Here is a 144,179-nt window from a genome sequence, read left to right as displayed (position 1 = left end):
CACACCACTCTGGAAACTCTGTATTTTCACCACACAATTTTTTAAACAGTTCCCATAGTTGACTGGTGGCCATTCTTTTCATTTTGACATTATAATGGGAAGACATATAGCTCAAACTCACATTTCTTTAGATGTCCACATTGAGATTATTGCAGTAGCCATTTGAGGAATCAGCCATTTTTTACAAAGTACAGTCTGAAATTACCATGTTTACTCCAGTAATGTAAGTATGAGCTACCTCCTAGGTATCTAGCTGTCTAGTTGTTTTATTTATTTTCTTATCCTGTAGTAGCTTTAGCCCTTTTCCCCCCATGTCAATCCTATTTGCAAAGGAGATACCAGCTGTGTAACTAAGGAATGAATTTACACTGCATGTTGAAAGTGAAACAAGCTGCCTTGTCCTGATGTCCATTGAGAGTATCCAGAACAAGAAATTAGTCAGAAACAACTTGTGCACTCTAAGTTCACATTCTGATTTCACTGAAGTTCTTGTACAAAGTCTGAGACATGTTTAAAGAAAGCCAGCGGCAGAGGCTTATGAAGATAATCGCTGAGTTATCTGAAAACTTTTGGTGCTTTCCATTTACTCTTGCATTTTGCGATATGATCTCATAAACCAGACTCAAAATGCACTTCCATTAGCACAGGCTCATTAGCAGGGTGACTACAGTGTATATATATCAATAGCCTTCTGGCTACCAGGGAGACCGACCAACCAGTTGTGCCTGTCTATAGAAAACAGAAGATTTTTTGTGGCCAGCCATTTCTTTTGAAGGAAAGAAAGAAGTCTGAGTCATCTGGATTTCCTTGATCAGTCCATCTCAGTGAGTAGTACAGGGTGAATTTTGTAAAGCTTATGGATTTCATACTCAAAACATTCTGAGCTAAAGAATTACTTTAGACTCCAGATGTTTTGAATTTTCTTTGTATTTATAAAAATAAAAAAATCCTTTTGTGCTTAATGAGAGTAGATAAAGCTTTCTTAACACTTCTGAAAATGATTAAAAGGTTTTTGGATGCACCTTCCTTTGTACAGGAAATTAGTGGCATTTACTTAGCTTTTCCTCAGATACACCAGAACAACATTTTGGCTGAAGCTCCACTTGCTTTCCAGGTCAAGCAGAAGGGGCTTGCCGTGTTGTTAGGAGTTAGATCCATCTCCCTTAGCTGCAACCTTTTTCCCTACATGATATCCAGCAGTTAGAGAGAGGTGGATTGCTCAGTGTAACTGCTTCCTGAATTAAATGCTGGCAGGAGAAGGTTTCCAGCTAAGGGTTCCTGTCTGACAGCTGCTGGACGCCCTGATTTATAAGTTAGCCTGCCTGCTTTGCCTGCCTTGCCATGAGCAGAGGAGTACTTAGGGACAGCAGCATGCGCGGGATGGAAAGATTTAGCTTTTCATTGGGCTTCTTTCTGGATACCTCTGATCAACATTTTAATGCAGATTTACAGGTTGGGAAAGGACTCTGCATGAGGTTCTGATGGCGGGTAAGAAGAGTGATGCACAGGCAGCTTCTTTTCTCAGAAGGACCTCTTTGTCCACAGTGTGTCACCTGCTAAGGATTGTCCTTGCTGAGCATGACTGAGCTGACCTTGCTCACTGTGCAAAGGTGTGACACCTTTCCTTCTTCCTGAACCCAGCAGGGAGGACTGCAGCCGGGGGCCTTGAGGGGGTTTCTGCCAGGAGTAGAGGCTGATGTGGGAGACAGATATCTGTTTGCTGTAATCCTGTTTGTTCACAAACACCATGCAAAACCTTTCCCTGAATGCAGCGAGAATCAAACAGACGATGGTTTCTTTGATGGTGGCTCCAAGCTTCTCTGAGCCCCACTGGTGCTGAAAGATCTTGTGTTGTTCTTTTTTCTTTGCAGCACGGAGTTATTTCTCCATCTCCTATAGTCCCTCCTCTGTTGGCTCTGGGCTCCTCTTAGTTCAGCCCTAAAGGAACACAACGCCGTCTTTGCATTTATCCCGAACAAAAGGTTACTCCCAGGCTCTCTGGGATACACAGTTCTCAACAGAGGGGTTGCAGAGCTCTGCTGAGGCCTGTCGCTGCACAGCCCCACGTTGGCTCTTCCTTGCTTGGGGAACTAGAGGATGATGTTAACAGGGCCCATGACTGTGTATCCCACTGAGAGAAGGGGCTGAGAGTGCCCCTTGACTCTTCCTGGGTTCGTGTCCAACCAGCCCCAAACCAGGGCAGAGGAACAGGAGTCTGTCCGCGTGACCAGGAGTCTGGTCACGTAGATGCTAATCTTCATTGTGCAAAAAAAGCAAATAATTTTACAAACTTGTAAAGAGAATTTCTTCAGCAGCAGCATCTTTTTTGTTTTCACTAAATGGAGTTACTTGCTGGCAATTATTACAGACCGGAATAGCTGGAGACTGTAGAGTTGTATTTGCATTTTTGTTCGAGTGCCTGCACATGTACTGCACACAGTGTTCCTTGCGAGGCAGTCATTTATTGTCCAAAAAGCTTTGCTTTCCACATCCAAGTACTGGAGCAGGAACCTCACAGAGTGACCTGGCTTTGGAGAACAGAAACTGAATGGTCGTGCTGATGCAGTTACACTTCATTATTATTAAATTATTACATTAAGCAAGCAAACCCCAAACTTTCTGTAAAGTGGTTGTTTTTCTGCTCTTCTCCATTGTATGTCCTTAAGACTGCATGCCAGCCAGACCGAAATCTGGCCCGAGCTCAGGACCAGAAAGTGGCCTCAGTGGTCCCTGAAGGCTATTCCCCTCTCACAGCTCTGGAAGTGGCTTTCCCATCCAGCATCTCCCTGTGCTGCTCCAGGAGCTGCTGAGATCCTTTACAAACCTGGGCAGGTACTGGGCACAGATCTCACTGAAGCTCTACTCAAAACCCTGGTTTCTAAAGCAAAACACCTAACTAGAGTCCTACCTACTCGTTCTCTTGGAAAGAGTAAAAAAGTCTCCTAAAGACTGTGGTTGTGATTTTTCTTTTTGCTAGCATGGAAAAAGCAGTGCAATCTCTGTCAAGTAGCACTTAGTGGTGGAAGCTGGTGTCAGTTTTAGAGGAAGCAAGAAAAGGCACAGAAAGAAAGTCTTCAGCTTGGTATCACATAACGGCTTCTTCCATGTGTGCTGATACAGGCTGAAGGCTAGCAGGATACTGACAAACCAGAAAGCAAACATCTTAAGTGTGGTGGGCAGATTAAATCAAGATCAAAATTCTGGCAAAATTCATGGTTTTATAAGCAAAATGGAGCAGTGGCTGCAGCATGTGTCTGAATGCAAGCACTCCTTGCTCAGGGTTGGTTTAGTTTTGATTTGTTTGGAGGGCGGGAGCCAGCAGAAAATTTCAGCTTGCTGTTAAAAGACACATTCTCAGCTGAACTGGGTCCCCCAATCTTTTCTAGAGTCATCTCTTTCGAAGAAATAGCATGGGGATTCCCTCCTCTGGTGTGGGAGTTTCCAAAGGTAATCCCCCCTCTCTGGTCATCAGCCGGCGGCGGTGCACCAGCCAGGCTGGAAGCCTGGGCTCGGTCTTTTTTTGGAAGGCGTCAGCCCCTAACCTGAGCTTCCACATTCAGGGATAAATATTTATATTGACCTGTATCCAAAGCACATTCCTGGGACATCAAATCAGTGCCTCCCGGTTTACGGGCCTGACAAAGTGCGGCATTTACAACCCCCCGAGCGAAACAGAGAGGGTTTGTGGCACGGGGGTGTCGCGTGGGAGGTGTCACCTCACGGACCTCGCTGGGGTCGTGGTGGGATGGCTGAGAGCAGGGGTGCTTGGCATCAGCTGCCAGCACTCGTGTCCAGAGGGGGTACCCTCAGCAAGGCGGGCTGAGTGGGCACGTGTTGTTTCACGGTGCCACGGGGCAGGCTGAGCTCACAGCTGCCTCGAGCGTTTTGGAAAACCCCTGGTAGCAATTGAAATGCCTGCCCTGGGCAGCTTGACCTCAAAGCCTGTGAACTAGATGGCAGCAATTTCAACCTCCACTTTTTCTCCCCCTCCCTTCTCTCTGCAGCCCCTGCGTGCCTGAGGTTTAGCAGCAGCTTTAGATGAGGGCTGCTTTCCCTGTTGCTGTTTTGGGGCTTTTATTTCCCTCTGGGAGCCCCCAGGAACTTGCAGGGGCACGAGCACAGCCACAAGGCAGGCTGGGCTGGCTTCGGTGGGCTCTTCAGGCGGCAGTGCACCCCACACAGACCCAGCCGGGCCTTGTCCCACCTCCCTGGGAAAAAATAGAATAAAAAGAGATGAGGTACAATGCAGCCAGCCTGGGGGCTGTGCACACACCAAAGTTCAGCATCTACTACCAGCTGTGAGAGCCATCTCTGCAGGCTGGGGGCAGGAGGAGAAAAAGGTCCCTGCACCCATGATACAGCTGCCGAGGTATTCGGGCACACCATGGTTTTCCTGTCTCCCTGATGCCGGCTGTAATAAGCCAGTGCTTGCTTTCAGATCTCTCGCTCTGTATGTGGTGCCCAGAGGAGGCTTTGCATGGACCAGAGCGGACTTCTGCACAGAGCTTGCTTGTACTTACAAGCCAGCAGAGCAAATAAACTATGTTGGTACAAAGCTACGCCTGTAAATTTTTCCTCTCTTTAGGCTTTTTCTTCTCATTCTACATTTTTTCCCTTCTCCTTTCTATGAATGCATTGTGGCTGGCTTGCAGCAAGCTGTCTCTGTAGCCAGGCCTTTTCAACCTGAAATCTGAGGCTCTGCGTGAGCTACCAGCTGGTAGTCAGCATCATTTCAAGGCACACACTTTGAGCAGAAAAGGCTCCTCAGTGGCGTAGAATTATGTGTTTCCTTCCCTGCTTATCAGGGTAGTTTTGTGCTGTGCACCTTGGCCTCGTGCCATAGGAGGTGAGGAATCAAAGACACTCACTGCTGTCCCCTGTTTAAATGTCGTGCCAGTAGGCTGCCCCAGGACAAGCAAAAGAAGCAAAACCTCCCCTTCATCACAGCCCCCTCCCCACCCTCCCTGCTGCACACGTGAGCCCGATGATGGTTAAGAGCTTTTAAGTCAGATGCCAGATAAAAAGCAGAGTGAGCGGCAGCACCCGTGCTGGGGGAGCCTGTGCACACTCGTAATGGTGTCAGCACTTGCTGTCGGAGCACTGCAAGTGTGCCAGAGCCGTGCCTGTGCTCCCTTAGAGTTCTTCCAAAAGCATCTCCCCCACCTCCCTGAGGCTGGTGCCCTGCCAGCGGGTCCCCAGGCTGGCTCCTGGAGGCTCAGGGCTGCAGGTGCTCGTTCGGCTGGCATGGTTCTCTCCTCACCTAGCTCTCCAAATCGCCTCCAGAGGGTAGATGATGTCTGGTCTGAATAAATACGCAGGAGGGGCTGAGTTTCCTGCCCCCTTCTCTCCCTCCTAGCACATCTGCGCCGGAAGAAACCTAATTTAAGCCCTGTGTCTGTGGCACAAACAAAACGGGAGCTCCAAACCCTCAGAAAGAGCAGACTAACTGAGCAATGTCAGAGGCGAATTTCACACGTTTCCCCTTAAAATTCTTGTTCTTCCTTGTGGTTTGAGATCTCGCTGCATTTGACGAGGGGGGGAGCAACGATGAAAATGAAATGACTTTTACTTTGTAGGCTGGAGCAGCCTCTGAATGGGAATTGTGTGCAGCTTGAGGTCCTGCCATTTTGGACATGTTTATTCATTGAGCAATCGCTAGGATCGCTCCAGCCCATATATTCATCAAATGAGCTTGCTGTGGTTTGAAGTGGGTTTATCTCAATCTGCAGAGTGTGTGGCAGTACACTGGTGACTCATAAAGGCTCAGTCCTGCAAAAGCACATGTTTAAGCACATGTTTAACTTTCAGCATGTTATTATATCTCACAAAAGTCAACGGGACAACTCACTCTCTCAAAGTCAGGCTTGTTCCCAAGCTCTGCTCAGGGCTGGAGTCAGAGAGCCCAGCACCTCACAGGAGTGAGACCATAATGATTTTCTTTTCTTGCCTGCGTAAGTAACATTCCTGAAAACATGCTCTAAAGGATCAAGTTCGGCTACTGTTGAATAGCACATATTCACAGATAGTCTGGTTTTAATCAATTAGTGGATGACTTTGAGCAAATAAGATCCCCCTTCCTATAACTCAATTTCCCATGTGTAAAGTAGAGATAATGATGCTTGCCTTGTTTGCAGAATACTTAAAGATTTACTGAGAATTCACTCTATAAGAGAAAGGATCTGTATTTGGCTCTGAATAAATCAATATTAGCACACTCTCACAGCAGCAAATACAGAGTCAGAGCTAGGAAGGTAATTTTTATTTTTATGTGGTTGCTGTCTCTTAGCTGTAGGCAAACCAGCTTTTCATGGGAAGACTGAAAAGTGACAGGCTGAAGTTTTGCAGTGCAACTTTTAACAAGAACTGCAGCCCTAGGGGAACAGGTTCTCAATCTCCCTATGTACATACATGCTAAGGCTGTTACAAGGTGCCTAAGCAGTAAAATTTAGTCTTGTTGTAAAAGAGCAACATTTATGCTTGTGATTATCAAGCCTAAAGTTTATCACAAACCTTTTCCATGGAGAGTAAAAATTGTAAAGGATAGAGCATCCCTGCTGCTCCTGGAAGCTGTGCTTCTGTGCTTAATCGTGTGCCTCTGCTATTAAATCTTGACTTCCTTGTGACTGGGAGAGTTTGAACATGTTTTCCACCTTCACCTGAACAAGGCAGAATGAAATTGTTCCCTATATTAGCTACTAGGGTGGGAATACATTGACTTGTCCTAGCTGAGAATCTAGCTCTTACCTTTAATTGTAAAATCATGGGGTATAAAGGAAAAGGAAAAGCCACCTATGAAGTGTATTTTGAAAATGGTGTTGAAAGGATGACATTGCTACTGTGTAGTCTAGCGAGTAGGCAGTCAATATTTTCCAGCAAAATTCACATTTGCATCTTTACAATGACACCCACATTCTTTTGTTTACCCTCTTGGCTACATTTAATCCGAAAGTTTCTGAAATACTCACGTTTCACTCTCAATTTTTTGTCTTCATTTATTAGCATATGGATAATTCTTGGTTTCCATCCCTGCAGATATGTTGGTTGACTCTTAAACCTGTAAAGTCCAGTTTCTGTATTTTCCGTATCTTTGTGTTTTCTTTTCAGTGGGGATTTTGTCTGCCATGTAAAACAAAGTGATTATTCCATCCAAATCTTTGGAAAATTCTGTTCTTTGGCATAGTGTTGTGTTGTCTGATACTTTTTTTAAAAAAATAAAAAAGAAAAAAGAAAAAAAGTTTTAAGTTTCTGGAAGGGAAACCCTTCCTTTGCGGAGATTTAAGTTTCCATCAGTCATGAGAAAAACTGTTCCCTCTGGAATATTAGAGGTAAGCTTGGAAGACAACGTTAAACAGAAATAAAATTCCAGATTGCTTCATTTTGAATTTCAGCCCTTTCTCTTTGGAGGGGTTATTGTTTCAAAAAAACACCTTTTTTTTTTTTTTTTTTTTAATTTTCTTGGCCTTTTCAAGTTTAGTGCATTGAATGTAATAGCCAAGAGTTTTGGATATGCAGCAGACAGGAGAAATGTACAGCATCTGTCAATAGACAAACATACATGTGTGTGTTATATAGAACATAAAACTTTGTGTTGTGCTGCTATAAAAGCAAAGCAATCTTGAGATGTTGCAGCACTGATTTTCCCTCTCAGTTATTTTACTTTGACCAAAAGAGGGTTGGGAATTCTTGCAGAAAGTTGTTCCATAGATAGCTTGTGAGATATATTTAGAAAAGTTTCATGCAAGTTCTCTGCAACTTTCATAATTTGGATAAGCCTATCTTCTCCCCACGGTATCTGAACTCTGCTCTTGTGTCCGTAATGTGCAGTTCAGGCATATGCTATTTCGTTCAGATTTCTTTTCAATGATTCTGCAAATTACATTCTGATCTTTCTTAAGACTAGCCTTAATTCCCTTGATCCTTGAGCTGTAGGCAAAAGTCTCTGTTCTGGTAAGCTGGCAGTGATGTGTGGCTATCAGTGACTACGCCTTGTCCAATTCAATAAAAGCTGAATCTTGCATTCTTCTTACATGGCCTGACAGGGTTACGAGTTACTTTTGGGGATGGGTGTCTCTAAATAAATATTTCCTAATGCCACCAGGGTCTCAGTTCCACTGCACATGGACACCTGGTGCCATTTGAGATGCCCTGGGGTTTTCCAGTTGGCCTCCAGTTGCTGTTTGGCATGGCTCCCCCAGTGGTGTGGGTCCCCAGTGGGTCCTGAAGGATGTTTGCTGTCACCATGTGGACATGCTGGACTCCTTGAGGCCTCTCAAAGGGCACCAGGCACCTACCGGGGTTATCTGAATCCACTCCTAGTAGTCCAGTACAGTTATCTGCTATCAGCCAGACTTCATAGAGATACGGGATTCAAAGAAAGAGCTGCCCTCAAGCAGAGGAACATCTCCATGGTAAGTCACCCCAGAATGGGCTTTGTGGCATAGCAAAATGCCAGCCATCCTCACTTCTTCAGGTATCGTGGGACATTTCATGCTGTTTCAGACCAGCTTTGCTCTCTGCAGCTCTAAAGTCACTGCAAAGTATCAAACAGCATAGAAAGAGCACTGTACGGCTTCCTTTATGGAATTGATTCCTAAATATTTGCTTTGGAAGAAAATAGCCTGGTTGTTTAGTAAAAATGAAAATGTAATTTACTTCTCCTTTGATCAAGCTGAAGTCAGTCACATGACAGGAGTGCTGCTAACACACGCTGTGTAACTGCTTTTGTCTATTCCCACTAGGCAGGCAGAGATTGCTTTCAGTAGCGAGGCATCCCAGCGCTTGGGCGTGGTACAGAGGAGGGTTCAAGTAATGAGCAAGCTCTCATTTCTCTCAGAAGACCTGGCAGAAGGCCCCGTCTGTTCTTTAATTACATTTCAACAGCTGTTTTTTATATATTTGTGTTTCCTTATTCAAACGTGGCTTATGAAGAAAAAAAAATAGCAAATGATGAGCATGCTTTTAACCAAGAAACACAAAACTCTGCAACACAAGAAGCTGTCATGGACTAGCCAAAATCTTTCCAAGAAAAATTATTTCCTTCCCAGACCCACGTCAGTGTTGATGCCACTATGGATGTGGTAGAAACTAAACAGAGCAGGTTGGGATCAAAGAGCTGTAATCCATATTGACTTGCAAGGAATCAGACGTTGTTAGTTATCAGTCTGTCATACTGACAGTGAGGTAATAGCCCAGCGTGATGTTACCCACGGGGTGAATGGAGAGGAACAGCTCTCCAGGACATTCAAGGGGCTTTCGTCCTTAGATATCACCTCCTGGATCTCAGCTGTAGAGCAGTTCTTGGTTTCAGGGGAGTGAGCTGCAATGCTGTCATACGTGCATGCCCACACCTTCCCCCAGACATCTGCTTCCAGCTCAGCAAGGCCATGGTGGGGCAGGGAGCTATAGCTGTGAACACCTCTCCTCTCAGGGGCATCCCTCTGTCCCAGCCACCACAGCCCATGTGCTATGTCCCCACGAGGCTGATGCCAGGCAAGCTGCCAAGAGGTGTTAAGGACCCTCCAGAAGATTTCTTCAGGATTGGTCACTGGGAGACCAAACTTCTCCTCGTTAGTTTGGTAAGGTGAGTGAAAGGGGAAGTTTCCCTGCTGTGATGTGATGATAGTCTTTGCTCCACTGACGGGAAAACCGGAAGAGTTCATGCAAAGCCCAGTGTGCAGAGGCAGACTTTTTCATTACTGAAAAGGGAAAGAAAGGTTCACCTTCCTTGGGCAGACTCAGACTCAAAAGAGCAGGACTGCTCTGCTTTGCTGATGCACGACAGGTTGCCTTGTTCTGTACGTCACATCTGTCTTGTCCCTTCTTCACTGCCCAAAGTTGTAAAAATGGGCATGTAGGGATGACACAAGGCTCATCTTGTCTCCAGGAGGTTCATCTTGTCTCCAGCTCTGGTCAGAAGCATATGCGTAAGAGAGGTGTGTAAGCCTTGGCACTCATGGCCTTTCACAGCTTCTAGCTGTCAGCAGTGTAGGGATTTCCTGGTCTGGAAAGTGCATGTAGACTGTTGTGCTTAGTTGACAGTAAGACATGTTCTTTGTGAATATGTTTAAACCCCCATGAATTAATTTATAATTTGGCTTCTACAGCATCCTGTGGCATAAGTTCCACAATTTAATTATAAGCTGTGTGAAAAAGTCCTTCCTGAGCTCATTACAGAAATGCTACCTGATATTTTTTGTTGTTCTTGTGCTGTGAGAAATAGTGAATAGTTGATGCCCTCACCTCCTTCACCCTATTTATGATTTTAGAGATCTCTTTCATACTTTTACTTCCAACATATAGAGCATCTTTTCTGGTCACTGAGAAGAGGACAAAATAGAATACAAAGTTCTCTGGAACATGTCTGGAATAGTTAAAGCAAGGTGCTGTACATATCTACTTGTGTATATAATCTGTGCAAAGGGAATTTACAAAATTGAGAAGGCTCAGTTATCTTAGTTAAAAAGCAAAGAAACAATATGTTTAGACTCCACTGAGACTACGTAGGCAAAATAGGAGGACATAAAGTCCTATTCTCTGTTTCCAAAAAGGCTAGCTGTGGAACAAGTTTAGGACCAAGATGGCCAAGTTTGGACTAGATGTTTCCTACTGAGGAATGTGGTGGATAATAATACAGTCCATTAGAAGTGGCTTCCAGCCCAAAGGGAATAATAAATGCAAGAATATGGTTGTCTCCTGAAAACAAAGCTAGTACTACGCTCAGAAACATAGTTGTTAATGAAATGCATCAAAACTAAAAATAACTTAGAAACAAATGTGCCAAAGTGTCAGAATCAGCTGGTGAAAAATAAGTACTGGCATTAAAATCAAGTGCATTTCTTGTGGGAGGTAAGTGAGTAACTCCATCTTCAGAAAAGCCTAATATAAAACCTCTCCGAAACATTTGCCTCTGTTTTTGTTTAAAGGGATACGCTTAAGCACAGTTAACTTACAGTTCTTTGCTTTTGTTTGCACAAGTGAAAGCAACATATGTTATTTTATGAACTGCCAGACATCACGGCAGAGGAACGAGCTCTACCCCCACGGTGCAGAATGGAAGGGGCTCCAGTGCTTACCAGTAATACCCAAAGCACTACCAAAAGGAGATGAAGAAGAGGACACACACCTTTCAAGGCATCTCCTGTCTTATCCAGTGCACGAATGCTACTGTGCCCTTAAAATGCCCAGACCCTGAAATGCCACAGCCTAGATAAAGGTGAAGATGCAGGCAAGGTATCACAGTGCTATAGCTGTGTTTTGTCCTGAGTGTTTTTGGATTAATTTCGATAACAGATTGTTAGTCCCTGGAAAAAAAAAAAAAAAAAAAAAAAAAAATCCAAATATCCAGAGTAGATTTGGATCTGAACATTGTAAACTGCTCGTTCAAAATAACTGTAATGGATTGCTTTTGCTAACTTAGCATGACACCAACCTTTGGACTTTCTTTCAGTTCTCATTCCTTTTTAGCTTATTTGTGGAAACTTATAATTAGATTTTTCTTTTCCTTCTTCTCCCCCCACCCCAGCTGATAAAGTGCCATAAATCCTGGACATCATCCATGAGTGCAGTCATTTATGAATTTTGCTATTTTTTGCACATTGCACCATATGTAAGACAAACTAACTTAGAGGCACAGTTTCTTATTCCTGGCATGCAGGAGAGTCACTGAGAGATATCATATGGTCTCCTGGCAAAAGTACAAAGTGGCTCTTGTTGTTTGATCTACTGTCTTAAACTTAAATGCAAAATCTGATAATTGGGTCAGGCAGGAGAAGAACCTTACTAATAAAGCTCTTTTCATTTCCTTTTCCTATATTTCCTCTTTTCATCTTTTCTTTCTCTCTTTCTTGGTTGGTCCAAGGAGCTGGAATCAGCTGTTAGCAAAAGGGCTAGAAGCAGAGCTCGGCTTATGGAATTGCATCTTCTCCTCAAAATCCCTCTCTGCCTGTCATCCTTCAGCATAAGCTGCTCTCCGACTTCCCTGCCAGTGGATTTGCTTACGCTCCTGGACTTGCTGTGAATGTTTTCTTAGAAATGTCTCGGTCTTTACAAAACTGGAATCACTGAATGCGTAGTAAGCATTCTCCACAATCATCCCCTCTTGAAAAACAAAAATGGTGTAGGAATCTCTTTTTCTTCTAGGAGTCTCTTCTTATGCTGTTTGTAACAAAGACAGAGGCTTGTACTCCCAAGGATACACAAGCTAAAAGGACCATGAGCTTTCTTTGCAAGCCAAACGTCTCCATAATACAAGAAGCTGAGACCTGAGCACTCACTCAGCTGAGTGGTTTTTTAAGCAGTAATAGAGAGCTTTTGTTCTCTGCTAGGAACAGCACAGCAAGAACATTTCATGGTTGGTTTCATGGGTGGAATTAGATACTCCATGGTTGCCCACGTAATGGGATTGGCTGCATTTCCCTCCATGATTTTGCCTAAATTTCATCAAAAAATATGAAATCTCCATTTTGAAATTAGCCGCCAGCGCATTTTAGAAAAGCCCTCGGGATTCTGCAGCAACCAAACGTCCGCTGCCCCCGCCTCTGCAGCAAGCTGCCTGCCAGCACGGGAGGTGTCTGCCTGCAGCTTTGTCTGCTGGGTGGCCGCTGCTCCAGACCCATCAGCCTGACGTGATTGCCACAAAAGGGCTTTAAAGTCACACAGGAGAAAGTTGCAGGAGCCGGCGATTGTTGGCCAGCAGTGACTGAGTAAGTGTTTTAATTGATCACTGAGCCCCAGCTGTAGCATGTTTAGCACACAGGCTGAGAGCTATGGAAATGATCAGTTTTACACGATTACTTTTAGTATAATATGGATTGTCATTCTACTTACTGTGCTCTTAGACCTGTGACTTTCCTCCCCATCTCACCTCCAGGAGTCTTGGGAGTTCTTTTGAGTGCAGAAGACATATTTGACAGTTTGGTGAAAAACAAAGTAGGTATTTTTCTCCTCAGATGTTGAATGCAAACACAGAAGCTCCCCAGCTGTGACCAGGAAAAATGCTCCAAAAGATGTTTCTCTCTATCCGGTTGGATAGAGCAGACAAGTTTTTGTGGGTGTAGCTGTGCCAGTGCCCAAAACTGCATCTTGGCTGGTGAATTTATGGGAGCAATTGTTCAACTGGACTCCTTACAAACCAAATTGCCTTGGTGGATAAGAATTCCCAAATAACTCCTTGCTCGGGACAGAAACTTAGCTTAAAAATAATGACAACAATAACAACAACAAACAACCTTTAGAAAACACATACTAAATAATGTGTATTGGAAGAGTATTTTTAGCAAAGATCAGCTGTACTACATTTTCACTGCACATTCCAAGTTGAGCCTTAAATTCTGCATCTTGATCTGTGGAAGGGACACTGGAGCAGCTGGGCAATTTCATAAAAGAAAACATCAGAGCCAGCAAATGTAGAATACTTGAGTAGAAAATAAAATTAAAAAGCTGTAAGGCTCCCTCAAGATATGTACTGAAAACGGAGTTCAGGAAGAACACGGGGTTTTGCGACTGTTAAATAGGAAGGTAGAATAATAATGTAGGGACTATGGGGTAATTTTTTTAATTGTTCCCAAAACACTTTTTTTCTTGCCTTTCTCACTTTTAGAAAATTGGACAAACTCATGCAGTGAGGAGATAAGAACACAAGCAAGGACTGTCAGCAGGGCTTCTGGGTTATTTGTACTTTTGGCAGATATAAGTGTGCATTTCCTTGTCCATTCTGTGTGATGACTTAGGCCTTTTGTGGGTTTGATATTTGGTCAAAGGACCAGCTCACAGTGCCAATTTTCCCCATGTATCAGCATGAAGGCCACTGTGTTGAAGCACTGTCAAGCCTCAGCATTGCGCACTAGGGAATGTGGAAAGGGCAGTTGAGTGTCATGACATCTCTGAATGTCTTTATTGGCTCCCATTTTGCATCCTAACTTCATTCTGCTCCTACTTTGATTGCCAGAAGTTACTTCACGTCACATCTGTAAAGGAATGTACAATCTTGATGATGAGTTGAGCATATACTACCAATAACTAACAACTACCCTGTGGTGTGCCTTTTCAGTCATTTTACAAACTAAAGACCTCCAAGTAAGTCACTGCTAGAGCTGGATGAACTCCTAAGGGCAGCAGAAGATGCTGGTGTTGCTCTACAAATCTCTGCACCCTTGTCTTTGACAAGTATATTGTTGTCTGTCATTTGGGGCTAATTGCACTGTTACTGACCTCAAGCAGGGAGATGAAGTGGTGGAAAGGAGCCTCAAACCACCTTGGGAGCAGTGCCCAGGATTTTACATTCCCATGACAGCCTGGGAAACTTTGGAAGCTTTGCACATCCACCCCAAGCCATAGAGAAGCACAGATGTCTCGCATGTAAGAGGGTCTATTGGTCTTGATTTTGGGGTTACCCAAGAGCTACTGTATTGCTAACTCTAGTGTCTGGCACCTCATGGAAGCAGACAGCTCACAGACAACCCTCAAGGTTTTGGTGGCAATGCAGAGGATCAGAAGTGGTGGAACCCAGGGAGGCCTGACCACGAGGCAGGTGCAGCATGGGGCTTTGCAGCTCAAGGGAGCCTTCGGGGGTGCCATGGGCAGGACAGTGGCTTCCATCTTTGTTACACTGACATCCATCGCCCAAGCCCACAGTCTCGTTGAGACCAAAAGTCCCCTGGCGGTGCTCCAGAAGGGCAGCACTGTCGTGACTCCTTCCAACCACAGCGGTCAGCTGTGCTGCAACCACTGCACCGGTGGCTTTGGGCAGAGGAGGAAAGAGAGACAATAACAATTCTTGGCTGTGCAAAGCCCGCCAGAAATTGCATGGCTTCAATTATAACCGGCTTGTTTCGTTCGGTTTGTTTTTGTATCTTTTATTTTTTTTATTATTATTATTATTGCTATTATTATTCCAGATTCACTGGTTCAGTGTTTAATTCTACCCAGAACTTCCTTTGTCTGTTCCTTCTTGCAGACTTGCTGAAGACTGTCCAAACTTTTCACTTGCATGTGTTTACTAGTTGACTTCAAAAAAAAACAACTTTTACTTGAAAGGGCAGATGCAGTAACAGTGTTGTTTTAGTTCAAAAATAAATGTGAACAAAACTACTCCTGACAGTTAACAAATATGAAATACACTTGACTTCTAGGCTATTAAACAAGAGCAGCAAAATGTTCCCAGCAGTTGCTTAATGCAATTACTTGATTAGAGAAAGGCATTTCATTTCCTAACCGCTACAAGAATAAGCAATATAGCTGTCAATAATTTTGCAGCAAGGTCTGAGGGCTGGTGGTCAGCCTTAGACCACATCTTTGCATGGTCATTAGTGCATATCCATCAATGCACCCAGCACAGCCTTAAGATTCTTGAGGGATTTCAGCAGTATGCGAATGACCTTTTCCTTCATCAGTTTCCAGGATGTTTTCCATTACTGAATATGTAGCACATCATAATGTTTTACATCAATCCTCCATTTAAGTCATATCATGTTATTTTGAGACAGCGTACAATCCTGGCTGCCTTTTGCATTCAGGGGGTGATGTGTAAGTGGGGTGGCTCCCCATCTGAAAGCACTGTCAATGAGCTGCAAGACATCCAAATGCTTATACAAAGTATGTACTCTAACAGGAAAAAGAGGGATTTGTCTTTCTGTGAGTAGGGTTGCAGCAAGGGCCTAAGGGAGAGGTGATGGTCAATCAGATGGTGTGCTCAGCACCTGTGGCAATGTTGACCCACTTCCAAATTGCTTAAAATGTTCCAAGGGCAAAACTGATTTGATCCCAAAAAGACAGCTTTCATCCCCTGTAATGTTTGCTGGTGATCAAGGGTGAGTCCTCATTGGTATTTTAACGTGATCAGGATTGCATGTCTGAAGGGCATCTCTCTGTCATCCCCCACCATGCTCTGGTGCATATCATGGTGCGTCTCATTGAGCATGGGCTGTGTCCCTTTCTGCTGAAGCACAACTGAGGAGCAGGTTCCAAGGGGGTCAGATAACCTCAAGTCTAGCCTCAAGTGAGTACTCTGAAACACAAGTGGTGTGTTTGTCGGGCCTACAGCACCACTGGTTTCTGTCTGCAGACCTACTGCTACTGCCCAGCCTGACTTGCTACTGCCAGCACAGACAGAGCATTATACCTCCCAGGTTAAAGAGCTACTGGAGCAGTGTGTATAAATGGGACACAGTAAAAATGTTCATCATTTTTGTTTCAGTCACAACATGTGCAGCCCAACCCAGCATTAAAGCTAGGTGCTGGTAGCCCCACAGTGGGAGGCGTAAAGAGCCAAAGACCATATGCCTACAAAACTATACATGTGTGAAATCACTGATGTCTCTTTCCCTTGCCTAGAAGGCATCTTTGTAGGTGGCTGTGGGGTGGTGGGGCTGAGTAGTCCCAAGTCAGAACAGAAAAATGCAGGAGCATTTTTGTTTCCATAAAAGATGGAATAGTTTCCCTCATTCATCAGTCTTACTTAAGTCATATTTATAAATACATTCTGTCTGTGTTACTAAAGGAGACATCTTGACCATGTGTTCAAAATTATAAGTGTGAACTCATAGTGTTCTGTTGTACATAAATATTGTCTGCCACGCTGTCATTCCTCAGCTTTATATTGACGCCTTTAAACTCATTTATGGTATAAATTAATAATGCTTCCTCTTAAGGGGGCTAGTTCCTGGGCTGAGTGATACACCATGCATAGATTTATTGAGAGGATGAGGCAGGATTAAAGGCAGGGTTTTTTCTCATCCCCTCTCAAGGTCCAGGTCACACGATGCAGGAGGAAACAGCCAGACCTGCTGTGAACTCTCCACCTCACTTAACTGTAGCACCACTGAAGGCATTCATCCCAACAGGTGAATGTCTTATGAATTTGGGGGTTACCTTCCATGTCAGAAAAAAAAAAAAAGCCAACAGGAGAGAATACATCGAATACATCGTGGCAAAATAAAAAAAAAATAAAAAATATTAGTGTAAGGTAGTGAAAAATATTTTAGTTTGACCTGAATGTAAAAGTTTCAGTTTGGGTTTGGTTTACCAGTCTTTTATGACTTTTTTTTTTCTTTTCTTTTTTTTTTTTTTTTTAATGTAGACATGTCTTCAGACATACAAACAAACACAAATTATCAAAATAAAGAGTCAAAGTATTCATTTTAAGAATACCTTAGTGACATTTAAAAAATCCCATTTAGAAAATGTCAAAATGAAATTAACCACTTCAAAACAATTTCCCCATTTTTCTGGACTGAATCTGTAAGCAAATTTTATTCAAATTCATGAATTAGTGTTCATTCCCCTGATATACCATCTTTCACTGGAAAAAAATCATCTTCAGCTCCGTTCAGAGTTTTTCCATGATTTGAGAATTGGGGGTGTTTCCTTCTTTTTCTGCATCCTGCTGCACACAGACACCGAGAAGACCAACTTTCTTCCCCTGGGAGCAACTTCGTTACCTCTCTAAGGTATTACGATTTGGAGTGAACTCTCCTTTAGAAATAATGGTGGCTACTTGTAAAGTTGGATATTTCTTGGCCAAGCCGAAGCACACAGCTTAGCTTAGCTTTTGCTGAAAATTGGGAAGTTTTCAGTGGTAGGACTACTGAACACATTTTAGGGAGATATGAAAGGCATCCATGCAGAGTTTATCACGAACACCCTTCCTAGCACACTCATAGGACTGTTTGCATGCAGAGGGAGCCAGTGTCCATCAGCACTGCTGCAGCTGGCGTCCCTGCCCTGCTCTTCATCCTCCTGCCTTGTTCTTACCAGGAACTGAATTACTACACGTTGGGTCTGGTGTGACATGAGGGAATTACAGCACCTCTGTCTGCATTCAGTGTGCTGACTGAGCGGGTGCTGGCAGGCGTGGGTGGCTTTCTGCAACCATGAGACGTGGAAAGGCAAAACCACCTCTGCCCCCGATCAGCCTCTGGTGTGGCCCAGTGCGCGCACCCGCTGCCTTACCACACACCAGAGCTGCTTTCTGATTTTACTTCAAAAGGAATTTGAGCACATGCATTGCCACAGTTGGGGAAAAACAATTCAAAAGCACTTTCCTTGATGTGTTATTCATTCTCCTACTTGGTGTATCAAGGGCAAAATTTTCTCTTCTTTCTGATCCTGAGCACAGATCAAAAGGAAAGTAGGTCCCACATTTGCCGTTTGCCTTTTAGGGATCCAGCCTTTATATGCATACACACAACAGTAATGCTTGCAGCCTGTAGCTGAGAAAACTTCTGTTTGCAGTAGTTAGCAAACAGGTTAACGCAGCACTAGTTTCTCTGGAAAAGTGATGCCTGTGATTGCAGCCCTGGCTGTGAAATGATGCTGTACTGCTGAGATGGACAGTGGTCTTTGTGTTTCTGACTCCAGAGTCAGATGTGGTGGTAGCAAAGTGTCTGTTTTTTTATTCATCCAGTTCCTGGGCCTGCAAGTAATTTACTGGCATGAGTAATTTCTCTGAGTTTGCTTTCATACATAAGTTTTTATAATATCAAACCCATATCTTGCATTCTTTGTTGAGTGCAACACTTCATATGAAACCAGTGGGGAGCTCAGGCTTGTACAGTATTTCTTTTTTCATAATCTTTCTAGAAATTTTGCAGTGTTATCAGAGGCTTCAGTTTCTCTTTTTCTGTCTTTCTTTTCATGTATATATATGTGTGTGTGTGCTTGCATACATAGAAGTAATGTGTGTTTGTCTGAGTTTGTGTGCACAAACCAGCTAGGTGCAATGTTGTCTATTTTTCATTTGAAATTATGGAACACAAGTGCTACAAAGAGTTTTATATCATGTAAGAGGAAGCCGTACCGTAGGAGATTGAATTCCATGTTGCTGTATCTCACATACTTTATCAGCTACTCCCATTGCAGATACGAGATGTGACTGTGAGGAGAGATGCTTCATTTCCATTTCACATACCTGGATATTGCACATTGCAACAGCACAGTGACAGTGCATTAAAATTGCAAGGTGGAAAAGTATTCCTTTTGTGAACAGAAACTACTTTTAGATTTTTTTAAGAGGTTCTTCAAAGTAAACATCCTCTCCATTTCTGAATGTGGAAATCTTTTGGCCAGCGCTCCTGGGCATCATGACGTCCTCCCCATCCCTGGTCCTGTGCAGGGGCCCTGCGGCAGACTTCCCTCCAGCCTGGCGCGGCAGCTCCCCACCCCAAAAAGCAAGCAGTGAGATGCTTTTGAAGTGCTGAAGCCCAGCCCATTTCAATTTTGGAGGCTTTTCATCTCTGCCTTTCAACCGCGGGGCGCGTGGGTGTATCTCCAAACACAAACAGCGGGGCTGCCCACGCAGCCCCGCCAGCCGGGGAGCCGGACGGAGTCCCCAGCTCCCTGTGTCCCTCCAGGGGTTCATTTTCCCTCGTGCTGTGTGATGTCTGACTGGGAGAGGAGGAGAAAAAAATCAAAAAGAAAGCGACAGTCTGAAACTGCTGTAAATATACAGGGTGGTTGCCTTTTGGAGAGGCGGAAGGAAAAAAAAAAAAAAGAAAGATGTCATCCCTTTGGGTAGTAGCCTTAAGCAGACCAAACGGCTGGAGGAAGAGTAGGGGGGAGAGGGGAGAGAGAGCAAACTAGAAGCCTCACATGAGGAAATGCAATTGGATGTCAGAGTGAGGGCTTTGATGTCGGTGGAGGAGATTAAATGTCCACATAAAGGATTGGACTCGGGTGGTCTGTGCTGTTTCCTCTCACATGCACCGCCGTGTGACAATTGCTTTTCAAACATTAGAAATTTACCACATTCTAAAGCAGGACTTAAAGAAAGGAGAAAGAAAAAAAAAAAAAAAAAAAAAAGACATCAAAGAGAGGTTTGAGCGCGGTGCACTGGGTGCATCACATAGCCCTGGGCTTCCAGCGATGGGGCGATGCTGCCCGTGCTGCCATCAGAGTGGAAATATGGCCGGGCTGCCAGGCACTGCCGAGGCCCCTCACAGTGATGTGTCCTGAAAGGCAAGGTCTCAAGCAGTGAATTATTCCTCCCAGATCCCCAGCCTGCACTCCTGAAATGACAGGGGAGCTCGCAGGAACCAGAGCAGTCGGCGTGTAGCCTTGTGCACCCATGTTCTCCTCCTCGGCACAACAACGCTTTGCAGAGCTGTGGTTAAGGGCTCCCCTCATTTTAAGCATCTTCTAAGTCATATTGCTTCAGTGAAACCTTAGCATATTGTTAATTTTCACTTTTAAGTGCTCTGCTAGGTTTCGGCCAGAGCCCCCGCCAGTTTCTCTGAAGTCTTGAGATGTGAACCACAGTAAGGGAGGATTTATTAGACTATTATCATCATTATTCCTGAGTGTAGATAGTTAGGAACATTAACTTTGTAGACAGAAGCAACAAAAAGTCCTTGCTTCCTAAGGTTCAGCAAAATATACAGAAACATGCAGAGTGGGTAGTGCAAATGCCTTCCCCCTCTGGTGTCATTCCTGTCAGGGATAGCTTCAAACATGATTTGTGCCAAAGCGGGTGTAAGCAGGGAAAGTCTGATTGATTTTAATGAGCATTGGACCATGCATAAAAATCAGGAAGAATGTACCACAAGTGACAAACGGCACTGCCATGCTCCTAAATGGGACTCTGTGGGATGAAATCTTTTGCCAGTGAAGTTAAAGTTTGGATGTGTAGTAATTTGGCTACTGTGGTTTCATGCATTTTCTACTGCAGTCAGCTTTTTTATTCTGCTCTGATTATAGGTGCATTTGCAATTTTTAAAGACTTGGGTAGAGGGTTTCTTTTTTTTTGCATTGAATAATTACAGAATATTTACTGTTGTTCCCTCAGACATTTTTGACTCAAGTCAATTACTCTGTTATTTTTTCCTTCTGCACCAATTTTCTGTAATCTGTAATTTTCTGTAAAGATCAGTAAACTTAACGCTTACTTACATATATTTTGATAGAGACAAAAAGAGGAAGCATTTCCGTTTGGGAAAGTAATGTCATAAAAATCTGGTTGGTTTTCTATGCCAGAAAAAAATAATAAAAAAAAAATCCTACAGATTAAACTCAACTCTGGAATCCAGCCAGATTTTATCAGAAAAATGTATATATGCTAGGCATGCCACATGCACAGCTTTTAAAGTGAATATCCTGAAGTTGTGCCAGAAAAAAATTTGCATTGATACATATGCACCTCTTCATCAGGTTAATGAACTCATTTGAAAAGATAACTCGTAATATAATCCTACTGTATTTTCTGTGCAATAATGATTATGGTTAGTGAGCTTTCACACCCTGCGCAGACCCTACCTTTAGTCTACGTTAGACCATAAGTCTTCAGTCCTGAGGAGTTTATGCCTTTATGGTAAAAGCAGCACGGACAAGTGAATGGAGTGTGGTTACAGTGGTAATTAGTTAACATTTTTGTCACACTTAGAAGGAAAGCTTTCAAATCTCCCTAACAATAACACAAGGAGTGAAGGTTTGCTCATACTTGCAAGTAAAATATCTGAGTTTATTTGATGTATAAACTCTAAAGCCTTTCTCTCTCTCTCTCTGGTATCTCGAGAATGGGTAAGATAATTGTATTGCGTGGTTCAAAATACCATACATAAATCAAAGGATTTAGCATAGTTTTGTAGGACACAGAGACAGTCTTAGCTTACTAAGCTTAAGTTACTGCATATGTTTTTCATTAAAGAATCCAATCCCTGATCTTCAGAAAAAAACACCAAAAAATCATTGTCTATAACAAAACATCAAACAATAAAATTATCATTAGCTTTCTAGACCATTACGAAATGAGAATCCCTACATTAATCTTACTGTTATTTGGTTTTAGTAAAGTGACCTTCAAAAAGAGTTTGGGTGAATAAAGCACTGAAGCATTTGCAGTGGAGCAGACAGCCTGACATTTAAGAGAATTCTCTAGTTTTACTGTAATCAACATAGCATCACACATGCAGAAGCAATGATTTTAAAAGTAAGTCTGGGAGATAAAAAGGTCTGTTGCTCAGGGGAAAGAGCTTGAAAATATTTACAAAAACATCCAGACCGTAGCGGAAAACACATCAGATCGACTTAAGACAGTAAAGTCACCAAATGAAAGCATATTGGCAAAAATGGCTTGTGAAGAGCAAACAGGCAGAGGCACATCGGCTTTGAGGCTGCTCTGAGAATAAAAATAATACCTTTATAAGCCACCTGCAAGAGCCGGACTCTGAGATTTTTCCCAAGCGGCATGTTTCAAACACAAAAGGCAGCTGCATCTGGCTGAAGAAGCTGCAGGACAGGGAGCGAGGAATAATGGATCCAGAGGCAAAAGGGTGAAAAAGCATGTGGGGCGAGGATGCCCTGTACCCCAGGACCCCCCTGCACATCTCCAGGCAGGGTGCATTGACGCCGCTGAACTTAGTGCAAACAACTTCCACTCGGCGGCCCTCGGCTCTATTTCTAACCTGGTTATTTATTGCTTCTGATTATTTTTAGTTACTAATGGATATATACAATAAAATGCAGTACTTATGGTGTTTAGATATCTTTAATGCAGAACACATTTAACAAGGACATTCAAGGACAGGCGAATACTTAGCACATGGCAGACCACATGTTATTTTTTCCTTTCATCTGAAGGATTTGGAGCCTAAGCTAGAGTGGGCTCCACTATTGTTAATTACATCCCAGATCATTAAAGTCCCCGTGTCCATTGGGCAGTCCCAACTCATCAGCTTCCTCCGTTTGCCCTGGGCACATCCAGGTGCTGTAGCCCTAGAGCAATCTGCCAGGGCATCGTTCTCCAGGGGGCTTCCAGCCCTACCTTCAAGGTCCCTCACTGGGATTTTACATTTCATCCTTTCACCTAAGCCATGCAAAGGCTGCCCTTGTGGAAGCATCCTCCAGGCTAGAAGTGTGGCGTGAGATTTCACGAGTGCCTCAGCACAGGTCTGGAATAAACACTGAATTTGCACAGGGCTTGTAGGGGTCCTGCCTTCAGCCATCTCTGCAGCACAGGGAGCTGCTCCAGGCAACCTTGGATGTCCCTGCAGGTTGCTGGGCACTTTATTTATTCCTGCTCAGGTTAAAAGCCACCTCAGATGTGGTTGCAGTTATTCAGTGGGTGAAATTGCACTTCGAAACTCCCTGTGATCAGAAACGCTCAACAGAATTCCTTGGAATGAAAAGAGCTACGTAAAGGAGAATTAGTATTGTGTATACTGCTAAAATAGGGGGCAGAGGAACTTTAAATTTGCAGAGGCGAATAACGAGGTATAGAAAATACAACCTGTATTGACCCATGTTTTTTTCTTTTGAATGCATGTCCAGGACATAAAGCAATTACAAACTTGCCAACAAATATACAATTTGCATATGGAAAGAAGCAAAGCTGAACAAAATATGCAAGAATTTACAGCAGTGTTTTAGAGCCAATATTATTATAAGATGCAGCTTCAGAGAAATACAGTTCAGGGCTGTCAGCATTTTGAAATTTAATTCATTAATTTGGGAAGGAAGATGGACATGTAAAGCTTCATTCCAGGTTAGCTCACACTGTGAAGGAATCGCTTACTTTTTTCTCCGTTCAACAGAAATCTTCTGGATCCAAACTGAAATATGAGTGCAAAATAGATTATTGGCTCAATTCTCCCATACAGACAAGTAAGAATAATTTTCCAAACAGAAATTTAATCCTAAATAATTTAATAATATAATCTAATTGCTTAGTTATTAGACAGAACATGAACCAAATTCAGCCCTGGTATGTACAAACTTGCCTTGATTGGAATTCTACCGACTTGCTGAAAGGGCTGGGTTTGGCTGCACTTTATTTTCCCCAATCATAATATTAAAAGTTGGTGTTCAGTTAATGTGGAAAGCTGCACCAAACCAGTGGGAAACAAATTCCTGATTTTTGTCTTGTTCTCCGGGCATAAAAAGAGGTGAGAATCATGCTATGCTTAATCTTTTCAAAAACGTCTCCTAGTTCAAAAACGGGACTCAGAGAGCCTTTCACATCTGCAGTGTGGGCAAATCCTACCTCGCTTCATATGCTCAAGAAGTGTTTATTTTCAGAAGTGCCTTAGCTTTTTTGGTTTCTATGGGCTAATCCTATAAGGCATGCTAACACGCTGAATGTCTGCTGGAAAGTGCACAGCGTTTGACCTCTGTAGAGGTCTCAGAGACTTCTGGGGTGACTGGCATCATGCCGGCGGCTCTTTGCTGTCCCAGTCGTCCAGGTAAACAAAGAAAAAGATATTGATTTGTGCTGCCAAAACATATGAAATCTCCCCGGCCATGTGAATAAGGAAACCAGTGCCTTAATCTTCCACTTAAATTCAAGAAATTGTTCAGCCTTAGGGGCAGTGGGTGCTGGGGTTTTTGCACCCATTTAGCCAAATAAAATTAAAAGAGCATCCCAAACAAAAGAATATGAAAGAGGAGAGAAACCTTAAGTTTAGACTTAAGTTTACTTTAAATTTAGACTTTTTGAGTATGGCAAACTGCAAACATTGCAAAGAAAAATATACACTGGCTCACACCACTGGGAGGCCGCTGGCTTGGATGGTGGGAACTGGTCCTTTATCTGCCCTCTGAAACTTCCCTTGTGCTTTGCTGTTTCCCATCTTCCATTGGTGTCCACTGCAGACATAATATTTAAATCCAATTTATTGTCTCTTTTAAAGTTTGAAATACAAAGAGGAGGGGAAGCAGGAGGAGAGAGGAAACCATATGTCAAGAGAAGTGAATCAAAGTGAAAGTGGTGTGTGTGCACGCATCGGAGGGGGCTAAATTTGGCCTGCTGTTTTCTATTTTGACTATTGGAAAATTTTGGTGAGATGTGGGCTTGGTGCGACATCTGTTTGGCTTTGGGGAGTGTGTGCGTGTCCGTGTGCGTGTGCGCGTGTGTGGCAGGGACTGATGTCTTTCTTTGTGCGAAGCTGCACAGTATCACATGGGGATATAAAATGTGAACTCCCACTTAGAAAATTCACGAAGAGCCCGCTGCGCGGTATTTCGTCTCTCTTCATGCTGGTGAGTTTAGCTCATAGGGCACATACACAGCAAGTCTTTTTCACCATCGATATAGTGCTTAGGAAAGCTTTACTCCAGTGATGTTCCCTGAACCAAATGTTTGAACCAAACTGGAATGTTTCTAATGTTCATTGAGGCTCTGAGAATGCATCATGACTAGCACTTATGGATGCTGTTGCAGCAAATATTGCACATGTGGCTTCCTAACCTGGTCTGCTGCTTGCCTAAAGCCAGCAACAGGCATGAGTAGAGCCAGCTCACAACTCGCAGCTTCGGTCAGCCCTGGAAATCAGGCCACACATTTTCACTTTTCTCTCCTCATCACTAGAAAGGAGACAGACACCCCGGGGTTGGGCTGCTGTTGTTTTTTTTAATACTTTCTCCATATCAGCAGTCCCAATATTTGTTTATAAAATAAGGGGGGGAGGGAGAGAGCAACAAATCTATTTCAACAGAATTTATAGTATGTTGTGTATGGCTCTACTGAAAACAGAGCCTGATACTTCAAGGGTAATCAAGTGCCTGCAAACCAGCTCTTCCACCACTGCTGGCAATAATTAGCCATTCAGACTACACTAAAAGCTGCCTGAAGGCGGAGAGACATTTCTAGTTTGGGGAGATGTTTTTTTTTAAAAAAAAAAAAAAAATCTGCCAATATTACTTGCTGCTCTTTTTCTTAAATTTCATCCCATTTTCTGTGGTGTCTCCAAACAACCTGGAAGTTTGTGCTGCCCAAAGAGCAACATACAGTGTTTGTCAGCTTTTAGGCACTAAAGCATTTGACATTAGTGTAGTTTCTATTTTTGTGTAAAATCCCAAACATCTGTTCCACAGGAGAGGGGTTTGCTACCAAGCACTACTGTTAGATTTCTCGCCAACAAGTTTCATTGCTTCATGTGGTTTGTGTTTTGTTCTTTAAACAGTTAATTATGTTTTATTCTTTCTTCCATAAAAGCTAAATTTAGCCAAGATCTTCTCTAATCTGAAACATTTTATGGAAATGACAGTGTTGTTAAAAAAAGCATTCTGGGTAGAGATTACAAATGTATAAAATAAGTGAGCACAGTGTCCTTTATATCATATCTCTGTTCACCACCCTATCTTTGATGAATACGGGCAAAGGCTGCAATAAACAGAGATCAAGTAGCCTGCTGTATGTACACATGTGTACACTGGGATGCTCGCACACGCCAGTGGACGTGCACTCCCCACACACACATGCACCCGGCGGTTTATACACTGCTGTCAGCAGCCAGCCCCTGATTCACCGAGCTAAAAGAGGGGGGTCAAAACGCAGCCGGTGGGATTTATAAGAAAGTTTCACAGTGTTTTAGAACAGCAGGGCTGGAAGAGACCTCAAGAGGTCACTCCATCCATTCCATGTCCCTAGAAAGAACAGCCTCACTTATATCACTGCTGGGGAGTGTTTTTGCAACTAATCCACAGAGACATCCAGCACAGGAGATTGTGCCTCCGATCCCTGCTGCAGTAGGGGTTTGCTGCAGCCTTGCATACTTTGCGTGCCTCCCAGTAGCTGCCAGGCACGGGGCTGTGCTGGTGGCACAGGAACCATCAGTCCGAGGCATCCTGAACGTGCACGGCACCTCTCGCATGCCAGAGGATCGCCCATGGGAGGCAGGAGCTTTGCTGTTCTTGCAAATGGCTTCAGGATTTCAGCCAAAATATACATATTTACCATAGTGACACAAAATACAGGCACAAACTCATAAACTATTGCCAAGAGTGCTGGCAGTCTTACTTATCTGGCCCTCAGCCTTTATCAAACTGAAAGATAAAGTCTGTTTACAAGAAAACTGCTGAGAAATCAGACTCTAAAGAGTGTGCTTGAAGTGGCGTACCAGCTTCTCCAAACATTCAGCATCTGTATCTTAAGCTGACTCCTACATGTTCCACATTTTGTATGTTTTTGTTTTTCCCTGTCTGTGTGGATACAATTTAATGCCCTCGTCATCTCTAGGATGACAAAACGGGCAGCAACCACTTTTGGCAAGTGAGGTGTGGGTCCCTTGACTTCAGCCCTATATATGTGACGATTCCTTCTTCCTACACTACTCGTAATTGAACTGCTGCCGTGTCAGGCAGACCACACAGTGCTGTATTCTACAGGCAGATACTCTTATTATGAAGCTTTTCATACTGACCTCCAGCAATATGGAAATGGGGAGTATTTATGTGGAAAAACATGGGAAGCTCCCTGCTCTTTAGAACCTGAAACTGCTGCTGTTGCTTGTGCATCCTCTATTTCAAGGGCTTGTGCCCAGGTGGACCTCAGCTGAGGCCACCACCATCGTCATTTGCTGAGATGGTGGTATTTCCCCGTATTTCCACAGAAACTGGCACGGCAAAAGAAAGCACTACAGCCCCTGCTAGAATTGCGTCACCTTATCTGCTGCTGTGACTTGACAGGCCATGCCACCACTGCAGGGAGGGAGCCCAAATAATTTGCATGGCACTGAGACAGACTGTGCTCATCTGCCAGGCACTGCGAGCCATCGTGTGCCAGAGGGAGTGTGGGCACCACAAAAATGCAGCAGGCAAAAACCGGTGTTTGGGTGTTATGTTGAGCCCTTGCCCCTGCTGGGTTTTGGACAAGTATTCCCACCGAGTTTATGAGGAGAGGAAGGAACAGAAGAAAAGAGAGCTAAGTTTCCTTGGAGCACATGAGGAACTGAGCCCAACCCAAACAGGGAGCCTTGCAGTCACCCAGGGGTATTTTGTGAGGCTGCAGCACAGGTCATGCATTTCTGGGGCTGTGAAATTCCACAAAGAGCAGTGCCACTGTTGGTCTACTCAGTGATCTTAGTGGTGTGGATTTTTTTAATACCATTATTATCACATTGACAAGAAATACACTCTGTGCACTTGTAGCCTGCACACTTCTTTTTCTTTTTGCTTTCACATTTCACTGGTTCTTCAGGGCTTCAGCAGCTTTAGCCATCCACCTTCAGCTCTGTGGCCTTCAGCCATCACTTAGACTTTTCTGAAGGGCCCCAAGATTTCAAGAGCAGGGACTTTTAGTGCAGGGAATTACCTTCAGCCTTCCACAGCAGGCACTCTTTATACGCCTGTAAAAGAGGTAACCACTGCAGTGCCAGCTGCCCAGGGAAGAGTTGCCCTTCATGATGTGCACCAGCTTCTGAGCAGGAGCTGTACTGTCTGTGTCAAGGCATGCAGGGAGGGGAGAGGGGCCAGAAGCAGAAAAATGCTTCGTCTGATCTGTGCATAATTTTTGCCCTGTTTGGTTACACGTGTAGCAACTGGAGACAGCATCCAGGGACAGAATTTGAGTCCATGGTGTCCTTGACACTAGAGTGTGTCCTCCTGTTTGCTTCTGTGTGACTGTCCTCCAGCAGCAGCATTGATATCACCTTGTTCCATTACTTGGGATGGGTACTAGTATGATGCTGGGTGGCTGTGGATATTTTACTATGCCATGCTTCATGGTTATGGAGGCAGTTAAGCAATTTGACATATGTATTTCTCATGTCCAGGAATCATGTTTTCCCTGCATCCTTTCTACATGTATGCAATACATATTTGTGTCTGGGTTTGATCTTATATTTACAATGAACATGTGAAATTACACGAGAAAAATGGCTATAAATGCTGTGGATATGCACATCAGCACCCTTTGTTTTTTCCAGAAGTACAATATCCCTCTGTCCTTCCTCTTGTTACTGTTTTGCATGTGCTTGTGAACTCCAGTCCCTTGTCTTCCTGGGAATTCTCTAACACATCCGTCTGATTTTTTGTTCAGCATTATCGAGCTTCAGCCTCAGGAATACCTGTCACTTCCTGGCTCTAATTTTGTTTGGGCTATAAAATAGACCACCCAATTGGAGAAGGAAATATTGCTATCGCCACACTAATTCTTAAATTATTATTTTTTTTCAGTACTTCGGCTCCACTGGCAAGGAGCCAAATGTGTGGTAGAGCACAAACCACTAAGATCTGCACAAAGACCACCAAGTACACCCTTGTACGGGCAGCCCATCCGCAACATGCAAACACGAAGCAGGCTGCATCACCTGCAACACGCAGTTGCTTGTTGCTGGAATTCAGCAGCCTGCTTTGGAAAATTCTGCACTGGGCCACTCGTCTTTCACTCAGTGCTAAGGTATCTAACACTGTGTTGCACTCATACAGCAGATTTCCATGTAAAGTTGGCATTAATTGATTCTTCCAACGTGCTTTAAACTTTTCCTGTCCATTTCTTCAAGTCGCCTTTTGTTGCCCTGCTCTGCCCTGCTTTTATCTGTCATCACAAAGTTGTCGGCTGCCCACGCTGCAGATAAGCTCACCATAGTTTGCAACTGCTGTCCTGGGGCTGGGCTCTGCAAATCCTTTTTTACACAAAGCTGTTGGTTGACAGCATCCCTCCAGCTTCATATGGGGGCCTCCGAGACCCCTTGCTCCAAGACCCAGTGCCTCCCATTCCTGGTACTGGCAACACAAGCGAAGGCACAATACTCCTGGCTGCTGTCACCTGGTCTGATTCAGGGCAAATCCGTGTGGCCCAAGATGGTGGTTTGCATCAACTAACCCCAGGAAACATTTCAGTGCAATTCTTAAGGCAGTCGAGAGTGTAGGACACCTCTGGGGGAAAAGGTCTTCCCACACTTCTGCAAAGACATGCCATTTCCCCTGAAATGAAATTCCCGGTGAAATATTTCATAACATAAAAATAAGTATGAAGTGCTACACATACCTACCTACTGTTTTTAAAGTCAAGCCACAGAAAATACACAAAGAATTTTCTTTCCTTGAGAAATAAGGAAACACAATGTCAAGGCTTAAAAATTCAAATTATTTTCAAAATATTTTAAAATAAAATTGGCTTAAACAGATCCTTTTGCCATTAAAAGATTGAATTTGATAAATCAGCTGATGGTAAAAATGTTGCACCGAAAAACCCACAACGGACTTCTGTACAGATCATCTTCCCCACTGTATCCACCAGAAGTTAGTAACTTTAGCCTGTCACTGAATCATGTGATGGAAGATCACCAATATATAATAATAAATTCTGTAAAAGAAGCCACATTGAAAACTGGATAAATTAAAATATGAATATGTTGAATAAGTGCTGGCTGTTACCTTAAATCTGACATTGTTAGGCAAATTTCCCGTGTTTCTATAATCTCTTCACCTTCCATTTTATAGCATATTGTGCTCAAAAATCTGTGGATAGATTTCCACTTTTCCATTCCTTTAAAAAAATAATAATAAAATAAAATATTGCTGCTCTAGTCTCTAAAGTCTAAAGCAAGGAATATACAGTTTTTTCCCAATAAAAGAGTGACATAATAGAAAAGCATACAGTCTTTTGCTACATGTGCTGATCTTGAGTAAAAACCTTTCTGTGTGTCCTTCTATGAGTTTTGTCTTTGAAATAATAAACAAAGGTAAAGTCTTCAAAGACGCTTGGTTTTCACTCTGGCTTTCACTTAGGCTGGCAAGGAAGCCCTTCTCTTTGTACCGTTTCTTCCAGATTTGTGTTTTTAATTTAAGAGGAGGTGAGAAAGTGGCACTCTGAAAGCATGGGACCAGTGGTGCCCAGCACCCCTGTTCTGGCTGCCAGGAGCAGTGTGCCAGCACGTATGAAATCGGGTGTTTCAGAAAGGTGAATTGCTTCAAGGTAGAATGACTGGAGCTGTTGTGCCAGTGCTAGCTATATAAAAGAAAAGAAAATTGTCAAAAACTTCAGGAAATGCTCTGCTCTGAGTTGACTCAAAGCAAATCTTTAAGACTGTTGGCAAACTGCTTTGAAAAATTATTCTAGAACCAAGCAAAACCTTTAAGATCAAAGGTTTCAGCTGCCAAGGCTTTTAGAACAATTTCAAAATAAGATTAAAAGTGAAGTGTTATTTTGGGTACAAATATTTGATTAAAAAAATCCATCTGTATATTTTTCACTTTCTTGAGCAAAATCAGTCAAATAATATGCATAAATTGGTGAAATACCGTTCCAACCTAAATCTGCATTGTTGTAGTGGGCAAAAAAAATTTGGCCTTAACATTTTATGCAGCCCTATCAAGAAGGATTTCTTTAGTCTGTTTTCCTTTACTTATCCGTCTAGCCTATAATATGTTGCCTATTTTTCCCAGTCTTTCTTCCCAGTAAGTATTAGTGTGGGCGATAATAATACGGTGTAATCAATGGGGCCCAAGCAGCACTAGCAAGCGAGAGGAGGAACGCCATTTAACAAGGGATCGTACATCTGACACTGCCATCCGAGTGGCTGCTCTCACGTCCTCTCAGTTGTTGTGTCAGAAAATCAATCCGTGACTTCAGCAAAATCTTGACGCTTTCTCCCGTCCACAGAGGGGACCGTTAATAATTCACGACCGCTCTCCTTTCTCAAAACTCATTAATTCTGAACTGAAATACCCCACAAAATGCTCATTACTGAATCCACCGTGGTTCTCGTATCGCTCTTTTTCTAAAGTTAAAGTAAGCTGGAACAGGTATTTTTTACGACAAAATCTCAGAAAAGCATTGGTAAATAATTCTGAGTGCTGAGATCATTTCGCAGCGTGGGACTTTGTTCTATGCCTTGTGTGCAGAATTAAGTCAGCTCATACTCTAATCACATAAACAGGATGGTCTTGGTAAAGTTAATTTCCTGTAGTGGCTTCTAGATTTTGCGACAAGGCTGAGTGGGTATCAGCAGTGTTCTCATATTCTCGACACACAAAAGATAAAAATGGAAGGTTTTCTTGAGGTAAATAGGGATATAAATAGCTGTAGGAGGGTTTGTGCACCAGAAAGCTTCTTGGTTTTCTCCAGCTTTTACAGCCGATAAATAAAAAAACCTCCTACTTCTCCCCGCAAATATTTTAACATACCATAACCATAAAATACCTATAAAAAGAAAATGATTGGAGAAGGAACTGCTTGTTCCTGAACTTGTTTTTCTGTGCTGTTTTGAAGCAAGGGACAGGAGGATTAAAAAGACTCCTTCAGAACAGAAGCAAAAGAGTGTTCAACACGTGAGGCATTCTGGAACATATAAAAGTTAGGGGTTTGACCTTCTGAGTTATCCGTGATGGGATTACCTATATCAAAGCAGAGATCAGAAGCAAGTAAGCTCATATCCTCTATAATGAATGAAAATATCTCCAGGAGTGCCCCCCACGCACTGTCTACCCAGGTCAGAATTTTCGAGCCTAAGTAATTAAACAGAAAATTTTTAAATCTGCAATCATGGAACATAATAAATGCTCCTAAGTTCTTCAGATATTTTCATTAAAGTCAGTAAGAGCTGTACTTCTTTTATTTAGTTATCTGACAGTTTGTCTCTTTGGAACATTTTGACCACAGTAATTTATTTAACCTGCTGTTGCCACCCAGCCCTGGAGTTTATCAGAACTGGTGACTTACTCTAAAGATAAAAAGCTGCATAAGCCACCGGTAATCTCAAGACACAGGTTCTGTCTTTTTGCCTTCTGGCTTCAGACTCATCCGTATATATGTCTGTAGTGCTCATGGGTTTACAAACAGGGCAGGCAGCTTATTGTGGGGTCAGGAGATGCTCCAGTGACCTCTCTCAGTTCAGCTGTACCTGGGTGCTTCTGCAGGCTCCATTCTTCCAGCAGCTCGGTGCGTGCTATTGTCTCCAGCTGACAGAAACTGTGTTTTCATACCTGCCGGATGTTCTAAATTTAAATACTATCAGTCTACTGTAAATAACAGCTGAAATACTTTACTCTGACAGCATTGGAGGCAGCATATGGATTCAAGTTTTAGACAACACTGCATGTAAAATGCCTTTCCCTTTATAGCAGAATATATTTAGAGTCTTTTAAGCTCAGCTCCTGAAGTGAGTATGATGCATCTAGTCATCTAGCCCAATCAACAGCAGAATCACAACTTCATGTCAGTGCAATACATTGTTAACTGATATGTCAGAAAATCAATTAATTACTCTTAAGTAGCAGTTAAGAGTATCCACACAATACTGCCATGTGAATTATTAAAGAAAGCTGGGTTGAGTTTTCTCCACAATTGAAACCCTGTCTTAGAAGAAAGTGCAAAATGCTGCTTCTGCCCTGAAGCCTAATCAACGTTATTGGGTAAGCAACAGGAACCAAAGGAGTGGTGGAAGGCATGGAGCTGGAAGAGTGCTGCCTCCCAAAGCACAGGCACCGGCAGTCTGGGATGGTTATGGCTGTTACAATAAACTCTCCCTTCCATGGAGGTACAGCAACCTCCAGATGGGAATAATGGCACAGGCATGGCTCTGACAGGTTAGCGAGCAGAGCAGTGCGAGAAGGGCAGAAAGGACTTTCTGTCTCCTTCTGCAGCTTCACCAAGGGACCTGCTCAGGCTTTGTGCATCCCCTGTCACTGCCTGTTATAGATTTTCGCCTGGGACTCTCCCCTGGCATGCTGAAGGGAAACATAGCCTTAGCGGGACATCATCATGAAGCTTTCTGCTTTCTTCATGCCTTGGTCTGTTGGAGATGCTACATGGGTGAATAAATCAGTGGAGGTGGAGAGGTGACTACGAGGGGGGATTTAGCTTGGGGTTATGATTTTCTCTCTTGTGTTGGGAAAGCTTCACAAAGCTGGGTCTGGTGGGCTCAAGTAGGCCTAGTTGGTGTGAGCACACTGGAAGGTGCCCACCACTGCCACCACCAGTGAGGCAGGGATGGCTGCCTTTGCCAGTGAAGGATGCTCCTCACTCCTCCTCCTCCTGCCAGGAGCTGTAGAAAGAATTGGAGCAGGGGCAAGGAGCAAACCCATGCTCATCCCAGGTTTTCTGGGGTCTGTCCTCTCCATAACCACAGCCAGGGAGCTGCTTTACCAGAGAGGAGGATGCAGCAATGTGTCCATAGTGCTGTGGTGCCACCACTATGCAAGTGCCCCAAGCACACAGAGGGCTTGGGCTCTGTCATTGTAGCAGCACCTGCAGCACAGACACCATGGTTTGCAGCCCTAACTTTAACCTGGTCACCAAGTCTCTACCAGCACCTGAGGCCAGACCAATTCCTACATGGACACCTGGGAAAGATTTCCTCTGAAAGCTAATGAGATGTGGTGTCTCTGTGGTGCTGTTTTTCCCTTGTCCACCTGCCCCATGGCAATTCTGGTTTTGCAGGATTCAGTCACAAAGGTCCTGGGTTTGGCGATTTCCAGGCAGCTGGCTGGTGTTGGAGAAGTCTATCAACCACCTTTTGCATTCCTGGCCTGTATTTGTCAAGACAATATGACATTGTTCCTTTGGCTCCTCTGATCGTGTCTGTCCTTCTATCTAGGGTAAGAAATGCTAGGTAATTTTACACATACGTACTTTTTTTTTTTTCTCTCTCTCCCTTTTTTTTTTTTTTTTTTTTTTTTTAAAAATATCCATTCATCAAAACTAAGACTTTTCACAAAACTCTGTTTACTGGTTTTCACCAGAAAACATCCCTCAGCTCCCGGGGCAGGATGTCTGGTCAAACCAGAGGCCAACAGATCTGCCAGCCTGCTAGCTGTGATTTTATTTGGCATGTTAGCAATTCAGGTGTACTGTGGCACACATGCCTTGTATTGTTTCCAGTCCCATGTTTCAAACCAGGTTAGTTAACTGTTAGAGTCCATGGGCTGGTTTCTCCCTTCATAAAATGCCAGGGACAGGAGGGGGACTGAGCATCGGTTCTGCAGTGCTTCTGGCTGGGAGAGCCTCTCTTAATGAATTTCAGTTTTGTCTAAAGTATATGGGTGGGTGGCTCGGGGTGGGGAGTTAATGGGCAGTCTCACCTCTTCTCCCTGACGAGATAATTACAGCCTGGGGTAGCTCCTAGCAGAGGAGAGGGATGGAAACTGCTGGTCGGTGCAGATGCAGCTCCAGCAGATGTAGCAACGCAGAGGACCGGGCTCAGAGGGTGGACAGCGAGTTGGCATTTGGCTGTGGCACCAACCCACCAGCTGGGCCTGCCAGGTCACCCCAAAGCTCCCTCTCCTGGCCAGCACCTACCAGAGAGCCTGAGCATCCCTGAGCCTGCAGCAGAGCTCAGCACGGGGATGCAGAAAAACCCCAGGTGCTGTGTAGGGCATGCCCTGCTGCTGCTGTCTGAGGTGTCGTGGTGCTCAGTGCTGGGCTGGGGCAGATCCCCATGGCTCTGCCCCTGACCACTGGTTCTAGCAGGACACCAGCAAATGTGTTCCCAGGTTGCAAAGGCCTGCCTTTTTCTAAGAGCACCCAGTTCCCAGCTCTGAGATGATGACGGAAGGATGGCTCGTGTCAAAAAGGAAAAAAAAAAAAAAAAAAAAAAAGATTAACATGTTTTTTTGATAGCTTTCAAATGTCTGTTAGGCAGCTCCAAAGCAAATGAAATCTTAGCTGTTGTTCCAAATGTCTCACTGGGTTTGGTTTCAATGCGGACCACATCCAGCTTCAGCATGGTGAAAGAGCACATAAATATTATCCCTATCCAGAGTATTTTTATCCAGTGTATTTTTCAGAGAAATCCACTGTGTCCATGAGTTTGGCAATCCCTCAGAGACATGGGCAAAACTGTGACATCCCTCTTCCAGGAAAACAACCTGCTTCAGAAGGGGGTTGCTAACTACCCTGCAAAGAGGATGTCGTGCTTCAAAGTGAGTTAAAGATGATGTGGAGTGTTGAAAACAGGACGTGTGCTCCATCCTGTTTCATTCTTACTTGCCTCGCCTCTTTTTTTTTTTTTTTTTTTTTTTTTTTTTAAACATTTTAAAATGTGCCAGTCATTTAGCCATTTAGCTCAGTTCAGAGAACCCTAAAAATATTTCTGTTCATAAAATGAAACTCTCGGTGCTTATTGGGTAATCTCTCTGCACAGTCCGAAAGAGACTGACAGAGGTTAGATCTTAAGATGGGAACTTAATGTCGTGCCTCTTTCCCAGCGTGGCTTTTTGTATAACTCAGGCCACAGAATCCCATCATTTCTGTAGGGTTATCCTCATGTTTCTAAAGTGTTGCAAGATGCATGAAGAGATCAAGGAACCTACTCATTTCACATCATTCCTGTCTTGCCTAGCAATTGAAGTAAAGGTGCTCTTGTTAACATGAAGCTGGTTTGCACAGGTGTCCTGGAGTGGGGAGGGATGTTAAGAACAATATATAAGAAGAAAAAATAAAAAATAAAAAATAAATGCTTTCTTTTGGGAAAACCTCCTTTTGTTAACAGGGCTATTTTTACAATCAAAGTTTTGGAAAGCTCTATGGCTAATGTTTCTCATTCTGAAAACAGAAGCTGTTCATGCCCATCACTTCTCATATCACCTGCTAATGGGACGCTGTCAAAAGCTGCAGTGTTGCCGTCTACTTCCATTTTATTTCAGGCTGATGTTTACTTTATAAGGTTTCGTTGTATGTTTACTCTATGATGTTTCCTTTATAAACTTTGTAAGCTCCCCAAGGGCTAATCTTAAAATTCGTGCAATGCCCCAGCTGACTTCCAGATGAGCCAAGCACCAGTAGTCTCACTGGAAGCCCATGAAGTTTGTAGATCTTTAGCACCTCCAGAAATACAGGTGTCCATTTTTTAAGCAAATGCCTTGCCAAAAATTGCATCTTCTTTAATAAGCATAGGGTCAGAACTTACCACGGAAGCAATGTTTACTGTATTTAAGTGAAACTGAAGAATACCTCTTCTCTTGGCTCTCATACCCTCTTCTCTGTCCCCTACCACTTCAGGCTAACCCTCTGGCATACAGCTGAGAAGCGCTCAGTCAGACAGGGAATGTAGTTGATGCAATAAAAAAAAAAAAATAGCTGGGTTTTCATTTGCATCTTCATTAGGCCATCTTTGCACTGTTGCACACACACACACTGTGAGTGAAAAGCAGTCCCCTGTAAGGACTGCTGACTGCCAGCTTTACCTAGAATTCCAAAATAACCAAATTAAATAAGAGGTAAGGAAAGTCTTTCACAGTCTCCTCACTTCTCTGTCAGCCAAGGAATTGTATTAAGAAAGAAAAGTATGAAACCCAAATCCATCCCAGATCTTTGGTTTAGTTTTCCCTGGAGATCCATCCGTTCTGATGTTAACATGTATGGATCTCACGCAGCCCCACCATTTCTTATCTTTATGTAAATATCTACAAGATGCTCATGCTCTGATAGATGGCCAAAAAGCAATAGGAAAAGGAAGGTGAAAACTGATAACAAAAAGCCATGAGAGAGCAAGGAACTAAAGGTCTGTAGTTTCAAAATCTCAAATCTAGAGCTGTATGGAGGGCTGGAAAGAAGGAACCTCTTTGCTGTAGTTAGCATCTGAAGATAGCAGCTAGCGGGGGTGCTTTATCTGGCCCCTCACAGAGGGGCTATTGCACCTCTGCTGAGCCACTGTCTGCAAAGCCCAGGAAACATCTTGCTGTGCTGTTGATGAAACATTTGCCCGAGGTCTCTGATAGTCCTCCTGCGGCGGTTGAATAATGTCATAACCCAGGGTTGTGCAACAGTTGCTGGAGTGGAAGAGATTGTACTGTTTCATTTCAGGGCACAGGGCTTTTTGTGGGGTGTTTTTGTGTGTGTGTGTGTTTTTCTTCTCTTTCCATTATTGTCCTTGGGAAAATGAGTATGTTTTTTTATGGGGGTCTCTCTTTGCTCCGGTAGTGCTAAGACAAAGTTTAAAAGACAGGAAAATAACATGATAATTCTCCTTTTCCCATTCAGTACAAGAATGATGGACAAACAGCTCCAAACACTTTTTGGATTAAGCTTTCCCAGAATCACATTCTACTTCATTTTCCATTTTATACCAGCTGTGTTGCAAGTTTTTTTGTGATCCCAGGGAATTAGAACCTGCTCTCGCAGACGTATGGGTTTGGCCATCCCTGGAATAGCTTAAACACACGCATAATTTTCCTCTTAGGCAATGTTATATGTGTTGAAGTGTTTGTAGGGCCTATAGGTTTGTGGCCATGTGCTGACAAGTGAGAATATAATATTTAAAACCTTAACAGTGGCTTCCACTTGAAAATGTGAAATTTGGCCAGCAGCAAATCCCTAGTAAATCTCACAGCCTTTTGTCTCTGCATGCATCCTCTGATTTCATTAGAAACATCCCATCTTGGAATCTGGAAAATACAAAAAGCATCACACCAGCAGCTATACATCTAGGCAACATTTCTTATTGTCCACGTAGGTACAACTGACACTACTTGATTTTTTTCTTCTTATCACTGTCTGTGAGAACCTGTGCATTTTCCAGGAAGAGAAATAGATTACAAAAGTTGAAATAAAAACATAAAGGAAAAACATTTGGTATCTTAGCTGACTCTTTCCTCCTTTAATGGAAAAAATAGGGAGGGGGTGACCATGTGAGCCACTAAAGGATGTTAAAGCACTGCAGTACACGAGATGGTTGGTAAATCTGCACTGCACACTAGGATCTGCTTGTCTGCCAGCTGCCTTTTGCTCTCTCTCAGCAACTGCAGCATTTTGGCATGCTCTGAAAAACAACTGGACTAAACTTTGGAGTCTAGTGTAACAATTTTGAGAATCTCTCTACCTGTCTATCCATCCATTTCTTCATTCATCCATACACCTATTAATCTCTTCAAGAGCACTCTATGAAATTGCTGAATTTCACGCTTGGTGACAAATGTGACAGGCTCTTAAGGAACATATAGCAACTTATACACTTCTAGGAAGGATTATTTCCTCTTAAACGCTAGAAGACTGAGATGCATATCACTTTGCCTACGTACGAAATTTCAAGCTTTACAGATACTGACTCATGCTTACTGATTTATCAGTGCATAGTGGTTGACTCTTGTTACCATTTCTCATACGTGTTCCCATCCCAGGGATGTCAGTGCAATTATTTCCATGTGCAGGGGGAAAGAGAGCTTAAACTGCCTGGTATATTTACTGAAAAAAAAATCTCTTTGTAATCAGGGATGTTCCCATGATACCACTGTCTGGTGCTAATGACTGTAAAATATTGTGAGCAGGAGAAGTCTGCAGAAAGAGTCAGTACCAATGTCATTACTCTATTTGCTGGTTGTAGACCCTCGTACATCTGAAGCAGGACCTCAGCTGAAACAACAGGAGAGCAGTCCACTGCATGATACCAACCTGGTTTCTAACAGCAAAGCTCTGAACTTAAATCTTCATCCGCTTCCACTCTAATTGGGCAGAGAAAAATCATCTGAGAAGCTAAATGAAAATTACTAGCCTATAAATGCCTGAGGCAAAAAAAGAGAGAGAGGAGGGAGAGAGAAAGATGGGAAGTCTCATGTGAGTTTGGTTAGTGGGGGGAAAAAAACCCCACGTACTAAGTATGGCTGCTTGTCATTTTTCAATTTGCTCATGTTAAATAATGATCTCTAGGGCAGAGAAGGAGTGGAGTGAAAAGGAAGAGCTCTCCCCTCATCTTGTTTAGTTTGTGCTCATCTTTTGGAGTGTCTGCCCACTGCAAGGCTATCATATAAACTTGATCATGAACCACGGGCAGTTTGGTTTGTCTTCTCCTCTCTCCTGGACCATGTACCTGATGAGGAAAAACAGAGCAGCCCCTGGCTTTTTTGGTAAAGACTTATTTATCTTCCTTTTCAAAAGTTTTTTTCCTTTTATTAATGCAATAAAAATCTTCAATGTAAAGTAATAGAAAGTATTTGGTGGAAAAAGCTTTTAAGGCAAAATAGTTTCTGTTGGAGTAAAATAAGGAAATCTTTGGCTGTGTGCATGTGTGTGTATTAACTTCCATGAGACAGCTGAATACCTACAGGAGCTTTCACTGGTCTGTTAAATATGTTGCAAGCCTCTTTAACTGAATCAGTTTCTTCAGAGGAAATGCTTCAAAACAGTTTCCACTTGAAATGCTTGGGATGGGGGTGCCACGGGGACAGGCGGGCATCCTGCTGCTGAGCACGGGGGTGCAAGGGGATGGCTGTCAGATGGCACCTACTGCTCTGTGCTTTGCAGCCCTGCAGAAGCAAAGTGATCGTGGAGGACAACGTAGCATAAAGAGATGACAGATATCTTGAGTCTTGGGGTTATTTGTGGATTTGTACAAACAAAAGGCTTGACCTATACGCTAGATGCTTTTCTAATCCCTCAAAGATGGCAATGAAGTAAAAATGCTCCCATTAGAATTTCAGAGTTAACTTTTTATCACAAGGATATTTTGTATAAAATTATACAAATTTTAATAAAACTTTGCCTGGTTGTATAAACCCTGCTATTGTCCATTATGCTGTGCCTCCGCTGAGAATGAGAATGAGATGCTGCCCTTTCAGCATCATCGACACCTTTTGCACAAGCAGTGTGCCAGAGAAAAAGACATTATACCTCTTTTTAAATACGTGATGTATTGCCAGGTTTGTTCCTTTTCCATAATCCTGGACTAGCTCTATTCTTAGCTACTTGCTTTCTGCTAAATATGTATTGAAGTAAACAAATTGGTATTGGAGTATGAAAGGGTTGTATAGCAAGCTGATAATTATTGTTATGGCTTTGATTTTAAAAGCTCTGATGAAGAGGAAAGGCCAGAATGGAAGTTGGGAATGAGGGAAGGAAGTTACATTATTTTCCATTCGCTCTCAAAGATTCCCTTGCTTTTCCTATCTCACTCTAAATTTTAGGAAGCCTGGTGGCACCTTCCTCAGGGGGCTGCTGCCAGCATTCACTGTCGTAAAGTCTCAGTTTGCACCAAGGCAAGAGAACAGATTTTCTTCTTATGTATAGTCTGTGAACCCCTTGAACTCTGAATTCCATTCATCCTAAATCGGTGTCAGCTTGAGAGGATTACACTTTGTTTCTGTTGCAGAGTATTTCGGAAGAAGACACTGAGTCATTTTGCCATATACCTAAGTGCTGGATAAAGCCCAGACCTGGGGCTTTGCCACCAGAGCATTTAGGCATGATGTGCCATTCCCTGCTTTGCTTCTGCAAAGCATCACACTTAGTGAAAGCTCTGGGAAAGCCTGGCACACTGCTGCAGGCTCTGTGAAGCTTTTCAAAAACAGCCAAAAGAATGCGACATCTTTTTACTGACCTGTCCACAGTACTACAGCCCATACCTAGAAAAACATCTTCATATCTGGGGGATACCTTCTGCTTGGTAAGGTAGGGGAGTTCTTTGTGGTGGCTATCTTTATGGTAGCATCTGAGAAATTAGCATCTCATTCTTTCATAAATTGCCTCTTACTCCATCCTCTTGGACTGAGAGAAGAATGTTAGGACACAGCATCGTAAGTCATGGTTGGTGTTTGTGCACTGTGTAACAGCAATACATGTAGAAAGCTCTAATAAAATGGTCAAGTTATAAATATTTGCTGTATTTTAGACTGTTTTTAACAGATACACATAGCTCTCACTCCGCCAGACACCGGAGAAAACTCTCTTTTCGTGCTATAGGTAAAACAGAGTGTGAAATGAATATCATGGTAGTTGGTCTGCATAGTGCATAAACCAAATGAGCAACTACATTTACGTAGTATTGTCCTGTGTATACCTGATTTAATGGTGATAACTCACACCTAGAAAGCATCTAAGAATGGTTTGTGTTGGCTAAGAAAGGCTTAAACATATTGCTGCATCTGTCTGTTACCTAAGAAAGCTAAAGTTAATACATTTACAGTCCCTAATTTCATAATAGTACAGATGAACTGAAGGAAAAAGAGATTAAAATACCATGTTGTCTTTAAAATGAACTTGCCGATTATAGACAGCATATTGTGACACTAGGTATCATGGGCAACATCTGTAACTGGAAAGCAGTAAAGGAATGTCATCATAAGCTAATCTTGCTAAGCTTTGCTCACTCTACAGCAACTTTCCTTTTAGAAGAGTCGTGTATGGCAGCTGGTGTTCAGGGAGCCATTTATTATGACTTGCTGCCTTGGAAAGAATATTTCATGCTCTCATGTGTTCTGTAAGGTATATTTCAGGGCAGATTTGCAAAGAGACTGAAGTTAAAGGCCTGGAAGTATAGCTTTTCTTCTCACCTACCTTGGCACAAACCAAGGCCTCACAGCTAGAGCTGTAAGCAGAGGCCCAGGCCCAGGGCCAGGCCCAGCCCAGGGAGGATTTTGCCACCTGATGTCCTCCTGCACCCCACCGGGTGGCTGTGGCAGATTTCTTGGTGTCTCAGCAGGGTGATTTCGGCTGCTCCCTCCCTCTCCCTGCAGCACATGCTGCTGTCTTGCAGATCTCATCTCGGGCAGATGAGCGCAGAGGCTTTGATATGAAGTTGCACCTTATTATGACCCGAGGGAGATCTGCGGTTGAGATCAAAGGTGGTAGATGACATACCTGGTAAATTAAAAATGCTTAAGAAAAAAACCACCCAAGAGGAGCAGAGATGATTTCCATTAAAACAAAGTACCACTTTTGTAGCAATTATTTACATGTGTTTTAAGTCCAATTCCTGCAGGTGAGAGGTGCCAGACTGACAGTCCGGGACGTATTACCTCTTCCCTCAGCAGGAGCAGCAGTGCCCATACATCCAGGTCCACCCCATAGTAGGACAGCCTGATGCTGGCCATGGACATGCTCTTTCCACCACACAGCACCCTGCAGGCCTCCTTCCTCATGCTCACTGTCCATGTCCCACAAAAGGTGCCTGGGTGTAGCTAAGCCTTGGTGAAATATCTGGCACTGGGAATGGGATGGGGTCTGCCCAGCATGAACTGGTGCAGGTCCACGTGAGCAGAGGTCTGTCAGACCTTGTAACAGTCCACCCCTAGTACTGCTGCATTAGGGCATCTGGACCTGCTCTAGGTGATCCGTGGTGCTTTCAGGGTAGGCTTGGGGCCATCTGAATATCCCGAAATTGTTGTGGGAAAGGGCAAAATTTCAGAACTGGAAATAGCCTGTCTTGAACATGAGTGTGTTGAGATGTCCTCATTTAGCAAGGACTCACAGCCAGAGAAGATTCCTGCAAGCTTTTTTATCACCCTAAGAGTCTCCTAAAGCAATCAAATTGTGGAAGGGTTGTGTAAAGCAGTTTGGTGGGTTTAAGCTGTAACCATAGCACCAAAACAAAGTGGCACTGAAAAAGATACAAAAAAGAATGAAACAATTTGGAAAATATTCTCGTAATTAAACTAACAAAAATAAAACTTAGGTAAAATTGACATATTGTGAAGACAATCATAAAGAATAAACCCACTGAGTGATTTTGATGCCTTTGGCTCGGGGGAGGACACTCTTTGAATTCAGCCTGCAGACCTCCTACATCCCCTGCTCATGCCACTCTGGGCTTTGCCATGTTAGGTGTTAGAGCAGGGCAGCTTATCTAGGCACACTTGTCATTTACAGACCCCAGAGCAACCCAATATACACAGAAAGAGCCCAAGGCAGAGTTATTTCATCCGATATACACAGGTGTCACTGCCATCCAGTCAGCAAAGGTGCTGCTCTGCCAATGTTTAGCCAGATGAGCTGAGCATCGGGACCTTTCCCTACAGGGCCATGGCAGTTCAGTATGGGCCCGCACGAACACGCCTGAGCCCAGACCTGCACAGTGCGGGCGGAGGCAGTCGCAGGTGGGATGGTAATCAGGGAAGAAACAATTTAGGAGATTAGCTTGCGGCTTCATCTGCGGCTGTGAGAGGGCATTAGCGGTGCTGCGCGTGGTTAACAGTGCCTAGGTGTTTTGGATGGGCTTTTCTTCCTCCGACCCCAGTTTGATCAAGTGGTGCTGTGGTGAGAGTCCCAGGCATGATTCCCCCCTAAGCGAAAGCCTTTTCTGTGTGCTCATGGCAGGTTTGGGAAGGGCTAAGTATGAAGTGTGCTGGTCACTGGAGAGCAGGCTGGTGGGGAATAGCCCTGCTGCTGGCTGAGGGCACTTGCATGGCCTCCTGTAGCTGAGACCAGCCCTATCGGCTGAGATGGACACTGGCAGAAGCCTGGTGTCAGGTGAGGAGCAGCTTCCAGACAAAGAGACAAGCATAAGGTGACAGCAAAATAGTTCCACTTCACTGTGCTGTGGTGTTGCGGTGTTTAAAAGAACAGACTGGGTGCAAGACTAAAAGGCAGTTTTTCCCTCACCTTAGTCTCATTAAGCCTCAGCTCCAGCTGTAACAGCATCTCGCTGTGCCCCTCTGCAGTCTCCCTGGGAAGTGATTTTAGTCCTCTGTCGATGCCAGGTCATTGGGTAGCTATTGCAAATGCTCTGCAAACTCACTGCATGGAGCACTACCCTGTGGGCAAGCAATGAATAAGCTACCAACATTTTCCCCACCATCCTTGAAGAGCTCTAGGAAGAAGGGGAAACAGACAGAGAGAGAGACAAGCTGTCCTGACCCTTAAAAACGGAAACAGGAGGAACAGAGAAGTCTTTCCTTCACTGAATGTCTTCGTCAGTAATACCACCCGCTGATACAAGTGCTGCAGTGTCGTAGTGGGAATAATGTCATTATTTTCTTCTTGACTGCATGTTCCACAATTCTAGCCTGTCACAGTTTCTAAACAGTGAAAGTAGTGCAGGAATAAGAAAAAGGAAGCAGTTAGTATCCTTATTTCTAGTTTTTAACTCCAGTCCACAGTGTTGCAAGACCACAGCCTTCCTTCTGGCAAGCCTGGGAGGAGGGAGCCTCCTTTGGAAGCTGTCTTTCTTCCTATCCACTACGTGTCAGGAGCAACTTTTCCCGAGGATGGGAGTGTGTAACCCTGTACTGTGTCTCCACCTCTGCTTGACCTGAACAACCAATCCCTTATTTAGAGGGAATGAGGAAGGACATTCGGGGATTTAAAAGCTTTTTTTCTGTCTTAATTTCACTGTTTCAAATTTGGGCCAAAGTTAGTAGCAAATTAGGCTTTTGTACAAAGTTTTGATAACTCTTATTCATTTGCTGAAAAACAATATTTATGTCACAGATTTGCCCTGGAGCTGACTTCTTTACTGGCAGAGCAGGAGCCTCCCAGTAATGAGCTCATGGATAATGTCCCACAGCTTCTCTGCTCAGTGGCAAAGCACTCTGGGGGTGCGTAGGGAAGAAGCTTTACCCCCAAAATATACCAAGGATTTCAGTCCCCTGCTTATGACCCTATAGGAACTTTGGCAGCCATTTATAATTCATACTTACTTTTGACTGAAGATGAAGCAAACCAACCCTAAGCAAGGCAAACCCATGCCAAGTTATTTGGAGCAGATGCAGCATGCATCCTACCACTACATTTTGCCTATTAGCACCATACATATAGTGCAATTTTTGTTTTTTAATTTTCCTGGATTGAGTACACTCAGCAGCCTGATTCTCCCTCTGGTCAGTCACCACTAATTGCAGGAAGAAAGTCTGGGGTGCGGGAGGGGAACCTTTAACTGCACCATTCAGCTCCTAGCATCAGTCAAAGCACCACCGGGGCTGCTCCGATGTGAGTGGAGCTTTCTGGAGCACCACGGGCTATTCTGACAGCCAAGCAGCAGTGCTGCTGCAGCTCCTGCTCTGCGGCATGCCCTCGCCCTTGGAGGGGCAGGAACAGGGAATAAAGCAGGTTAGGTTAATTCTGTGCCATCAGTGGAGTCCTCCTCATGCCCTTATGTCCAGGAGAGTTGGAGTTACTGCTCCTTTTAACTGTCCTGCAACAAAAGAGAGCTGCTTTTTTTTTTTTTTTTTTATATTTTATTTTATTTTACTTCTTTATTTTTCCATTTGCTGGTACAAGGCATCTGTAGTGTTCCTACCAGAGCAGAAGATCAAAAGCCCAAATGTTACAATTAGTGCTGGAGGTTGTTATGATGTGAACCTGAGTATATAAAATGCCACAGAAAATACTAGGTGTGGGTGATGTTATCTGCATTAATCTCGGCATGTAATGAGCATAGTATAATGGCACACAATGTGTATTTTTTAAGTCTCCAAACCAGCGAGTACTTATACCAGATGGCAGCTTTTCAACAATTTCCATTCCCTTCTCCACCCCATACTCCCAAGTATTTCAAGTAATTGGCTTCTCCTCTAGGGATTAGCCACAGTAGAATCGTATTAAATGACTAATTTTCCTCACTTAGCCTTTTCCCCCCTCCTTTTAATTTTGAGCTGTGCAGAGAAAGAAATCATCCAAACGCTCTGAGTATTTGTTTGTGTTTGTTTTTAGAAGCCCTCCAGAATGGCCTCAAAATCATTTGGGCTTTTAGGTCAGGCAGTACATCCCTGCGCTTCTTGGCTTCACTTCTACTATTTCTTAAACTTTCCCCTTCAAGGTGCTTGTCAAGCTCTGACTTGAAAAGTTCAAGTGATGTTGATTCTGCAGCTTCCCTGGGAGCGTATTCTCCTGCCTATTTGATCTTATGATCAACGTTGCCCCTGCTCTTAAAACTGAACTCGTTTTACTTCAGTTGGCATCTGTTACTTCTTGTCTTATCATTTTTAACTAATGAAAACAGTTCCTCCCCTTCCTCTTTATAGTTGTCTTTCATGTACTTGTAAACCGCAGTCATGCTGTCCCCTTGGCTTCCCTTTTGCCCCAAATTATATGTATGTATTTAATTCCTTTAATCTTTCCTTATAGGTAGTTCCTTCCAGACCTTTAATCACTGCAGTTGCCCTTCTCTGTAATCTCTCTCGTTCACTGATATATAGCCAATAACACCGTGGCCAGGACTAAACCCGTTGCTCTCCCTGGGATTCGAGTGCTGGGAAAATAAGCCTGCTCGCTCCCTCGGCTCTAGATGCGACCCTGCGCCGCCAGGGAGCTTCTCCCTTTTACCGTGCGCCATTGCACTGAGTAACCAACTTGCATTTTGGGGAAAAATCCTACATTAGGATGCATCCTAATGGCACAGTCATGCACTTCACATGCCCAGTCCACCAGCATGGGGAGGCAAGACACTGGAAGGTATTTTTGCAGTGGCAACTTTAACCCAGTCTCCACTCCTACTCACAAGCTTGCCCACAGCAGCATCGACACAAGCAGCTGCTGCATGACTTCATGGTGATTATTAATCTCCCCTTTGAGGAAATAGGAAATGGGGAAGAAAGTTGTGATGGAGAAGAGTCCCCAAGGTAGTGGCACAGGCAAGGTGCTATGGCAGCCCCGTAGTTGTGCCCCCCGTGTTGCTGTGCGTTGAGATCGTGTCCGTGCTGGTCCTTCTGGGGCTGTGCCCAGAGCTCCCGAGCTCTGAGCTCCTCCTTTGGCTGTTGCTTTAACTCATTCCTTCACCCAGCGGAGCCCTCAGAGGACCTGCAGCCACCTGCAGGCCTGCAATGCTGGGATAAATGCTGGGTGAAAAGCATTCATAGTTAGCCTCCCCCGAAGGTTGTTCTTCTCCAGGTGCATCCCGCTCCCTGCCCATTGCCACCACCAGCTGATGGTTGGACTCAAGAGAGATGCAGTGCTCTGGTTTGCGCTTTCTGGATGGTCAGGGAGGTGAAATGGTGAAAGGAAGCTCCCTTCTTATGTCAGTCCGTGCCGTGTCTCTGGTAACGTGCCTACTATTCAGGCAAATCATTTCCCACATCCTCAGAGTGGGAGTTACGTCCACCCGCTGAAGTATTTTGAGTGACCAGACCATGGATGGCTTTTCTCTATTTGAAAACTTGGGAACTTTTTCAGTGTTCAAGTTGGGTCACAAGTAATCTGATGACCAGGCTACAGGTATCAAATGAAAACGTGGTGTTTCATCGTTCATCACAACCCCTCTGCTAGGTATAATCCGAGCTGCAGCCAGTTTTCCCTCTTCCAGAGAGAATAACCTTGGATCTGTTAACAGAGATCAAAAAACCCTGTGGGGTTTAGGCACTCCCCCCTCCCTGAAACGGAGCAAAGTTAGACTCCACACACCTGTGTAGTCCTGGCCCACTGAGCCAAATTCCCTGGCATCACACCGGCCATCTCACGTCTCGTTCTCGGTGGCATCATACCTGAGCCTCACGCACTGGAATGAAACATTCGCATTTCACTGCGCGAGAGATCACTGCAGGAAACAAGGAGCACCTTACCTTTTTACTTGCAGGCAGCTGCTTTCCTCTGTCCAATGTTTAATTACTGGAATAATGAATTACCGGAATAATGAAACATTATTCCAGTACCAAAATAATTTAATATATCACTACAGCAATTGTTTCCCTGTCAGTCACTGGAATTACCCGTGATGGTAACTGTTATGCTATAAATACTTGCAGGGGCAACTCAGAAGCCTAATCCCACAGATTTCATTTCCAAGCATTAACCCCCTGATTCACCACCAGCAGAAGCAAGGCACTCTCACACCACTATAAGTATCTTCAGGAGGGCCTAAATACTTATATTAAATTCATTCAGGTGCAGGCGGTAGGAGCTGACCCACAGAATAATGCCATGTTAAGCCCAGATGTTAAGCCCGGTGCGTGCCCGATTGCATTCCCTGACGAGATTTCTGTTGCATGCGGCAGGAAGGTTGCTAAGAATGAGGTTGGGCATGTTTCTAAGTGTTGGCAAGATCAGGGTCTGCAGCCAGTTCTTTCAGTTTGCGCTCACGTTGTGTGTATGCCAGCTCCGTTACGGTCTGCATTTTTTCTCCTCTAACAAAACGTCCTGCTGCCTTCCTCGTTCAAGTTTTCTCTCGCCCTGCACAAATTCAAACCATTTCAAACAAGTGTCCACTTCTGCCTGTTTGGCCAGGGAGTGTTTGCATGTGCGGTGTGCTCGGGCTCTAATTCTCCCCTTGCAATTTAAGCTGTTTAAAATTCATCCCTAAATTGTTGCTCCCTCTCTCTTATTTCCGACGCTTTTGCTTTAACTGTGTTATGTAAAAAGCTCGGTGCTTTGTGGTCTAGTAATCCCGTACGACAGAGGCAATGCATGGTAGATAGAGATTCAGTTGTGGTTTGTTTACGGCCGTAATAAATTGATGTCAAAATACAAACGTGAGCAGTGCTGTAAGTGAATGGGTAAAGGTGTAATACCAGTTGTGATTCCTGCTTCAAAGGGATTCTTGCACAAAGGACTGACTGTCCGAGCACAAGTCTTGGCACTGGGGATGCCGAAAAGTCTTAGCATGTGAGAAGAAATACCGACTTTAAATACCCTGCCTCATTTCCTTACTTTGCCTAATGACGGGTATCCCTGCGAGCTGCTTCATTCATTAATTCCCATTCTTCCAGTGACTGCTCAAGATACAGTAAGGGAGTAGCAAATCCCTGCGAGAGCTCCTCTCTTTGTCATGCAAAAATAAAATTATAAGGAAGATGACAGGCTGCATTAGATTAAAAAATAAATAAATAGACACCTCCCCCCACCTGTCGTAAGTGTTAACGGCTATGTAAAACAGACAGCTCGATCTGTATTGAAATATCCTCACCACCGTATTTTCCCTTCCTGCCCTCTCTTACTTAACTCCTTAGCTTACCTTGGTAAAAGCGTGGTTCTGTGCAGTTAAATAACAATACAGTCACCTTCAGCCGAGATTAACGTCCCTCACCTCAGCCCTGGTAAGGCTGCTAAATTAATAATAATAAAAAAATAAAAAATAAAAATAATAATAATGAAAAAGTAAACTAAGTTACAGAAAAGTGTAAGCATGAAATATTTTCTCCAACTTCTGTTAAGTTCTGGCATTTTGTATTTTTCTGACCATCCACGCGTGTAATAGAACGGCTTTATTTTGTATATATCTAAAGGAGCTCAGATTGAGAAAGGATGCAAAGCACTGATTGGAATTTATAGTTCATATATTGATTAATTTAAATAGAAAATACTCCCTAGCTCTTGACTAAAACAGGAGAAGCAGAGCAGAAAGAAAGAAAAGGGAAAAGGGAAAGAGAAAAAGTAAAATAGAAAAGGGAAATAGAAAGGGAAAAGGCAAAGGGGAAGGGAAATAAAAGGAGAAGGAAAAAGGAAAAGAGAAATAAAAGGGAAAAGAAAGCGGGAATAGAAAAAGGAAAAGAAAATAAGAAAAAGAAAACCCAAACACTATACGCATCTTTTAGCGTTTTAGGCGATGTATATGGCTATGTGCACATCACCGAAATAGCTCTTCTTATCTCTGTAATGCCCGTAAAAAGTTACCAGCCCCTAATACACCCCAGATGGCTTCCAAACGGCAGTTTCCACCAGCCATTCGCCCGTCCGATTTAATTTTTTCCTCCCACCGGCAGAAAACATCCCCGCAGCGACTTAAACCCGGGGGTAAATTTCCACCGAGCGAGCGCTCGGCGGGGCGCAACTGGTGGCGGGGAGTGAAGACGGAGTTAAAAAATATATAATAAGAAGGACGATAATGATAAGAATAATCACGGCGACGCACAGGCGTGACACGGGGGGCTTCCCCCAGCCGTGCCGCTCCGAGCCGTGCCGAGCCGGGCGGAGCCGTCCCGCAGCCCCGGTCCCCGCTGCGGGCGGCGGAGCGCCCAGGGCAGGCGGCGGGCCCCCTCTGCCGGCCCCGCGCCGGAGCTGCAGCGGGTGCGGGTACCGAGCCCTCCTCGTCCCGGGGGAACCCCAAACCCCCCTTCCCGGGGGATATCGGAACTCCAGCGCACAAAATCATCATAATAAATGAGTAAATCACGGTAATAATGATTAAAAAATAATAATTAAAAAAAAAAGGCAGCCACGCCATCACTCCGGTGTAACGCACCGGGACGGCGGGGTAGGATGGGGGTCTCCGGGGGTCTATGGGGACCCGGAGCTTGGGGGCGCGCTCGGGGGCGCGCTCCGGCCGGGCGCTGCCCGCACAGTAGCGGCGGCGGCGGCGGCGGCGGCGGCGGCGGGCGCGCCAATTCCGGGAGCCCCTGGCCCGCGGCCGCGCCCTGGCTGCCGGCGGGGAGGGCGCTGATTGGCCGCCGCGCCGCCCGTATGCAAAGCAGCCGCGGGGATGACATTCCTCCGCGCGCCGCCCGCCGCGCGCCTCCTCCATTCATCCCGGCGGCGCGCGCCGGAGCCGAGCGGAGCCGAGCGGAGCCGAACCGGGCCGAGCCGAGCCGAGCCGAGCCGGGAGCCGGGCTGACCGCGGGGGGCAAAGGGCGGCAGCGAGCCGAGGGGTGCCGGCGCCGTGGGAAGCTTTGCGAAGACCCCGCTGTGGAAATGTGCTTTATCCCGAGCCGTCGTCTGGGCTGGAGGCTGTGACTTGTGACCCTGCCTGGGAACTTTCTCGTTTTGTTGGCTTTTATTAATTTTTTTTTTCCTTTTTATTTTTTTTTTTCCCCCAGTTGCTTCCTCCCCGCCTGGGGGTTAGCGGCGCTGCCCCCGCACCCGCTCCCCGGGGTGCTTGCTTTTTTTTTTTTTTTTTTTTTTTTTTGCCATCGGGTGTTTTTTGGCTGCCGCCGCTTGGCCGGGTGCGGGGGCTCTGCCCGCAGCCAGCCCCCATCCACCCCGCTGGGGAGGCGAGCCATGCTTCCCAGAGCAGGCTTCCACCTGCTGCGGTTAAAGGCTTGGTGAGCAGCCGGCTCCTGCGGCCGGATTAGAGGAAGGCTGCCTCAGATACCGAAAAAAAAAAAAATAATAATAATAATAATACTAATACTAATTGGCAATGACTTTCGAAGTTGTTGCAGGCTGTTGGTTTGTCTGCTGAGGGGAACGTGAGTGAGAGAGAGAGAGCGCTGTTGCACACACAAAACCGCAGGGAGAACCCACAATTTAACCAACATCCCCAAACCCAACTTCTCAGATGTGGACCTCTCAGCCTCAGCGCTCGTGAGCGGCTGCGACCTTTCCTTGCGTTCATGGCAGGCGTTACACCAAAGACAAGTGCACAGAGAGAGAGCTGAAGCTTGAATGCCATGCACTGAGCTTTTTCTTTTTCTTTTTTTATTATTATTTTTTTAAAACTTTTTTTTTTTTTTTTTTTTTTCCGCGAGAATTATTGAGAGGTCATGCCATGAGCGCTCGCAAACCAAACTACTGAGGCCGATTTCCAAGGCTGCTTTAAAACCAAAACCCTGCAGAGAACGTGAATGGATTCCCGGCGTGGTTAAATCCTCCGCAGATGATACTGTAAATGTTTGATGAAGCGCGGTGTACGTGGTGTGTGTGTGCCTGCGTGGGTATGTCTGTGCGGTGCCAGCCGGCTGACCTTTGAGCACAAAGCCCGAGACCGACCCCGCGTTTCGCTGCTCGTAAGAGCGACTTTCGCCTCCGCAAGACGCTGATGTGCTCCGCTTCCCCCCGGGACTGTAGAGGAGCCACCTGGAAGAAAGCGCTAGGCAGCTGCCTCCCCGGGAAGCCCGGCTTTCTCCTGCTCCCGGCTTTCACCCCACTCGCGTAGCTTTTGCTGGGGAGCCCTCCCGGAGCGGGCCCTGCGGGAACTTTTGGCCACGCCAAAGCCCTCAATGCCCGGGCGCGGCGGGGCGGCCCCGCACCGAAGACCCCTTCTCTTACTGGATTAACGCCACCTCTGCCGCGGCACCGGGAAGCCAAGAGTTAAGTCTCGGCGTGCTCGCTGCCGCAGCCGCGTTCGGCAAAGAGGAGAGAGAGAGGAAAAAAAAAAAAAAAAAATTAAACTTTGGGGACTGGCGTAGAACCGAGTTTCCCCCGGGTGCTCAGCCCGTATCCGTTTATGTTGGTCCCCAGAGAGCGGCTCGCCGAAGAGTTACGCTCGCTTGGCTGCTTGGTAAGAACTCTGTGGAGGTCCCTCACTCAACAGGCTTGTTGTGATGCGTATCCCCGTAGATACCAGCACCAGCCGCCGCTTCACGCCGCCCTCCACCACGCTGAGCCCGGGGAAGATGAGCGAGCCGCTGCCGCTGCCCGGCGCCGAGCACAGCGGCGCCCTGGCGGGGAAGCTGCGCAGCGCCGACCGCAGCATGGTGGAGGTCCTGGCGGATCACCCCGGGGAGCTGGTGCGCACCGACAGCCCCAACTTCCTCTGCTCCGTGCTGCCCACCCACTGGCGCTGCAACAAGACGCTGCCCATCGCCTTCAAGGTACGTCCTGCCGCCCGCCCGGCAGCGCGATCCCGCGGGGCACGGGGCGGCCGGGGGAGGGATGGGACCCACGCGGGGGGGAGACGGGACTCGCGGGACCCACGGGGGGGACGGGACACACGGGGGAGGACGGGACACACGAGGGGGGACAGCCCCGAGCCTCCCTCCCTTCGCCCGCCGCAGCCACCCGCGGAGCGGAGCGGGTGCGGGCGGGACGGGCGGGCACCCCCCGGCCGCTGCCTCTCTCCCGTAACTCTGAAAAAATTTTAAAAAATTAAAATTAAATATATATATGTATATATAAATGTCCAAACCCTAAAAGTTTGGCCGCCCAGGGGAGCAGATCCAGGCGCTGCCCGTGGCGGGCGGCCCGGAGCTCCGGGCAGCAGCCCCCGGTGGCTGCGGAGAACATTAAAATAATAATTATAACAAATACATTTTTTAAATTATTGTTACTATTTGGGATGGTTTGAGTAGTAAATCTCGGGGCCTACCCTCCGTTGCCTTCTGCGGCCGCTTCGTTGCACATCCCTCCCTCCCCCGGCCTGCTTTCCCGTTACCCGGCTTCAGGCTAAATTCACCCCCTCCCCTTGCTCTTTTTTTTTTTTTTTTTTCCTTTTTTTTTTTTTTTTTTTTCTCCCCACTTCGGCCTATCTCTGGCTGAATGCGCTGCCCTTCGTGCTACCGCTGTAGCCGTGCATCCGAGCCGGGGAAGAAACAAGGTAATTGTCCCCTCGCCACCCCGTTCTCCCAGGCGGGAGCCCCGAAAGCCCCGGGCTGGAGTTGGGACGGGTGATGGGGAATCGTCGGCTTTGTGCTTCCTGCTCCCGTCGCTGCTGCACCCCAGCGCCTCGGCACGGCTTTGCTGAAGGAGGGCAGCCCCCGGTCTTTCATTTTTTGGGGGAGGAGGAAAGGGAGAGAAGGCAATCGGCCCGGCTCCCGAGATTTTGGGAAGCGCTGCGTTAGGGAAAAGTCGTGCCGTGTCCGGAGAGCCTTCTGGTTCCCGCGGAGATAAGTCTGGGGGAAGGCAGGCACTCATCGGCAGGGCCAGTTCCTAAATTCCCGCGTTCCTATTAATTACTGCCCTGTCACCCACGCAGCGGGCGAGCGCTGCTAATTGCTCGGGAAGCTCTCCTCCTGGAAGGCACAGCCGCTGCCTGCGAAACCGGGGCGAAACCCCGCTCCTCCAGCCCCGTCCCCGCATGTGCCCGCTCCGGAGGGTCCCCCGCTGCCGGGGTGGTCTGCCACGCGTGGCCGTGGCTGGGGGACACGGGACACGGGACGGCCACCGCCCGACCGCAGCCTCAGGTCCTGCGGAGAAGGCGAGAGCGAGCGCAGAGATGCGACCGCGGAGAGAAAACCCCAAAAACGGGAGGGTGTCCCCGTAGGGCCGGCTGAAGGGGACTGCGAGGAGCTCCCGACCCCACAACCGCTCCCCTAAAGCGGGACCCCCCCTTGCTGCCGGCGTTGGGAAAGTCGCGACTCTGATCGCGAGGCGAATCGAATCGTAAGAGGGTTTGGATCGTGCCGAAACTAAGCGAGTCCGCTCGCTCCCGGGCTGCCAATGTCTTCTTCTCACCTGACACCAAAATAAAAAAGAAAGAAAAAGGGGAAAAAAGCGCTGAGCTTTATTAAGTGTTTGCTCACAGCTATTGCATCGATATGAAGAGGGAGACAGAGAGTTTCCTCTTCGCTTTTCCTTACCAAAAATCACTAGTTCTATTCGATCTGTAGGATCAGAGTATTATTCCCGACCAAAACGGTCATTCCCGTGCATTACTTTTTTTCTAAAATATAGCACGATTCTGGGAAAACTTAGAGGAAAATGCATAACTCTAATAAATTGCCGTACAGATTAATTTTCCAAGTGCTTCTTGGAAATAATCTAAATCTTAATTTAAAAGGCCAATTTTGTTTGATTGATGCACCAGCAGCAAGTAATTCAGATAGCTGTCATTGGTGCAACTTCCCACTTCTCTGGAAATCCGTATTTTTAAGAGTGCAACAAGGTACTAGATAATGCCAGTCACCAAGTCCCAACTTACCTATTTGGTCTTTTTTCCAATGTAAATGTTTGTATTTCTGTTTCTATTGTTTGTGACTTTTAACTCTAGTTTCTTTTCCGCACTCTGCATTTTTTTAGCATTTGTTTCTAATATTTTCTTCACGTTTCTTATCGACAAGGTTGCCTTCAGTGTAATTTGAAAATGGTGGTTTTAAATATTTGTTCAGTAAGAGACAACTGACCCTGGTTTCGTGAAGGTTTTTTCATCCCTAAAAATGCTAGCAGGTATTTCCTTAAGTGAGCAGGCACGCATTTGCATCAGAGGGAGGCGAGGGTAATGCCCAGGTTTTCCCCTTTCTCTTTCTTCTGTCTTTAATATATGTGCCTGAATTAAGGTTTTCTGATAACTTCCTATGAACCGGGAAAGTGCATCAGGTTCTCGGCGGCTGATCTTGTGAGACAGCGTGCCTCGTTACACAATGTTGTGGAAGGAGAAAACATTAGATCAAACATTTCGAGAGGGGACTATTTTATGCGAAGATCAGGAGAACTGGAGAAGCTGAACGCTGAGCACAAAACAGGCCACAGGAATGGCTTACAGCACGCAGAGGAGAACAAGAAACAAAACTGTGAGCTGCAGAGGAATGGGAAAGAGGAAGCTGAAATATATACGTAAAGAGGGAATTTTGACACAGTGATTTTAACTTCGTATGTGGAAGTGAAAATAAGGGTTATAGGTGACAAATGACACTGAAATGACACTGAAGCCCCTGCAAAGGAGAGAGTCTGAAATATCAGAGGCTGGGGACCCCTGTCTTATTGGGGAAAATAGTTATTACTGGGAAATAAGCATCAGAGACAGATTAAGTAAAGGGGCTGCTGATCATGTCTGGAAAACTAATAGCAATCAGACCAGGCTGTGACAAGTTGGAACCAATTATAACTGCATGGACGTAAGCTAGAAAATGCTAAGAGGAAGGAAAAATATCAAGCAGCAACTCAGAGGACCTGGTGCAGGACTACTTCCTCTTAGAATATGTAAAAGAGGAAATAAAAACAAGCTAGAGCTTTTTTTTCCTCTTTTTTTTCTTTCTTTTTTTTTTTCTTTTTTTTTTTCTTTTTGGTAATAGTGGTGCTGAGATCACTACTGCACTACTGTAGACTTAACTGGGGGAACTTCTTAGCAAGAGCAGCAGGTTCTAAGAAAAACTATGACAGAGGACCCGATTCAAGCACTTACTTTTGCCAGAGCAAATCAAGAGACGCACCAGACATCCATTCAATGCAGAGCAATAGCCAGGTAAAACTGTGTTGAGAATTCAGTCCTGCTCAATAAGATAAGATAAAATTAAATTTGTATTAGTTTTACCAGTGTGAATGATGCAGATACAAGCCAGACTGATTAATGTTAGAAATCCATACATCTCCCAGAGCATCATGTCAAAAATGCAGTGAATCCTGGGTTCCTGAATATTTGTTTGATAGATGCTAGTGGTAAGGAGCTACAATGCAAGCCTTTAAAATGAGGTGAAAGCTGCTGAGCTGCTGCAGGTTTCATTAGTTCAGATTGCAATTTCCATCCACCAGGCTACAGGTGAATTCTTAGGTCAATGATATGCTTTCATGCTTCCAAATGAAAAAAAAAATGTTTAGTGAGTTGCAATTAAACATTTGGTTGAGGCCTGTTTCTTCATGCACTTATTCTGAATTTATGTATTCAGATAGGTGGGATGAGCCGAGAGAGAACTGGCACAACTGTGGGGAATTTGACCCTCAGTGTCCGTGAGATGATTGCCTTGGTTTTGTTTTCTCTTGAATTTTGCATTTACATGACTTTGCTGTAGCTTAAAAGTAGTGCCACTGATGTAAAGCAGATCAAAATCAGTTCCTGTTACTTGAATTTGTTTATTGCCAATTACAGAAGTATATTTTGGAAAGTTGATTTCATGTATTTTTCATGCCGGGGTGCACGGAGTGTATTTTGGGCACGCGTCAATGTAAAAATGTGGCCGTAACTCTGCAAGGTAGTAATGGAAGTGATTTCAGTTTTCCCCAAATGGCTTTTAGTCCCCATTTATTTCTGTTGTTGCTGCTCTTTCCTATTTTATCACATTAATTGTTGGCGTTCTGTGCCTGAAAATAAATGTCGCATGAGGAAGCTGAGGATCCTGCGCTTTGATTCCACAGGTGGTGGCCCTGGGAGACGTGCCTGATGGGACGCTGGTGACGGTAATGGCTGGAAATGATGAAAACTACTCCGCAGAACTCAGAAATGCAACAGCTGCCATGAAAAACCAAGTAGCAAGGTTCAACGACCTCAGATTTGTGGGTAGAAGTGGAAGAGGTAGGTATTTGTTCACAGCTGCAGTTCAATCATCTTTACCAGCTATGTCAAGTTCTGGTTACGCAGAGAGAATTTGAACGTGGGGTATGTAGAGTTTTCGGCAGTAGGGAGATCTGATTTAGGCCAATTCCAAAGGTACAGAGCCAGCTGTGTGTTTTTCTTGTTGTCTTCTAGCCCGTCGTCCATGCTATTTCAATTTTTATACAGTAAAATCTCATTTAAAAAAAAAAACAACACGGTCAGTGAGCCTCGTTTTGACTACAGAATTCTCCGTGCCACTTTAGAACAGCACAATATTACACATGTTGAAGTTTAAATAACACATTTTCAATTTAAAATAGGAATTCTCAGCTTGTCTAGAGAACTGTGACTGTCTCAGGGCTCACAGGCACACTCTGCAAAACCCGGTCTCTGCAACAGCATGAGTCAACCTAAAATTACAAATAATTCCCACATAGATCTAATGTTTTTTTTCAGGCTTCGCCACAATGTGATGAAGGGATAGGGCACTTTTTCTGACCTTCCTTTCTCTGGAATAGCCATAGAGCCTTATACAGTAGGCATTTAATGTACTACTACTGCAAGGTGCATAGGATGGGGTAGGTAGGACAGAGCAGAGCCAAATAGATGAGCTTAATGTCAGACTTCCTGCATCTCTGTGATAACCAGGAATTACTGGTACAAATAGAAAGGCATTATGAGTCTGAGTAACAAGAGCCAAAGCTGACTTAGACTGTAACTATATGTAAATGTTGTTAGAAAGCTGCAAATAGTGTCTCGCATGTGTGTTTCACGTATCGTGTGTGTGAACGGGCGTGCAAAGCGTGATCCAAAATCCTGTAACATCAACAGAAGGACCCTTTGTAGTAATGTTGCTCTTTGGCTCAAGCCCATAATCTTGAAAACCATAAATTCCAAGCAATTGTGTTTACGTTTCTGTTACAAGATTATTTGAAGCACTCCTCCTGCACTACTGCCCTTGCTCCTGTGAGCGGAGAGCCTTTGCGTGGCCAGAGTGGTTAAAGCAAACCTACTGAAACCGGTGAGATGCTGCTTGGAAAAAGCACACAGAAACAATTGGCCTCTCTGGTTTAAGGTCAAGATTGAAAAACTGTCACGTCTTCCATGTGACTTCATGTGGTATTTACTTATGTGTTTTCCTTTTGTCTAGTTCGTATCTTCAAGTAAAATCGGAACATAACATCACGGTGTTCCAAAGACAACATTGTTGTTTCAGGACAATTCAGTGCTGTAACATTCACAAATCAAAGCGATAGTATCTACGGCACCTAAATAGGTTTCTTTATTCTGCCTTTTGGAGCTGTTTGGGAGCTGCTGTCTCTCATGACCAGATTGAATACCCTGGGGTAGGCTGACCCTTCCTCAGCACCTTCCGCTCCCATGTAGTCACTCTTTGAGCATCCGGGCCATGTCCTGGTGCGTGGTGGCATGCGTGGCTCTTACAAACACGCACCGACTTACAGCAAACACACTTCAGGAGCATTGCAAAGGTGACCCACTTCTGCTCTCTTTCTCAAAACCTTTTACTCCCAGTGGCGGATGGGTCAGGCTTTAGGCTGAGGAAGTCATTCTGATTATACGCAACAGCTTCTACTTGCCTTTGAAGTCAAACGCATTTGAGGATATTCTTCCAGTGTAAATGCAGCCTGCAATTTTGGAAGAATATGGCGCTGTGAAAACACGGATGCAAGCAGCAAATACATTTTAAGTATAAAATACCCATCCAATCCCTCAGTATCCAGCAGCATTTTTAACTGAGGATACGGAGGGAGATGTCTTTCAAATTGTGTTGTTTGGGCTGTCTTCAAAATGTACTTGGTGGAAAACACCCGCAGCTGAGAACGTAGCTTCGTAATGCTAGCAAAGAATAATAATAGGGTAATGCAGAGAAAATTATATCCATTTACTGAAAACATGAGAGATGCTGTAATGTCTAAAAGTATCAGTCATTAAACGTGTTCATTTGTTATATTAAAGGTTCCACCTTTTCAGTAAATGGAATTTGCATTATGATTCAGAGATGACTGTTTAGAAGATTCAAATGAATAGCTGGCAAAGTGGCTGAGAAGCTAATAAAAACAAACCTGTAGTTCAGTTCCTGGCCACGGCAGCGAAGCTAGGAATCACAACAGTGAACTGTGGGATTTTCAAGGTCAAAATTCAACGGTGGAGGGAGGGAAGGAGGGGGGGAGAACAGTGGCTATTCATGCAGAAGGGCTTTGCGGGGAGCCTCGCTCAGCCCCTCGCCGGCCGGCACTCAGCCACGGACACATGTGCGTGTGGACATAGATGTCCTGTGCTGTGTGGTGCTCTGGTGCTCGGGATCATCTCAACAGCAGTGATTTGGGAGCGCTGCATGCTGTTAGTCAGTCTCGGAGGTCAAATCTCCCAAGCCCCATTGGCCGCCCATCTTTGGAGCCAGTGACTAATGTATGCCTGTGTTTACTCCTCTAACAGGGGATTGTTTTCCAAAGGTGTGGATTGTTTGCATTTGGTACATGATTTCTGGGGTGCTGTTCTGTTGAATTTGTATAAAGCCTGAAGCAGAAGGTGGCTGCTTCAAAGGGCATTGCTTCCTTTGATACTTTGCTAGAGGAAAATTAACCGAAACTTTGTTTGCTGTGTAATATTTGAGTTTGAATAAGTTCAGTTGCCACCAGTGATAGTGTGATGCCAGGAATATTATATGAATAGCGACTGAAAGTTCACGTCGGTTGCAGTCATAGTGGACATTATTTGTGTACCTTGGGTGATTTAAAATCACTGCTGGAGAATAAGGAATGGCTTTGCTGAGTGACAGTCCCGGTCCGTGCCTCACTTTTCTTCCCTACACGTCGGCTGCTGCTCGGCTGTAAACAGCCCCATTAAAAGCCTTGCGGAACTGTCGGCAAGCCACTTCCCTCTCTCTTTTAAAAGAGCAGAAAATTGTCATCTTGATAAATGGTTTAAATCTTTTTTCTGTGAGCTTTAAATGAGCAAGGTCTAGCAAGACAGCCTGATGGTTGTTTCAAATGCCCTTGCATAAGGCTATTGTCCCCATCCCCATCCTAGTACATAAGTGGCTGTCCTCTCACCGTAAGAGTTACAACAATTTACTCCATTCAGAGGTCTGATCCTGTACATCTGTCAAAGCACACACATGAACCAAATATTGGCTGCAACATAAAGAACTGATCAGCATTTCAGTGCTTATTTCATATTTACCAGCAAGAAGTGACCCTGTGCTGCTCTGGCTGTGCCTAGAGTTCAGAATTAAAAATAAAAATAAAATAAAAAAAAGCACTTTATTTTCTTGACACCAGGACTGGGAGCTGAGAATATCACAGGTCTCCCGAAACAGCGAGATGTTGTATAAAAGCAATTTGGCTGGCTTTCCTGAACAAAACAGATTTACATTGGAATTGGCTGGGGCCCAGAATTACTATTCCTCACCCTAGTTTGAGAATGCTACTGGGAAAACCTGCCTGTCTGGCTTGTAAGCCCGAGTAAGTAATTTCTGAAAGAAAAATGTAGTTTAAAACTTCAGCCAATCTCAGACCCTCTTGCATGATTACATGGTTAAAAAAAAAAAATCTTTATTTTTCTCCCTCCATTCATAAAAGTTTCAAACTTCAAAATGCTGCTAATGCAGAGTACCCTGTTTTCTAAATGTATAATGAACCAGTTTAGGTTACTATGATGAAATAAATCCGATGCAAAAAGCCTGACGCTATGGAAGTTCATTGGATAAAATTAAAAATAAATAGTTATTTTGGAGAGGGCAAGCTTCGTGGCTCAGTAAGCATTACATATTTTCCTCATGGAATCATTAATCCTAGTAACTATCTTCTTTGTAGAACGTAACATTAAACAAAAATAAAAATAAAAAAAATAACAACAACAAATAAACATGTTTTCCAGATGAAAATAATTATTAATAGGTTATCGTAACAGTAGCTAATGGGGAAGTGTCTTGGCTTGCTGCAGAAAATCTCAATCTAAAGCTGAAATCCGTAGCTGCAGCTTCACATGCAGCTAGCTTTCCAGAAGGCCTTTTTAAATACTGAGTTTTAGAAAGGGCTGAACATTAACCCCATATATATATATTTTCTACCTGCTATCATAATTATGTGAAGAAATTTAACGATGTTTTTTTAATTTCTTCGGAGCCTAGGAAGTACCCCTTTTTCACAGGAGTAGCTGGTTGGAGAGTATGAGAGGGAGATTACGAAGCATAACCATAAGTTTCTGCCTCCAGAACTCTTCCTTCTGGATATAATTTTGGGGAAGAAAAATCAGTTTAAGCTGGAATCTCAGAAATACTTAAAACACAAAAATTGCTGGCTGGATCCTGAGTCCAATTATTTTTATTGGTCTTCTGAAGTCAGAATTTTGCTCCTTCTGTGTAGCTTCAGCCTGTGGTTGTGTTATTTAGGCACTTTGTTAAAAAATGTTTTATTTTTACTTGAGCGCATTCAAAATTATAAAAGTATGTGCAAAACAGAGGAGGATGCTCTTCAGCAGGGTCGTAAAATCAGTATTAAGCAGCCACTCGGGTCTGGGTCCAAACCATTGGAATGCTTCAGGGGACGTGGTATCAGATACTGGAGTAACAACTCGCCACGCTTGCCAGACGAGACAAAAATAGAAGAAACACAGCAGAAATCATCAAAGCTGAAAAAGGGTCAGTTGGTAGAGCTGAAAAACAACTGCTTAGTGATACTTCAGGCCGATGGGTGTGCAGTGATAGCGGATGCGCTGGCGGGAGGTGGTTTGTTGCTCTGGCTGGATGTTTGGGGTAGAAATCGATTTGATTACAAGTGGGTTTGTATCACAGGGCTCCTCTCTGTCAACCCATCGGACCTGAACAGAGAATTTTTCTCTAAAAGACAGAGGCTGGAAGCGCTCATTTAGTTTTTGAGTGACTTAGGGTTGCTTGGATGTGTCGTTAATTTTGTCAGGTCGCCGTGCAGGCGTCCAGTGAGAGGACTGCTGACGGGTTGGTGCCTATAGCGAGTCAGACAGCACGGGTCGCTGTGCAATTAATTAGCAAACACAGCCCTTTAAGCAGGACTGCTGTCCTGGTGCAAGCCTTTGGCAGAGGCTTTGCTGGTCGGAGGAGGAGGCGGGGGAGACGGCTCGCGTGTTGCGGGCGTCCAGCCCGAGTCGTCTTCGGTGCAGTCCCGGTACGTGCAGCCGCTTTTCTATGAATTGCTGATTGTGTAAGAAAGTATATGATACAGCTCAGCGAGGGTGTCTGGACTGAAAACATCATGTGGTCTGCGAGGCTGAGCATGACTGGGGCTATCTTTGCCAGCTCACAAACACTCTGCTGGGTTACTTAAAATTTGGTCTGGGCGAAAGAAGTCTCAATCAGAAAGCGTCAACAGGAGAAAAATAATGGCAGAGTGATTTTGAGAACTTCCTGTCTCCGGGAGCATTACTGCTGTAAACAGTGACCATGCCAAGTGCTGAACCACTGCCCTCATTCCAATAACAATAAATCTATTTTTTGGTTGTGCAGAGCTGTGCTTGTACATTTTTTAAACTCAGGGTAACGATGAGGATGAGGCAGACACTATCCTCTGAGCATTTTCTTGTTTTCTGCAATGATAAAAGAAGTTGGGCTTACCAGGATACTGCCTCTGGAAGACAAAGTACCTCTCTAGGTGAAGAGGTTACACAGTTTCAAGTGATATGTTTGCCCTTCAAATTTTGATCTATTTATTTTTTTAATTCTTTTTATTTTGTTTTGGTTTGTATTTTAGTGTGCTTTCTTCAGTAGAGACATTTGAGTTCTAGTAAAAAAAAAAATATTTATTTTTGTGTGTAGGTATGTGTGTATATACCTACATTACAACCCAAATAAGAGCTTGTGTTTTGTGCTCAAAATGAAATTATTCTGAGATATTAATTAGGAGCTGGGCTTTAGGGCTGGCTAGTGAACTTCAGATGACTGTTCTATGGCAAGCATTTCTTGTCAGCTCGCTCAGCCTTAGCAGAAGTGAGGATGCTGCAAATCAGTGGCTTACAAGTACTGTCAGGAGAGCCTTCCTTTTCCAGCAGTCATGTGCATAAACCCTCGTCAGCCTGAATCAGTCTCTGTACCCTTCCAAAAATCATTTAGCAACAGAAAACAAAAACAAAAAACACGACAAAACACTTTTTCTTTTACCTTGAAGCTGACTCCACACCTCTTTCACTCCCATCCTGCTTCTCCCTTGTTTTCCCATCACACTGTTTCATCACCACTTTCTCAGCTTCTTCAGACTGACCCCATTCCCTATCTCTGTGTCTGCATCCACCTCCATCTCTTGATCCCTGTCCTCTGCCAATGCTCCTCCTGCCTCTCTTCTTTGAGACAGTCACTGAAAACCCCTCGCAGGGACCAGGCTGCATCCAGCAGCACCGAAGCCCCAAGCTGCTACTGTTTATATCACATTGGTGCCTGTGGGTGAGGCACGGGTTGGGATTCATGTACCAGCCTCTACAACTGGAGCTGGGTTTGGCCTCCAGCGTGGTGCTAGGATGGAGGAATTAAATTCCTTCCACCCTCCTCCCGCGGGGAGCTACCTCCCATGCTGTGCAGGCATGGCAGGGTGGAGAGGGCCGAGAGGAGAGGCGAGGAGGAGAGCAGCAGCTGTCCCGAAGGCTTGATGCCATAAGAGCTCTTTAGCAGGGCGGTGCTTGGAGCAGTGCGTATGCACAACATCAGTTCCCTGAAGTTTAGGGAGGAACTGAAGGAAACGGTTTGGCAAGGCCACAGAGTTTCCACAGGCTAGACTTTATGTACCACGGCTCCGACAAAGCCATGTCCATATCTGAGGCCTCAGAGGCCGTCCTGCTCTTGGAAGTCATCTCTAGTAGAGTTTGGCAGGTCCCAGGCTCGTAATGGCAGTGTTATCTCCCCCTTGCTGACGGCATGGATATCCATCAAGTGACCCCGGACTTCTGCCGAGCTCTGAAATCAATGCGCATTGCATTAGTGTAATGACAGCACGGAGGAGTCCTTCCTCCAAGAAAATGAGCCGAGAGTAAACAGTCCCCATGTGCACTCCCACGCTCAGCTAGCTACTGACGAAGCGACTTGTCAGGCCGCCTTTCGGCCTTCACCTGCTCTAGGACACTGCAGGCAGAAGTCCCCCCTGCTATAGCAGCAGTGATGATGATTGCCTGCTATATCCAGAGCAGCACGTTGCTCTTCCAGACATCACACACCTTCCTTGTTCCCTGTGCCCAGTGCTCTGCCTGCAGCTGCACCAGCGGGCCGTCATCTTCATGGCTCTGTAGGGCAAGGAGTGTGTTTCGTCGCAGCTCCAGCGGCGTGCCAGAGCAGGAAGGTGTGCCAGAATCAGCCATTACACTGAGGTTTCCCCGCTCTCAGGCCTGACCGTGCTGAGTTGCTCCTCCCTGGGGGCTGAGCTCGTGGCCGTGGTGCATTGGGTTGGACAGCAGAGGAAGCACCCTCAGATAGCCAGCCACTGCTTCTGCTGCCGGGCTCCAGCTGGATGGGGGCTCAGAGGGGAGTAATTTAGGGCTTAAGCACTTAAATCAAACCCGAATCCCACTTCAGGCAGCTAAATCCTCTTGTGAATCTGGGCCTTAACCTTTTCATGTCTGCCTCATCACCTGTAAAGTGTGGGTGATAATTTCTACCTCAAAAAGCTTATTAATGGCTTGAAACTATAGCTGGGTTAAGGACTATTATTAGGCTTAAGGATCCCAAGGCATTCTCTGTGAGAAGGTGGTAGGTGGTTTTGCAGTTAAGTCATCTCATTTTGAACTGTCCTGTACATTTTGTGTCCCTGGTGCTCTTTTTTTTTATTATTTTATTTTATTTTTTTTATTTTTTTTTATTTCCCTGAACTATTAGCAGTGACACGGTGCTGAAAGATGGTGGCTTTGTTCCACCCGAGAGCTGGATGCACTTCTGGAGGCTGTGACTTCTGAACACTTGTTCACGTATACCCCAGTCTCTGATGTATAGAAGAACTGTGTTTTAAAAATTTTAAAGCCCTGATATGTAGTAAACCACAGCTTGAAAGCAGAGGTTCATTTTTGGGGGTGGCCAGTTCATACGGAGTGTCTGAAAATTCATATGGAGTGTCTGAAAGTTATCTTTGGGGAAAAAATAGCTCCACTTTAATTTCACCCTCCATAATCTGTGCTCAAACAGCTCAGGTCTTAAAAATATCGTAACAAGAAGCACTACATTTTACAACTCAAACTGCAATCTCTCTGTGCTGACACTCTGGTGCAGAAGCCAGGCAACCCGTAGCATCTCATTCTTCCTGTGCTGTAATTATTGTCTCCACCCAAGTTCATAAGAATTTTATAGTGGTTACTGCAGCAACTCCACTTATAGTTAGAGGCTGCTTGACTTTTCCATTAAAAGGTCTTCCCTCCGCTTCCCCCCACGACCCAGCGTTTTAATGCTTTAATCCATTTTGCAAACTTGATCTGCAGGCTTTCAGTCTAAGAAGGCATCACACCCCCAAAATTCAGTTAAAACAGGTCACTCAGGTTGTCTTTCAGAACAGGATGGAAAAACACTTTTTTTTCTATTATTTGGTCAGACACTGTTGTGTCGGACTCTGGTGCCCATGCTCACACACATGCATATACCCAGCACCTCCATCTCAAAGCCTAAATGCTGGTGCGTACATTGAACATAAACCTAAGCATGCTAAAGTACAAACAATGTTCCTGCTGGCCGAATTCCTGCCACAGCTTGAAGCAGAATTCTCTCTTCAGAAGTTAGGCAACATGTCAATATAGGGGGGATTCTTCATGGTGGTTTTGTGTATTTGTGGAGTGTTGACATTGCTATACAAAAGCGACTAATGTCTAAGCTACTACTGGATGTCATCCGAAGCTGACTGCTGCAGGATACCCTCTATTCAGAGACCTCCTTCCTGCGACCCAGATCCCAAATCACTTGACTGTCTCATCTCTTCAGATAGTTCATTTGTGCCCTCTCCCATAAACTCAGAGATGTCCTCCTACCTGCTTTCTGCTGCAGCTCCCTTCCTGATAAACATCCATGACCATTTAGTATCTAAACCTGCTATCTCCTGCTACTGAAGCAACACCATTTTGTCTCTAAACAGAATAATTTTTATTATTATTATTATTTTTTGTGGCACATCTACTGAAGCACATTTACAGCATTTATATGACGGAAAAATAACATGAGGTAATAACCTGAGGGAGGGAACTTGAGGGAATCAGATTGAGACTGGAGACTAGTATGTAACATTTTAGACATCAATGCAAGTTCCTGAAGCAGAGAAGTGCCACCAGGTGCCTTGCAAGCTGACAGTGGAGCAGCAGCAGCAGTGGCTGCACTTTTACACACATTGCCGGACTGTCGACGAAGGGATTAGCACGGAGGCCCCTGCGAGGCTGGAGGAGGCGGTGGCTGGTATCATCATGACAGCACATGGGACTGGGAAGTGAAACCCATCATCAGCACAGAAGTGAAACTGCCTGCACACAAGCTCATCAAATTAAAATGTAAACAGCTGGCCAAAAAAAAAAAAAAAAAAGAGAGAGAGAAAAAAAAGGGGGGGGACAGTTTTAATGAGCTAAGTCCTCTCTTGCAGCTCTTGAGAGCGTGAACGATCCTGTTTGTGCAAGGGAGAACCACTCTTCTGAGAGTTTCAGATCAAGTGCTAACTGTGTTATTTGCTACAGTAATGGGTAAAAAGTAGCACTCAGGCAAAGATGTGGTTTTTGAACTGAGGGTGACACATTTCTGGGGTGCTGGGGGCTAGCATTTTTTGTTTAGTCCAGCTAGAAGGCATTCTCTTTTTTTTTTTTTTTTTTTCCTGAGGAAAGGGATCGATTGTCAGTACCTCTTTAGGAGATCAAAGTGTAGGGGAAAATCAACTTTAGGATCTGCTACCTTCAGGGGCCCGAGTCAGCCTTATTTTAACAGCTGTGAAGTTACACTGAGCACAGAGCACAGAACCAGCTTCTGCATTGGTTTGCTTAAATATTTCATGTCAACAGCATGCGGGCATGGGGTTATGTTTTTAACTTAAGAAGTAAGAAGATTGTTGGGGACAGTCTTCAGAAAGGTGTTAAGGACTGTCCTTATTACCCAGATAACGCTTTTAAGGTAAATTTAGATGTTAGAACCTGCTTAGGTTGGCAGTGCCTCTATTAACGTTGCTCGATTTCAGTTACGTAATTTTGGTTGCTTAACATGGTTCCTGTGTTGCCCTAGGTTAAATGTCGTGCATATGTTTCACCAGCATAATGCCTTGAAATGATTTCACCTCAGATACAACCTTTCTCCAGCCTTCCAGCGCAGGGAAGTCGTGGTGAATAAAGGGTATGGAGAATGTGTGAGGAGAAGAGAATGAGGTGCACGTCTTGCTTAAGCACTCGGTTGTGCTGCAGGGAACTGGGAGGGAGGCAAAAGGGCAGCAGTGTGCCTGCTGTGCCCCACAGCAGTGGGGATGCTCTGCTCAGCTTTAGGGAGCTGCTTGTGGCTTTTCCAGAACTTTCTGCACAGCAAATGAAGTAGCTTATGGCAGGGGCCAGGGATACAGCAGGGCTGCTTTTGGACATTTGCATGAAAACTTGGCCCCATGTAAATCCAGAACAAAACACCTATTGGTTTATTTAATGGGACTGAGTTTTCATTCGGGGTAAGTGAATGCTGTGTAAACACAGATATAAGAACTTCCTGGAGTAAGCCACTTGAGAAAAACTTTCAAAAGTGTACCTTCATGCTGACCCAATCTGGTTTGGCAGGAGACAGGTGGGTATATTTCCCAAATCTTGAAGTTTCCACGTACACCCACGGAACATCCCTATAAGTACGCAAACAGATCAGTTGCCCTGCAGCTGATTTGCTTGCACAGCTCTTGCATTTCTTTGTGCAGTGACCCTGATTTGCTGACATCTCCCCATGTGGTTATTTATCCATTTGGTCCGTTGTTCTGTGGTGGTCAGAGTTTGCAAACAATTTACGGTGCAGTAGTGGATGAGGTTGATAACAGCTTTTTTCTTATATTTAAATTAGGTGGCATCTGTGGTACTGATGGTAAACAAATTATGTTATTTTTGATGCCGCTTACTTCAACTGCAACTCTTTTCTGATGAAATAGCCATCGGGCCAAGCACAACAGGCAAAGCTGCATGCTCACCATGTGAAACTGTAACTGCCAACAGGACAAAATAGTTATCACCCAATGATAAGAGTAGTTGTGCAAGGTTTTTTTTCTTTTTGCAATTGGAAATATAATCTGAAGAACTACAAAAACATTTCACTCATATCATGAGCAACAGTCAACTAATGAAGTGTCAACTTATGTTGGCCTGTCTCACCCTATTGATTACCTTTGGTTTATTCAGCTAACAAAGTATAATGTGGCTTACGTGACAAAAATGGCAAAATTTGGACCCAGTGAATAACAATCAACAGCTGAGAATGAATATGTGTGCATGTATTGCATCCTGCCAAAGGATACAGTCAGATATGTTATTAAAATGCAGTAGGTATCTTTGATTTGGCAGATACCCAGGAAGATGTTGTGAGAAAATGTAAAGATGTATAAAACTGATCATTTAGCATGGTTTAATAAAAGTAAGTACATAAGCATTAAAAAGTAGAAGCTGGATAAAAGAATAGTATCATAATCATTCTTACTAGAATCTGGAAGGCTCTCACTAATATCATAGAAATGTCTGTAATATAATTTGTATTGCATTTTTATATTACATTTCATATTTTGCCATCCATACCTTCTGTCCTTGTCAGCACAGGCATTCTTGTCTCTTTTCCCTTTTTCTTCTTTTTATCTAATATTTTACTGTAATGATTTAAAACAAAACACAACACAACAAAACAAAAAACTCTAATGACACATCTAAGATCAGCAGAAAAAAATCCCCAAAGAAAAATATAGTAAATGTGATCACAGCATCTGATGGCATCCCCTTCTTTCTCCCCACCATGTGGGCAGACTTCCGAAGCTTTAGCTCCATTTTCATTCTGTCCTCATTTGGCTGACCCTTCTTCAGTGGAATCAGTGGATCTTTTTGCCTAAGAAAGAGATGGAATAAAGTGAAAGGATAAGTTTGAGGGGTGGTTTGTCTTCCCTAAAGTGTGTCTGTTCTCATTCCCCCTTGCATCTGCCCATGCCGCCACCTATATTTTAAGCATGCCTTCCCACCCCCAGATCCATCTGGCCATGACACGGCTCAGAGATGACTAAAGCAGCACGCAGGAGCTTCATGTGACCGTGTTGTCACTTGAGATTCATTTTCCCCCTTGGTTCCTCTCGGACCTTCCCAGGGGCCGCAGTTTACAAGCCTATTGCTCCCTCTAGAGCCCTTCAGCCCCGTGCTGGGTTGTTCTGGGAGACCACTGACATAAATCCCTCATCTTGCCGGGCATGAGCTCATGACTCTCTCTGCTTCCAGACTCGGTCAGATGGGATGCAGCTGAATATTGCCAAGCAGAGCACGGGTACAACACCTTCAGATGCTCAGGAACCGGAGGCTGATCCTTCTCGTTTGCTGGCCCAGAAACAGCCTTGCTGGGCAGGCACTGGCAGACGTTATGCTTTGTACTTCCTCTTAAGTTCTTACAGCTTTGCATGGCATCCAGGGATCTCGCAAGCAATCCTGTAAAGTCAGGAGCTGGGGACAACTGACTTTAGCTTTCAAATCAGCAGTAACTCTCCAGGGCACTGTTGGTAAGCTAGTCTCTAACAAACCCTTTGGCAGTCTCTGGGTATCGTTTCAAAAGTCAGTATTGCATTTTGGCCAGAAACGCTACTGTTTCCATTATTTTTTTTCTGAAAGGGTACTGACATTAATGCTCCTGCAAAATAAATGTTACCAGGCAATTTTTCCTACCCTAGTTATGTGGGAATACTTGATGGAAGCAGTGAGTCCTGTGCTCTACCCATAAACATACGACAGCATGTCTGATGTCAGTGGGGAGGGTTTCCAAAGGCAGTACTCCATCCCACATCTGGAGAATTTAATCTTTGTGCTCATCAGGTGCTCTGTGCCTGACATTAGGAGCTACCAGGGATGGCTGCAGATAGCAGCACTCTCTGAAAGGACTGCTGGACCCCAGAGAGGCACAGCTTGGCATGGGCAACACCCTTCAGCCCTTCCACCATCGGCACAGACTCCCATGATGATACTGTGGTGACTGGCTTAAACATGTCGAGGAGCACATCATAGACCCAAAGTAAAAGTCTCAGATTTTGATGTTAGTCAATGAAGGGCTACATGCTGGCTTGCTGTCACCACTGGGCCATAAACAAATTGTCATCGTGACTGTTTGAAGCATCTGAACCAGGCCAGCATTTCAGAAGGTCCTCCTGGGGTATGTGATCCCTCTTTATAGTCACTAGAGAGCTCAGTCCTTCACTTAGGCTGTCTGACCCAGCTTTGGAGGCACCCCCTCCTTCCTGAGCTGAGCAGGGATGCACAGTGCTCAGCATAGGTCTTCTGCCCTTAGTTAGGAGCTCCAGTTACTTAGAAATCAGAAATCTGCTATATCCTCCAGTGCTAGGGAGTCTGAATATGGCCTGCAGTGACTAATCTGGTATTATATCCACCAGTGTAGTCTGCTGCATGTTTTATATCTATCTGTGTGTGTGTGCTGGTGTATAGGTGTATTATACAAGCATATGCTGAAAATAAAAATTTATCTTGTATCTTGGCTGTATCATAATACATAAAAGCAAGGAGGAGAAGTTTATTGTCATGCTGTCATCCCAAAGCAGGTACACCCATAAAACATATATTTCACTAACAATACCTCCAATCTAAACCTGCCTTTGTCAACCAGGCATATAAATGATGAATAATGTAGAAGCTATGAATAAAAATGATAAAACCACTTAATAAAACTAAATGTAAATGAAACAGAACAACCAGAGAAAAGCACAGCCAGAATTATTGGTAAGCAGCAATGAGTGACATGTAGGTTTATGGTTATATAGCCCTGTGGTTAACCAGTATGTGGTTAATGAATAGTCTTCTGTCAACAAGAAGTAAGCTACGTATCTTCCTGCTTTTGCCAGCTTGTATCACAGACTTATACTGGTTCTGAGATCTCTGTTTTGTAGAAGATCTTGAAAGTAACTTTGCTCCCCTCTTCTTCTTTATTCTGGTCTTGTAGACTGATAATGTGGCCACGTTGTCCTTACAGTTCATCAGTCTAATGACTTTTTTTCCTGCATTTTTTTCTATCTCAAAACTCTTCAAAGACCTTCTATAGAAAAAATAGACTGTATTCTAGCAAAACAGCAGAATTACCTAATGCATCAGCTGTTGTCAAAAAATAAACTGGAAGCAAGATGGAAGTACTGCAGATTAGTAAAGGGAATAATGCATATTTTCAAAGTCTCTCAGTCTTGGAGATCTAAGTGTTGCATCTGCAACAGGGAAACTATTTTTTATATTTTTAAAAGAAAAAAGAACCACCGGTGCCTCTCTGATATTTGTTAAGTCTAATGCTATGGGTGTTAAAATTTGTTGGAAGAAAGCTTATTGAGCTTTATGGTTAATGCCTCATAGAAAGATCTGGTGTGATGGTGGAAAAAATAAAAAAGCTTTATCATATAACTTGGTATTAAAAAATGTCAGGAACACCATGATCCTTGGTCAAGGTAGGTGTAGGACACTAGAGTTGGGGTCCAAAGGCCCTGAGACAGTGATCTAAAATTACTTATGCTTCACTTGGAATTCTTTTCATCTCAGGGACTGCTTTCTAGTAAGAATGTGGAGGTGAAAAGATAGCGGCCTGGGATCTGGGAGGTTTGTATTTCAGCTTCTGTTTTCTCAGGGCTGTGATTCAGGATTATTGTCGGATTTAGCTGCAGCAGCCAAAGTGGTTAGCATCACTGGCCGCAGGCTTCCTGTGAGATCTTGGCCAAGACACTTTATCTGCCCACAGTTCCTCATCTGTAAAGTGGGGAGAATACCTCTCTAATTCACAGGGATGCGATGAAGACAGCTTCCAGTAACAGCTATGTGTGTGCAGTGCGCTCACTGTGCTGTTGATGCAGACCATTAGCACCACACTAGGAATCGCATTAAGAGAAGTATTGAATTGCAAGTAAATGTACACAGGGAGGGGGAGAATATTGCTGCTAGAGACAGGCATTTATACTTGTATTTACATTTATATTTATATTTATTTATATAGATAAACCAAGCAAACTATAGGAGTGGGAGGTCTTAGGAGGGAAGAAACTCCTCCTTCAGGAGGGCTGGAGCCAAGCGATGGAATGAGCAGGCAGAGCTGTATGGGAAGGGCACAGCATGTGCCCAAAGGAGAAGGACCTCAATGTTCTTACAATGGTTCCTGGTTATCTAACTTGAGGTGATGGCCCTTGATGTCTCTGACTGATAATGAAGATTTCTGCCAGTGTCTGAGTCCTCTGTGATGCTGAGATAACGATGCTAAACCTGCTGACAGCCAATGTTTTTATTGCTGCCCAGGCCAAAGTCGTAATGAATACATACATGAGGTCTTATCAAGGATAAAGAAAGTTACTTCTGTTACTGAGGAAATGCCTAAAGTAATGCTGGCATTGGCCAAAAGTGAATCCAGAGGTAGCAGGATTTGAATACATCACAGTCACAAGGGGATACAAAGCCATCCAGCCTCCCCAGCAGCCATCCAAATGAGCACTTTTCAGAACTCTGAGCTGTGGCATGCACACAACAGTTTTGAAAAGGCCTTCACAGTTTTCTTACTGAATAATAGAGAAACTGAGCATAATGCTCCGCTATGTCTTCATAAAATGTTTTAATTCTCTGCGGACAGGCAGCGGGGATTTTTTATTTTTTCCATTCTCTTGTTTCTTGGCATTGCAGTAGCAGATTATTTTTAAAGGGTTCGTAATATGGAATTGATCTAATGCTAGCTTCAACACCAAAGCATGGGATTTTACGATCCGCCCAGGGGACCTGAGCACCCAGTTCTCTTTAATTTTAACAAGCACTGTTGATCAGATTCCCGTGGCAGTTTTGGAAGAGTCAGCCACAATTTTCAAGCTTCTCTGAACTAACAGCCTTCAGAAAGTACAGACAATGCACCAGTAGTCAAGTAGATCAGATAAACTGCAACAGTTAGGGGTAACCACCTTATTTTACAAACAAAATGTAGATCATTTACATATAAATTAATATATTTTTTTTCAAATGCTTTGAGCAGTTGCCACAGAGGGAATGCATCCAGCATCAGACAGTGGTGAGGTTATACACCACACTGTCTGTGCTCATACCTGTCCTTAGATATGGACAGATGAAGTGTTTTGGTGCCATTTGGAGTGTTCTGGTGCTATTGGAAAGGACAAATGCACCTTTTCTTGATGTATGTTCAATAACCTTTTTTCCTGTTGCAGGGAAAAGCTTCACACTGACCATCACAGTTTTCACGAACCCTCCGCAAGTAGCCACGTACCACAGAGCCATCAAGATAACGGTGGATGGACCTCGAGAACCCAGAAGTAAGTGAAATAACAACAACATTTGCAAAAGGTGATGTTGATGGTTTAGTACAGGGGTTCCTCACCAGCCACATGAGATGCAGCAACCTCCAGTGCATGGGGAGCGGTGGATGTGCCTCAAGCCAAAGTTGTCCCATGAATGGTTTTAATTATGTCTTCCTGAAGCCTTATTTTTCATGGGTGCCCAGCTGATCCAGAGTATGAATTGCATTGCATTTATGAAGTATCTACCCAGGGATGACTTGGATCATACCCAAAAGCTGACAAAAGGGATGCTGGTAAAAGGTGGTCAGTGTATACCCTATGCATCATTTCTTGCTAGCCTCGCCTTTCAGATGTTAAGAGGGTTTTAAAGCATTGGAAACCAATATGTCATTGATCCAAATTTTCAAGCTCAGCCACCCTGCAAAAATAAATAAATGTCTGGGAGAGGACACCTGGTTGCTGCATGGTAGAGTTCACTGTGCCTCACTCCACGGTATGACTTGGGAAAACAGTAATTGCTGAGAGTAGTGCTTCCAACAAGCAAATGCAATTACCCCGCTGGGATACCCATTCTCACAGACAGGCAATCTTTCCTATATATTTTTTTCTTTTTTAAGAATAAATTATAAGGAGAAGATGAATGATTTGGTATCTTCAGGGAATTGCCCACACCTTTCACACATGCAGTTGTTTTTGTGAGGTTGGAGGGAAGGTTGCTTTGTTTGGGATGGAAGTGGGGTGAGGGTGGAACAGACAGGCAGATGTAAATGCTCCTGCAGCACATGCTCTGCCTGTTACCAGAGGCAATCCTTAACCTCAGTCACTAGCCTGAGTGTGGAATTTTCATATTTTTATCGAAATGCCCTGATGCAAATTGAGGTTTGTGGTTAGTTTTTCACTCCTCCTGCACACTTGGCAGAAGTTCTGGCTGTTGCTTAAGTGGAGTCGTCCCGGGAGAAGAGAGCAGTAAGATTCAAACACCCACTAGAGAATGAGACTTACGGCTCTGGGCTACTTAACTGAGTTGTGGAAAAAAATAATGATTTGAAACTTGAGTTAAAATAGCTTAGAAAACTCCTATCTTTCATGTACATTTTCTTCCTGAGCCTTCATTCGTCTGAGTTGTGTCGTGATACTGCATATATTTAATGGAAGATTCTGTCCTATATTTTTTGGATTTGAGGCCAGACTTTAAAACAAATATTGCTGTCAGGGCAAGGCTTCTTACTTAGTTTGCATTTGTTTTTCTGAAAACTGTGGTTGGATTGTCCCTGAAAAAATATCCCCGGTGAACAAGGCAGCTGTGCACATAAAATAGATATTTGTATATGCAAGCTACTGATTTGTGTATGCAATTACCTGGGCATGTTCATAGTTTGCACACAACAAATAAGCATTAGTTGTTTGAATATGAGTCTGCTAGATTAGTAAGAACCAAAACCATCCTGCAGGCATACCTACTGTTTTAAATCAATTTTTCAGTTGCTGTAGTAGTTAATATTTAATAAGATTCTACATTTTAAAAAGGAAGTAGAAATATAATACATTCTGAAGCAACACATGTATCTTCCTGACTCAAATGCATGTAAAAGCTTCCTTGTAAATGATTTCACTTTGTCGCGGGCAAGTCAGAGGTATAAAGGAGCTCCACAGTCGGGGAGGCTTTATGTGTCGTGAGCAGCGGTCAGCCCCCCCTTGGCAGGAATGCACAGCTCCTTTTATCACTAAATCACTCCTGAGGCAAGGTAGAAGGGATTATGCTCCTTTCACTTGTAAGGGGGCTGCAAGGTCCTTCAGCCTGACTTCCCACCAGGGGTTTCTGAACTGCAGCGGCTGTTGCAGTCAGTCTGGACCCTGCTGTCCTCCTGGTACATCTGACTGAAATACTGGGTGGCTTGGAGAAATATAGCACAAGCTGCGAAGGAAGGAAGAAGTAGTTCCCAGTGCTTTCCCTATTCCTTGTTCCTCACGTGTTTGGAACAACCCTTACTACAGCTCAGTTTTCCCAGCTAGCACCACGTCACCAGTTTCTAGTAACTAAACTCAGAATCCATTCTCTCCAAGTAATCCTTGTTGCTCTGAGGCAGTTCTGCCTGTTTTGGGCTATATATTTCTTTTTATGCCCTCACTCGATGTGTGCATCCTGTTCTGCACTGACCCAATTAGATCAAGGTGCATTTGTAGCCTGTACAAAAAGTGATTGCATGGCATAGATTGCTACCTGTACAAACTCACATGTAAGGTATGTGGTTGGACATAGCAGCACATGCATGCTGTGTCCTGAAGAGCTTTGAAATGATATCAGCCTTCTTGCTTGCATTCAGGCAGGAATCAAAATAAAAGCTGCTAGATTAGAGGAGGGTTTCTAGCTTCAGTGATCAATATTTGGGAACTTCTGTGCCTGGAGATCCATGACTCACTCTCTCTCCTGAGCTGAAGAAACTGCAGAAATACTGAGCTGGGTTTTCTAAGATGTCCTGATTCAAAAGAAATCTGAGGAAGGTAGCAGTGGGAACAAAATTAGATACTGCTTTCCTGCAGACCTCTGGAAAAAAAAGCATACTTAATTCTGAAACCAACTCCAGCAACTTATTTTTAATTCATTTACTTTTTTTTTGTTGTTGTTGTTCGTAACAGTTGCAAATAGACTGAATTCTAGTGAGTGCCTATGTTGCCTGCAAAAAATATTGGAAGTTAAGGTGCCATTTTTGAGAGGGGAAGCAATCTGAGACAGAGCTCAGAACTTCGTACCAGGACAATTTTTAGTGACTCTGACAGGTTGTAAAAATACTTAAAACAAAACCAAACACCTTTAGACAGATTAACATAAGAAATAACAGAAACTCTTTCTTTTGTCTTCAGAGAATGATAGATTAGGAGCAGTTTCTGAGCCCTCACCAAATTAGATGCCATTCTAATTCTAATGGTTCTAAAACCAGGGGTTTTAAATGAAAAGGACAACTTCTTCAGCTATGCATGCTTGGGGAAAAGATCTTCAAAAAGTAATGCCATTTGCGGAAAGTAGAAAAATACTCAAATCAAAGGCTCCAAAACCAAGGACTTTTTGGCTCACTGTGATGTGTGGAGATGTCACAATATGTGACGATAGCATGGTGTGTGTCATCACGTGTGCACCTTCCCTTTCTGCACAAAGGCCTGACTGTCCAGGTTTTCAGACTATAAATTCTTGCATTGTACATTTGGTCACAGTGTACAAAGTATGGCCAATTCTTTGCCCAACAGCCTATTTGCATATGTAACTACCAGATTTGCATTTACAACTTTGATAATTACTTGCGTGCATTATTTACACCATTGTCTTTTTTTTTTTGCCATTGAATTTCTGACTGTGCCTATCCAGATGATACTTCTCATCAAATTGTCATGGTATGTAGAGAGAGCCAAGGTACTTATGAATCTGGCTCTTCCTCCACTGCATTCATTATGTATTTTTAAAATCTCTTTTGAACATTCTCCGGCTTTACTGAAGTGCTTCTTTTCTTTTCTTTTTTTTTTTTATTTTTTATTTTATGAAAAGAAATGATACTGCACTGTCAGTGAGAAGGGCAAGATGACCTAACCCATCATTTTCTTCTCCAACTTCTATGATTCTATGATTCATAAAGCAATTTATGTTTTTATGAGCTAAGTCCATGGGGGAAATCATTAGCAGTAACCAGATCAAGAGTAGTGCTCCTGATGAAAATACTTTTGGTTGGGAAACTTGGTAGAAATAGTATGACTCTTAAATTAAATATTTCCCTTAGGCCATTTGACCTACTGTGCACGTCTGCTCAAAAATTAGGTTTTTCTTCTTTTGACTGCTTCTTTCTGTTTTTCTCATTGAATTGTTTTAACCTACATAACTCTGAAAAAATCACTAATGGACCAGGTGCCTGAAAACTTTGCAGAATGAAAAGGCTGCATAGATTTTGCCCTGGTGGCCCTGAGCTGTCCAGGGTTAAGCTGTGCATTAAATGTTATTATCCCGTATTGGATATGTGGTTTTCCCAAAAACATTTTTGGCATCCTTGTATCAAAGGGCATGATGCTGCAAAACAGAGCGAGAGAGAGTGAATAATTTTGCTGAGCAGGGTTGGAGAAGATGCTTTAAGAGCTGCTGGCCCAAGAAGTGCCTTTCCAGGGACAAAGGTTGGCTTTTGCCTCACAACAGAGTTAGCCACGAGGTGCACATGTGTGGTCAACCACAGTTGAGGGCACCTTCAGACCTTGGTCTGAAGTGATCCCTGCTTGCTCGTGAAGTTCCTGGAGAAACCCTTGACTTGTAGCTACATGGAAGGAATGCCTTCACCTTCAGCCTCTCCTGCAAGGAAAAGCCAAACAGTTCACCAATCCCATCATCTTGATAACCTGAAATAACATGAAATGCCTTAATTTCTTGCTTGCTTTCTGCTGCAAGTACCTCCATCTGCTGGAAACTGAGACTAACATATACCAAAGAACAGTTTAGAAATCATGAGAACATGAATCATCGTGGCATTGGAATAGACCCACTGTATAAATTTCAGAGAAGGCTTACCAGATCCTTCCACTCACCTGGAGATGTACAGTGCTTCAAAGCTACTTAAAAGTAGAAAATGTGTAGAGGGAAAACTGTCACTTTCAAGTTCAGTGTCTGTATAACATGTCCCTGTACTGAAATGCGAGCGTGGCTGGGACTCTCTGCCTTCACTAACACTAGCTGCATGCCACACACTCCACAGCGCACTGCCCTCTGAGGATAGGAACCCAAATGTGCAAATCACTTTTTAAAAATCTCGGCTAAGACACTCACCCCCAAGAGGTTCCAATCTAAATAAATCTTGTGCAGACAAAAGAAAGGGATGGGCTGCAAGCAGAGCCGGTGGCGGAGCAGTGCTGTTTCTCTGCGTGTATTTGTAGCCTTGCATCCCATTGTCTCATTGACACTGCCTGGCGAGTGGGTGGACGGGTGCTTAAATTATGAGCATGCTCTGGAGACGGTTGTAGTCAGCTTGTGCAATGGTAACGTGCAAGCCTACAGCAGCTGCGTGAAGTTACAAAACATCTCTAGCCCGAATTCGAGCAGTGTGACTTAGTGCATCGCTGTCTCTAAATGGTTTCATCTGCTGTTGGTTGCCTTTGCATGCTTACGTGTGCATCTCTACAGAGCAACACATCCAGAGCAAGACCATCAAATATCATAGGACCATTGTATAGCACAGGATCATCTGACTTTAGATGTTTAAACAGTGGGCTACACAACAGAACCCACTGCTCCTAAAAACAGTGTTGTTTGTTCTCCATAAGATATGCAAAGGATTACGAAACATGCGAATGCTCAGCATTCTCTGGTGATGGGGGCATCCTTTTTGTCCTACTCAATATTTCCCTTCTGGTTTTAATACCAATATCCTTGAGGTTTTGTGGTGTAAACACTTCCTTTCAACCTGGAAAAGATGGTTTGGGATTTTTTCTCTGGCATTTCTTAGCCTCTCTGCTGAATCAGTGAGGAGAATTGATGTTGGGTGACATGGGTAGGGAATTGGTCATTTCAGCTTAATGAAACTGCCAAAATACAAAATCTTGTGTCAAGCATTGCTATAGAGGCTGCTTTTCTGGGAGTGTGACAGCTCATATATATTTGCTTGCCTATTTATTGAGCTGTTTCTTTTAAAGGTAGATAGAAATGTTGACAGTACAAGCTCCTTCCTCACATTTAGCGGGTAAAGAGAGGAAATCAGAGTTGTTGTAGAGTAGGCTAGGAATGGCAATACAACTAGCCTGGTCCTCTAGAAATTATTTCAGTTCCTTGTTTGAGTCACTTAATCCCACACAGCTCTTTTTCTTTCCTTCTTGAATTACAGTGATTTTAAATTGAGAAGAGGTTTGTAGGTTGGTGTTTTGTTTGTTTGTTTGTTCGTTTTTCATTTCTTTCACTTTTTTCATCTTTGTCAATTGAATTTTTGCATCGAATGTTCGTTATTTTATTGCCTAATGATTGAGTGTCTACAAAGACTATGGTGAGTATTTTGAAGTGTTTACCTATGTTTGCGTGATGGATTTTCAAATATAGCCAGTCTTGGTCTAGCTCTGCTGAAATCAGTGGGAAAGTCCTCTGTAGCTGCGACAAAAGCAGAATTAGGTGATTGCATATTACTTAGGAAAATGCTTCCAAAGCAGCCAGTAGGTCTGACGTTCATCACAGGGTTGTGACTATCTGCTGGCCTCCACTGAAGACCCTAGCTCACTGACATGCCAATTTTCTTTCTGGTGAAGTGGTTTGGTGGTGCTCTAAGCCAGAGAATTGTGAGTCTGGTCCTGCATCCATCCCGTTGTCTTCTGCAAGAGTGGGCTTTCAATGGCAGACACAAAATGCCAGAAAATGAAAGCTTTGCAGCAGTTGCCGGGGCCTTGCATGAGCTGGGGAACGGTGGACTTCTGTTTGAAACCTGCTGGGGTTTCGAGGGTGTCACATAACACCTGCCCTTCCTAGAAGGAGGTTAGCCAGCCAAGTGGTGCTGTTGGATCATCTGTTGGCAACCCTGCTTCCCCATCCAGGGCTCGCCACCAAATGCCTGCTGCGCTGCCAGCAGCAGAGGAGGTGTCATTCAGGGGTGCATGGGAGGGCAGCAGGACGTGAATGCAGGCCACCTCTGCGGCCTGATCCCTTCCACCCTTCCTTCAGCAGGATGCCACATGGAGGGAGGTCTCCTCCTCAGGCTCCCATGGGAGAGAGGGGAGGGAAAATGCAGGATGTGCCTCTGGGAACTGCAGCTTCCACCCCATGCAGGAGTGGTCAGGCACTCACGTTTGCCAAGCAAGCTTCTGGCAGGCAGTACAGAGCCTTTCTGAGGCCTCCATTTTTGAGAAGTCGCCTTATTTAGGGATTTAACAAAACAAGCACCTAAGAGAAAGGCGGGGTCAATCCGTGTGGCATTTCCACCCGTGCTGCAGTCCCTCCTCACTTTGCCTGCCCTGGGTTATCTGAAGGTGCAGCAGTCCCTGTAAGCCTGTGTGAAAGAAAACACGTCAGGTTTTTGCTTCATCCTCTGTCACCCATTGTAATGAATGCAAAAAGGGCTTTTGCTCTGGATCTCAGTTTGTGCCCTTGTTTTTTGCTTGTCTTTTGCAATTGGGAATCTTAATGAGTAAATGCATTATCTGGTAATGTTGTTGATGAATCTTGGTCAGACTGTCCGTACATCAGTGCTGCATGGGTCATTGCAAAGCAGGAGGGAAAGAATTGCTTGGGAGAGGCCACGTCCACTGATTTCTGAATTGTAAGAGAAAGAGATGTCTCTAGTATTACAGCACATTCTGCTTGTTAATATCCAAAACATATCCTAAGGAAAGGGAAGTATGGAAATATCATCTCCCTTGCCTTCTTTAATTGTGGAGCAGATAAGGAACAGCCTGTGAAAATGGGAGGAGACACGAAAAAGCATTTAACCAGCCACAAATGAAAAGTTCATACTTTTTTTTTTTTTTTTTTTTTTCCTAAATAGCATCAGACCTTTGTTCTTCCCTGGCAGAGTGCTGTCGTTTGAGCCTATTAAGCAAAATGCACCAGGCCATCTTCTGCAGGCTGACCAGCTAAGAGGAGTCAGGCTGTGTCATAACCCCAGCACATAAAGCTGCAGAAAAAAATTTAGGCGACCGTGTTGATTTAATTATTAAGGATTCTGTTTGTCTGAGTCTGTCTGCCTCTCCTACCTACACCCTGCATTATGGGCTGTTCTTCATTACCTGCTCTACCTATCTTCGCAATCTAGCCACAAACAGTTTTGGTTGACCACACCACTTCCCTCTTGAAAGTTAATACTGTTTGACTCATTCTGCACTGCAAACACCAAGCCAAAGAAAACAAGCCAAAGAATAACCTGCTTGTATGCAGTTTGGAAACTTCTCAGAGGCCCTGCTTTCAAAATGCTATACAGTAGCTTACTATATCTCCCTGCAGCTGCAAAGAAAATGAGGAAAGCAAAAAAAAAAAAATGGTTCAAGAACCTAAAATAAAGACTAGGCAGAACTGCGTGAAATTTATGAGCTTTCAGTGAACTGCAGTCCTGTGTAGGCACAATGGAGCATTAGTACAGAGGAAGGACTGCTTAGTAACCTACAGATAAAAATATTCAACCTCATTTCTTTAGAAAAGCAGGTATTTTCAGCTATTGTGTGAAAACACCAGTCACCAGCCAAAAAAGCAAAGGTCTTCAGTTCAAGGGAAGCACATAGCCGGGATACATGGTTTTTTTTTTTTGGACAGGAGCAAAGTTTTTCACAAGTCCTTGTGCAGTCAATATCCATGGAGGGTAAATTTAGTTTTGTGTTGACAGACTCCCCTGGTTTATGTAAACAGTGAGCCATGGGACTTGAGCATGGGACTTGACCACTGCAAGGAAAGCAAATGCTAGCATCCCTGCTTTGCACACCCCTGGTTGAGAGGGTGGGGGTACAGATTCATCCCACGTAAGTCTGTAATGTAATCAAGGTGCCTGAATTTGGAGCCTCATCCCCTGCATTCAGTGAAGGGACAACCATCTCCAAACAGCAATCAGTCCTTGCAGTCTGTGGCTTCTGTTTCTGCAGCTTTTTCTTTTGACAGAAGTCTCTTTTTGTGCCTATGTTTTTCTTGGTTGCTGGCTTAGTTGTTGGTTGGCTGGTTGTGCCTCATTCTGCACCTCCTCTCTCATCCATATCTTCAATTATTATGTCTCAGCCCATGTCTGGAGGGTATTCTTATGGCGGTTTGTACGTGTGGGAAGATGCAAACTATAAAGAAACAAAAGAGGCTTTTGGCAATGTGCTGCTTAAGTTGGGAGTCATTCAAACTTTGTCAAGGAGTCAGGATTTTTGGAGCATATACATCAACATGGGGGAAAGGGAAAAGAAGGCAAAGGGTATAATTTTGAAGACTAATTTAACTTCCATGAACAACTTCTTCCCTCAAAACTCCTAACACTCAGTTCCCTTACTTTTACTTCACTGAGGTGACCTAATTCCTGAGATGAACCCACAGAATAATTGCATTTTGACAACAAAAATCGAGGGCACCTATATGTCAGGATCATCATGGCAGGGTGGATACATGGCAAGAAAAGTAATTGTGGGGTTTTGTTGTTTTTTGTTGTTGTTGTTCAGATTTAAGAAGAAGCATGTTTGTGTATTGCTACTTGTTAGTACAGCACGAGCTGTACCAGCAGAGCTGGAGGGGAGAAAGCATCTTTCCTGTCTTGCAGCAATTTCCAAGACTGCTTTTACTGGCTGTTGTAACTCAGGATGAGTGAGAGACTTTTCAAGTGTTTGTCAGGAGCAGAGAGGTCCAGCCAGGAGCAGTCCATAGTCTTGCCCGTAGTCGTGCACTCAGAGTGCCTGGCTGGAGGGAGGACCAGGTTTTGCCTTTTTTTTTTTTTTGGAGGGGTGCTCTCTTCAGCCCACCACTCCTGTTCTCAAAATGTGGGCTCTCTCGCTGCAGCTGGAGAATGAAATATGGATAGAAATGGGGGGAGATGTGCTCCCATCCTATAGTTAGGGCTCTCATATGGAAAATAGGAAACTGAAGTTCGTTTTCTATTGCAGATCAGGCAAGATGGACTTGATTCTGACTCTCCCATCCAGGGGAAGGACTCCTTCTTGTTAGAAATTTGTAGCTTGCTCTATTCATAGTATCCATTTGTGAGTCGGGTGTTTTTTAAATGTTGTTTTTAAAAAGAAGCCGTAAGAAAAACAATATCACTGGGAGTATTTAACTACTGTTAAAAAATGTAGGAAAAAATGTACCCCAGCTGCTCAGCAGGAGCTGCCAGCGTGTGTGTCACTACTGTGCAGCGAGTGTGGGGTGAGGAACCCGAACGGAGCTGCCATCAGCTGCCTCGCATTTCCCACGGGCAAGGGTCTGCACCGGGGGAGCTACTGGAGAGCAGCAAAGGTGCCGCGTGAATCCTGGTGTGCCTTCTTGGCAGCACTGGACACTTGTTTAACATACAGCCAAATTGGATTATCAAGTGGAAAAATTAAATGCTGAGCAAAGGATCACACCTGAAACGTCTAGTATGTCTGCAGTTACTCAGAGCAACAAACAGATTTTCCATAAAGGCACGGAAATCCCGACGTTTGCCAGGGAGCTGATAGAAGAAGCGCAGCTGGAAACATTTCCTGGTGTCAGTCCGTCTGTATTTGGCATTACACAGCGCTGGCGTTATTTGGTGTTCAGCTTTTGAAGGGCATCTGGATGTCAGGCTGTGCGTTGTGCCGGGGAATGGTGCATGTGCATCATGTCCAGTCTCATTCATGTGTTTCCCAGTACCTCGAGCCTAAGGTTAGGTTGGGTCCGATGACCAACACTGATTCTGGCGGTAATTACAGACACAACACAGAAATGTTTAGCATAATATCCTGTCTGCCATGCTCTTCCTACTGTCTGGAAATAAGGCTTTCCTTGCACAGTACTTAGAAAAACAGCCAAAAAATATAATTGCTGATGAATCTATTCGAAGGTCTGACTGCCATCACCATTATTTCTCCTCACTGCAGCAATATTTTTAACTGAGGAGAAGGAAAACATCCTACAGTGTGTCTAGTTCCTTTTTTAGGAACATTTTACCCTGTATTTTTAACACTGTACAAGAGGTTGGTGTGTTCCAGTGCTGTCCTGCAATGATCTCTGTAATGCCCAAATGTGGTATAAGTCCCTTCCAAACCATGGAGGCTAGGGAGGAAACCACTTTTTAGGCTGGTTTCACTTTCAAGCATCACTTTCTAGAACCCCATGGGCTGCCATATAACTGGTTAGTGCATACACCTCTGCAGGATCAAGTCAGGTCTGCTTTAAAACACAGTAAATGGTGTTATATTAGTTGCTGCTCCTGTAGAGATAGCAAATAAGGGAAAAAGACTAAATAATTTTCACTGGGACATTTGGGGCATAGAAAAATATTATGGCACTATTTCCATTGTTAACAAAAAAATGTGTGTTTTTTTTAACAAGCAAGACGGATGATTTTCAAGCATTTGCAGTACTCAGTTTTGTAGTAATATAGAAGTCCTATACTTTAATTCAGTTTTGTTTGAAAGATTATATTATTTTTTGCACTAAAAAGCATGTGCTCCCTTCCTACAATAATGTGAAAGAGCAGATTTTCTTCTCCTTCCTCACTACGTACAAAATAATTGGATTTATTTTAACGCTGTGGTACTAAACAATGTTTACCACTTTATTAGCTAGACACAGTGAAACATGGCTTATTTACTACCCAGCCAGAGCTGGAACCAAACCAAAGCCCTGCACACAAACAGCCCTGAAAACTGGAGATGCTTGGATCAAGTTCCAAAATGGTTCCAAAATGGCAAGATTTCTTTAAACCAAAGCATTGGGTCTGGTCAGTCGCTCCCCATTTTGGCAAAGCCTGAACGGATACGACATTTTCCCCTTGGATAAACCACTTTTTGGGTTGCACAGTTTGTGAAATCCACTGTTTCTGTCCTCGGAAAAAGGGATGCAGAGGAGAGAGAGGGAGGCATTCTGCTCACTTTGGGGACAAAGGACTCTGCTTAAATAAGCTCCCCTTGTGCTATCCATACACACAAGTACAATCTGCTGATTTGGGGCAGGAAACCTGTGCATTATATACATGAAAACTTGAGGCTTCTCTGCCTGGGTGTGTCTCCGGCCCCAGGTCTGTACCCTTGGGTTCCTCCAAACTGTGAGGTTTGTGCATGAATGGGAGCAAGTGACAGAAGAGTGTGCACGTTTCATCAAAACTGGAAAGAAAAGAAAAAAAGTGCATCAATTCACTACAGCAGTCTCCTACTGAGCGTACACAGGAATTTCGGTAGCTTCGTCGGGCAGAATGGGAGCACCGAGGGCCTCACACCTTTCCTGGATGCGCACAGGATGGGGGCTGCCAAGACACGTCGTTCTGGTGGCTTCTGCATCCAGGGCTCCGAGCTGGTGGCCGCCATCCAAGCTGAGTGCTCCACAGCCTCTTGAAGTCTATAAAACTGCGTTTCCCTCCCATTAAGAGGGAAAACACTTTCATGTCATGTTGCTGTAAAAGTATCAGAAAAGCTAATGTTTTCTCTACACTCCTCATTTAATATTCTGTGTAAAAAAGTCTGCCTGACCTCAGTATTTGAAAGGGATAAGGAAAAAAGTCCAGAAACTCCCAACCCCTTTGGTTTAGCCAAAGGGTTTATTACCATATTTATTCTATGGAAAACCTCCAACTCTGCAACCCCAGGGAAGAGGGAGTACAAGCGCAGGAGGCAAAGATGCCACCCCCTCTTGTGGCAACTCTTCCCCCTCACCCTGCCTGGTGCTGGGAGTATTGGCATTGAGGTGCATGGCTTTCCTGTCTGCCACTCTTACTCAATGTTCCTCACACTACTCTTCAGAGATGGGAAAGGGGCTGGGAAATTGCCTAGCAGGAAAAGATCTGGGGGTGCTGGTCAATAGCCAGCTGAACATGAGCCAGCAGTGTGCCCAGGTGGCCAAGAAGGCCAATGTCATCCTGGCCTGTATCAGGAATAGTGAGGCCAGCAGGACCAGGGAAGTGATTGTCCCCTTGTATGCAGCACCAATGAGGCCGCACCTTGAGTACTGTGTTCAGTTTTGGGGCCCTCACTACAGGAAGGGCATTGAGGTGCTCAAGTGAGTGCAGAGAGTAGCAACAAAGCTGGTGAAGGGACTAGAAAACAGGACTTACAAGGGGCAACTGAGGGAATTGGGGTTGTTTAGTTTGGAGAGAAGGAGGCTGAGGGGAGACCTCATCACTGTCTACAACTACCTGAAAGATGGTTGCAGCAAGGGGGGTATTAGTCTCCTTTCACAGGTGACAAGTGTTAGGACGTGAGGAAATGGCACCAAGTTGCACCTGGGGAGGTTTAGATTGGATGTTGGTAAGGATTTCTTCTGGAGGAGGGTGGTCAAGCATTGGAACGGGCTGCCCAGGGAAGTGGTGGAATCCCCACCCCAGGAAGTATTTAAGAGATGTCTGAAAGCGGTGCTTAGAGACATGGTTTAGTGGTGGACTTGGTAGTGTTAAGTGATGGTTGAACTTGGTGATCTTAAGGATCTTTTCCAACCTTCATGAGTCTGTGGTTCTGTGAAGACTGGTGATGCGGGCACAGTGCTGTGCTGGGAGGCAGGCGTCTGCCACAGGTTCACTGTCTGACCACAGGCAGGTCACCTCATTTCTCTGTGATTCAGTTTTCCACCTGTAAAATGGGGATAATAATAGTCCTGTGCTTTACAGGGGTGAGCCGAGGACAACTTGCCTGCTCTTTAAGCAAAATGTTTAGAGGATAACTTCAAAGTAAAGCTAATAAATGCAAAAATACAAGTCACCCTAGCAATGTTCTGCCTGTGCGTTTATAGTGGCTTGGGAAAACCATTTGTATTTGTTATATTTTTCTGACAGAGTTCTTCAATTTCCTACCACAAAAACAGGTTCAGTGCTGCTACCTGCAGCAGCCGGCAGGGGAGATAAGGTTGGATAGGTCTTCTGATTGGTGATGGGGAGTGGAAACTGACTTTTGGAGCTACAAGCTGAGGGAGGAATCCTCTGACAATGCCCAAAACTGACAGAATCTGGGGCAGGCGCTTTGCTTGGTGGACGGGTGATGTAGAGACATGTGGTGGTAGGCCTGGGAGCAGTGTGCCCTGTGGAGGCCTTGGGAGGACGCTGCGTCTTTGGCTCATTTGTTAATTCAGGAACAAATGTAGTGCCTGGACGAGCTTCAGAGGGGAACGTTAATTGTTGCCTCGCTGGCCTGAGCACAGCCCTTAGCGCAGGAACTGCTTACCCCAGGGTCGTGGGATAGCTTGGGGCCAGGCCGGGCCGCCGCAGCACAGGGTGCCGTGAGGGCAGCGCCTGGCCGGCAGAGGAGAAAGCAGGGTATAGGGAGGTCAAACTGCTGGCTTGGAAGCAGAAAATGGCTGACGTGAATTCGAAATGAGGAATAAATTACACTGGGGGTATGGATTTGGAAAGATCTGAGTCTTGGCTCCGCAAGCCCTTGGTGCAGCCCGCTGAAGCTTAAACTAATCCAAATGTATGAGGTATTTTACACATCTTGTATGACTCCGCGTGTTCGCGTTCAAGGCCGGTGTCAGGAGCCTGAGGCTTGGGGCAGTGTCCAGCTTTGCACAGCTGACAAACGAAGCGTTTGCTCTTGACCCACCAGAATGTCAGATAAAAGTCTTTTTCATCTTTCCCCCTCGCCTTCCTTTTTTTTTTTTTTTTTTTTTTTTTTTTTTTTTTTTTTCTGGAAGCCCTAATGGGTCTCTTTAACGATGAAACCGTTACTATATAATATGTCTTTTTATATTTTAATTTTTTTTTTCCCCTCTTGGGATAATTTATAGCACAGTGTGGAATCTGAGACAGTTCAAGCTGTGCCAAAGGGCCTGGCAACAGGAAGAAATGCCGAGCCACTGCGATTTGGAACCATAATACAAGTTATAAAATTTAATTTTAGAAATGCAGCTACTGGGAACTGCTTTTAAATGTACATTTTCCCCTTAGTGTATAAAATGGTCCTGTGTCTTGATTAAGCTGTTAGGGTGGCATGAAAGAGCACACTGTAGAGTAAGGGACATACAGACCTTTTCAGAGATCGCTTGTTGCTTATTCACCGATATGCAGAATTGGAAGCTGGGTGTATATAAATGTTTAAACATTAAATACTCTGAGGACATGTGGATTATTCTGGGGAGTTTTGTGCCAGTCTGTTTCACTGCTGCAGCCACGAGCTCACAGAGGACTTGCCACAGGAGCAGCATTGGCCACCTCCTGGCGCGGAGGGTGGAGAGATGTCAAAGGCAACTTTTTGTGGAAAGACAATGAAAATCAGGAGCGGACAGGCAGAAAACTGTGGTATTTGGCAGAAACCATGGATAATGCCATCTTTAAGTAGAACTAAATTTGGCCTCTGGGCTAGACAGTAGAGATGTGTTCAAGTGAGGGTAACAGTGCCCTTTCTTGTAGGAAAAAAGTAGAAGGGACAAAGATTCGCAAGGCAGCTGATTTCTGGAGACAAATGCAAAGTGCGGAATTGGGACTGGGGGAAACGGAGAGATGAGACATCCTTAGTGTATGTTCTATACTCAGTCTTTGAGGTTATTGAGCAACATGGCATTTTGTGACAAGGCTATACATAGGATCCCAGAGCAGAGAGCACTCACAGGCAGCAGTTAGAAATGCATTACCTTATTCCTTGCATATTGCTCATTGCTGCTAGCTAAAGTTTATCCTGAAACCAGTCCTGCTCATGAGAAGACAAGGTGTCTGCCCTTCCAGCTGAACCTGTCTGTGCCCTGATGCTGCGCTGCCTTCCAGCTCCTTCCCTGTTCCCCCATCCTCCAAGGGCTGCCCTGGGGCATGCGGGCCCCCATAGCTTGCACATGGCCGAAGCTAACTCCTCTGTGCATTGGCCTGCACTGTAATGTCAGCACCAGCTTTCCTAGAGTTGGATGTCTGGTGGGACCTCATGTTTTGGAAACTCCACTAAGGGAGACTTCATGACCCGCCAGCTGCAATTCTGCCAGCTTCTGGTGTTTCTTGCCTATTTCTGTCTATAAAACCATTGCTAAAGGATCCAAAAATGGGATTTGTTTGGGTTTACTATTTTATAGCCCCCTAGTACTTGTCTAATTATGGCACTTCACAACAGTCTGAGATTGAATTTCTGATGAGTTACTCCAATGCAGGTTTAGCACAGCGGCCACCACAATTTTCTTCCTTTTATTCGTCCCAACAGATCTTATTCCTTCCAAAAATGCTTCCTCTCCCATTATGAGGTGCAATAGGAAGGTGCACTACACTTTTCAGTGAACCCGTTTTTTCAGAGTAGGCCATCTTGGGCTGCCCCGTGATATGGTTTCAATGCATGACTTGTTTGTGTCTCCTGATTTTGCAGAGAGCTGGGTTCAGTTTAATTGCAGATAGCTGCTAGCTGGATAGGTACTTTGCCAGTGGATGAGGGTTTTCTTTTTTTTTTTTAAAAAAAAAAAAAAAAGTCAACAGACCTCATGTATCAGTGAGATTTTCTGATCTTTTTCCCCCCCCTCCCACAATAGGACATCGTCAGAAACTAGATGAGCAGACAAAGCCCGGGAGCTTGTCCTTTTCAGAGCGCCTGAGTGAACTGGAGCAGTTGCGTCGTACGGCCATGAGGGTCAGCCCACACCACCCAGCCCCCACACCCAACCCACGAGCCTCCTTGAACCACACCACTGCTTTTAACCCTCAGCCTCAGAGTCAGATTCAGGGTAAGTACCCAAAATCCTCCCCCTGCTCGCCCAGCGCCTGCCTGGCCTTGCTGAGAGCTATGGGGCTCGGAGGCATTCCCCCCTTGCCCCTGCCTCTCTTTTTGGCTGTCCTGAGATCCATGGAGGCCTTGCAAGTCTGTTTTCTTGCAAAGGTGCATTATCATAGGCCTTTTCATATGTGTAGGTGTATTTCCTGATGGGTAGTTATCAATTAATTGTGTGCTTGAATGAGAGAGAATTATGTCAATGCCTTGCTTTGACCTTTGCCAGAGAGACAGTTGCAAAGAGAATTTTACAAAGTGCTTTGTCCCCTGCAGAGGACCTCTTAGAGACAAGATCTAAATGTGGGCAGGATGGTTTGAACATATTTCTGGGGCTGGTGGTTATCCGTTGGGTTGTATTTGAACAAAAACCTGCCAAACAGTGACTCTGGAGTCCGATTTCCTCTGAGATGCAGGCTTTGATGATGCCAGTGAAACCAAGCAATTCAGTTTGAAACCTTATCTGCCACTACTGGAGTTGAGTCTATCACTAGTAAGATCAAATCTGCTACTGAAATCTGCTGGAACTTCGTAAGCAGAGAATCAGGTCGCTACGTAATGATAGCTGATAACACACTTTGCACAATGTATATCAAGGTGCAGGTTTGTAGTGAGATGCCTCCGAAGCGAGGGTGCAATATGGTACTTGTAGTGAGAGCTGTTCCCAGTGGAGTTTCCTTCTGCTCTTGTAATTGAGGTTCTCTGCTGGTGCTCTGGGGGAAGAAGGTTACCATCAATTCCTGCAATAAGTTCTTTTTTCAACATTTATTTTTTAAAGCCAGGGTTACTCTTTGTTGCATACAGAAATGGTTATCATTTGCAGAATGCAATGCTTGCTGCATCTTTTTATTCCCAGGACCAGGGAGGTCTTTGGCCCAGTGACATCTACTGTAAACCTTCTGTTGACTTCACTGAATGCAGAACCAGGCAGTTTTGAGAAGCACGGGAAATAAACCAACACATTGCCACATATTATATTCTAAAAAGAGGCAGGGAAAAAGCAAATAAGCAAACAGAAAGGTTGAAGGACCACACAGTGTCCTTTCCTGGGTCTCATCCTGCACCTCACCAGCCTCCCTTGGTTTTCTGATCTGCAGAGCAGACCACGTTGGGATTCCCCTCTGTGCAGCTCAGCTCCTGCAAAAGCAAATGCCCATGCTGTTGCGGCTGCTCAGCAGCCTGCAGCTCTGTGGGTGGAGGTATCGGTCGCAGACGTGCATTCCTCAGCTTCTCGGGAACACTATATGCTTAGCAGAGTATCGGGTTCAGCCCCGTGTATCCCCCTTCCCTTGTTCCACATGGAGGTCCCTTGCTGGGACGGCTTCACGCCCGTCTGGGGGCTCAGCTGCTCTCTTCAGTAATATATTTAGTATATTGCTCTGCTTTGCTCTTCACAAACACGGTTTTAATGTGTTTCACCTGTGAATGTAGCTTGGAAGGCGGTACCAGTTGAATTGCTGGTGTTTCCTCATCGATACCCTCCTCAAAGCTTCCCTTGAGTTCCCCTTTGCTTCTGCCTCCCCAGTTTGCACATTATCCTAAGACCCTCCCGAGCAACTTGCTGAGGCTGCAGCCTCTACCAGTGAAATAACCCTAAACCCGAAGCCTCTTTGGTGTTGACTCCCTCTGCCGCAGGCACCTTTTGGCTTGTAGGGCTCGTCTTTGTCCCACTGTTGCAGCAAGGCAAAAGGGCTGCAGTGGCAAGGAGCTACAGCACCATCGCGTTTTGTTCAGTGTTCAAAGTAGGGCTGGCTTTTGGGCTGATCTCATGGGAGATCTCTAGGGAGTACGGGTGTTTTCATGCCTTTTATTTTTACTCAACAGCATCATGTTTCAGAAGGCAGGCCCCCAAAATGAAATGCTTCTGACCCTTTCCACCCTGTTGCCATACCGGCATGTACTTCTTCACGTCCTGAAACACATTTATTAAACTCTCACTGAAGAGAGTAGGGGGGCTTTTTATATGGGCGTAAGACACAAAAAGCCCATACATTGCTAACTTCTCAGCAGCAGCATTGCACCGTGCTTTAACTCACACTGGTATGAATCACAGGCTACTCCTCTGCTCATCCAAGTCCAATTATCTTTTTTTAAAAAAAAACAAAACTAACTCAAAATAGACATCTCAGACTAGTTCTTGGATTTAAAGGGGCAGGTTGCCATGCCACTAAACCACTGTTTATTTGTTGAGGTTTTCATCTATAAAAGGATTGAGGTTAATTTTAACTTCCTATTTTACCAAGTCTTGAATTTGAGCATAAAGCTGCTTGTGTCATGGATACAAGTCCAAGCAAGTTAAGAGACCATAAATTGCTATAATCGAGTTTTATGCTTCTTTCGTATCACAAAAAGCGAGCAAGTACACCTGTTCATTTAAAAGATCTAACCATAACCAATTCACAGACAAAAGGGGAACCGAAGGGGAGAGAAGGCTTCCACCACATCACACATGTTTTAACTTGAAAGATTACTTTGTGCAAGTACCAAGCGTATCGTGTCAAAGGATTTGACCTGTGCTCGCAGAGTAAGGAAATTCAGTTAGAGCTCAAGCGCCAGCTAACACTTCATCCTTAACTTACCCCTTCCTTTGCAGAGAGGAAAAGAAAATAGAGCTATGTGAGCTGTGCTGGGTTGTTATTTATGAAAGTTTAGGTAAAACCCTCGACGAGCATTGAAATTTATATGTGCCATAAATGTAAATCTCTCTCTGTATATATTACGGTTGAGTTTCTTCTAATACCAGTCTAAACCAGACAGTAAATACATAATTACTGGTTTTATAGTGGTTAGTGTTAACCAGCGTAGGTAGATCCATAATTCAAGAGTTTTAAAAATATGATTTTATACGGCTCCTTTATAGTATGATTTATTAAGGGTCAATAGAAATATTTTAAAGGTGTAAGTCATCAGCCTGAGAAGGTATTCTTTTTGAGGCAATAACATTGAGCTAACAAATAACATAAGTTAGGGCATCAGGAATATCATCCAAAAATGTGTACAATTAAATTATTTCAATTTCAATCCTTTTTTTTTTTTTTTTTTTTTAAAATTAGCCCAAGAATGCTTCCAACTAATGATTTATTAATTACCCATAGGTTAGAAAAATTAATAAAATAAAGTAATTTTTCCTGTCTGGGGAAAACAAACAATCATTGTAATCACTTTAAGCTGCATGCTTCTGTTTCTGTTTACGCTTTTATAGCCTTAAAAATATTTGAGCTTGCCTGCTCACTTTTTTTTTTTTTTTTTTTTTTTAATTTTGTAATCTCATATGCTAAGTTTCAGCTGGGACCATGCTTTTATGACCAAGTCTTAAATCCCTGGAAACAAGAGTCTGTAATAAAATTGCTGACAGATCTTCAACCAAAGCAGAGAACTAGCACCAACAGCAAAGTAACAGAGATCATGGCGAGATCAGCTCTTTGAATTAGCAAGAAACATAAAGACAGAGAGATTATTCTGTTACAAGCCAGCCTTTTGTCTTCCTCCAGGTGCAGTGTGCTTTGTTGAGGAGACATTTCAAGGTCCTTGCTATCGTAATCTCTCTCCACCAAAACCAGCCAGAGTTTATCAGGGTTCCCATGAACCAGGGAAACGCAGCAGTGGAGTCAAGGGCGGTGTTTAAGCGTGGGGAATTAAGATGGCTTTGTTCTTGCCATAACTGCATCCTGCCCCAACTTTGAATATTTCCACTTTTGAATCGGCTTAGCCGGCCATAGGTTAATAGAGCCAGAAGCGCGTGCAGGGCAGCCCTTCCCAGAGGCTGGCAGCAGGCACAGGGCTGTGGCTGTGCCTCCGTCTTTCATTGCTGCAAAACGCAGTTTTTGGGAGCTTTGGAGAATCCTAGCTGGTGTGCGCACCGCTCCCTGCCAGGACAGATAAACAGGCTCCCAGACTCACAGCCCTTCCCCTCATGCGTTGCCACCTACATTTTCACGTTCTCTCAGGCCGCGTCTGCCTCTCCCTGTCATTCCCTCGGCACACGTATCATCATGTTCCCACTTGATTCACCACCTGACCTCTCCATCCCAAAATACAGCACGTCAAACAGGTGCCGCCGGAGCTCAGCACGTTGCCTATCAGCAGCTCTCCCACCTTCCTCGACCAGCAGGGTAGCGTTGGGTGGCCACTGGCAGCCCTCATGTCATTGCCAAGCCGCGTGGCCAGGGATGCAATGCTCCGGTGCTTTTTCCTGGATGTGCAGAGCTCGCCTCCCCAGCCCCACATGCACTGGGAGCGGGCAGCCAACGTGCTGGGAGCATGTAGGGTCAAGGCAGGAGGGACACCGTGAGAAGGAGAGGTGCTGTGGGCTCAGAACTTGATTGCCACAGCCACCGGGAGGTCTCAGGAGGTTTGCCGAACGAGTGGTGTTTTCACAAAATATTTTGCTAAGCCGATCTGTTTAGCTGGAATATTTCCAGCTGGCTCTGTCAAAAAGGAGATTTTTATAGAGAGAAATATCTTTCTACTGACGGTACAATACATTTCTTTGATTCGCATATATGTCTCAGCAGATAATACTTTAATATTGCCATGAATAACCTCAGCAGTTTTTCTTTTTAAAGGGTACGGTGTCATCAGTAGCAGACTCACCCTGCTATTTACTTGTTGTGTCATAAAGCAGCCCGCGTACGAAGAGATGCGCACGCTGCTGTGTGAACCAGATTAGCTTACTCAAAGCAATTCCTCTCTCGTTCAGCCCAACAGAACTCTGCTTCTCGTTTTGCTCTGAAACTAACACCCTGGGTACCTATATCTTAGAGAACATTCACGAGGCTGTAGTACATACAGAATGTACTCTACGTAATAGAAAAAGTGGATTGTAAATATCAGTGTGTCAAAGATATACGCCATAGGTGTGTAATATAACTAAATAACCTTCAGCTTCACCGCATCCATTCTTTCTTGGCTCCAGCTCTTTGCGTTGCTTTTTACTTTGCCAGTTCACCCCATGTGGAAATCAGCTCCTTGCAGCGAGATGCGTGGCTTTCATTTGATTTGCAAGGTTCTTAAAACCAGTTGGGTCCTCTCCAAATTTTAATTTTGACAGGGATAAAATTTTGTTGCCGTGACGCGTTACCTCTGCCAAGCCTTTGCTTGTCTGCAGGGCTGGTTCTTTGTGACATAAGAGAGGGGTTGTTATAGCCAGAAGCAGCCCAGAAATGAGAGCGGTCCTGAGGAACTCCCTCCATTCGGGGTTAGAAACATTTATTCCACTATCTCTTCCTCATCGCCTTCTCACCTGACAGAAGCAGGCCACCAGTTTTGCCATTTTGAGATACCATAGGTGGGTACTGTATTCAGAGCAAGATAGAGAGTTAAAAAAAAAAAATCTCAGCTGAGGTTTGGATAAAGCCATGATCATGTAGTGTTCAAAAAAATTAACTCAAATTGCACTAGGTGCAAAGGGGGTTGTTAGTGTGACAAGGGGAACGGAGACCTTACTTTAAGAAGAGATTAGCAGAACCAGGTTAAGTCAGGGCACCAAAACAAAGGCTGAGAGGGAAGGTAATTGCAGTCAATAAACACAGCAGAGAAGCTCAACACCAAGGAGGGAGAAGCACCATTGGCATCAAAGGACAACGCTGGCTTGGGAGCAAGTGGTTATTCTGTAAACTAGTCATCAATGAATTTAGTCTGGAAATTGGAAGATGGTTCCCACGTATCAGCGTGGCCCTGGCAGCCTTCCAGGGGGGTGATTAGAGACAGAAACATGTAATTTAAGATGGATCTTGCTATGTTATGTAAGCGCACAATATAGGATGTGGCTGGGCTGCTCTACCCCAGAGATGCTTTCCGGGCCCATATTTTGTTCCTTTTGATCAGTTCCCTGCACCTGTGGCTTCACCGAGGCCAAATGAGAAACTTTTCCTTCTCCAGTACAGGCAGTGGGAAGCTCAGGGATGTTCTCAACACTTTGCTCTGTCAGATCTCAGTGCTGAGACGAAGTCTTTGCCTGCAGACTCCCAGTGCATTCCTGGCTCCCACCTCCTTTGCCAGGTCTCCAGTGCTTCCCAGGACAGATCTCAGCCAGGTCCCCAGCAACAGCACCACCAGCAATACCTCCGTTTCACACCATGTGCAGGTAGTTGGGGCTGCAAACCTCATGACTGGTCTGCTGAGGAGAAGACTTTCCCAGTTCAGAGTTGCAGGAAGCCATCCAGCCACGAGGTTTCATCCTCTCCAGCCACAGCTCACAGTCTGGTCCCAACCAGGGCAGAGCAAGGTGAGGAAGCAAGCTCCTCGGCGCCTGCCCCGGGGGCACCAGCCTTGTCCAAGAGCCCTGCCAGCCTCCTTGCAGGCAGCTCTCGAAAAGAAAGGGCTTGAAACTGCTCAGCTTTTTCATCAACTTAACGCCCTAATGGAAAGAGTTATGTAATGGTGTTTAATCCAGAAGATTTCCAAGTGTCGATATATTTAAAAGATACCAATCTTCATATTCCAATTGCCTGGCACTTCCTGAGATTAAAAAAGCACTAGATAAGGCAGCAAATATGTTCTCAGTCCCCAAGCAACATCTCCACTTACACAAATTTTCCTTCTGTTGTTTTTGTTGTTTGTTTTTGTTTGTTTGCTTATTTTTTTCTGTCCTCAATATGGAGCATCCTGGAGGACAACTTTAACTAAAGAGAGGGAAACCTTGGTTTCAAAGCAGAAGGAAAGGAGCTTAGACTTTGTCAAAGTCATTCTGCATACCATTTGGCAAGCTATTTGGAACTTGATGTTTCAAAAAGTTTTTAGAAAAACTTATCAAAATATTTTTGGTAATGGCCAAGTATCTTGGCCCCCAAGAAATTAGTGACAACTACAGAGATGCCTTTGGAAATGCCTCTAGCTCTCTGGCTGAATATTTTGGGCACTGATAAAATTTGGCAGCTTGTGCCCAACTAGTTTTATTTTTCATTAATCAGTCCATGTCTTTTACCACATGAGAACAATGTCAAGCTGATGGATACTGCTAAGAGAAACAGAGCCTGCAGGTAGGAACAAGTATCCCTGTTTCAGCTTTTAACTTGCACAGCGGTTCTCTCTGTTTTGCTTTGGTCTGCCATTCCCGAATCAGTAAGGCAAACCCCACACTCCGTTATGTCTCTGCAGAAGCAGAGGCACCCTTTGACTCAGTGCAGGACTCCGGTAGGTGCGTTGATGTTTCCAGCCCAAGGCAAGTGCTCTCAGTAGCCACCGTGATGGTCAGAGACAAGAGTGAATTCCTCGGGCTCGCTTCTTGCTTATTTGGCTCTTGGATGGCACAGCAGTGCTGGAGGCACCTTTCCGAGGTCTTGCCTTCCCGTTTGGGGCTGCAGAGAAGGCTGAACATCTCTCAGGAGCACAGCTTTCACACAGCCCCCCCTGTACCTCCACGATGTTCCATATCTGCTGTTGAGATTAGCCGTGTTTCTGGGCTCTCCTGCCTTTCCATGGGAACACCTTATCCTGGTTCACTGCCTTTCTTGCCCAGCACCAAATCCCACCTGTTGCATTGGCGTGCTGAAGTCATCTAAAGCAAATATCCCTGCCTGCCCCAGAGGCAGGTGCTCCCAGTGTCGTGAACCTTGGAGGGTAGCAAGTGGCCGTGCACTTGTTAGCATTTTAGCATTTGAGCTACTCTTTGCTTTTGGGGTTATTCCTGACTGGCCCTTGAAGCATATTCTTGGCCTTTGAATAGCCCAATTGTGATGAAGATTAAAAGCTCTGATTGCAAAACTCTGGTAAATAAAATCTCTCTTAGTTCTTTACTGACAAATCCAGTTTCTTTCCATAGCATTCTCTGCTTTAATCCCCTCTTGGCAGAACATGACATGTTTTGATACCAGAGCTCAAATTACCTCCCATGGTAAATAAAACAAACAAAAAATAAATAAGAACTCCTTACCCTAAAAACAAACACCCACTGAAAACAGCTTATTATTCAGCTGATGCTGCCCATGTGCCAGGAGATACTGCTTTGATTTTGTAATTGAATGTATTATTTTCCCTCAAATACTGAATTGAGCCTTTCCAAACCTGAACCGCTGGGGGGTTAGAGCAGAGCCATCTAGAAAACAAAGAAGGAAAAATACAAGGAGAATAACACACGGGTTAGTCCCTAAGCCCAGGCAGACCTGAATCCACCAGACCTTCTCATTTTTCTCCTCCAAACTCTGCCTCAGCTCAATGGGTCTGTGCGCAGATCTCCCATGTGTTGTGGTGTAGATCTCTGCCTTCTTCACCCTTGGGCTTTTTTCCATGGGGCAGGGGGCTTCCTTCAGAGCCCCAAGTGCAGGCATGCCCTTGCCTTTTCCACTGATGGTCCCATGTGTGTAGAGGGTTCACAGAGCTCCCCTTGCATGAATGAGTACACGGTACACCATTAGTAAACTTACTTATATGTGTTCCCTATGTGTTCAGTATATCGTGACCACTATAAAAGGAGATTGCTTGCATGCAAAGAACAGTGTGCTTGGATGTGCTCTGTAAAACAGAGGAAACACACTATATAGGCAAACAGATGATTGTCTCCGTCTGAGCATTTTCATTCTATATATACATCTCTTCACTTAAAAGCATAGAAAAACAAAGGCATGGGAAATAGATCCATTAAAAAATTGTGGTTTCGCTCTGAAGGTCAGCTCGATTTCTGACAGTAAATGCCTAGGTCTGTTTCAGAGGTTTACTCCGTTTATCTATACTGAGCAAGATAATCAGTTCAAGATTGGTGGTTCTGAGAGCTTCCAGGTTTTGGTGCTCAACCCCAGGCACTTTCAGGGAGCCTGGATTTCTGCAAAAAGGGATGCTTTCAGTGTCTTTGATTAGGTACCCAAAAATGGAACAGGATCACCAGGCTGGCTTTATAATCTAAACCGTTGTGGTTTACATCCTTTGCATTTTTAAATAATTACAATTACCAGAGCTTTTAGGAATGACTTGGCCGGTTCAGGTTCTTATTTCCTGAGGATCAAGTTCAGGTGATCATTACTAATGAAACATAGTGCAGCCAAAAATCATTCTCATAGCAAAAATTTACATAATCCCTGCTTCATTCATTGATAAGTTTTCAGTATTCAGAGAGGTTGCTGTAGACTGCTGTGTTCTGTGAAATGTAGAAAAGACAACATTTTGTCAGAAATGTTTGTTTTATTACTGTAGTGCTGATTTAGAGCTAGCTGAACTAGCATGGTGTTTATGATGATTTGAGTTATCACTGCATACAGTTACTGAAGCTCATTTAATTTTAAAAATCCCAACTCCAAATGATAATCCTCATTCTGCAGGAGAGCACGTGAATAACTGCTCAAACAAACAGTCTCTTTGATATCCTTGAGACCTATATATACATGAGCAATTTTACATGCAAAACCATTTGCAAATTCAGACTTAGTATTAATTACCTGATGGGGGAAGGTATCAACTAGAGAACAGCTCTGCTCTGCCATACCTTACAAAAGTGAACACTTGTATTAACTTGAAAAAGAACCACACAAAAGGGACTGAGACATTTCAAATGAGTGCAAACCAAGGTTTGCCAGCTGATGCTCTCCTAGGTACAACTGGATTGCTAGCAGATTGCCACTGCTTTGCAAACACCGTTTTGAAACCCCCTCTTTTCAGCTTTTAAACACATACCTGGGCATTTGTGCCAGGCTCTTGTGGCAGTGGCACTCCCCAGCCACCACCTTGCAAGCCCTCTCCCATTGCCCAGGTAAGCCCTGCAGATGGATGTGGCAGGGGACCAGCCTGGGACCTGCAGCTGTGCCAGGGTCAGGAGTCAGCCCTGGCCCCAGGAAGCCTCTGCCAGCCTTCACTTGGCAAGGGGCCATGTTGGGAAATGCAGGAGCTGAGTGAGATCCCACAGGACACAGGAATTAGAGCCACCTGGGAGCAAGGTTAGCAGCCATCCCCATGGGTCACCCACCTCCATCCCCAGATCTGCTACAAAAACGGGGGCAACTGGAACCGAGCAAGGGCAGAGGAGGCTGCTGCAACAAAACAGCCACTAGTCAGGGACTTGGTGCTCAGACCTGAAAGCCTACCGAGAGCACGCATTTCGTGTGCTGCACACTGCTCTCCTCATACGGTGTGGGACACCAGGGCAGGCTCCACCGTGAGGAGCACAGGGGGAAACCAGGCAGAGCAGAGCTTGCCAGCAGCCTCAGGCACACCAACAAGGCAAGGTCTGTCATGGGTCACCCCAGCATGACCGAGGTGGCGGGGTGGGTGTGGGATCAGTCCTGCATGTGGCTGAGCCACCACCTGCACCCGCGCTGCCTGCCCATGCCCTCACCGGGTGAGTAACCCAGCCAGACATAGCTCATGGACCGCTGGGGTGAAGCAGGTGAGAGAAGTGAAGGCGGAGAGGAGAGAGTGCAAAAACAGGTTTTCCTGGAAAAGTGAAGGAAACACATCCTTAAAAAAAAAAAAAAAAAAAAAAAAGGAAAAAAGAAAAAAGGGGGAAAAAAAAAAAGAAAGAAAAGAAAGAAAGAAAAACAGCTGTGCTAATTCTTGTGCTTGTTCAATCATGTTCAGAGCTGAACTCCCAAGGAAGGAGAATGGTTTTGTTTCTTGAGGGTGGTGCACACTGAAAGCGTGTCCATGTGATTTCTGTATTTGTACATTAAACATTTCCCCAAGATGTAATTCCTTCCCTCCTGCACTTGGAATAAAGCGACTTTACAAGAAGTCCTGCCTCCAAACAGCAAGCAAAGGAGGGCTGTTGGGGCAAGATAGGGCAAATGTAAATGTGTCTGAGCTAGCTGCTCCACCCAGCCTCTCATCTTTATATGAAAAAAAAAAAAAAAATGTTTCCAATAACTGAAACAGGCAAGGTCTGATCCGCACAGACGGTCTGCAGGCATCTGCCCAAGAAGCTGACGGTTGGCTGGTACATCCTCATCTGATTTATGTTGTGTGTGTGTTAAGCCTTAAATTGTTGAGTCTCTGGCTGGCTGCAGTGGTATTACTGGATGGTTGGTGTATGTTTTCAGCTCACAGAGCTGGCTCTGATACTGGGGTTGCTGGCGCTGAATCAATTCCAATCTCACACCTGTCTGAGACAATGAGGGCCTTGTTGCACACATCTCCACCAAGGGCTGTCATATAACTTATTTTTCACATTTGAAGAAGGAGGAAAAAAAAATAAAGGGAGGACTGAGGAAATGCTGTCTCCTTACAAGACACATTCCCAATGCTTTGAGGTAACATGCCCCGCTTTTCTTCAAGGGAAAACAGGTTTACAAAACAAAGGCAGTGGAGTGCTTGTAAAAAGTGTAGCTTGATCCTGGCAGTTAAATGTGACTAAGGCTTGATCTCTGAGGACTCACACTGCAGGGCCATGCCTGGTGGATTAGGCATGGGAGATGGGCACCTAGTTTTTCACAGCCTTTCTGAGAAGTTTACCTCCAGCTGGGTCAGTGCTATTAATAGCTCCTTATCAGTTTGCCTAGCACCTGTGTCATTTACCCAGCACTGTGGGGCCACTTCTTGAGATTTCGGGGGTTGTGAAAGGTGCCAGGCTCAGATGCCAGCGTGGCCGAGATCCTCCAGTTCCTGGCACTGAAGTGGCTCGGCCTGGGTGGAGGATCAGCCTGGCTCCAGGCACCATTAACTCCTGAGGTGAAGGCAGGAGCATGATTTTTGTCTCGGTTGTCTGTCTTCACTGTTGTGCTCTCCCTTCACCCACTCCTCCTCCTCCAGTTCTTGTGCTCAGATATCTCAGATGAGCATCCTCTGGAAACTCTGTTGTTGGCTCGTTCTTTCCAAGTGTTGCATCAAAATGAAGTCAGATTTGTTTCCTAGCTCTCTTCTGGTTAGGCAGTACTTCTGGTTGTAACCCCAAGTCCTTTCCCAACCTTTCTGTTGTGCCCTTCTCCCATCGAGGTGAATGCAGAGGGAGGCCGGGGCTGTAGGCCTGTCCCACACAGACTTTTCTCCACCAAGTATGTTAATGGTAACTTTTCACCAAGTCAGAGGGGAGGCATTTGACTGAGCATTTCATTGGAGCAGGAGTTTGTATTCCTGCTGAAACAGCCCCAAAATGCCAGTGGCCTTCCAGATCCCCGCCACGTAGCTGTTTGCCACGTATAAGCAAAGGCTAGCCGGCAGGTGTGCTGCAGTGCCAGCAGACGTGCACCACACAGCTCTTGGTGATCAGGGCCATCCCTGGGTGTGGAAGACTGGTTGTGCTTTCCCACATCCTTTTTTTTATGCTTCTACATCCCAATCCCCTCCATTTTTGCCAGGGCTACCACTGGTCCCACCGCTGTGGCCTTGCAGGCAGTGGTAGGAGGGCAGCCCAAAATGCAGAGCAGCTCTCTCATCTCGTTCCTCCTCCTCTCGACTCTTACCTCATTTCTTTTCCCCAAAACACCTTTTGAGGAGATAAATAGGAAGGGGAAAGGGCAACACCAGAACCCTGCTCACATCCAGGGAGTTTTGAAAGGCACAGAACTAGACCCAGAGACAGATCTCCAGCCAGTGCAAGTTGGCATTGCTCTACCGAGTAGGCCAGCCGAGGATCTGCCCTTGCACCTTGTCGGGGTGGTCTTCAGCATAAAAATAAATGATTAACCATGCAATGAGTGAACATAAAGACAGATGGTGAAGTATACTTCTGTTGGTACTTGCACGTCTTTGTTTCAGAATACAGAGAAAGGCCCTGCGGTGATGAAATGCAGACAGGAGTGTGATGTTATCTCACACCTATAAAACTTGCTCTGAGTCCACTGGTGGCCACTATCCAGAACTGCTGAGTTCAGACACACTCGGTTGTACTAAGTAGAAATGGCACTTTCAGTCTTTAGTAAACAGCATTTTTGCCCCAGGGCCCAAATCCTTCAAACATTTGCCTAGGTAATTGTCTGTTTTTGCCTTCTAGTGTCTCATCATCAGCTTATCTGTAAATTCAGACTGGCTAAACGAGCATGTGAAGATGGGGGAAGAGCTGCCGGAGAATGGGGGAATAAACCATTCCACATTTAATTCACTGGCAGGAGAGGCTAATGCAAGTGCAGCTAAGCAATCATTTTAGGATCATGCTGGGGAAAAAATGAGTAATACGGCATATTAATTTGAACAGATTAAAGAGCTGCACACATAAATGGAAGAGGTTTTTGTTTTGTCTTACTGGCGGTTCCAAAATATCAACAACTGCAAGACAGCAACAGCAAATTTATGATTTCTATTTGAACTTAAATGCATAGTTCCAAGTGTTGCCTTTTTTTTTTTTTTTAAATTTGAAAATGTAAATATATTTCAATTACAGCAATTTCCGAAGTTTTTTTTTCTCTGACCAAGGCAGATCTATAACCCAAAATAACTTACTTTCTTGCCATCACATTGGATTTTTAAGTTAAATGTAACAGCCTTTGTTTGCTTTTATTCTTACCTGTGTTCTTTATGAAAGAAAACTATAATTATTTAATATTTGATTGCTTACATAGTAAGATTATGTTTAGCTTTGAGATAGATTCTGAAATGGAAAAAAGTTCTTTTTGCTTATAATAATGACTAGCGATCTTGCTCTCCATGCCTCAGTTGTATAAAGATGCCCAGTTCAGCACATGCAAGGGAGTTTAGCTGTGTTTAGCTAAGCTTCTAAAAACTTTTTGACATGTCAGTGTTTTATAAATTCATAGCTGCCAACAGAGAGAACGATAATTTTACATGATATTTCTGAGCAGACTGGCTGGTCACCTGGTGCAATTTGAAATGAGGTTGTAGCAAGCAGTGTTTTTCAAGTCATTCAAAATTGGTACAGTAAAGGTATAGTGGTTAATTTTTAAGATGGTATATGCAGAATGTGAAACAAGGCTGTTATTTTTATCAAACATCACACATCTCCGATTCCCAGAAGAAAACATCAGCCTGGCAACACAGCAGCTGTTTGTTTTAATACTGCGAATTACTTTTTTCTTCCATACCGGGCCATTTTGCAACACTTGACATGTGTTGACACTTCTTTTCTATACTGGATCAGTTTTCCTTGAACGCCGTTCCTCCTTACTCCACCCATCCTGCCAGCACCACCTGCACACAAACCCAGGCTTACGGCCGGTCTTTTACAGGTCGTGGGTACACATTCACTGCCCTGCGGGAGTCGGGGAGCTTCTGGCTGGCATCTTACTGAACTGAGAAGCACTTTTAGCCTCACAGCTCATTCCACCTGTACCTTTTGCCCTTCAGGTTTAGATCTGGCCTGCTCTGAAATTGAGCAGGGTAATGTTTAAATACGTCCCGCAGAGCTCGCACACAAGCTGAGCCAAAATGAATGTATGACTTGAACAACTGCGGAGAGGGGTTGAACCAGGAGACGAGTCCTTAGCTTCCTTTTAGTCCTTCTTTAATCCCCCGTCTGCTCTCCTCTGGCCTCCCTGCTTCACCAGAGGGCCAGGGGAGACGTCCTTAGGCCACCCACCAGTGCCACAGCTTGCATGGGCTCTGTGACGGCTGCCAGTGCAGGACGATGCATTCCTCGGCTAAACAGGAAGTGCCAAGGGATTTCGTACAGGAAGCAAAGCATTTCTTAAAAGGTATTTTAAATGTATTTCTGGACTGAATGCCCCTGACAATCTAGTGAGTTGGGGCTTTCAGCACATACTTCTGGGCTTAACTCATTTTCCATTTTGGTTGTGCAGATCTCCTCAAAACCAGCTTGACAGTTTAGAGGAGCAGATCATTTAATAGAGTTTCCAACAAGTCCGTTTTGTTTTAGTACTATAATGAGCAACAGCTTCTTAGCTACCTACTTGAAAAAAAAAATCAGTGCATCATTCTAAATCAAATTCACTTTGCAAATATATGTTCGCATGAAGAAGACCTTACTTCACCTTGTAAATCAAAGCTGCACTCTGGAGAGAGGTTTCATACCACGGGGCTCAGTATCATTTTTCTCAAGGTGACCTCAGTTGTTAAGTATGAAAGTTGCATTTGATATGTCACTTCCTTTCTCTAAGTCAAAAAAAAAAATAAAAATGAACCCGTGTGTCTTTAGATCATCAGAGATCTGCTTATGACCAAAAGTTGTTTTAATCCTGATTTGTGTTGGCATTTAAAAGAGTCCAAGCAGATTTCGTTTGCCACCCTGGATAAGAGTTTGGAGGGTGATAACTCTGCTGCATGTGTAGAGTGCCCCTGGATGAATTCTACTTTATTAGTTTATAGTCTTTCTTCTGCACACTTGGGATGAGATCATGAAAGTGTAAATGGCTGTTATCTTCAAAGGCCTCTTTTATACTGACAGAACTCCACCTTACTGACTTGTATTAATAATCTATTGCAATCCTAATTAGTTCACATCAAGGTCAGTGTTTTGTGGTGGATAAAATGACTGTAAACTCCAGAGAGTAAGTTTTTTCTTCCAATACTTTCATGTGAAAAAAGGGGAGGGAGCACAGAAAGTATTAAAAGAAAGAGAGGGAGAGATTGATGAGGACTTTTTGTTTATCTGTAGGCTAAAGAACTTTAATATGGTGTAATTAGCTCACATCATCGGAGCAACCTTTAAGATACCTGAGGCCACGCCGTAGTCATTCCTTTATCACTGTGTCTCACGGTTGACTGTGGAGACTTCCTTGTTCAGCTCTGCTCCTTCATTTATGGCATTTTGTTTCCCACTGGGAATAATCCGTTTTTCATCCCGGTATTTAATTGTCTTGAACCGCAGTCAGAGAGCAAGGGAACACCTCTCTGTGCTGTGAACTCACCACAGCCCTTTTGAACACCCCAAGTCCTGGTAAGGCGATGGCTCAGGGGCTGGGCACCAGGCTATCAGAAGCCCCCCAGGACCAGCAGATAAGGTCCAGCCCCCTGGCACAGAGGGTATTGCCCTAGAGGGGAAGGCACACGCAGTCCTGTGCCTGCAAATACTGACTCAGTGTGACTTCCAGGTCCTGGCCCAGGAGACACCTTGCCGCTTCCTTTCATCGTGTTCCGCCTGTGGAAGAGAAACTTTGGAGGTGTAACCAGGGTGGGATTCACTTCACCTAGCTTGAGACATCCATGTTTTGTGTGTCTCCGTCTGACACAGTTGTCTGGAATCAGCAACTGGGGAGGGAAACAGCTGTTCCTCGGGTGTGATTCACCTGGCTTGGCTGAGATGTCTCCCTTTGCTGCAATGGCTTGCTCTCCAACAATGTCTGTTTTGCCCTGTTGGCAATAAAGGGAGTCTAGACAAGTAGCTCAGAGGTAGACAGCTACTCTGTAGATCTCTCAGGTGGGATGAATCCTCCCCCAAGAGCCAAGCCAACAGCAGGCAACATTACACGTTGTACACAATTAGCGCCCTACTGCTACGTTTGCATTTCCAGGGCATGACATACCTGCCCAAGGCAGGCTGAAAGCAGCTCTTTCTCCTGCCAGCAGCAGGGCAGTGAGATGGGCTGATGGACCTGCCTCTCGGGGAGCATTGTGCCCCACCTGAACCCTACGCTTCGGGTAGACTGCTTTCAGGATGTGAGCTAACTCGGATAAAGTGGATACATCTCCCCCTAAGCAGTTTTTCCAGGTGAACTTTCCCTGCCGGGGTGACATCAGGTAATTCATTTGTGCTCTGACTCAGCCAAGTGCTGAGCTCCGTGCCCTGAGTGCTCTGCTGAGCTGGAGCCTTGCTTTCTGTGTGCATCAGTTCTCCTTCTGCTAAAATGAGGGTTGTAATGATACCCTTCCTTGGGGGGCAGCGTGAGGATCAGGTAATTAATTAGCTGGGAGGCTTTCACATACTAGAGTGGTTCAGGGAAAGCGAGGAGAAGAGCAGCACCAGCACCTAGAGCAGCAGGCAGAATCAAAGAAGAATCGAAGAATCATTTAGGCTGGAAAAGACCTGGGGAGTGGGCAGCTGGGGCAGGACCAGGGGGTCTCTGTTGTCAGGGGGTGTTTGCCATGCAGACAGGTCAGGGATTCCCCTCCAGGCTCAGAGAGTTGAGATTTCTAGGTGTGGGTTTACCGAGATGGCTCAGGGAGCACTCCCAGGAACTGCCGTGCCATACAGCAGGTAGACAAGTGTGTGTGCGTGTGCGTGCATGCACACACGTGTACGTGCACACGTTGTCATCCTGCATGCCTTCCCTCTTCTCCAGCCCACATTGCACGACCTCCAAGGCTGGGCACAACGGGACAAAGGGGGACTTTCGCCCGCTGCCGCCACGGGCGCGCTATCTGTCCCTGATTCCCTTGCTGTTTTGGTTTGTGCCTTCACTGTTTGCCTAAAGATAGAGGAAAACACTGGATCGAGTCTGGCTGCCTGTCTCTTACAGAGGAGCCAAAAGAGTGGAAGGTCAAGGCTGAATTCCTTTATTTCGTTCCTTGCTGATGCGGGGAGGGAGGGAAGAGGAGGACGAGCAAACGGTGGAATGGAGTCTCCCTCTTGAATAAATAGCTGCAGCTCTCCGGGGTGACTCACACCTTGCAAGACAAAGAACAATACATCCTTAATTTGCAAAACTCAGCTTTCCAACTTCTGTGTGTCACTGGCACCGAGAGACTTTGCAGTTTGCCCATAATGCCATCATGTTCTTCAAAGCAGCAGTGACGCCAGCCCAGAAGGAGTGTGCTTACTCAGTAGGAGAGATGGTTTATATTTCATTTGAGCAGCTTATGTACTAACCTGCTAGGACAGCACATATGCTGATTGTGAAATCAGAGTTTTCACAGTTCAGTATTTGGAGCTGTCTGCACTTCCTGATTCCGGCACCAAGTTAGCAATGAACCCTGAGTCCTTTTTTTGGGGGGTCCCTCTCCCCACAATCAATTACTGTTCCTAAAATGCCACTTTGGTGCTTCTTTACTGTCTGTTGTGCGTATGCAGTTGTGCTAGTCCAGGCAGTTCATTAAGGAAGCTTTAAACTTGAAGGAATATTCATTGCTCCTTCTGTCCCCAAAATACACACAGCAGAACAGGTGCTTTCTTCTGCTGCCTTTGGTAGCACTTCCCAGCATGGTAATATCACTGAAGTGCTTCATTTCTTGATGTGGACACAAAGAGAGTGAAGGAAATTCAAACAGATTGTTAGAATGCACTGTTTTTTATTTTATTTTTTTCTCCTCCCTGCCATCAATTTCTAAAGAAAAGCTAGCAAAAATGTTCCCGTGAGATTTCTGTTCTCTCGGTGTCTGATATGCTCAAAGGCTCAGTCTGACAGATTTGCACCATTTTCTTCCTCAAGACCCTTTCTAGTGCAGTATTGAAAAGAAACGAGCTTACTTGCTAATCATGGCCACAGAGAAGACCAGTGGGCGGTAAGTTGCACACAGAAACTGAATACAAAGGGGAGCGAAGAGCAAAACTGGTGCTCTGCACCCAAGCACCTCGTCACACTGCTTTGCATCCCTGGGTTTTCATGGTCTTCTTTACTTGATCCTTCTCAGGAGTTGGCACCTTGCTGTATGTCCATGCCATACCTAGGATACTTTGGGAGTTCCCTGGAAGTTCGTGGCAGCTAGAACCAGCAGCATCAGCAACTGGTTTGGGAAAGATTTCTGCTTGAGGTTAACATTTGTCTCCTTTAGTCTCCAGAGTCTGGTTCCTCCATATGGGGAAATTCTCTCCTCCTCCTATCCTGTGGGAGATTTTTTGGAGGCTCAAATGCCTCTAGATTTTCTCTAGCCTTTGTAATACCCCACAAAACCACAGTAATATTGAACTAAAATGAAAACAAATACAGGTAGGAGGTCTCTGCCAAAGATCTCTCTTCCAGAGAATAGCTGGGGATTTGGGTGGGTTCCCCTCCCCATAACTTAACACATTTCCAGGCACACAACGTATCCGTCACTGTTGTTCTCAACCATAATAAGCCCTGCCACCTGTTAGCAACCCAGAAGGGGCTTTTCAAGGCTGCGGAGAGGAGTGAGCGCTCACCTCCTATAAATTTTCAGTGGAAATTGGAAGGCCTTGAAAAACTTTGCCCAGGGGCACATCAGAGCTCGCACCCACCTCGATGAAACCTCCTGGCTCCCGTGCTGGGAGGTGGCTCTGCGGTGCCACAGCGGTCTCCACAGCCGGGCACACGGAGGGAAACCACCCCGTGGGCTGGAGTGGCTGCTGGTGGAATTTTACTGTTGGCTCTGTAATTTTCCAGCTCCCCATGTTCCAGCGCAGAGAGGTACGAGAATACCAGCCTTGTGCGGCGGCCGCCACAGCCGCTGCCACTGCTGCTGCCGGCGAGGGACTTGTCCTTTGGAAAGTCCCCCCTTTGCTTATGCTACTGACTAATTCTTCCAGCTGCCAGCAGATGACACCTTTTCACGGTGCTGTGTGAGGCTGAGGATTTGCTGGGTCCTGAGGGAGGGAGGGAAATTGAATCGCTTAGGATGCACTGCTTTAGAAAGGGGCTTGGTCGGACTCACGCAGGAGCGTGTGCTGCTCACACCTTCACCTGAAACTTCAGGGAGGAAGGAGAGAAAGCAATTGGGAAGAAGAGGTAGGGAGAGACAGGCAGGTGAAAGATGCTGGAAAAAGGGGGTTGGGGAGGAGGAAAGGACGAGCAGAAGGTTTTAGGCAGGCGGTATCTTTCTGCTGAGCCTAAAGCTGCACGGAGTATTTCTGTGCTCGCAGTCCGTTTCCCCTATTAAGCAACACACCTCTCCGAATGAGCAAGTCCAGTCAGGACCGTTCCTGCCTTGCACTCAAAGGAAGGCAAAGTCACACCATAAAAACTGTTTCCCTTTGGAAAGATTAGCAAATCAGACCGGGGAGGGGAGGCGGACGAATCCCAGACTCGGAAAAGCTGTTCAAAGCAGCTGAGGATCCTGCTCTTCCCTTGTCTGCCTCTGAGCTGACACCGGGAAACTAATCCCAGCTTTCATTCACCCGTCTCCTCTGCCAGTTGCTGCCTTTATAGCGCTTGCCAGGACGGCGGGGCGATTGCAAAGCCCGGTGCTACGCGACTTTCGGGGTTTGTTGCGCACGACTGACAGAAATTTTTGCAACTCGAGAGAAAAGCCTGGCAGCAGCAGCGGCTGTTTCGCAACGCATCTTCAGCTCGCCACGCCGAGGACGGCGGGATCCTCACCGACGCAGCCAGCGGCTGATTAACCGCTCGCTCCTCGGGGCCGGCTTCTTCATCCCCCCTGGCCGGGGGCTGTGCCAAATCCCTGGCAGAAGGCTCCCTGTCCCCGCAGTGATGCTTCCCGAGGCGGAGGGCAGCTGGCAGGGCCGCAAGGGGAAGGCGGCGAGGCGTACCTGCTGCCTCGCAGGCCAGGCCTCTGCCGGCTCCCGCCGCGCGCCATCGCCTCCTGACTCACATCCTGCTGCTCCTCGCAGCGGCTTCCAGGAACACACTGTATCATACTGGGATTTGGCCCCACGGCCCCGCTTGGCTGGGAGGCAGCGGTGTCTGACCTGCAGCCACACGCCGAGAGCCGTCTCCCTCGGCCCCAAAGGCGGAGTGGAAGGTGTGCGGGAGCCAGCCCGGCCCAGCCGCAGCACCGCCGGGCAGGTTGCCCTTTGCGGCTCGCAGGTGCAGCGGGACCTGCTAGCTGGGCTGAAGTGGAAGCATTCAGTTTGTGCGAGGGCTAAAAGGCGTGAGTTTATGCTCGAAACATGCAGCCGCCTTCTCGACAGATTGCTGAGGCTCACTACATCCATCACGCAGCACAGGCGAGGGGATAGGAGCGAACACCTCGACTGCCATCCCACACCACTCCGTCATCCCACAGCCACAACCCCTTTTACACCCCGGGGTGCTGTCCCCCACCTCTACTCCCATCCCACTCTGGGGTCCAGCTGGTGCCGCGCCGCCCTCTGCCGGTGCCTTCATCACCCCTGGCGAGATGCTTCCCCGCACCCCAACGAGCATTATGCAACGTTTGTAGAGCTTAATTGAGGGCTTTATTTTATTTTTTTCCCCCCTCCTTTTTTTTTTTTTTTTTTTTTTTTTTTTTCAAACGAGCCGAGTGCAACCTTCTTCTCGTGGCAATAAAACATGACGAGGCTTGAAAGATGGTTCAGTGCTTTCTGCTTAATAGCTTGTTAGGCATGAGGCTGGAGGCCGAGAGCGAGTGACTAGGCAGCAAGGTGTGAATTATTGCACCATAATTCTCGCCCTGGAGTGGTTTATTGCAATTAATAACTGTTTTCATGTTTTTAAATACATTTTCTCACACCATAAAAAGCAGAAATGGAAAGTACTTGCTAATGGGAGAAATACCGGGGGAATTGGGCACAGCTCACCGACTTCCTTGGGTTCGTGCTATTTTGATCTGCTTTTAAATGATTTTGGAGCTTGGCTTTAACACCATGTGGGCCCAAAGCTCTGTTATTTCCCTTTGTTGGGGTAGCTCTCCCTGCAAACCTCTTCACAGATATTCAGAGCTGGGAAGCAACTCCCATTTATTTTCAGTGCATTTCACCCAGTTCACTTCAGCCACACAGATTCAGTTCCCTGCGGCAGGCTACTAACTTCTGAGAAGTGCATCTCTTTATTGGGATATGGTTTAGTGGGGACTGCTAGCGTTAGGTCAGAGGTTGGACTCGATGATCTTGAGGTCTCTTCCAACCTAGAAATTCTGTGATTCTGTGATTCTGTGATTTTGAAAGCAGAAAACAGAAGAGAGCAATGCATTCGGAAAGGGTTAGTTGTCTTGTGTGTGTGTGTGTGTGAGTAGCCTAATCCTGCGGCAAATTTGAATCTGTTCCAGTTTAATTTAGGGTAAGCTGAAAGCTGAAGGAAAGCAGATATCACAAAAAAATTACAATATTCTTTGAGACCCCTACTCCAGATCCTACTGAAGCTGTTGGAAATGCAGACCTTGCCCTGACCGGGAGCCGAATCTGCCTCTCAGTAGTGAAATGCTGCCATAAAAATGCTACTACAGTGATTGTTTTCTCCACTTGTTATTAAACAACTGCGACGGTGATGCCTGGGGTCAGCCAGCATAACCTGCTTTCATGTGTGTATGCAACATAATATGCTATATTAACATCCCTGAATAGATTGCAACTTAACCAACCCGATGTCAGAAAAAAAAAAAGCTGATCTTTAGTATCTAATAGCAGATACAGGGACTGGGAATACAGGTAACAAGATGTAAAATTGATCGGTAGTTAGACCTTTCACTTAAGAAAGACTTAATGGGATTGTGAGATTAATAATGGGGGGTTCTCTGGCTGGCTGTCACTGTTTCAAATACCCCAGGGGTTGGTAATGATAGCAAATGGATGAGGCGGGTCAGATACGCTGGTAGGCTCTTTCCGGATGTGAGTAGAAGTGTATTTGGTCCATTATCCAGTTTCCAGTTGGGACACAGCATGAGGCTAATTCTAGTCGCACCAGAAGAGAAGAGATTGTATTTCAGTTTTAATCCTGTTGGTGTTTAGTAAAGCGGTGACAAGGCCTTGCTTCCCTTTCTGCTACTGCTGCTGCTGCTGCAGCGTGTCCTGCATCTTCTTCCCCTTGTCTGTGCTTATTGCACCGGGGGCTGTTTTATGGAGCAGGATGGAGTTTTATGGAGTTTATCCTGCGGACGCTGGGCAAGGAATGAGACAAGCCCATAGCCCCTGTCCTGAAGAGCCAGCGATGTAAGGAACAAGAGAAAAGTGGCAGACAGCTGCCCCGCCAGGCAATGGAAGTCGGTGACAGGAGAAAATAGACAGCATGATCTCTCCTTCCAGTCTGAAAAACAAGGATGGGCGGCAGCACTGCCTTCGCAGCCGTACAGGTCCCTCTGGAGGCAGTGACTTTTCCCCTCTTCCCTTTGGTGCTAGGAGCTGAGGACCTGAGAGCAAGTGATAAGACATTTCCAGTCAAAGGCGCTCAGCTGCAAAATAAACAAGAACAAATACTGGGGACGTGGCCAACTTTAGGATGTGCTCCACAAACCTCCTCGTTCGAAACTAAAACTTCCCTGCAACCACAAAACAAGGAAAACGGGAGCAACGTGGAGTTTCCTCCCTCCTGAAAAGGCAGAGAAGCAGAGAGGCCGTGGCCCCAGCTGGAACCTCCTTCTGCAGTGGCAGCATTGGACAAAGCCCTTGAGAGAGCGGTGGTGGAGAGGAGCCTCTGGCTCCCGTGGCGTCAGCCTTGGCGGGACACTCCAAGGACTCCCCGGGCTGGAAGACAAAACTATGGAGCCTCCAGCCTGGGCCTGGGCGCCTCCAGTGCACATATCTCATCCCCAGCTGAACTGCTGAACTGGGATCAGTGGGACTGGGTGCTGAAATAAGGCAGGCGCGATTTAATTAACCCCATTTGGGAACCGAAGCACGCAGTGTCGTAGCATTACAAAGCTTACTCTGCCGAAGGTTTGTGGTATTTATCCTAATGCCTCCCCTGGAGACTGAATTCCCTTGTCTGTTTCCCCATCGTCTTTAATAAACACCGGCCATACATTAACAGCGAGATGATGTTACAGCTCAGAACGCGGCAGGCTTTGTGCCTACATCTTTTTGTTTGTTGCTGCTAAAGCCCATTTAATCCAATTGGATGTTGCTTTTAAAACATGAGTCAACTGCATTTATTTTTGAGGAAGTCTGCCTAAAAAAAAAAAAAAAAAAAATTAAATATTGATAATATCTGATTTTGAATATGTTACTCAGCAGAAAAATCTTTAGGAGACTTAAGTTTACTCTGCAAATGCCTTCACTAGTTATTTTTGAAAGGCTCGGAGTTTTGTATAAATCGTCCTTTCTAAACAGATGAAACAAACAAAATGTAAAACTCATCTCCATAAAGCACAACAAAATAATAATTTCCAGATGGGCTTTCTGATGGAAGATCAAAGTCCTTCGTCTCAGACTTGGGAAATTTCCCTTCCATGCTGGTATCAGTTTTATCTGAATGCAGTCCATCCAACATTTGCTTCTTTCAAAAAGGCAATTAGCTAGATGAAGCTGCAGGAGACTGCTCTTAGTGCTGAAGAAAATGGAAAAAGATTTTGCTAAAAACAGTAAACAATGTTGTGGGCAGGGAAGGGGGGTGGATTCATTCTCACTTTGAGTTATACAAAAACTAGACATTTCTATACACTCAAAAATGCCAGTTTTGTATGCAAATATTAAATAAGCAAAATAGAGTTGTTGCTACATTGGTGCGACTGGTTTGGACAAACTCCCTGCTATGCATCTTTGATTTCAAACGTCTTGGGGCTAGAAAATAATAGGCCAGTGTTTTTCCCTATTTAACTAAATGTTTTACGCATCCATGTGGTTTGGGATTTTGCTTCCAAGCACCAGAAACTTCTCCTAAAAGTCTGTACTTGCAGAGCTTCATTGATTTCAGCTTAGCACTTCCACAGTTTGTGCCAGGGTTTCTGTTCCCCAAGTTCAGCCACTGCTAGTAGATGCACCCCTCCCTCTGAATTGTATTTCTGTATTTTATGCATAGTGCATGTGAAATAGATGTGCAAAATACCTCTCTGCTTCATTCAGGCTGGGATTTTCAAAAGATGGAGGAAGACAAAATCCCCAGTCCTAGCCATCCAACTGGGAATCTGCCTTCTGGAGGAGATTAGTCTCACTCCCCTTCTCTGTCTCTCCGTCTCTCCCACACAGACGCATTTTTATCTTGTTTTTCTCTTTCTACGTACACCCTTGCACAGAAGCACTCACAGTTCGGTATTTTTGTCTTCGTGGTGCCATGCAAGACATGCTTTTTTGGCAAAAAGGGCTGTGAACACACAGCCTGAAATACTGATGCATCCCAGAAATGAGTAGTCTTTCACCTCGGAAAGCTTAATCTCAGCTTTCCCTGACGGGTTTTCACTGCCTACCGACAATGGGAAAAGGCAAAAAGCTTCACAAGAAAAAAAAAAAAAAAAACAACCACTCAAAACTCCCAAATGCAGAAATAGTGTTTTAGAAAGCACTTCATCTGTAGGGGGATTATGGGACTGAAACGTAATTACATTGGTATTTAAGTTTCCACGTCCACCACGCCGTTGGTTTCGCATACTGGACTGCGAAGCATTACCATTCCAAACAGCCGATAGGTCTCTTTCTCATTGCAGACACGAGGCAAGTGCAGCCGTCTCCGCCGTGGTCCTACGACCAGTCCTACCAGTACCTGGGCTCCATCGCCACCCCCTCGGTGCACCCCGCCACGCCGATATCACCCGGCAGGGCCAGCGGCATGACGTCCCTCACCGCAGAGCTTTCCAGCCGCCTCTCCGGTAAGCACTCGAAAGTCAGTGCCCCCAGACCAGGTCCTGCTGAAGACCCTGGCTGATGCCCAAGCAAAACGGGTGACGCGTCCTCGTCTGCTGCCACAGCTTCTCCCCAGTGCCAGTGAAGCTTGTGCTGGGCCCTCTGTAGCGAGCCTTCCCAAATGGTTTGCTAGGATTTGTGCAAAGAGCGAGGGAGTATGGTTTGGGGCCCAGCATATCGTTGCTGAAAGAGAAAAGAACAGGAGAAAGTAGCACTTTGAAGATGTCTGGAACTATTAAAATCATTTAGATAGCCGGGGAGCTGTCGTATCTGCCAAGAAATGAATGCCACAGATACTCCAGTCCTGTTTCCTCCCCTAACTCTAAATTCAGACCAGAGCACAGCAGATTATGGGTGGACACGCTGCGTGCAGGATAGTATTTTTTGACATCTTAAGTGTTGCGCTGTACTGTCTTGTTACATCTTTCTCAAATTGTACTGCCGAGCTTTACAAGCCAACATAAAAATACAGCGTGGAAGTGAAAGCTACCCCCGTGGCTTGCAGCATACTCAGCTGACCATATGCTGACTCTTACCCCACATATTGAACCAATATGTGTGTGTTCAATAACAGGAATTTTCCTTAAATGAATGAGAGCCATATCATCCAAATTTGCACATGGCTTTTTCAAAAATATCTTATTTGGCTGCACATATTGCTCTCATTTGAATAATCAGGGCTTCTTCTAAGATCAGAGGGAATCACTTAAATGTGCTCCAGCCTGTCCTGTTGTTGTCATTACAGAACCTGCTTTAGAAGAGTCAAAGGGATGATGCCCAGCAAAAGTAAACTATTTGTTAGTGCTGGGTGCTAATTACATCACAGAGCTACCCAAAAAAAGCAGGAACCCTTTCTTGGGGGGAAAAAAAAAAAATTAAAAAAAATCTTGTTTAAAAAAAAAAACAAGTCCATAAATATCCACATTTTTCATTGAAGTACTTATTTTTTATTTTATTTTATTTTTTTCATGAAAAGACTTCTTTTTAATTTTCCCCCAGCTCTTTCTCTACATGGAGGCTCATCTCTACAAAACCTGTTTTTTTATAATGCTTCTGAAATATTACCTGTACATTAAATGTCATTCAGTACTTCCAGTAATATATTTCAATACTTTCTCCCCAACCCCAGTACTGTCACACACACGTGCTGCCTATTTAAATTACTCATGGTCAAAACAGACAGCAAGTCTGAGGGATTATAGGTCCTACCATCTAAAGATATGGTGCCTCAAAAGGAAAAAGAAGGCTATGGGACATACTTGAAACACCTTGACATTAAGTTTTGTTATTCTGCTGTTTGCCAACCTGGGCAGAAGAAACCCTCATCTGACAAGCGATGTGTCTAGGCAGTTTCAAGAAGTTTGATTTCTTTCTCAGGAATGAGGTGTGGAAGCACCATTTAAAGTCTGGCAGGTTGTCAGATGTCACCTTCAGCCTTAGCTATCCTTAACCTCCTGCCATTCCACACCATAGCGTATCTTGCTGTGTTAAATCTAAATGTGCTTGGGTCTGGGGGAAGGAAGTATCTTCAGGGGTCCCACTGATCTTCCAGAAAAAAAAATAAATACAGAAGGCAAACCCAAAAAGGAAGCATCCAGCATGCGTCAAAGCTTTTCTAAGAAATTTGTAGAAATTCATCAGCGTGTTGGCTGCGCGGCTGACGAGCTTTCAGAGCTTGGCGCTGGAGTGTGTCTGCTCTAGCTTTAGAACCAGTCAGAGCCAAGAGCTTTGTTTTCTCTCTGCTTCTTCTCATGAGTATTTCCTTCAGCGCATGGCTCCTGCCGACTCCACGCCTTGTCTGACAGGAGAAGTTGTCTTCTGGAAAGATTTTTTTTCTTAATTATTATTGTTATTTTAATCACGCACTGCTGCCAACTCTAGGGACTGACACCTTCCATTAATCTGAGTCATGATGAAGATCCTTTCTAAAGAGGCTGTTACCTGCTCTTCTTGTTTAATCCTTGCACACCAGGAAAGGAGATGGTGGGACTGGGCATCCTTTCACTGATGTCAGACAAAGCGGAGCACAATTTGACCAACCTATAAAACCTCCGCTTAGCAGGATGAGAAAGGTTTCTAGTACAAATGAAAGGGGAAAAAAAAAAAAAAGTCCAACTCCCAAAGATATAATTCTGCTTTAAAAAGGCATTGCTTTTTTATATCCTCATTAGAGCCAAGATTTTCAGAAGTTAGTAACAACTGTGTAGACGTCATATGAAGACCCAGATTCAAAGACCTTAAATGAACCTGATTTTTCTTGATTTTGGTAGTGTCGAGAGTCAATGTGGAGCTATGCTCCTAAGTGCTAACAGCTGGGCTAAGACTGTGTGTGTAGACCTTGCCTGTGTATGTTCGTGTACCCGAAGGACAATGTGTGCTCCAGGGAGCTTCCTGTTTGAGTCAGCAAATAAAACAGGGAGCAAGGAGAAACTATGCAGAAGCCGGACGATTTGTATTTAGGTCCCATCAGTGTCCCTGGTGACTCAAGTGATTCTGAGCAAGGCTGAGATCTGCATCCCCATCCCACACCCAGCCGCTGAGGATGAGGACACTGGAGGTGTAAACAATTGTATGTGCTGTAAGGTCTTTAGGAGCAAGCACATACACATACAAAACGAGGTGAGAGCTTGGCACTCCTCTTTAATTGCTGCTTTACTGAAATTAATCCAAAACATCCAGACCTGCAAGCACTACAGTGACTGTGTCAGAGACGAGGTGAGGGACAGCTCTGTTCTCTCCCCAGCAGCACTGCTTTGGCTAGCTGTAGAACAGGGTTCGGATGTTGATTATTGCCTTGAAAAGGTGAACCTCTGCTCCGCCAGCTTAACAGCTCTCTGCCTTCCTTCCCTGCACTCCAGGTGCTTCCGACCTGACGGCATTCAGTGACCCCAGGGTGGGGATCGACCGCTCCTTCTCCGCGCTCCCTTCCATTTCCGACCCTCGGATGCACTACCCGGGAGCGTTCACCTACACGCCGACGCCCGTCAGTTCGGGGATAGGGATCGGTATGTCTGCCATGTCCACGGCCACGAGATACCACACCTATCTCCCGCCTCCGTACCCCGGCTCCTCTCAGGCCCAAGGCAGCCCGTTCCAGACCAGCTCGCCCTCGTACCACCTCTACTACGGAACCTCGGCCGGGTCCTATCAGTTCTCCATGATCTCGGGGGGAGACCGGTCCCCCCCGCGCATCCACCCTCCTTGCACCAATGCTTCCACGGGATCGACACTCCTCAACCCCAACCTTCCCAACCAAAGCGATGTGGTTGAGGCAGAAGGGAGCCACAGCAACTCCCCGACTAACATGGGCACCACGGCAAGGCTAGAGGAAGCGGTGTGGCGACCGTACTGAATGCATTTTCTGTAGTCACGGGGCCAGGACTGACGTGCTTTCGATTTACCGATGCCTGTAGGTATCCCATAAACACCTGTCTTGCTTGTGGGCCCTGCCATGTTCATACATCACTTCCAGAAGCAAACTCTCCAGAAGTCAGCGCTCCCAGGAGTGGTGGTGTGCGTTGGCCAGCCAGCTGTGGGGCTGGTGAAGCAGCAGCACGCCAACAAGGTACCCTCTCGGGGGGCTGAGCTTCTGGAAAGGAGGACGTGCAGGTTGGTGGCCTGTAGGTAGTGAGGGTGGGTAGGAAGATACCCAGTTTGTTTCCAGGCCTGTGGCTTCCAAACGTGCCTGGGCTTGAAGGTCTCCACAGCCCTAAAGAGTTTCAGTTCACTTCTATTTTTAAGACTTAAGACCTAAAAGAATCTTAGTGAGTTTACTGCATCTTACGGACATATTAACTATAAGGAAGTATAGGAAGATTCCCAGAGGGAAACTGTGAACGCTTCTGTTTTAGCAATGCTGTGAATGAGAGGTTTTATATGTTGGACTTCATCCTTTCTTTTTTTTTTTTTTTTAACCATGTTGTATATTCCAAAGAATATGGATTTTTTTTTTTATTGCTGTTTTTTTGTTTTGTTTTGGGTTCTTTTGTTGGTTTTGTTTTATTTTTTTTTGGATGCAACTCATCCTGCTTTGCATCTAATTTGTTTTATTTCTCTTGGCACCTTATAAATTGCAAAAAAAAAGATTTTACTTTTTTTTGTTGTTTTAATCATGCTTGCTTCTTTCTTGCTTTGTCAACTGAAAGAATCAGCCCTTTTTCAATAAGTTAATTTAACTTTTTTCTCTTGGACTTTTTTTTTTTTAATACGACGGCTACAGCCTTGGGTCATTTTCAACTACTGTACTATTTGATGAGTTCATTGATATTTATGCTTGATATTTAGACTTTTCTTATTTGTTGATACTATTATTATTTAAATATGCCTATATAAAAAAAAAAAAAATCAGCAATTGCCTTTTTTGGTAGCAGCCAAAGTCAAATTTATCACATTGAAAAAGGCTGGAATAACGATGGGTAAAGTGACCTCCTAATTATCTTGAAATATTGTTTACAATTCTCCCTTTCATTTTACTCAGCTAGCTGGGCTCTGAGCCTCAGAGGTGTGTAGATGCCCTGTTCTCACTGAAATGACTGATGCACCAGAAGCCCCGAGAAGGCACTGTGCCTCCCCACCCAGTGGAGTCATCTCTCCCCACCCCTTCCTCACTTCTCCTTTGTCACCAGTGGTGATGTTCAGGATCAGCAGTCAGGAGGTCCATATATCATAAGGCAGACTCTATATTCCCTAATTAAATACACCCTCATACGTAGTCTTTCAAATCAAAAGGCAACACACGGTTAGCATGGCAAGGGTGAAGTCCTGGCTCTGCTAGAATCAACGTGAGGCTTGCTCCCAGATCAGTGGAGCCAAGATTTCTGTGCAGTACAAGAGCCGTGTTCCAGCCTACTGGAAAATAGATCAAGCCGTACATCGCAGAATAGCTTGGGCTGAACAGGGTTGTCAGGCTCATCTGGAAAGCAAGCCAGCAAAGAAGGGGCTTTAACGGTTCTTCCACCACCAAATTCTGGGGGAAGAGGAAGGAGATTTAAAACTGGTGCACAAACTAGTCTGTCCTGTAGCAAATCTGCAAGCCTTATTCTAACAGCATGTTAATACAGAGTCGTCATCGTTGCCCATCGTTACAGCACAAACATATCAGATGTCACTGTAAAGTTTATGGCACTATTTTATTTGAGGGTTTGGTCTGAATGCAGTTGTTGTACTACTCATTAATTGCAAACTGCTGATGTTGACACGTGTGCGTTCCAAATGATCTGATTATTATTTAATGTACCTCTTAAACGAGTGAAACAATTGCAGGTCAACTCAGAGAGTATTTGAAAGCAGGACTTCAGATCAGTGTTTGATGTTTAAAAAAAAAAAAATTAAAAGGATTCAAATTAAAAAGATCCTTGGCTGCAGGCAGCAAAACAGCTGGACTTATTTAAAACCATTTGTTTTTCAAGTTTTCTTTTTTTTTATATATGATTTTGCTTCTTTGTTTAAGACAGATGCAGTAGCACTTTGGTACTGAACAGTTACAAATTGAAGAATTTACATTGTCAATAAGGTCATTTTTGTGCAGAAAATAGGGAGTGTTTCAAGAGATCTCAGCAAAAGTTCAAAATGGTTCTGTTAAAATACATACATGGCCCTGTGCTTTTAATTTTGCATAATATTATTTATCATTTTCTAGAGTTTGCTCTGAACAAAAAAGGCAGACAACATCCAAAAAAAACGATATCAGAACAGTTAAAAATGCATTTTGGCAGTATGGAGACCTTGCTGAATATGGAAATAGAGAGACCCTACCTGTTGTGACATTTTACATAGTTAGAACCTCACCTCTTCAGTAGCCTAAAAAAAAGTCCTTCGTCACTAAACAGTAGCTCTGTTGCAGAATCCATCTTACACGTTCTCTGTCGCTGTGCAATTAAAACCATCGCTGACCACAGCTTTCACATCGGCCTCATGACCAGAGCACCCAAGTGTGTAGTGCTGTGAGTGGGAACCTAAAAGTGAGGGCGAGGAGCCGCAGGGGAGCTGGATGCCTCGGCTCGCAGGGCACATCTGCGGGTGGCCAGGTGTCTTCAGCCTGGAGGCAGGAGTGAGGTTGCTGTGGTCAGTGCGCTCCCAGGCTGGTCTCTCGCCACAGCCACGACTGCTCTCTGCTAAAGCCCTTTGCCCATTTTAGCCCCTAGTGTTGTGCTGCCCACTTCTGAAACCAAAGCATCAGGGATCCAGAAGGACGTGGCATCTCTCAGCCTGGAGATCAGGTCTAATACATAATGTTTCAGGTGGCTATGCATCTGCTGTCTTCATGCTTGCCTCGAAGCCAAACTTTAATTTTACACTCCCTGGTGTGAACAGTATGAGAAAGTGCAGAGTTGGCCACCACACTTACCCTGTGTCTTTGCTGAAATGTAACCAAAACCTGGGATTTCCCAGCCCTCACTTGTGATAATTGCCAGCAGCTAAACTCCCGAGTCTAACCTCTCTGTGCATGTCAAACACGAAACAAAGCAGTGCCCTCTTTACAGAGGAAAACCTAAGTTTATTATCCCTTTTAATTAGCCTGTTTAATCACCGGGGGCTACAGTGTGTTCACACAAGTGCTTATGAGACACCACAGTTTACTCAAATCTCTATTTTTCTAGCCATCCCCTGTCCCACTAAGGACAGCAAAGATCTCTGAGGCTATAAAAATTCTCTTGTGTCATTCCTCTCATACCTTAACAGCACTTAGCAGGCAGAAAGAAGACAGTCAGGTGAAACACTTCTGCCATTCACGTCTCCAAATTATAATGTATGAGTATATATTTTTATATATATAATATATATATATTTATATAGTTTTATCATCCCGGTTGCTGAGTGGAATCCAAAAAGCACTGCTGTGCTTCCCTTTGCAAGTCACAGTCAGCAGAGTGCCTTAGGCTCCTTCCCCGGCCGACACGCAGCTAATGGCAGCTCGCGTGCTCCTCTCACGAGACACAGCCCGTTGTCCAGAGGCAGCCTTATCAAACAACTTCAAGGTCAATACAGGGCCCAGCTCTCGATTGTGCCCCTTACTTGGCTGGCAAACAGCCTTTCTGCTCACTTCCAGAGTTCCCAATACGCTTCCAGAGCAATGTCAAGGAGCTTTAGTGCAAAGGGGAGGCAGCCGCAAGGAGCATCGCCGCTGCTAAGGGTTTCGTTTGTAGAGTTACGCCAAATGAGCTTCTGGAAAGGAGAAAAACAGTTTCCTCCAAATGGCCCACAGTCTTTGAGTCTTTGTCAGAGTGTTCCGAGTTGCCTGCACTCTTGAAACATTCATTACTGCTTTCTGGATGACCTTTTCCATTTGGGTATTTGAAGATTCAGGATGAGTGGATCGTTTTCAATCTGAGCAAAACACTTTCTTGTTTTCCTGCATCACAACATTCTCGTATTTTATTTTTGTTAACCTCGCTTGGTCAGTACTGATCACTTGGCATTTTTCTCCTTGTCCTAAGAGGGTTGCATCAACAGAGTTACTTGTATTTATGTATGTAAATAGATTTCTAAAGCTTCATAGCAAAATATTTAGTGCTTGTAATTACTCCGCTTTTTTTTTTTTTTTCATTTTTCTGTGTTTTTAATGAACTTACCTTTGTTTGCTTAAATACTGTAGTGAGACTTATTTCTTTCCAAATTAGTTATTTTTAGGCTTCAAGATTAACTACATTTTATTCACTTTTGTAAACAGTTATAGCATGGTCTCTATTCAACACTCTTCACTTTTTTGTGGTAGGGGAGAAACGAATGTGCAAAAATCTGTGGGTTATTTGTGGTATTCTGGGTATGACAATTACACCTTTCTTTCAAACAAAAACTAAACTTTCAGTCTGAGGTGGCAGTATGGCAAGTCTGAGGGGAGGACACAGTGGGAGATGCACTCCTATCAGAATGGCAACAAAGTGCATCCGTTCAGCATTTACTGGATCTGTTTACAAACCAGATGCCGCAGCATACTGGAACAGTCACATTTTCCCTTGACACTGTCATGCTGAACATTTCCAGAAGGGGAAACTACCAGGTCCTGGAAGTTTGCTTTTCTGTTTTTGATTGCAGGGGATTTTTCTTTGGGGGTGCGGGAGGGAGGCTGCTGTTTTTTTGGAACCAGATAGGAAAAGAGAATAGAGTAGACTTTTCCCCCACTACAGGAAGTCTCTAGATACCACGTCAGAGTAGACTCTTGCTGTACATAGGGATGGCTGTGTCCAGCGCCACGGGAAAACTCATTACAACTAGCACGCAGAGCAGCTGGACTGCTGCGTTAGTTCTAATGAAGACTTTCTTTCTTTCTTTGTACCACAGTTTCCTCTGTAAATTCAATATCATAATTAGTGTGAATGACAAATAAAATGTTTGACAAGTATGCACATTGGCTTGCTGCGTTCTTTCATCAGGGAGAAAACTGTCAGAGAGAGAGCAACCATCAGAAAAAGGACATTGACAGTGTAGCATTCACAACATCAAAAACACATTTCCATATATTTTTTTTCCAATTAATTTATTTCTTTTTTAACATTACGTTTTTAACGTTAAATGACATTTTTTTCTGCGGTGGGGTGGCCTGGCCTACTATCCAATAGGATCACCAAAACAGGACTGAAATAAGACTTTGCATGTACAGAAGTCTGATAATTGAATTATCTTGATCAAATTTGAATAATCTAAGATTTTCTATAGCTTTTACTCTTCTCCCTTAATCTTTTGCTTCTTGGGTTGGATCCTTCTTGATATTGATGAGTTGAACCTTACTTGAGGAGCACCAAAAGACTTAGTTTGAGGTCACGCTACTTATGCTGCTTGTAAGATACGCTGGTGTTTGTTTGTTTTGTCTTGAAATAAATAATGGAACAGTAGTGTTACATTAGTATGTAGTGAAACATTAATATGGGGGAATCGAGCTTTCAAAATGAGAAGAAAAAAAAAACAGAGTCAATATTGAAAGCTCAATCTGAAAGCCTCTGTATATGTACATACAGATATATATATAAAATCTTCTAATATTAGCCTGACAGAATATACTGCATTATATAAAGAAGCTTTCAGCAGTATCCTGCTATACAATAATGTACACATACAAGGATTAACTTTCATCTACTGCTCTCAGTGAAAAACAAGCTACAAAGCAAACTACTGCAGCTATAATTTTTCTGACAACTCGTCAGGTAGCATTCCATCTCTCAAATGATAACTCATATTATCTTTTTAAAATTAGGATCAAGAGACTAAGAGAGAACAGCTCCTGAATTCCAGGTACTTAACTTTCTAACCTCTTCCTAACCTATTCAGGTTGGGCTCACGCATACCTCTGACAGGGTTACTGCTCGGTGTGACCACATGACATTTTATTTCTGGCACAATCCCACATTATCCCAACAGCACTGCACTTACATTTTTTGCAAGGGTCTGCCACAAAGATTCTTCTCCTTGCCCTCTGAAACCCAAAAGCACTGTAGAGGTGGATGCGCAAGCAGGGCGCGTTCTAATTTTGTTCCTTTCTGGAACACAACAGGAAGAGAAGTTACAAATAGTGAGGGCAAAACAACAACCACCACCACCACATCACCACCCTGGGCACCTCAGCAGAAAGATTCACCCCTCTGCCCTCCGGGGAGCTGCCCCTGGGCATCCCGGAGGCCAGGAGGCTGGGCCATGCCTTCTTCTGGCAGCTGGGAGAGGCTGGCTCAGCCCCACCTCTGGCTGCTGGAGGGGAGGAAGAGGGAAGGGCGGAAAGGTGAGGAAGACAAAGGCTGGAGGCTGCTGTTTGTGAGAGGAGGGGCTGGCGAGGGTGAAGCCACAAGGCTGTTGATGTGTTGTTACACCTTACACCCTGACTGACAGCTTCTGGTGGCCTTCAGTTATAGAGGCCATTGTCACGGGTGCTCTCCCACACTGCTTTGTTTGACTTGTGCAATAAGGAAACATCCCTCCCTGCGGAGCTGGGCTCCAGAGCTGAAGCAGCTTATTAAATGCTATCAGCCTGTACGTCTCAACACAGCTGTCCTGGAAAGACAACACAGGTGTGTTACCTTTGGCTTACGTGGCTTTTTTTTTTTTTCCCTCTTTTCAGTGGCTTGTCACACAAGACAACAGGCAGGGATTAGTGGCGCAGTGCGCTGTGCCCAGGAGTCACAGCCCTTTTTCGGAGCAGGCACAGAAACGCCGGGGCTCGGTGCGACGTGTGTGGTCACAGACCTGACAGTGAACTCCTCGTTAGCAGCTCCCAGACAGGCCTTGTTCACAGCATCCAGGGCTTACGAGCCTATCACCACTGCCACTGCTACGGTACTGGAAGACCTTGCGATGACACTGTGGTTTCCAGACATGACTAAAGCATGACTCAGTCCAGCGCCGTGAAAGGGCCAAAAATATAATTTAGCCGTGGCCCCGTATCTTTTTACAACACTGGGCTTTTTACAGGTCTGTCAGACGCTTCGGGAGCGTGTCTCAAGTGTTACTTTAGGCGCCCCCCTCTCCCTGGAAGACAGCACCTTTATCACTGTTTGGCTCTGCTGCCGGCTGACAGTAGCTTTGCCTCCGGGATGCCCTGTGGAGCAGAAGTCCTACCGAGGTGTGCAGCATCTCGGGGAAGGAATGTCCGAACTGCAGCTCATCACAGCTCTCGCCTGCTGGGGGAGGGAGGCACAGCCTAGATAAAAGCGTGTTTAACCCCGAGGAGAAGGAAAATAAAAGCTCGGAACCTGCAGGTCTTCGGTGGAATGTCTAGCTACTGAATTAGGAAGCTTGTTTTCTGGTTTTAAGTTACAGGGACACCTAGAAGTCTCCCAGACTGGATTAGTCAGCACGAGTCACTGTCTGGGAATTGTTTGGGTTTGCGAGAGGAGGATAAAACAATTTAGAAAGAAAATCTAATACACAGATTTAAAACACAGCCTGCTTTCAGAGCAGGGAGGGGGTCAGGGCTGATTTGTAGGCTTTGTAAAACGCTGGTTCCCAAGGCTAGGAACGCGGTCAGACGATAGAGCCCTGCTCCCTGCTGATGCCGAATTGCTTCCTGTAGCATGTAAGAAGCGCCTCTGGCTGTTTTACTTTCAAATGCCCCAAATGCAGGAACACATGCAGCTTCTCCGTGGAAGCTCAGAGGGCAGCCTTGCTGCTACCTCTGCTGCTGCACTTGCTGCGTCCTGCGAGCTGCACTCGGGGCAACCCCCACTTCAGTCCCTAAGGAGCTCTCTGGGGGCTGGGTGTGCTTCGTGTGGCCCCCAGCTTTATGCCCGCTGGCTGCATAGTCCCACCGCCCCTCTTTTCTCAAACCAGACCCCCTCGGGGTCAAGACCTCCCAGTTCAAAACAGCTCCGGCCCCTATCTGCAGGGACACCGCAGGTACAAGGTGAAACCCATGCCACAGAGCACAGCTCTTGTATTTCAGTGTCTCCTAACACCAACAGCTGCCCAGCCTTTTTATTCAGCCTTCTTTGAAGGATCCCAGTGGTTCAACAGCACTGTGTTATTGCATCAGATGTGCCTTGCATCCACACAGACATGGAAGTCCTTCAAAATCGGCTGAAACTCAGATAATTTCCACTGGCGTAGTAAAATCCCTGTGTACAGACCCTGTAGCAAGCTTCACTCTTCTCCTAAAACTTTATGATGGTGATCTGAATCAAGGTGATATGGATCATTTTACACGGAGAATCTTTCCTGCTTCACTTTATCCATGTAAAACAGTAGCTAAATTTGCAGGGGGGGGGGGATAAAAGCATTATTATTAAGCCACTGTCATTCCTCCTTTCTTTTTCCCTCCTGCTCCCTCCTCTCACGCATGCATCTCTGGTATCTCTCCAGCCTCCTGCAGAACCTCAGTGATGTCAGTCCACGCTGGTGGGATGTGTGAGCACAGCCAGCCAAATGCCAGCACGGCCATCCCATGGGCACCGTGGTTTGGGGGCTGGATGGGAGGAGGAGTTCTGTTTTGGAACAGGAAGCCACACTTCCCAAAATTTCTGCACACAGCAAAAATCTGTCCGTGTGGTCCTGAAATTATGTTCAGTTGCATCCTTTTGAAAATGCTGAAACCAAAATGTTCCTGGTTGCCAAAGGCTGGAGCCTGCCAGCTTAGCTGGGAATCCTGGGCCTCCTGGGCTCCTTGCTCTGTGGGAAGCAGGCAGCGCTGCTGGTGATACGGTCGGGGTGAGTCAGCAAGTTGCAGCAGTTTATCAGAAATATTGCCAATCAGCTCCAGGTATGAGTGGCCAAAAGCAAGCTCATCCTACGCAGGCATTTTGGCTGTTGTTCACTGCTGCTGGGACTGTGCCTGTCACCTGGATGACCTTGCAGACCTGAGTCCAAAGGTGTTAAAGAGGAAGGTGTTTCGCCTTGTAGTTCTCCCTTTGCAAATGGGATCTCTTTGAAGTCAGAAGGACTGTTTCGTAATGACCTGTAGACTTCCTAACATGCTTGGTTTTTTAAACATCTCACCTATTGGAAAATATTTGTGTCCCTTCTCATTGTCCTGTAGTGAGCTTGACATTTTCTGCTTTCTGAAGTCTTACATGCACATTATTTCTTTCTAACACATCAAACTTTTTGGGTCACGCTTCTGTTAGTCCTCTCGAGGGTGAAGTTAATAAATGAGGAGTGAATCCTGCAAAGCAGGGGTGCATTTTACCAATAAACAGAACACAGGAGACTTTAAAGGCTGGCAGACCATCCTGTTTCAGTGACTGGCCTACAGCTGAACTCACTATAGGCAACATTTGGCTTCAGCTGCAGTCTCCAGAACATACACCTGCCCATGTTCTTCCTCACCCTCAAAGAGGTGGCTTCTTCTCATTTGTGTTTGCTCGCACTGCTTCCTCAAATAAGGCTAAGTCAGTCCGTAGCTGGGAACCAGAGAGGTCAGAAAATGGGGAGGGAACAAAAAGGAAGAAAAATTATGAAAATCACGAAGCACGATTTGAAAGATAAAACTACAGGTATGTAGCCAATTTACAAGGCATGTTTGTTTTCCATATATGCCTCAAGCAATGGTCTTTGGGGTAATCTTTGTTGCGATGTCTCCACTGCTGCCTGTCTCACACGAGATGACTACTCTATGACTCCTCAGTGCCTGTTTACTAGATTTTAAAGTCTTAAAGATGCATCGTTCATCCAGGCCTTGCCATAGCACATGTGCAGTTATGTGACACAGTCAAGAAGTTTCCAGGTTTGCATTCAGCCAGTGTGGCTGCATTAAGACAAAGGTGTCAGTCATTGTTGAGGTCCCCTCCTTGGGGGTGGTGAATTTTGCTGCTCTTCAAGGCTTTTGATACAACAGCGTACTGAGACAGGAGTGGGTGGAAGAGAGTCACTACTGTGAGGGATATTTTTGTGCCCTGTTTGTGATGTCTGCAGGTGTATTGAGGTTTGCCTCCCACAGGAAGCCTGGTGGTTTCAGGAACACAGCTATGCGTGAGGGGAGAATGAGTTGTGTTTGGTCTGTCTTGTGGGGGGGAAGAAGGGCAAGTGGGAGGTCAAATTTATTCCAAATCTTAAAATAAGTAAAAATTGTGTTTCCTGTCTGGTATTCTTCCCACCTGTATTTTGCAACCAGGATAGAAAAGGAGGATGTAGGAAAAAAAAAAAAAATCTGCTATAGAAAATTATTTTTTTCATTGTCTATTAAAGAGGCACAAGAACAGTCCCTGATGTGTGGTTTCTCCTTCCAAAGCAGGAAGCTGTAAACAGTAAAAAAAGGGAAAGTTCTGAAGTTTTGTTTTTTATCCCAGTAAAACAAACAAATCACTATATGTTAGAGCTAAACCACCATAGGAAACAGGTTCTTCTCTGTGATGCCAATGGAGATGGATGCTGCAAGGAGAATAACCTCGTCTTCTTACAGTGATTGCTCAGCACCTCTCAGAGTTAAATTCCTCAAGTGTCTCCTTTCTTGTTTGTACCACAGCTCACACACTGGAGCTTTATGATCTAGAGCTCTCAGCTGCTGGTAATAACCCATCATTAGAAAGTAACACAGCTCCCACAAGTTGCTTATCTCCCTGCCAGTTGTTACGCTGCTATATTAAATGCAGCTATTCCTGTACTTTTCCCCCTTTCCTGTCCCATGGAACTGTGTTTGTCCAGCTCAACTGTGCTCTTCCATCACATCCAGATCGTGTCCACCCCTGTGTGGTGTCATCAGGTGTGTCTCTCTTTCAGACAAGTCCATGTGCTATACAGACACCTGAGAGTGGGATTAGGAGGTCAGCCCCCGCTGAGACAGTAAGATGTGTCCTGTCACAGGTGCTGCTTCAAAATTTAGACTTATGTTTGCCAAATTACATCACTTAGCAGTGAATGTACTTGAGCGAGGATCTGTGCTTTGCTTTTTCACTTGCCAGTGGCTGTAGCAAATTCCCTTCTTCCCTGTGCCTCATTTTCCTCATCTGCAAATGGGTGGTGACACCGACCTTCTTGGAGAAGCACTTTGAGCTCCATTGATGAAAAGGTCCGTGGAGAGAAGCCTTGTTGTTATTGTTGTCTGCAGATTAAAAACATGCTCATAAATCATCTTTCAGGGATGGTAGAGCAGGTTTCATTGGCTCTGGAGCTGGGTGACTGAACAGAGAAGAATTTCCTTCTTTGGCATTTTCCCCTAGTTTTAATAACTTTGAACTCTTGCTTTAGATCTTGTTTACATTAGGCTGGTTTAGTAACTGTGTGTCTCCCTCCAGCAATTGTCTCCTTCTTCCCCACCTTCCTCAGGTATTTGGTTTAGGTACCAAACATCTGACTCAGGTCTTCCTGGAGAATGGCTGAGCCGGGGTGCATGGAAGAGGGAATCATTTTTCCCTGTTTGTGAGTAGAGGGACTTAACGGGGGAAGGAGGCGGAGGCTGTGTCATGGACGTGGGCCCTGGGAACATAAAAATCTGGGCTGTTACCACACCCGTGTGGCCTCTCGATGAAATGTTAAACACAGACTGCACCGATGGCCTGTGCTAGGAGCGTTCAGGTCAGAGGATTACCATGGGTACTTATACACCTTACAGATATGAAGCAATGCTGCCTGCCTTTTGGGGTCGGGAGGGGAAGGGAAGCTTCTTTGAAAGCAGCAGGTCGCACAGGGCTTGTGCTGCCCTGGGTTTCGTACAGAAGTGTATTTATCGCAGTGTGGCCAGCAGAACACAATCTCCATCCACCACGCGTGGCAAAGCCGCTTCTTTTTCCCTTTGCTTTTGAACCCAAAGGGGTCGCTCATCCCATGCCAAGCTGCCCTTTGGCTCTCCGTCTCCTTCTTACACCACCGGGCCAACCTGGCACCCTGCGTGGCGTGGCTGCACCCCTCGGGAGCTGCTTCCCCACCGCCCTGAGGGGGTCCCTGCCCCGCGGGGATCGCAGCAAGGAGCCCCCTCTACACCCTGGCGGTCCCCGGGGGGCCACCCCCAGCCCCGGCCATCTCGGCACAAGGAGCACAGAGGCCGCCAGGGGGCCCCCGAAGCCGCCATGGGGCGCCCGCTGCCCCCCGAGCCCGCGCCGGCCCTGAGGGAGCCGCCATGTCGGGCGGGGGGCTGAGGGGACAGGGCGGGGAGGGTGGCACAGGGAGCGGGGAGAGGGTCCCCCCGGTGCCTTCCTGACCGGCAGGACAAGGGGAGTGCCGAAGGGGAGGGTTAAATGAGGATACCGGGGTGCCTGAGTGCATGCCGATCTGCTTTGGAGCCATAAGATACTTCAGAGATACTGCCCTTTACAGAGACATTTTGGGTTCCCAGTGATGAGCTGTGTTAGGAAACAAACTGAGCCTCGTCTGACCTGCCTGGGTGTCAAAGAAACACATACACATAAGACTTGCCCCCAGTAGCCGCTTACCTCCACATCACTTCATTGCCAGGACGTGATCAGCTAGGCTGGACATCATTTTTTACATTTTATCCATAGGCTGCCCTTTCCAAGGGTTATCACCCTCCATGGGGACCTGCAGCGCTGCACTCCCACAAAGCAGAGAGAAACTGGCATTAAACAAATAGGAATAGTTGTCTGGCATTAAACCCAGCAGCACCTGAAAGCAGAGCCCACCCCCAGCAGCGTCCTGCTATTTGCTGGGAATCCGCAAATCTGTTTGATACGCTGTTAAATCAATAAGGGGAGAGGGGGGTGTCTGCAAAATATGTTCGGTATCTGTGAGCTTAGCGGATAGTTTCGTGGTTCACATGGTGCTGGCTTGCAGGATTTAAACTGGAAAGGTCATTTTATGAAGTAGTAACTAGGTGTCAGGCTTGCGGAAACTAGGCAAGAGCAAGAAAGGCTTCGACCTTTCACTGGGTCTCACTAACCCGTAGCCCTTCAGCTCAAGGGGGCTGCAACCAGGCACGACCAGGAGGGATAGATATATGTTAGTGGAAGCTGTATGGCAATGTGCTTTCCCTTCTGACAGAAGGGAAATTTTATAAAGCCATTGACCTTGTCTGCAAGACATTTTCGCCTACTGTGTTCATTGCTGCTGGATGAGATTTTCAGAGCCATGCCAAGGGTGTATGTAGCTGTACATCTCCTGTGGAAACGGGTGGAATACGTCCATCTGGCGTTTCTTTTACAAGTTTCAGTCGCTGATCCTGTTCCTCGCTTCTTCGTCAGGGAAAAAGTCCGTCGCCCACTCTGCCACCGCGTGGGGGACTCGAGCAGTACAGCGCCGGGGAAGGGCACCCGAAACCCTGCATGCCAGGGGGGTAGCAGGGGATGGGAGGCCAAGGAGAAGGCTCAGAGGTATAGCTGAGATGGGATGGATTATTTCAGAGCTCCTGACAATTGCAGGTCTCTAAATCTGAAGAAAATAAAAATCCTTTTCTTAAATTTGCTTTCCAGTAAGAGGCTTTTCTAACTAGCTGAATACAAGCCTGGAAGAAAGGTGTACATTACTGTGCCCCTGGGCTTGGGCCTTGTAATTATGGTCCATTTGGAGAGAAATCCTGACCCTTCCAGACAGATGGGCTAGCTGCAAGTGTACCGATCAGACAACTGGGATGACTATCAGCAGACAGATCCATAAAAGCTTATGGGGAATAAATTTCAAGAAGTCATGATCAAAACTGTCAGGAGCCATAACTGCATCCAGATGGGGAATAGCTCAGAAGAACTTCCCATTGCCACATCAGAGATCTGGAAGCTTGGAAAATGTTGAAAGTTGACTGTAATATGAGGTTCAAAGCTAATAGGCTGGGTTGTCTGCAGTGTTGTATTATGGCTGTAATCTCAGCAACGCATCAGGCGCCCTGGCTGGCTGATAGGAAGCCTTCTACTCCAGAGGCAAGCTGATTCCTAGCCCTCCAACAACATGCAGAGTATTAGTGCTCATTGCTAGCCTCTCGCTCTTTCGCATCCAAACATTTGGAGTGCCAAATGCTTTGTCATGCATGATCTGTGAGACAGCTTGAGCCCCGTGACGGCATGCTTCCAGTCACATTTGATGAGCTATCCTCCAGATTTATGGCTTCTTCAGCAGAATCCAGCCTGATCCAAAGATGGCAGGAAGGTACCAGACAACAAACGGCATTGTTCAGCAGTGTTTCTCTGACTTTCTGATATTTTATCTTCTGCATGCTTGGCTGGCCATGTACTGTCTGGCCCTGAGGGTGCTACCAGGTGCCCAGTCCTGCCCCAGCTGAGCTGCAGCTGTACTCATCTCATGTGCTGCTGGCCCTGGCTCACCCCCTCACCTGGCTGGGGCTGTCAATGGGTCCTTTTAGCAGCTCTGTCTCTGCTCACTGCCTTCAGACCCTGCAGGATGGCATCCGTGAGTGAGGGCACTGCCTGCACTGGGGTCACCCTTTCCTCCCAGCTCTCCATTATTTAGGGATCAGCTGGCCCATCCTGTTCCCTGGTAGATACCCTGAATAACAAAAATCACAGCTAACATTAAAAAGTCCAGCAAATGACACCTTACATCAATAACAGACATTTGAGTAAAAGTCCAGCTATCTTTCCTGGCATGTGTTTTTTAGCTGAAAATACACCACAATTAGCATTCATGGGCTCTGCTGAGAGGTCTGCAGAGAGGTTGAGGGCTTACCAGATGTGGTGGCTAAATGCTTTATGAGGCAGAGTAACAGTACCAAACCAAGGAAGCTTCTACTGCTGTTGGCCAGGTTTGCTTGTCTCCAGAGTCATCAAACATCCCCTTTTGCAAGAGTTAATATGCAATTTAAAGTAAGATTTATGAAATCCTAGAAAAGTATATAGAGGTACACATTAGCAGTCATAACATGGTAATGAAAGGAAGTTGTGGTCTTCATGCAACATGGTTTTGGCTGGTTGGAATGGGAAACATAATATTCAAGTATCCTGAATTTAGTGCTAATATTTATGTGGAGCAGTTGAAAGACACATGAGAGTAGCCTCTAGTATTCAGAGGAACCTAAGTAAAACAGGCACAATGAGATCTTCCCACCCAATTTCCCAAGAGCCTTGCCTTTGCTGTTTGAAAGCGTATGCCCAGAGGTAATTATCAGTGTTGTTTCTGATAAGCATTGGGCTAAGGAAAGGCAGAACTTTCTACTTCCCTTTCTGGGTGACTTGGCAGGGTGTCTGCAGAAGAAATTTTAAAGTGAGGGCTCTTGTTGAACCCCTGATGCCCCTTGTCTGAAGCGCTGGTACAGACCAAATCCTCCAAACTAACATGCTGACACCCTACCAGCCAATACTGTAAGGCAGGTTGCATTTCTTTTAGTAGTCTTCTTTGGATGCTGTGTTTCATTGTCATGTTTAACTTGTAAGACTAGCAAGTTCCTAATGTGCATGTAGTCTGAGTAATTGTGTGTGCGTGAAAGCAGGTGTATATTCTTTGGCTTGACCTACACCTTGCAAAAGAAGCTGTGCAGTAAAATATTAAATGAGTGTATTTTCTCAAGGCTACATGTTTTCACAGGAGAGAATACATTTTTTTTCTGGTAGGAAAAAAAAAAATCACCTCCTGCATACTGATATTTCATCCCTCTCTCGTTTAGATGTACCCCAATATATAGTTAACTAGGTATCTCAGAATTATTCATGCATTTATCTTCATTGCTCTCCTGGGCGTTAAATAGGCAAAAACCGTAATTTTAAATGCTGTAAATTCAGACAGCTGCATAATAACTAGGAGCAAATCTTGCCAGTGGCCAGAGCCATACTGGATGCAGGCCTGGGCAGCTCCTTCATCGGGAGGTTGCAGAAGTGCTGAGGTTTCTACACGGAAATGCTGCTGACCTGAGCCACCCGTACAGCACCAAAAAGGGCCCCTGGCTGTGCAGCCCTGTTTGTAAATGTGTTGTCAGGAGACTTTTTTTGCCATTTGACAAATGTCAACTTTGCTTTAACAGAGGGCCTGAAGGAGAGAGCAATTGTCTCACTAGCTCAAGGAAATTAAAAAAAAAAAAAAAACACAACTGAGGAGTCCTCCACTGACTTCTGGTAGAGACGAGGGGAGATAAATGAAACGAGCCAATGGGCAGGCCTGAGACATGTTTGTTTTGCATCTGTTATTTTATTATGTTTGGGAGGCATTTCTGGTAAAAAGAGGAGCCTAATTAAGTGGAGGAATGTTTGTAATCGTAACCAGGGATAGAAGTCGGAGCCAAGCAGCTACACTTCAGCGTCCCTGGGGTGCATTGGTCACCCTCACCAGGGCAATAGCTTCCAGAACTGGAATGCAAAAGTTGTAGCTTCAAAAAAATGAAACAGCAAACCAAAACCAAAAGGGCAGAGAGGCAAGTGAAAAAGGCTTTGATTTAAAGTTTTCTTTACAGGTTAATGCAGGGCAGAATCCGTTTAGGAGCCTTCTCCAAAGTGAGAGACAGGAATGGGGTGAAGGGTTTCCTGAATGCACACGGACAGGGGTAACCCAAGGTGTTGCATGCAGTCCAGCCCCAAGAGCTGGAAAAACAGACACTATAAGCAACACCAGCTTGCAAAGTGAGTACTGACCAGAGGGAATGGAGCCCACAGCTTGGATCAGACTTTGCTGCTGAGCACATTTTTACAGACATTGGGATATTACTGCAGGGGGGTGGGAAGCAACAGAGCCTCAGCATCTGAGAGCCTTTGAGAGCTGAGCTGACCAGCTTCACCAAAAAAAAAGGATAAATGTGAAATAGTAATACTACCATACCAGGAGCTAAATACTGTCTCTTACACTGTTTATATACCTCTCTTTTCTCTCATTAATAAAGCATTATTTATGAAGTCAACTGACTCATGTTTGCAAATAAAGAGAATTAGCTCGCTGAGCACCAGAAAGTTGAGTTTTCATTTTTCCAAGCTTCTGGATGGGCATCTGAGTTTAGAAGTGACCCCTAGGATTTAAACTCAGCCCTTGCTGCCTGTCAAGCCCTGGCAGAAAGGTTATACAAGTAAATGAATTTTATCCTTCCTCTCCCTGCCCAAGGTCTCAAACAGCAGCTTCAGTTACATCCAGGCCGTGTGGTGTCCTGTCAAAACAATTCACTAGTCTCTTTCTTGTGGTTTCCTTAGCCAAAAGCACAGCCAAAACCTGTCCGTACTCAGATCTGACCACTTGCCCTAGCTTTTGTTTCAGGAGACTGCCAAAAAACAGGAGGCAGGATCACGCTGAAACGTTGGCTCACCTGAGGGAGTCACAAGTGGCAGATGAAAGGCTGACAAAAGAGCCACTGAAACCATTCGGAGGAAGATGGAGCCAGATGTGATGCTGTTTGTTTAGACTCAGCCTTGAATGAATTCTGGGTGAGGAGACTTGGGCAGGGTGAATTCTTCAGCATTAAGCTATGGGGTGTCCTTCCTCGAAGAGAACTGGGTCACGGGCATCCCCCAGGGTGGCTTAGCGGTCTTACCTTCAGCAAGAAGACCAGCCCTCTCCCCAGCTGTGTATTACAACACGGTTTTGGGGTGATGGTGTCAAAGAAGAGAGCTGAGCTCTGTTCCAAGCACTGCGCTCAGCCCTTTCTTCTTGTTTAGGGAACCTCACCTGGACTCCCCATTTCTTCCCCTGTGCCTCAGATGCTCCCCTGCCTGAGAGGGAAAAGCTGCTGTTCGTGAAGTGGAGAAGCCCCGTTAGACAGCGGGGGAACCCAGTAAGTGGACATAGGGAGTTAGGTACATGCATTCCTTGCAGTGCAGCCCTGTGCCTGGAACAAAAGGCAGACTTTTGCCCAGTCAAACGTCCGTGCTCACTCCAAGCTGCTTCTCTCTCCCCGATGTAGTTCTGGGGCTCTTCCCCGTGTTGCACTGCCTGCATGATGGGGAAGTACAGCCCAGGGTGTGCTTTTAAGTTCAGACACCACTCTGCTACTGAGAATGCCCCCTTTAGCCTTTTCTCTGGCTTCAGGTGCCTCTGACACAGAGGAGGAAAGCTCTTGGCGATCCCTCCCTGCAAGCTGGGGCAAGCTCTTGAACCAGTGGCACACCGCTCCCGCCCCACCACTGGCTGCCACAGTCGGGTGATTTAGCCCTGCTTCTGACAGATTTCATCCAGGCCCTTTTCACCCCCACCTCACGTTTCGATTCAGTCCCCAGGAGGCCATGACCGAGTTTGGAGGCTTTGCTATTTATCCAGCTCCTCGCTGTTTGCTGTGCTGGCAGCTGGCGTCACCGGCCTGTTTGAGATCTGGGCTTCCCAAGCAGCGCTCCCGATTCCTTTCTGCACCTTGACAATGCGAAGCCAGGAGATCAGCACTGCTAGCAGTGACCATGCTCGGTCCCAAAGTTTGCACACACGTTTGAGATTCTCCTGTTCAAGCAGCGATGACACCCGCTTAATGTGTTTGCTCAGGCAGAGAAAAGGCTTCTGACGTGGGCCACTTGGTTATTCGAGTCAAAGCAAACCACAGACAGCAGAACAAGACGCGTCGCCAAATGTCAGAATGCAGGCTGCTGAAGTGGAGCTGGAGATGGCATTTGCTCTCCGGGTAATGAGGAAAGACCAAGTGTTTATAAGGCAGGGGACGGGGTGGTTAGCTCGGCCAGAGAGAACATGCACCTGAAGGAGTTCTGCCAAGCTTTGTAGAAAGGCACCCACCAGACAGTCTCAGGCACCCAGAAGAGCCTGTTTGACCACAATGGCAAGCACCGTGCTGGCTGCTATCCTTATCGCTGTGGTCTTTTCAAATGCTTTTCTAGCAGCCGCTTCTCCTGCCATGCCTGCAAAGCCAAAGCTTCCAACAGGTAAGGGCTGCCTCGGTGCAGCATCCCGATGCCGTCCTGCCATGCATCCCAGGCGCATGCCAGTCTCCTGTCGTGGGTGTAACTGTTTGGTGGGCTGGTTGGAAAGATGTAAATTCACAGACATAACTAAAAAAAAAATTAAAAGAAGATTTTTGTATTATGATAGGGATAACTAAGATATGCAGTAAGATATTATCAGGTGGAGTAACCATAGCCCCACGGAGGAAACCAGCTTGCCAAAGATGCTACATTCCTTTTAATAAACCCTTTTATTGTTTAAGAATGTATATTTTTAATTTTAATAATTTAATTATTTAGTATACTTTAATAATATAATTTATTTATTTTAAACTATAATTTAATAAAGTATTTTTATTTTGTGTACTAATGCTGCGCACTTTACAGCCGACTGCCACCCAGCTGAGCTACACTAGAGACCTGTAATTTCAGGAAATGCTACGCTACCTTTTTGAGGTAGACATATATAACCAGGACAATTAGGTATGAATGCAACCAGACTGTCAGGATGTAGGTACTATTTTACATGTCCCATTTAAGAAGATCATACCATTTCTTTTTCCTTTTTTGTTTCTCACAAACCAAGCTCAGAGGCAGATGTTGTTGGAGATCCCCGTAGCTGATCAACAAGAAAGGATCCTGAAATTTTTGTCAGCATTTGATCCACAAAAAAGTGCCAGTCCTGTAGCAGACCCTAAAATCAGTGGAATCACAGGTAATCATCAAAAAAATATTTGCTCTGGAAATTTGCAAATCTTCTACTAGTTTTGCAAAGCCAAAGTGTTCCAAATAACTAATTCTGTGAATGCCTTTTTCTATAATGCATGTAAGAATCCTGTAACAAAAATAAAGGTACCTGTGTCAGGTACCTTTATGAATGGGTTAAAAGTCTTTTTAATTTATTTGACTGTTTTTGAGTGTGTTTTTCTAAGGAAAGGATAAGACTGGGAGTTCTGTATGTTTGACTGTATGTTGGTGCTGATCTTTTTGGGAAGGAGACATGAAACAGAAAACTGAAGGAAGCTTCAGCCTTGCACATATTCTCTAGCAAAATACCTTGATTTGATTTTTAAAGGAAATGATGACACCTACTTCAAAGACTCTCCCCCAAAACGTCTTGTAAGCATGCAAGTTTTCAGTGTGTTGGAGAAATCCAGAACTGGAAAGAAAAGCAAGCTGCAAAAAACTTACTGCAAGCTATGTCACTGCAGATGTTTCTGAGTATTTTAATGACACCTCATTTATTGATGTTGGTTTCTGTATATTTTACTTCTCATACAATTTGCAGTGTCATTCAACACTAGTGACACAGCATGACTCAAATATTGAAGCGAGAATAATAACTGCAGGGCAGAGGTCACATTTCAACATAACTGGAAGCAAAAACACAGGCAGGAAGGTGGAGGGATTTAAACAAGAGGCAAACCCACAAGCCACAGAATTTCCCTTGACATTTATTTGGACCAGTCATCTTTTGCTTTCAAATCTGAGAGGAGATTCAGTTTCTCTTACTGACACTCGTAGGTCATGTTCTAGGTTTGTAGCCTGACTCACGTATACCATTGTTTCATGCTACCAACAAGTGTTTCCTCAATACATTCTACTGTGTCAGATCTACCATCTGCCTGGCTCAGATGTTAAACATGGATTTCACTTCAACCATTAACTTGGTGTAAGTTCAACCTCTGTCCATAGTCCTCGCATAAAACTTTTCCACAAAGTAACAGGGAAACCATTTTAACTTAATGAGAGCTGAAAGTGTGCAAATGGAAACAAAGAAGAGGATTTATGCGCACAGTTGATGCTAGCCTTATTGTTAACTGGGCATGTTAAAATGAAGAATGTAAGCCTGTGAGCACTGAACACTGCTCTAAATCATGGCGTGAACGTCCTGCTGTGAGAACCAGCATTGAATTTTACTTGTCCATAAACAATACAAATCCTGTGCAACAAAACCACCCAGCTAAGCCCAAACCAAAGAGAGAAACGTTGGCAGCTTTCTCGGGTCAAATTTAGTACATGTCTTGGTACTAGAGACTTTTGTCTGAATTTTATGGCTTATCTTTAGGCATATAAAGAGCCTGTCCACTCTGCAGTCAGACAAATTAGGCTGTGGTGATCCTTGTCACTGCCAGAGCTGCTACATTGCCCAACAGGGTTTTCTGACAGATGTATTTATTGTGAGTGGGCAGCTCTGCCTGAACTGATGTGGGTTTCTGCTTGTGGGACACAGATTGTCTTGCAGGTGTTCTTGTACTAGGACAATTTCGGACTCTTCAGGGCATGGAACCACTTTCCTGGAGACTCAAGTCAGCCATGTGTATCTTGAAAGGCAACTTTTGCCTAAGTGAAAAAAGGGGTGAGATTTTACAGTAGCAAGGCAACTGATTCAGCACAGAAAAATACAGCTAGCACCCCTCCAGAGTTGTCCAGATGCTGGAGGTGATGTTCACCTTTGAGGGCTTCATGACAATGCTACATTTATGGAAAACTGAGCTCTGGGAAGAACCAACTCTGCTAATTTTCTGCATGGAAGCACCTCATCAAATGCTGACGTGCAGGGAGCAGAATCATCACCTTCCAGAACAGCTTCTAATTGTCTTCCCCTCTTGCATTTCAGCTTATGACAAGACACATGGAAAGAAAGTCGAAATGGTGAGAACAGGCAGCTGTGTGCTTCCCCTTATTTGTTCCTCTAGTTGTTGTCTAGTACCTGTACAGCTCTCATCACTGTACAGTAAAGCTAGCTGTGCTGTGTTTTGTGTTCCCTGGATTGCTGGTGTTCTCAGTTTCTAAAGTCAGCCTTACTGACATTGTCCTACCTCTGTATTGTTTTGGACAGGGAGGTGTAAAGGAAAGTCCATCTGATCCTCCGGCTGAACTGAGAAAGGACCTCCCAGCAATAAGTCCTCTACAAGGGAAGAGCTTCTGGATGCCTGCACTGCCAACCTCCTGGAAAATTAAGAGAGGTGGGACTTAAAGAGTGATGCTGTACCTTGTCTATCTTGTTGCTGGGTCATTTTGGTACCATAGCTAGAGTTGCAGAAGGTGCTAGAAGTGCCTAACTAAAAAAAAAGTCTAGTGTAACCCATAGCTTGGTCACTCAGTTTCCCCTAAGATGTACCCACAGGTGAGAAATCAGTTCAGTCTCTAGAGCCATCCAAACTCTGGATTCATGCTAATCATGACAAGTGTTGATGATGCTCACAATAAAGAAGAATCTATCTGGGCCATGAAAACCACTGAACAGAGAGTAGATATTTTAGCCATTATCAAACTGAATCAGATCTGACCTTATATTACCAGAGAGAAGAGCTATACAGCTCCCCATGTTCTTATAACAAAATCTCTTTTGGGAAAGCTCTCCCATGCTTGGGCTTGGAGTATGAGACCTCGTTTCACCACAGTTTGCCTGATGTCTCTGGACAAGAAACATTTTGTTTGTGGCTCCTTCAGTTCTGTGGGTATGATATGAGAGTAACAGCCTTCCTTTTTGACAAGGGTGCTGTGGATGGGAGCATACTTCTGAGACAAACAAACTCCACAGCAATGGGAGTGACATAGAAATCTGTCTAGGAATTAAATATTTTGTCATTTTTGGCATGAAATCTTTGGAGATTGTTTTTTAAAATACATCTAATTTTTAACTGGCTTTCAAACATTTTAAAGTGACAACTCCACAAATGAGATGTTGTTTTTAATCCAGATGAATGATTTTGAATGAACCACCATTCGAATTTATAACAGAATTTCATGGCAAGTTCTTAAACTCAAGAGGGAAGAAGGATGTTCCATTTACAACTTCTCTCACCCCTGTTTTGGTCATGTAACTTCCCACAATATAAAGTGTGGTTCCTGAACACTTATAAGCATATTCTTAAGAGAGACAGATAGACACACAGAGTTTGCATTCTGTCACAAGTAGGAACGCAAAGCCTTTAGGGCACCGTGTATTGTGTGCATGTACAACATTGTTTATACAAGGTACGTGCAGTACAAACACTACCTATTACTTAGAAATAATATCTCCCTCCCCTTGTCTCAGTTTACCTCTTTTAAACTTCATTCTTCTTTCATCTTCTTTTCTACTTCTCTCTCTTCTCCTTGTCCCTCCTGTTTCTTGAGTTTGGGATTTATATATGTGGTAGATGTATAAATCATTAATTTAGTACCTAAGTAGCAGTTTATAGCCCTGAGTGGAAGTGAGAATCCCAAATCACATTTTTCTTTTCTATGATTAGTAATTAATGACTAGCCTTCTGCTTGTATCGAAAAGCATGCAAAACAGAAGAGGGAACATTTACCTCTTCAATCTCTCCCAATTTTTAAGTCAGCTCATTTTTTCCAAAGATGTAACCCATGATTTTTGAAGCTGAGAATGATAGCAGTAGATGTACTTCACTTCAACTTTGTATAACACACATCTGAAGTACTGGAAGATTTACAAGCCAAGCAACAAGCAAGGAAAGGCTGTATAAGCTCAAGTGAGCAGAGCTGTGTTTTGGAGCTTGTTATTTATTGATCGCTTTTTCTGCATGCTGGGTACCCCTCACAGTCCTGCCCAAAGCTGTCCTTGGGTGGAATCTCCTGATTCTGCTCCTCTTACAGTAGGGTTCAAGCACAGCAGCCGCCATTCACCTCACTTGCTCATAAAACTGTAGGGACAACTGAATCTGTAGTCACTCTGTCTGTATTTTTGTAGGACCTAGGACTGCATCTAGCTCGAGGTGTGCCCTCAGCCCCAGCTAGCATGAGACCTGCGTGAGCAGCTCCTCAGCATGCCCTAGGTAGAGACTCTGTGCTGCTTATGCCAGGGGCAAGAAACCCACTCCTTGAATGAGGAAAAGGAGGATGCAGACTAAAGCATTCCAGTGTCTTCCCACGTGTACCTAGGAACAACACTTAACTGGGTGAGAACCACCTTGCTGTGGTATTAGGGCTGTGTCTACCCAGTACAAGCAGGCTGTTGTGGATACCTCCATTCACCTTGTGAAGCAGCGTGCCCTCACCTACACCATCAGCTTGGTGAAGGAGAACAGGATAACTTGGGCTCCTGGGACAGCTGAACCAGGTTAGAGTGCCATCACACAAGCCTGAAGAGCCAAGGTGGCTAACCGGCTTCAGGAGGGTGCAGGAATGAGGGGTAGCAGATGTAGCTGCTCTCACCTCTTCAGAAGACACGGTGGAAGCCTGAGCTGGAAGTGCCACCCAACTGGCTATGTTTCAGCAGACCGACTGGTTTATCAGTCCAGTGGTGCAGTTATCTGGGTGTGCTTTTGCTAAGGCACATGCTTTATCTAGAATGAGATGGGAGAGGGAGGGAGGAGGTGGGGACAGGCCTCCAGTTTAGCTCAAATTACATCCGCAGCGATGGGGGCTTTATCAGAAGAAATTTTGCTGATACCAGCAGAGGAGCAACCTTTAGAAGGAAGTGTACTGATGACAGGGTAGCACTTTGCACCTACACCACAAGGTGTTACAGCCAATATTCATACTCCACGGACATATCCTCGTCATCTTGCATCTTAGCTCAGCTATCCTTAGGCACTGAGGGGCTTGTGACTCTGTTATCTGCTACAGCACAGTTACGTGTGAGGCCCACAGAGCCTTGTGTCAGGGGAGTGACACACAGCATCCTCCTTACAACACATATAAGGTCTGGCTCCTTGCAATCTCTCCTGTGAGTATGGCTTCATTACCTGCAGCCATTTACAGCTATTTCAATGTCCTACAGAGGCGTGAGCTGGAAGATCTGTCCTGTGGTTATTCCTACAGGCAAAGGAGTAGCAGGGTTTTCACCTTCAGAGACCCTTTCTCTTCGCTGCAGATCATTCGAGCAGAGTGAAACCTAGCAGCTTGGTGCTGATCCTAATGTTTTCAAAATAAAGAACAAGAAGCTGGATGAAAGCAACTTTTCAAGTATTTCTCAACAAAAGAAGAAACAGATTTGGCTTAGGTCTTGTTTTGCTTTTTAGTCTTGAGTTAAAAAACAAGGTTTGGTATTCTGTTGTTTCTTTTTATCTCTATTTCTTTTTTTCTCTTTTTCTCCAGCATTTCTACCTCTTCTTTTCCCCTTTCATCACTGAAGAAAAATAAAATAAAATAAAATAAAATAAAATAAAATAAAATAAAATAAAATAAAATAAAATAAAATAAAATAAAATAAAATAAAATAAAATGATAGAAGGAAGATTTCCAAGAAAAATATATGCCCTCAGTTTTTAAAGGGAGAATTTTATTTTATTTTATTTTATTTTTTTGTATTTCAGTTCATTGGTTTGATTTAATCAAGAAGTTGGATAATTTTCAAATTTTGAAACAAGATTCTTGTTTCCTTTAGTTCATTTCCACAAGAGATCTTTTCTGTTTGTGTTCTGCTCATCAGTAAAAACTTCTTTATCAGTAAGAGTCCAATTTAGGCCAGGACCTGGAAAACACTTGCTCCTGCCCTTCTTTGCAGTTCCCTCATGAAGGAAAATTGAATGCTGATCTGAGCCATGTGTTAGGAAATCCACACGGTTGCTTTACCCCACAGCTCAGAAGCAGGGCTACATTTGGACTCTGTCACCTGAGAAAACCAAGAGTATTTCAGGAATATGATGCCAGTTCAGTCTGCTGACTGGAGAATGTAGTAGTGAGCCACATGGTGAAGGTCTACTCTCCAAACCCAGCCATGTATGTAGGACATCTCACCAGGAAACTCAGTTTTAGGGCAGCAGCACCCATGTGTGAGCATGAAGGCTTTGGTGAGTGTCTACAGAACCACTGTGAGCCTTTGGATAGCTTTTAAGGGTCCATGGGGTGCCTCTGGGGAGCTGAGAGCGACTGGGTGGTAACAGCACTTGGGGTGGCTGGTTTGGAGGGAAGTTTGCTAACCTAGTCAAAGTTCTACCACGCTTTGGGTAGTTTCTGTTGATTTGGCCTTTCAGGGTCATGCCTCACCTTAGCAGTTGATTACTGGTTCTTGACAGCTTAGAAATAACCAGCAGGTGTGGCTTTTAAGCTAAACTTCAGCCAGTTGTAAGGAGCTCATGAGAATTTGATGTTTGCTTATACTGAAACAAATAGCACGTTGATACGGCTGACGGATACCAAC

The 144,179-nt window shown here is 44.9% G+C and overlaps 1 protein-coding gene across 2 annotated transcripts; it reads left to right on the top strand.

Moving 5' to 3' along the window:
- The first annotated feature begins 51,701 nt into the window (after positions 1-51,701).
- RUNX1 (RUNX family transcription factor 1) lies at positions 51,702-118,883 on the top strand. 2 transcript variants are annotated; one of them, XM_032197988.1, is made up of 6 exons: positions 51,702-52,749; positions 56,942-57,098; positions 73,490-73,594; positions 89,640-89,831; positions 114,785-114,946; positions 117,839-118,883. In XM_032197988.1, exons 1-6 carry the CDS (start codon positions 52,480-52,482, stop codon positions 118,330-118,332), a joined length of 1,380 nt encoding a protein of 459 aa, XP_032053879.1. In that variant the 5' UTR covers positions 51,702-52,479; the 3' UTR covers positions 118,333-118,883. The 2 variants fall into 2 exon arrangements, with proteins under 2 accessions (XP_032053879.1, XP_032053888.1); XM_032197997.1 differs by lacking the exon at positions 89,640-89,831.
- The last annotated feature ends 25,296 nt before the right edge of the window (positions 118,884-144,179 follow it).

Source organism: Aythya fuligula, chromosome 1, assembly GCF_009819795.1.
Source record: "Aythya fuligula isolate bAytFul2 chromosome 1, bAytFul2.pri, whole genome shotgun sequence".
Taxonomy (NCBI): Eukaryota; Metazoa; Chordata; class Aves; order Anseriformes; family Anatidae; genus Aythya; species Aythya fuligula.
This window is presented reverse-complemented; position numbering and strand designations above follow the sequence as displayed.

Excerpts from the sequence above, each read along its gene's own strand:
- RUNX1 (XM_032197988.1), top strand. The coding sequence starts at position 52,480 with ATGCGTATCCCCGTAGATACCAGCACCAGCCGCCGCTTCACGCCGCCC. Across the intron at positions 52,750-56,941 it reads CGCTGCCCATCGCCTTCAAG|GTGGTGGCCCTGGGAGACGT; the intron begins GTACGTCCTGCC and ends TTGATTCCACAG. Across the intron at positions 89,832-114,784 it reads GCCTCAGAGTCAGATTCAGG|ACACGAGGCAAGTGCAGCCG; the intron begins GTAAGTACCCAA and ends TTCTCATTGCAG.